At 35.8% G+C, this 144,179-nt stretch overlaps 1 long non-coding RNA gene across 2 annotated transcripts; it reads left to right on the top strand.

Annotated features, from left to right (window-relative positions):
* The first annotated feature begins 43,833 nt into the window (after positions 1-43,833).
* Positions 43,834-120,959, top strand: LOC131412023 (uncharacterized). Of its 2 annotated transcripts, none has more exons than XR_009221690.1 (6): positions 43,834-45,116; positions 74,504-74,643; positions 76,655-77,053; positions 83,885-83,933; positions 106,039-106,218; positions 120,291-120,959. It is a non-coding gene; the product is annotated as an uncharacterized LOC131412023 (long non-coding RNA). The 2 variants fall into 2 exon arrangements; XR_009221691.1 differs by lacking the exon at positions 120,291-120,959 and adding an exon at positions 108,960-109,205.
* Positions 120,960-144,179: the final 23,220 nt, after the last annotated feature.

The following is a 144,179-nucleotide window of genomic DNA, read 5'->3' as shown; positions in this document are numbered from 1 at the left end:
GGTCATAGTACATGAATACCTTCAAGTTTATTAGATATTGCCAAAATGTTTTCCTCAGTGGTCACATGCATTGTGCTACCTTCTATAGGGTCTACAATAGCCCAGTTCCTCCATTTACACTGACACCTGATATTGGCAATATAGGTAGTGTTAAGAGCATATGCCTTGGATTTAATCTTGGCTCTGACACTTATGAGCAATGGGACACTGGACAGTAATTTAATTTCTCTATTCCTCAGTTTCCTCATCTTAAAATGGGGATAGTACAATATCTAGCTCATAGAACTATTATAATGATTCCATGATTTAATAAATGTTAAATGGTTAGAATGGTGCCTGGAAAATAGCTGATTAAGGTTACACCATTTTACGTTTGTTGCTATTATTATCGTCAGCAATATAGTGACGAGAATAAATGCTCAAGATTGCATTCCAAAGAGATTTGAATTCCAGCTCCATCACTTATTCATTTTAACCCAACTGAGCCTCAATTTCCTTATCTATAAAAGGGGGATTATAATAATCTGTAACTTATAGAGTTTTTTGATGATCTAATGAATTAATCCATGAACAATCATAAAACATCATCTGGTGCCTAGTAAGCACCCAATCATCACAACTGGTATAACTGTCATTGTCATCTTTCAATCGTCGTAACGATAGATAGGTGTGAAATGATGTCTTATTGTAATTCATGTTTCTCTGATTCCTGGTAAAGTTGAGCATCTTTGCATACATATATTGACAGTTTGAATTTCCTTTTATATGAACTACCCATTGTAGGATGAATCATACATCTGATCTAAGGACTTGTTAGCATTACTTCCAGAAATATCTGATTTGACAGTTCTCAGTTCAGAAATAAACATGAAACAGGCTGTACAAGTCTGATTTACCCATAGTAAACTCCTTGAGAACCAGCAGTATGTCTCATTGCCCATTCATCCTCTGTTCTTAGCCCAGTGGCAAGCATATAGTAGGCACTATAAATGAATGAATGAATGAATGAATTGATTAATTAAATTAAACAACACAGTGCCTGACACATGTGAGTTCTATGTAAGTATCAGCTATTGTAGCAGATGCTCTCAGGCTCCTGCCCATATGCCCCAGACCTTTCTGTGTGCTCAGGTCAACTTCTAACTGCCGGTTTCTGCATCTCTGAACCTATGGGCAAAATTCACTGGATTTGTGGAGGGCCAGTGCGTAGTCCGTGGCAGGCCAGAAGTACCAGGGAATTAACACCCCCTTGGAGAAGCCCACGAAATTATGACTGCTGGAGTGGGTTTCTGACTCCTCTAATTATTTGTCTGTTAACCCCCATGGACTGCCCGAAGCTTGCAACTTCCCCTGCCCCAGGAGTGGCCTTTTGTGCGGATCTTCAGCTCCTTGTTCTGCGTTCACAGAAGCTGCAGGGTATCACCTCACCACTCTGTTGTTTCCAGACTCTACAGTTTTCCCCCTCAGGTCCTGCTCAACTCAGGAGCTGTCCCATGCCTTCAACCACGTGATTTTAAACTTCAGGTGGCTTTTCTGGTTATCCACAGCTGTTGCATTGGGCTGCCATAACCCTCACCATCATAGCCAGAAGCCAAGGTCTCAGATGGTGTTTGTGTATTTTATTACTTGAGTCAAAAAAATATGGGCTGTATACTACTGATTCTTAGTTACTTACTGAGACTTTGAAATTATGCTGACTTTTGAAAAGAAATATTATGTATTTATTTAATAAGAATAGGTATTGTCTCTTTTCTTTCTTTTTCCTTTGTGTGGCTTCAGTGCCCACTTGATCTATCAGTTTCTACAAGAGTGGTCAACTTTCTCCTTAGGATTGTGGCTTTTTAAATTTTACCTAGTAATTCAGCCATTTTGGCTTCATCTTTATCTTAAAATAATTTGTTATGCCCATGCAGGTTCAGGATTGTTATTTTCTTGTTTCTTTAGTCAATGAGTAATGATATATTTATACTTATTAAAGAATAAGAATCATTTTTGCCATAAAATCTACTTTCTTTCTATTAACATGGTTCTATCACGGTCTTGTGTTTTATACTCCCTGGGGTATAGAGTTTATCATTTCTTTACTTTTAATCTTTCCTTTTAGTTGCGTTTTTAGTGACTTTAAAAATTACCTAGTGACACATTTCCATATTTGTTAAATTTTTATTGAAGTCTGAAAGTCCCTGTCTCATAACTGGCAGTTTAGTCCATTCATTATTATTCTGATTACTGATAGATTTGAAATTATTCATAAGATCTTGTTTTGTGCATTTCAATACATGACTTTTCTTTCCATTTTTCTCTCTTCCATTGGGATCTGTTTATACTATCGTTTTATGTTATTTATATTTTTTCTTTTCTCTCCTTTCTAACAGAATGACTATCTTTTATTCTTCTCTTGCCCCTCTGCTGCTTTGGATTGTATTCATTTTGATTCCTACAGTAATTTCCCTTAAGTGTTTACATGAATCTTTGGCCTAAAATAGTTTCAAGTTACCACCAATTCTGTTACCTTTCTCTACTAAATTTCCATTTAAAAACGCTTTAACTCTGCCACCTCATCCCAATCCTTCTTTCATGGTATTGTGATTTACTATATTGTTTGCATTTGGTTTTAAAGTATTTCTTTGTTGCTGGCACCTGGCTTTTTTATTTTTTAATATCTTCTTTAAACCTCTGTAAATGTATTATTAGTTATTGATATTGATGGATTATGTAGACTATATAGATTATGTGTATATATGTGTGGACATATATGTGTAGGTTCTATTTTATCAATTCGAAGTGGGATATGACGTCTTACAGTTCTCATTATAGTCCTCCATTTTGCAAAAATATTATCAACTTAGAAAGTAAATTAGAGAGAATTAATTTAAGAGTACCACATTGATGTCATTCTCACTCGCTTGCATTCCCATATACTATTTGAGAAATTTGGTCAGTAGCAGAGTTTTACTCAATAACTAGGAATTGCACACAACCTGAAAATGATTTAGTTACAGCATAATCTGCAGGGATTGTCACTGCTATGTACCCATTATTAATTGTGGTAGTGCTTCCCAGCTCCAAACACATCTGGAAAGTTTCAGTAGAATCCAGACATGAATTTCGTGTGCAAATGCCATTTCTCATGTGTATCAGTGTGGAAAATATTTGAGAAGGATTTTTTAAACATTAGTTTTGCCCGATTCCATCCTTGGCCCACTCATTTCTCTTTCCACACTCTGATAATCACCCTGGTGTGTGTTCATTCGCAGAGTTCATGCTCCAAGTTGTAATCACATTCCATGTGTTACTCATCCCAGTAATCTTCACACTGATGGATATTTCCATTTGAATGTACCACAGGTGCCTCAAACTCATCAAGACCCAGCTTGAGCAATTCATCTCTGCACTAAACCTTTTGTCCCTGCATAGTGATCCCATCTTGTCAGTTACCCAAACTTATTATTTTTAAATACCATGTTTGAATTCATGAGATAAAATACTATAAATGTAAAATCATATCAAAATACTTTATACTTTGCATATAGCCAAACCATTATTCAGGGTAGATTTATTTCATTTGCTTTCCTTTTATATTTGGGGAATAAGAAAGACACATCTTTTCCCTACCTAACTTTTACTATATAAAAATATTGATTGAGTTTCCATCCATTTTCTTGAAATATGGAATAGTGAATTGAAGAGCTTTTGCCATTTTTGACCAGGAGCTCATGAATATGAATACACAGGAAATATATTTAAAGCATACAAAAGCACATATAAATTATTTAACCATATCTTTAGATATATGAACTGAAATTCAGTAAGTATTTTAAGTAATACTTGCTGGAGTCTTGTTTTAGGAACGTACTTAATTTCCCATTTAGGAATCCCAGATGTTGATCAATGTTAGAGTTTAAACTAAATAAAGACAAATTACATTTCTTGACCATATTTTTTAATGCTCTGATGGATTTTCCTATTACCCTTGGATATAACAAGGACTGAGGAGCAAAATATTCTATTAGAAAAGCATTCTTTCAGAGACTCTCACTTGTAGTCTCAGCAAACAGATTTGCCTCCAACAAATACATATTCAATTATAATGTAAATATGCACTTGGGTGCAGTAGGAATACAGACATACCGCATTTATTATAGTAACTGCTCTGTATTTAGTGCTTTGTACAATATGAGCTCCAAGTCTTTTAAAAGGAGTAGTGCTCGGGGCCGGCCCGGTGGCGCAAGCGGTTAGGTGCGCGCGCTCCGCTGCGGCGGCCCGGGGTTCGCTGGTTCGGATCCCGGGCGCGCACCGACGCACTGCTTGGTAAGCCATGCTGTGGCGGCGTCCCATATAAAGTGGAGGAAGATGGGCACGGATGTTAGCCCAGGGCCGTCTTCCTCAGCAAAAAAAAAAAAAAAGAGGAGGATTGGCGGATGTTAGCTCAGGGCTGATCTCCTCACCAAAAAAAAAAAAAAAAAAAGGAGTAGTGCTCTTCTCCCTGTTCTCTGGAGGGAAAATTTATAGAATGATGCTGGGCAGAGCAGTACAAAAGGAAATGGAAAAAATGTATGTCAACTAACTTTTTTCCCATTATTTAGATTAAATCAACATACTTGAGGGATTTTTTATTGTATATAATACAGTAAAAGTACTGTCTTTCATTGATTGTTCTTACCTCTTTTATCTCTCATATTTCCTCTTTATCCATACACATCTAAGAATCTTCCCACTCTACTATCTCATTTTTAACAAAACCAGCATTTATCTTAAAATATATATTCACTTTTGACCCTAAAATAATGTTTTGATTTCATGCAATATTTATTTTAAAAACACATATTAAACACCTATTATGTATCAGGTGCTGTACTAAGGATGGGAACATGAAAACAAAGACAACAGAGTCCCTGCTCTTAAGGAGCCCATAATTTGGTGAAGAATACACATATGTAAAAAAAAATTCTATTAATGGGTAATACGTATCTTAACAAGAATGTGAGGCCATTAGAGATTGGTCATGAGACCCTTCACAAAAGGGGTAATGTTTAAGCCATCTTGAAGGATGAGGGCTGTGCCAGACAGAAGGCATGGCATGTGCACAAGGATGAGCTACGAAAAATACATTTATGGAGCACGTTACAGTTTAATAGAGAGGCCGTTGGTGATATTCTTTTAAGAGCATAAACCGAAACATTAGCTGTTCATGTGATTAAAGTATTATTTTTAATTTGTATGTTTAAAGTGTTAGATTAATTATAAGAACAGCATTGTTTCAGAATTAAACATGTTTATTATGTGGTAATTACAAATCAGAAAAAGAAGCTAAGCCAATTATCAGAAAATGACCAGTTCCAAAGTGAACTATTAGTGACAGTTTCTTGAAAATGTGCGTTAAACTATGATGCTGCATGGCCAAACATATCTCAGAACAGAACTAGGATCACGCAGCGAAGAAAAACAGAAGACGCGTTAACGACAACTGGGTACGTGAAGGAAGAAACAGTAAGAAAGTCACTGCCAGGTGGACACGTGGCTGCCTCAGTGCACTTGAAACAAAATATACAGCAAAAGTGAGATGATTACACTAATTCTAGGCTCGGAATTAGAAAGTAGACATCAGAAAGGGGTTGCTAATACTTATATAGTCATGTCCCTTCATGATGGGGATACATTCTAAGGAATGCGTCGTTAGGCGATTTCATCAATGTGCGAACATCATAGAGTGTATTTACACAAACCTAGATGGTAAAGCCTATTACACGCCTAGGCTGTATGGTACTAATCTTATGAGGCCACTGTCGTATATGTGGTCTGTCGTTGACCGAAATGTCTTATGTAGTGCATGACTGTACAGCATTGGTTTAAGACCTGGGCAAGACTGACTCTGATGCAGCAGGAGAGGTGAATTGACAATATAAGGACAAGATTAGAAAACCAACAAAACTGACTGACTGTATTCTAACCCCAGAGCTAGAAAATTTTTGCAGTTTTATGATTTTCTGTCTAGTGAATACTCTTTTGCTCAAGCTGTTTCTTTTTCTTGAATGTTCATATAAAACGCTCTGGGTCCTTCAAAGTCAGTTCAAACATTACTTCTTCTCTGAGGTCTTCTCCGGTTCATCACCCTCTCCCCACATGCAGGTTAATGTGAAAATAAGCAGTTTCATCTTTATTTTCTTCATAGAATTATGTACATTTCCTACGTTAAAATTTATCACACTGTATAGTTATTTAGGGTCTGGGACATGCCCTTTTGAAAATATTAGATTTTAGATTCATAAAGTTGACATGATTAAAAGTTTACTTAAAATCACAAAGGGCTTTTAGTGGAAAAAATTTGGAACAGAGAGTAACTAAAAGGAAAATAAATTTGTATATGTGTTCATCAATATAATTTCTTCAGAATGGTTATGTTCTTTCCAGTAATGTTCTCTATGTTATATGGTATTGCTTAGCTTTAGCTACACTCACTGTGTGAGGTGTGAAGGGGCATAAGTAGACATTGCTCTAATTCTGAATTTGTATAGTTAATAGCCACTTTCTAGATAATGTCTATTCTTTGGAAACATTCGTTCACTATTTGAGGACTGAAACTTCCCTTTTGTTTACTTAGTACTTAATCAGTTACTATGCCCCCATCTCATTTTCAATATTGACCTTCATTTGCTCATTTTTATTCTAGATGTGCATGTGATGGCCCTCTTCTGTCATCTTTGCTTTTAGCAGTCACTGTCATATTTTCACTGTTAGAGGTTTAGGCTACACCTTGCACAATGATTGATTATATTCTACAATGAGGATTCTGATGAACTGACAGGAATTTACAATCCTTTCTGGTTCATGGTAGGAAAATTTAAAAAGAAGTAGGGATAATTATATCTTTTTCACAATATTTAGTATTCCTGCATTTTGCATGGCATCTCTGACTTGGATTAAATTTTGTTTTATGTCAGTAAGTTTTTCCAGACCTAAATGGCACATGCTTCTTTTCCCCCTCTGAATTTTCTTAGGTCACGCCTTATAGCCATATGTTACATAATTAATTTATCCCATTCATTGTTCATGTCACTGACAATATGATGCTGACTACAAAGAACATTTTTAGTCAGGATTGACTTGGATTCTGACTTATTGTTCAGATTTCATGAAGCTATAAAGTGGAAGACTCCTCACACACAGCATATTTTGATCCCTGTGCACCATGGATCACATTTGAAAGCATATTCTGTAACAATGACCTCTTTGTAGATTTAAAGGCCCATTAGTCTAACAGCTGTAATTACTCATTTTTATAACTAAGTTGATGAGTCAATGCTGTGAAGGGCACATTGCTTTCTAGAGCTAATTAACGGTAATATGATTTCTGTCAAGGTAATATCCCCCTAAGATATATAAACAAGACACTATACTTTTTAGTCCCTACCAATAATTACCATTTATCATAACATTGCTAGAATACATTATATTAGCACATGTATACCTATTGCTTTTACTCTCTCGTGATCCTAACGAAACATACATTTATATTATTACTATTTTTACTAGTATTAATTTGTGCCCCCCCCCCCCCCCCCCCCCGCTTTTGGGAAACTATCCGAATGTTTTGCACCTGAAGTTAGGCAAGTAAGTTGATGTTTGGGGAAGAGTGCCGGGACCTAGGATAGCTCAGATTCACGGCTGCTGTGCTGCAAGCATGCTTTATGGTCTTAAGTAAGTTACTTCAACTCTCTGAAACTAAGTAAAATTAAATGGAAAATCATATAGCTTGGGAAAAATAACCCATCAAAATATAGTAATTTACATGGATGTTTTGGTGACTTAGGAAGTTCACTTTCCTTCTGAAAGGCTAAAAGAGAATAACAAGGAGTGTAAAGATGTCAGAGGTGACTAGCACAGCTGAGATTAGAGAATAGATCGATTACGAATAGCTTGAAGGAAAAGACCATCATCTTATCTATACTTAGATTTATAGTTCTCATCACAGTTCCTGACCACAGCAGTTCTTATACAGGCATTTGCTGATCACTTTATGATTTTGCTTGGTGAATCACATTTATAAATGGTAAATTCCTAGATATCATAGATTGCAATAGTTTATAGACTATGTACATTTCTAACTATGCTTAGGAATACAATCATTTTTTTTTTTTGTAATTTACATAAAGAACTCATACATGATTTCTCTTATGAGAAATATCTGAAAAGCCTTCCTACATAACATTTCTGAAACAATAGGAATTGTAAAAGACACATAAAACTGAAGATAGTAATCACTGATATTGCTAACACATACTTCCATTGTTCTGCAGAATTAAATAGATTATTTTAAAAATAGTATTTGACAATGCCTTTTGAACAAACCTAGAAACCTATACAGAATGTTGAACTTGGGCATTAAATAGATATTATCAGACTGATTTACAAGGAAAAATAACTTCCTTGGTGTATCTGGTATGCAGTGCTCTCTTCAAGGAGTGAGCCCAGTGATACTCTTACCAAGACTTAATTTTTCCCTTTTCTAAATTCAATGTAATGGTCAACTGGCCACAGTTATCTGGGTTTTTTTAATCATAATAATTATGTCATTACTTTCTGAAGCTACAGAAAATACTCATCTAGATGAGTTGTGTGTGACTCTAATGTAAACAATACTCTTGTAATGTTGTAAATATTGTAAATAATCATTTTTTTTTATATTTGAGTAATTGCATATACTTCTGAATCAAGATAACTAACTAATAAATGAAGTGTTGGATGGAATGCAGTTTAGCAAATTGGGGCAGAACATGAAAGAGAACAACTTAAAAGACCTAGTTTGGCACGTCATTTAACATATCTCAACTGGATCAAACCAAACGTATTTTCCTGCAAAGAACTTACTGATGTCAGTTATATTGTTTATATTGATTATATTGTTGTTGCAGAAATGAAGTTAAGCTCTAGTATCCATTCATTCAACAAAACGCTTGGCAGCTGTGTGCCATGCACTGCCATAGGCACAGCTGAGACGCTGCGACAAAACCCTCAAAGGTTCTTGTCTTCAAGAATAATGCACTTAAATGATATGAGAGAAAGAGCTGATTTTCTATATTTGTTACAGCAGCAAGTATCATGTTCTAACAAAATCTATGTTTTACAAGTTTCTGAAAAATAAAACTAAAATAAAGGAAGAGATGCTTTTCCCAATTTGCCAAAATGTGCCGTATGGGCTAATGGCAGCCTTGTCCATACTCAGTTTTTCATTGTATAAGTTGATGAGCCCAGGGTCACGAATTTCGTTCTTTCATGAATCCAGTACCGCCCTTTGATTGCCTTGGGCCCTGGGCAACTTGGCATTCCCTACTTTGAATTGCCTTCCTTGACATTTGAAACTCCCTGCCTGCTGCCGGGGGCCGCCCGGGGCTGACAGTGCCATCCATGCTGGCATCCCATCCGCCTCATCCACAAGGATGCTTGTGAGCCCCAACACCCAATTCTCTTCCCTGGATCACTCTTTGACCCTTTACCCCGTATGTTGAATCAACGAGGTGCCTCAAGGAGCTCTGCAAGTCACTGCTACGGGTCCTTCTAGTCACTGTGGCCAGACTCCAGTTCTGGGAGGATGGCCTGATAAGCGGATCACTCCCACTGGCCAGCATGGTATTTTTTTCATAGGATCAAGAGATTTTAGACTACCAAAGTGATGCTGTTATGCTGATTTGGGGTGACTTATATTGTTTATACAGACAGAAGCCCTGCAAAAAGTTTCCTAGGACCCTGCACACTGTGGGGCAACTCTGTGTGGATTAATTAGCATTCCACCATTTTTTAACAAGGAATATAATATTCATCCTTATCAACTTTCTGATAAATGGGTTCCACTAACAGCTCCCTTCCTGTTCTCGTCTTGAGTATGGTAGTATTTCTCTTAACTTCTTTTATTATAGTTTATATTGAATTCTCAGGAGACAGAGAAAATAATTGCATGTACTCTTTCTACATCTTCAATGAAAATTTACCCCTTTATCCTAACAATAAAATTATGCTATTTTCTTAAGTAATTTTTGAAGACGTTTCTGTTACTTTCAACAAAAAAAGATTACTTGAATGTGCTTAATTTTCAGGCTTAAAATATAAGAAATTAGCAACTTTATCGAGTCTTTTACTAGGTTGAGCTGTGTTCTCAGAGTAGATTATAACCCATTAGAATGAGGCACAGATTCCAACATCTAGGTTACCATGGGAGTCTGATCCTGGAATATTTAAGGCTGTATGTGGGAAGAGTGAAACAAGAAGGCTGGAGGAAGTGTACGCAGAATATAATATACTGTCCCTGCCTTTTTATGGAGTGAACAGCAATGTGTGTAAAAACATTTGTGGATGGTAGGCCAGAGATCAGAAGATGTTGAAGAGGAGTAAAAAAGAGAGTAAGGGACAAAGATGTGGAAATATAATCTTTGCGGGTGTGTATTTAATATCTCCTAGCTAGATGGAGGACATAGATGATGCTTTCCTAGTATATTTTCAGATAATCCCTGGGACAGGGGGCAGTTTGGGGAGACTCAGTCTCTTAAATACCCCAAATTACTATTTTCTCAATGGAAAAAATTCATGTGAGTGGGTGTAAACACAGTATTTTAGAAATTATTTAATTGCTTTGATAACTTGGTTTTCCCTTAGCAACTTGAAGAAGCAATGTGAACTTTTCAACTCGACCTAATACTCAATAGCACAAGAACTGGAAATTACTGAAAAGCTTGGATGGTGGTGACCATAACGTGTTAGAAACTATTATAGTCAAAGAAGAAGAATAAAACATAGCTTAGGAAAACAAAATTAAACTGCTAAGTCATGCTAGGGTTGTTTCAATGCCAAAGATTTTAAAAAGAATGCTGAAGAGTGATGGAAGGAGCTTAAAAATAAAATTTTGGCAAAAAACCCACAAATGGTACCGAGAGGGTGGTATTTACGTAAATACGTGTTCTCAACAATTGTCTTGGGGAGGCTTCATTGTGCCAGGTATTGTGCTAAGCCTCCAAGACAACTGTGATCAAGACAGGTCAGATCCTGCCCTACAGAAGCCCAGCTTCTGGTGGAATAAATTACTGGGACTATTGTGAGTTCTAACATGGCCTAACAGGTCAGGATTCCACTTGAGTTCCATATAGGAAGGTGTGTCCTGGACTTCTGTCCACTCTATTCAGATGCCTTTTCCTGGTAACGCCATACCATTCTAAAGATGACACAATTTATGAAGAGAATTGAGCCCACACAGTGGAACACTTGATCCTCATTGTTTGCGGATTCTGTGTTTGAGAATTTGTCTACTGCTGAAACTTATTTGTAACTCCAAAGTCAATATTTGTGACACTTACGCAGTCATTTACAGACATGTGCATGCACAGAAAGGTGAAAAATTTAGTTTCCCCACGTGCATGTTCTCAGTTGAAGTTGAGCAAAGTGACACTATCTTCTTGTTTCAGCTGTTATACTGCAAACAAGTGTCCTTTTCACAGTTCATTTAATGTCATGTTTTTCCCATTTTTGCGTGATTTTTTTTTTTTTTGGTGATTTTGCTGTTTAAAATAGCCCCCAAAACATGGTGCTGAAGTGCTGTCTAGTGTTCTTTAGCACAAGACGGCTGTGATGTGCCTTACAGAGAGAACACAGGAGTGTTAGATAAGTTTTGTTCAGGTATGAGTTATAGCGCTGTTGGCCATGAGTTCAGGGTTAATGAATCAACAATTCATATTAAATAAGTTGTCTTGAAACAGAAACACACATAAAATAAAGCTATATATTGGTCAGTTGATAATACGCTGGCAGGTTTCTAACCCTGCATTTCCCCTAAGAGCAATGATTTGGTATTTGCTAATTAGTGTTCTAGAACTACTTTAGTCAACATAACTACTGCGATTTGACTGTATATTGAATTGAATTTTCTTCTAGTGCATGTAATTAATATGCAATCATACAATATTTGTGTTTAGTGTTAACTTATAAGCTCTATTTTCTTAAACGTTGGTGAAATTATTAACCCTTGCTCCCACCAGCAAACTCCCTGCCCCATAGCTCAGGCGGGGCCATCTGATCCTGTGTGAGTTCCCTTCTTCTTTTATTGTGTTAGTTTATTGACACTTTTGTATCCACATATTCTGATCTACTTTCCGCATTGCCCCATATCCCATCCCACTATGGCTGCGTCATGATATTGGAAGTAATTTACTGCAGAGACTTTGGATTCTTTTTTCGGTGGCAGCTCTTTGTTCATTTATAGAGTAGTGACTTTCTGCCTCAAGTACATAGACTTTATCAACTGTATTTCTATTATTGTCACTATTTGTCTTCTTAATTGTCCTGGCAAAAATCCATGCAAGTGTTGAAAGTCACGAAAAGCAGCTTTCTTTGTATGCAAACTCATTCTGTCAAGGTGCTTTGCAAAAACACCTATGAATACCCACTTTCACTTTGATGGGAGGGAATTTATAGATCATTTTAATTTCAGGCAGAAAGAAAAAATAGATCATCCAGGCTGCAGTCTGGAGGACCTTATGTCATTGTTATTCAAAACCCTTTTATTCTAAGATTATTTCTTGTCTCATCCTAGAAAATAGCCATGGAGATGTAAAACAAAAGCACAATTCTGTAAAAATAAGTGGAAAGCCTCAAATCCCGAAGAAACTATGGATCATGTAAAACATTAGACAATTAAAAAAGGAGTTTATCAATTTTGTTTATTTTAAGCTAAGGAATCATCTCAGTAGTTGAGAAAAATATAAACGATTTTTTTCTATCTACTCAATTTAAAAGAAAGTATTTTAGCTATAAAGATTTTTTTTAAAGTTAAGAGGAAATTGAAGTCAAAGATACTCGAAATGAAAGTAAGAAAGCTGAATGCCATTAAAATGGTGAAGATTCAGGCCCAGGCATATTATTGCCTCAAGTACTGAAGAGAATATTGGATATAATCACGGAATTACATGCCAAGACTCAAGGTCTGACTACATTTTTGAAGAAGTAAAAGGGTTGATTTTAGAATATACAGTGTAGAGAAGCATGTAATCAATTCTTACAAAAATCCTAAAATGATCAAATCAAGTGCTGTTCAAGAACTTAGATATGGCAGCTGAAGTTAGAAAAAGTCAACATGCATTTTTTTATGATAGCCCCAAATAAAGATTTTTAAGCCTTGTTGCTCAGTTTATTAAACAGGAGCAGTCCATCGACATAATTTATTGGTATTCTAACATAGCCTTTTACATGTACTATATATTGATAGCCTAAGATCATCAGTGTGGAGTCTATGATTTTAAAGTTTGGAGAATAGGCGCTTGGTTGAGTGGTGTCAAACAGGCTGTGGCACACACACTCATGAGTCTTGTGGTCTAGAGCAGGGGTGGCAGACTATGGCTACGGACCCAATCCAGCCTACAGCCTGTTTTTGTATGGCCCATGAGCTAAGGATGGTTTTTACATTTTAAACAGTCGTAAGAAAAATATAAGGAAGAATATGAGACAGAAACTGTGTGTTGCCCACAAAGATTAAAATATTATCTGCATCCGCCCTTTGACAGAAAACGTTTGCCAACCTCTGAACTAGAGGGTGGTTTCTGCCTCCGTGTTTTCAAGACTGTTCTTGAGCCAGTGCTGTTCTCTATTTGATCAACAAGGTGAAAAAATCTGTGGAGGTGTACTCATTAAATGAGTGGATAGTAAAACCTGGGAGGGCCGGCTTAAAATGAGAGGGGATCTAAATTTCAACACACACATGCAAACAAGCACACTCACACACACCAGCTGGAGCAATAAAACAAACACCTACAAAATGAAATTTAGTGGCTATTCATATGTTAATGTAATACGTAGTTTAAGTGAAAATGGTTTGATGGTTGTACACTTGGATATGGTAATTTGAAATATTATTATACTATGTTGAATGTGACTTATCCCTATTTAACTTAATTATAACTATAGTTATCTATCTCCTAACCAGAATCTAATGATCTCTGTCAACAAGAATAATGTCATATTAATATCTCACATCTTGGCTAGTATAGAGCTTTGAATATTATTGGCAAGCAATACTTAGTCACTAAATAAATAAATAAAGAAGTGTATAAAGGAGTCATTTAGTACCATGCCTTGTATAACAAATGCTCAAAATATATTTACTGTCAATGGATTAATGAATGAATAGCCCCATAAGATGAATTACTGTTTTACTGTATTATTAAAATTGTGTGCCTTGTGCAAAGAGTCATTCCTAATTAGATAAAATTTAAAGTATTTTATTTAGTTAGGGAAAGCTCATTATTTGAAGTTATTGATTAACTGGATCATGTCAGGAAAGAGCTGGAAAGTGTAGGGATATGAAAGCAATAGAAAGTATTTATCATATTTCTTCTGCCTTTTTCCTCATTCATTCTCATTGGCTATAGGGATGATGCAATACTTCAGTGTTAAAAAAAGTCACTCTTTTGACCCCATATCTCCTTCTATTATTAGCTCCAACTCCAATTCTGTGTTTCCCTTTAAAGTAAAACTGTTTGCAAAAGATTTCTACACACTCTGAATCCAGTGTCTCTCATCCTATTCTCTCCATTCAGGTCTCACTTCCCCTTATTTCATCTGCAAGTGCTCAGGTCACCGTCACAATTATCTCTATGCTAAACCCAATTGTCAGCTCTGAATCCTCTTCTTACTTAACCTATCGACATTTGACATGTTTACTTCGCCCTTGAAACATTTCCATGGAGGGGTGCCAGAATAATATACTCATTACGTTGCTTCCTCTCTCACGGGAAGATCTCAGACCTTTTGTGACTGCTTCTCATAAGCTGACCTCTAAATATGTGTGTCCTTCAGGGCCAGGGCCTCGGATCTCTCTATCTACAGTCCCTCCTTGCATCCAGTCTTAGGCTTTTAATGCCATCTACACTTGAATGGATCACCTTCTTGAATTTTAGATTGATATATGTATCTGTTCATTCAACATTTGAACTTGAAAGTCCAATTTGTATATGTAATTTAACATGACCCCAAAACAAACATCTCATCATATCCCTTACCCTAGCCCCTGCCACAGTCTTCCCCATCTTAGGTGTTCAGGCCAAAGCCTGAGAGTCATTCATGACATGTCTATGTCTCACGCTCCTCATCCCATCTGTGGATTAATCCCATCAGGTCAGCCTTCCTGATGGGCCATGGTCTGAGGACCCCTCACCTCTTTCACTGACCCCACTCTTGCTCAGCCACTGTGATCTCTCCCCAGGAGAACTGCAATCACTTGCTAACTTGTTTCTCTTCACTCTCACTCCATGAGGCAGGTTTTGTCACATCTCGGCTCAAAACATTCCAATAGCTTTCCATTACAGCAGAGAAACCAGACATTCTTACAGGGTCCTACTCTGCTCTGTCCCATCCAGCCTTCATTTTTCTTCCTGACCTCACCGTTCATGCCCTTATTCCCTGTATTTCTGCCCAGTTGGCTTCATTCCTGTTCTCCAAGTACAAGAACACAGACACACTTCTACCTCAGAACATTCGTACTGGTTTGTCTCTCTTCTTAGAATTTTCTTCCTACACATCTTCTCATGGCCAACTTCCTCACTTCCTTCTGCTCTTTGCTCAGATGTTATATTTTAAAGAACCTCCTACTCCATGTTCCCTTCCCCTCTTCCTTCTTTTTTTTTATATTACTTTTAATCATATTCCATGATAAATATTTTACTTATGAATTGATGCATTGTTCTTCACTGGCTATTGAACTCTAAACTTCATTAGGTCAGAGATTTTTGTTGGTTTTGATCACAGAGTGCCTGGCTTATATTAAGCTCAATAAACCACTTTCACCTCTGATATATTTCATATCTCAGGCTTTTCTCACTTAAAAATCTATGTTGTTAAATATGTTAAGCAGTGAGATATAAGAATTTGAATGTAAATATAGATAGTAGCAAGAACAATCTTCTTTAGTGAGTTCTCTGAAGTTAGAGAAATGAGGATATGAAACACGGTACACATTAAATTAGTAGTAATTCCACCTAGAGCAGTATTTTATGTGGAGCACCCAAGTGTGGTACATCAAATATTTTAATAGCTTCAAACCTACTGTTAGGAAGTTGAAGACAGAGACATTTCTTTTATCTTTGACCTTTAATATTGCTGGTAGTAGATTAATAGATTTGAATAATAATTTTATGAACTTTTGAGTTGATTTTTCCTGCTCTGTTTTAATTGTAATTCAAATTTAAAAATTAAACTTCAAGTGTACATAAAAATAAGTGTTATTTATATCCTACATGTATTTTGTACTTTACTTTTGAATACATTTTCTGTGATTAACACTTAATTAAGAATCAGAAAAAAGTGAGGTTTTTTGCAAATAATTATTAAGAATTTTTAATAAACTTTTATGAATTATAACATACATGAAAAAGCATACAGACCATAAATCAATAAATTTTCCCAAAATGAATTCACCTATATAACTGGGACTCAAATCAAAAAATAGAACATTACTTGAATGTCAGGAGCTTCCCTTATGCCCTTCCAAGGCTTTATTTCCTTCAAAAGTAAACTTTACATTGACTTCTAACACCACAGATTTACCTGTTTATGATACCTAGGTTTTACATACCTAAAATTATACTCTTTTGTTTCTGCTTTCTTTTGCTTAACATTGCTTTTGTGAGATATTTCCATGTTTTTGCATGTGGCAACATGAAAACTAGTGTTTTTATTGTGGTAGAGTATTACATTTATGAATAGTTTACTACAAGTTATTTACCTATTCTTTCGCAGGACAACATTTGGGCTGTGTCCAGTTTCCGACTAATCTTATAGTGTGACTGTGTACAGATTGCATGTCTTGGGTGGGTGCATACACTCGTTTCTGTTGAATATGGAAGATTGGAACTGCTGACTTGTAGGTGTGCATGTGGTTAGTTATAGTAGATCCTGCTAAAGAGTTTCCCAAAACGTTTTGCCAATTTACATTCACCAGTAGCGCATGAGAGTTCTGTTTGCCCCATATCCTACTTTTTCAGCCATTCTCGTGGATTTATAGTAGTTTCGTGTGATGATTTTACGTGTATTGCCCTAAAGACTAAAAAGTCAAACACTCTTTTGTATGTGTATATTTTCCATATGGGTCTTTTTCTCTTGTGAAATGCATATTCACTTCTTTTGCCCATTTTCTGTTTTTCGCCTTTTTTAAAAAATTTGAATTATAAAATACATATGTTTTACCACTGTGTAGTTGGATGTTTTCTGCCTTAAGAGTATATTTTGAGTAACAGAAATTTTAAGTGTAATCCAGCTCAATTTATTATTTTTTTCCTTTGGGTCTAATGATGAAGAAATATTTGCTACCAGTATAGAAAAATATTTTCCTACATAGTCTTATAGGTTATTATTTTACTCTCTTTTTTTTTTTTTGCTGAAGAAGATTCACCCTGAGCTAACATCCACTGACAGTCTTCCTCTTTTTGTATGTGAGCCACCTCCACAGCATGACCACTGTGGTGTAGGTGAGTGGTGTAGGTCCGCGCCCGAGAACTGAACCCGGGCTGCCAAAGTAGAGCTCTCTGAACTTAACCACTAGGCCACTGGGGCTGGCCCCATTTTACTTTTTACATTTACATTGACAAGCCACCTGAAGCTGATTTTTGTAAGTACCCACTTGATGTAGGATGATTAACTTAAAATATGATTCTCCTCCTTTCACTGCGTTGTTACCTGTGTCATACACGATAGTCACCACGTATAGCTGGATCTATTTCTTCACTCGATTAAGTCCCTCGGCCTGCTTTTCTATCTCTACACCAACTCTACACTCTCTTAATTACAACAACTTTATATTTACAGTTGCAGTTTGCGGGAAAGTGCTTAAGCTTTGTTCTTTTCTATGAAGGTTTAGAAAAACACAGCTTATGCATTTTTTGAACCAAGGTGTTTTAAGTCATTGGGGAGTAAAATCTAAACAGATCTACTTAAGACATCCAACACATTTTACCACAAATGAATATATCATTGTTAATTCTTTATTTCCCAGTAACATTCAAATAAACACTGAATTCCTTATTAACATTGATCGATGCATTTTATAATCTATCTGAAATTCTATCAGAAAAGCTTGCAGCAAATGATGTGCTTCTAAAGAGTGAGAGTTGGGAATAAATGCAATGATTTTTTTTTTCCTTTGGTGAGGAAGATTCGCACTGAGCTAATATCTGTTGCCAATCTTCCTCTTTTATTGCTTGAAGAAGATTGTCCCTGAGCTAACGTCTGTGCCAATCTTCCTCTATTTTGTATGTGGGTCGCCAACACAACATGGCTTGACAAGTGGTGTAGGTCCGTGCCCGGGATCTGAACCCACGAACCCGGGCCACGGAAATAGAGTGTGTTGGACTTAACCGCTATGCCATGGGGCCAGCCCCAATGCAACAGTTTCTAACATCCTCAGATTTGGATATAGAATCTTGGGAAGATGACAGAGGCAAAAGGGATTCTGTACAGCATGGTAAAAAGGAGCAGACAGGAATGGGAGACACATTGTAGGGTTTGTGTGAGGGGAAGGAGAATGAATAATAAGCCCACTGGTGCTGAGACTTCCCCTAAAAAGACAGGAGTAGCTGGCACTTTAAATCCTGGGGGAAGATAGAGGGACTTTACACACCCTACAAGACAGGAAACAGAACTTGATGGACCATATAAAGTGAGGGGCTGGGGTCATTGTTCCTGGGCTTTAATGGGGGAGTCAGGCCAGTCTCCTCACTCTCTCAGGCTTCTAGAAAGAAGCAGATGGCTTGCCTTGCATAGAAAGAGCAATAGAAACACCCTTAGACCAGAAGGTGAGTTCCAGTGCACCTGGTTCTGAAACTGTGTTTGAGCTCCTCATGGGGCAAAGAGCTTGGGCATCCCATGGAAGCCCTGTTTCTGGATTAGGATCTCTGGGGAACACAGAAATTGAGGCAACCTTGAATTACTTGACAAGAGAAACGAGGTGGAGGCAGGGTTTGAAATTTAAACTCCTTTGGAAACGGCTGCTCAAGAGGAATTTGCTATTCTCACATTCTGATAAATCTTTATGGAAATTTTTTTTCAAATCATGCCCTCTGACACTGTCAAAGTCATATTCCCTAACCCAGTCAACCTTTACTGTTGCTACAGATCCTTTCTTACTGGTTGTCATTCTGCTGCATCTGAAGGAGTAAGAGTTGAATGTTGTAGGATTTACTTGTGTTTCAAAGCTGACTGAGTATTGCACTGTAGCCTCAAAAAAAGTTTGATGTGGGTGGAAATTAACTACTCTCCCACAAACTGCTCAACAGATTATAATAAAAGCAAGTTCTAAAATAAATTCTCTGCCACCCATGCAGACTTTTATTATTCCTGTGTTTATTAGCAAGCAAGCACACAACAGTTCAGACAGTTCATCTGTCAGCTTGAATAAGTAGTTCTGTCCTTTTAGGTGTCTTGACCACATCTTGAAAGGTTCCTATAAGACAGACCCTCAGCTTTTCATAGCCAAGCAGGATTTTATAACTGCTAGAGTTGGCACCACAAATCCACCTAGATCAGTGGTTGGATACAGAACATTGCAAGAATCAAGCCTCTAGTACCATCCCTGAGGGCTGTCCTGTCTCATTGGATTTTTATAGCCTGCTTATCCAGGTGTGGGAAGTGTTTCAAAATATTTTAGCCATTACACACAGCTAGAATACATTTAAATTTATCGAAGAGAGCTTATTTGAAATATTTATCATGCTAGTTGATGGAACGTTATTTTCACGAATAAAAACCCACTTCTGACATTCACTATGTTAATTTTATAAGTGTAGGTTATTGATTGAATTCAGATAAAAAACCCTTATAGGGGCCACCTCTGACATGCAGCCGTTATGAAATAGGGCTGGATGGCTATGTATGGACTATGCATTCCTCATTAGCACGCTAGCTGTACAGGATTACATTTTAACCAAAATAACACCACCATAATACCACACTGTATATGATAAAGTATTTTTAAATAAGTTGTAAATATTGTAGAAACTAGTTAGTCTAAAATAATCAAATTATAGAAATATCAAGTTACTTTATTACTTAATATAGAAGAGCAGAGAGAAGTGTGAAGATTAATGGATGGAATAAGATGTTCAAAAATACAATTAATTATAAAATTGAGGCTATATTTTGCATTGTAAAAATTTATTTATATCAAAAAGTGCATCATTAACCTGTGAGGCCTTCCTGAGATAGTAAATTTATCCTGGGGCAATGGAAGAACACTCTCATTTAATTAATTTTAAGACAACAATAGGAAATGAACATGAAGTTCTGTTTTGGTTGTTTTCCACACTGCGCCTGCCCCTAAAAACTAAAGACCTGGGCACCCAAATCCATTTTTTTTGCAAGTATCCTGCTCCTCCATTAGTGGCCCCTAGCAGTCACCCCATCTGCATTGTCTTTTTACATTTCTCAATATAAGGTGTGGCTGACGGATCAAATTCAAGTTTAGAATCCATAGACTCATCCCTCCCCAGTCAGCATCGTGAGGGCTCCACACATGGTGTTTTGACATCCCAGGCTGCATATTCCAGTTCTCTTCACACACAAATCCTCACCAATAAAAAGCTGCCCATTGGCCGTCTCTTGGCTGAGGAGTATGCCTGCCACTGGATCGATGATCCAGATCCTCCTTATTAGCAAGGACCTCTGGAAGGAATACTTGCAGGCCTTGGATGAAGGCTTGGAATTGTTGGAGCATCGAAGCCTAGCATCTTGGGTACCTGGACTGTGGCTTAGAAGGGGAGCCCAGCCTCAGAATGGGCACATACCCTTGGTCCTGGAACTCCTCTTCCTGTTGGTACAGGGTTCTCTAAAGTTTATGAAAGGTCCCTTCTCGCCTTAGACTAAATGCTGTCCCTGCATTGTGCTGATTCAATCACCAGGAACACCAGGCTCTCTGTTTGCAACAGCCATTAAAAAACATGAGAGCAGAAGCTTTTATAGTCAACACTAACAAGAAAGCTTATATACTGAGGTGATGATTTATTTTCTAAACCTCCCAAAATATTACTTAATTTTATTCACATGCTCTAATTTTCATAGTATTACTTCAACTATGCTTTTAAATATACCTTAAAATACTCCTTTCTGAGAAAGTCTTGATATGCTCTTGGATTAAATGTAATAAAACTTTCTGTTACGAAAGATTATTGTTTGATATTTATTCTATGAAAACATTGATGTGTTCTATAAACAGTTAAAGGGACTTTCAATCTTGTTTTGGCATTTAATATCTAATTGTTTATATTGCCCAGGCTTAAAATTCTAGGTCAAAAATAACAACAATAATAAAAATAGTAATAAAGATAGCTGAGAAAGGAAAAAAAAAGAAACAAAGACAATATTTAACCACGAAGTACTAATAACTGACCAAATTATATAGCACTAGTTCTTAAAGGAAGGAAAGGGAATGTTGCTTTTATAACTTTTAATCAGTTTAATGCAAATGATATAACTCATTAGTGTGGGAATCGTGATTTTTCACACTGAGTGGAAACTGACACTGATTTTTATGATACATTATATATGTAAAGAAGTGAGTATATATTTAAATGATGCTGGTAATCAAGGATATGTTAAACAAATTGTCTTCTTGTAACTTTTCATTTCAATATTCTCTGCCTCTATGGCTCTTTAATCAATTATATTCAAAATAACTTAAAGGATAAGTACTCCATTATCCCCAGTTGACAGATGAGGAAAATGACCCACATCATGTAACATGGCTTGTGATGAAGAGTTTTAAATATGCTCACTGTCACATCATCTTTCACAATGTATTCTTTACACAATGCAGAAGACTGATACTATTTGTTTAGTTTTTAATTAATAGTGTACAGAAATCTACACTTTTGAGGTTGTTAATGCAGTTCAAATCATTATTGTAGTTCAAATATGATAGTTGAATATACACTGAATTTGTAAGGTAAGGACATAAACTGACAGGAAATAGCATATCAGCAAACTAATTTCTAGATGCAAGTTCATTTTCCCTTTGGGAGAAGTATTTCTAATAGTTTTCCCCCCTGTAAAAGAGGAGACCTACTATATTTACCTTTTCTTGACTTATGTGTCTTTTGGGGAAATCTATAAGTAACTCTTTGGAATTCATTTTCAGTATTGAGTGGCAAATATATGTTAAATACTGTTGTAAAATTAATAGCAAAAATACATAACATTTGCAATGCTCTTATAACCTTTCAAATTGACATCTATTAATGGTTGCATCGGTATCATCATTCTAAAAATGACTCATCGTTGCTATTTAACTTTAATTTCCACTTTCAAATACAGTGTGAAAACTAATGGATTTTTGCAACGGCCTTATAAGGAAGACAAAAATCATAGAATGTCATTTAATGGAATTTTTACACAATAGATAAAATGGAATAACACAGAGATGATGAAAAGAGATAAAATCTAACCATCTAATAAATTTATTTTTAGGTGAGTGATCATTTCTTTTCTTATCCTAAGATAAATCTGAATTTTTTAACTTTTTTTTTTAGAAACTTAGTGGAATTTTACTAACCATGCAAGCAATGTTTCTGGAAGAAAAAAATCCACCATTCTAAAATTGTGGTGATAGAAACTTTGTCCCGAGTAAGATATGCTAGCAAAAATACATTTTAAAAATATATGAAACTTTTCTATAATTAATCTGAATTGATCATTCCCATTCTACATTATAGATGCCTAAGAAAGAAATTGCAATACTTAAGAAGCTAAGATACTCATCACTCCCTCTCTTAAAGAGGTTTATGTTAGGAAAGACCCAAGAGAAACAGGTTTATGTTTCTCTTGTGCGTTGTTTTTCTCTTTTTCTTTAAGTCTTTAGAGAGTGAAATAGCTTTAGGACAGAAATGATAACCGGAGGGTGTTTTTTAGTACATGACTTAGCTGCACATAAAAGGAAAGGAAAAGGAACATGACCAGTATGAGGCATGCTGTGCCTTCAATTCGAATGAAGTTCAATGGCCAGAACATTTAAAAAATCAAATCATATAAAATATTTAAAGGATTTTGATGCTAACAAGGACTGAAAAAGCTGTTGAGGTCAGAGTGAGTGCATTAAATATGATACAGTGCTGTAACTGTATTAAGATTTTTGTGCAGGAATCTTGATGTTTAAACTCACACCTGCAGTTTAGTCTCCATGTGTCTGAACTATCCCTTTCAAATTCTGAGCCAACTGAAGTCACTTGTGTGCTCAGCTCAAAACCCTCCAATGGCTTCCCGTCTCATTCAGAATAAATCCAGGTCCTTCCCTTGGCCTTCATCTGCAGCCCCCTTCTTCTGCTCTTTCCCCTCTCTGTGTTCTAGCCACACTGGCCTTCATGTATGTCTTTGAACACAACGCATTTTCTCAAGCCTCAGAGACTTTGTCCTGACTGTTTCCTCTGCCTGGAAAGTTCTGATGTTGGTCAGATAAATCCAGGGCTCACTTCCTTATTTCAGTCTGTGCCCCGTCATGAATACAGAAACTCCTCTAGATGACTGAGAGAGAATCAATGCAAGCATATGATCACAGAATAGATGGAAGGCTAACAGAACAAAATGAAAGGTAAGGTATTCCCCAAAGATTAAAACCTGTTGCCACCTGTGTTAGGCAGGATACTGCTCCCAAACCCCCAAAGATGTCCATGTCCTAATCCCTGGAAACTGTGAATATGTTATGTGACTATGGAAGGGGGAATTAAGATTGCAGATGGAATTAAAAATACTAATCAGCTGAACTAAAAGTAAGGCGAGGACCTTGGATTATCCAGGTGGGCAGAATGTAATTAATTTGGTCTTTATAAGTGGAAGAGGGAGGCAGAAGAATTAGAGTGGAGAGATGTGAAGATGCCACTCCGCTGGCTTTGAAGTTTGAAGTTGGCTTTTAGTGTAGTGAGATCTATGTTGGACTTCTGACCTCCAGAACTGTAAGAAAAGAAATTTGTGTTGTTTTAAGCCATCAAATTTGTGGTAATTTGTTAAAGCAGCAACATGAAACTAACATACCACCCTGGAGCCTATAAACCCACATGTCCATCTGAGCTGGTGGTTGGGCTAACCACGTAAATACAAAAAACTCGGGATCTGTAATTTTCTTACTTGTGAAGTTTTGATTATTACAGGTTGGTTCACATTCATTGGGCTTTCACATTCATTTTTAGGGTTTTAACTTCCACCCACACATTTATGCTTTTTAATCTATTCTCCTATCCCTGAATGCTCTAGAGTATCAAACTTGTAAATAATTTTTTTCTAGATGTTTTTCTTGTAGTGTCTCCTATTTGTAGTAGTTTTCATTCTTGCCTGCCTCCATCTTTTGACGCTTTTCTCTTTTTACGTTTGAGAGGATCTCACATTGTATGTTCCTCCTTCAAAAAGTGGAATCCCAAAGCCACTGTTTCCTGTCTCCATGCAGTTAGTATGCAGACATGTAACCTAGATTCCACCACTCAGACACTCATGGACAAGAATCTAGTTCTGAAGTGAGCAGTGAGGTGTCTGTTATGTGGTAAGGGGTGGTGACGGAAGTGATGGCACAGGTTTCAATGTCAGTCATTCTTTTGCAGAGCCTGAGGTGTATTAGTATCGGCAGGGGAGGCTCCGTAACCAGCCTAGTTTGTGGTGTAGTTCTGAGTATTTCTCCGGTAAATTTAATCTCCAGTCTGTTTCTCTAGACATCTTAAAGTTCTTATGGGCTAATATCCTTTAGCAAATTTTTGTGCTGGTTAATTAGCCATAAATATACAGAATTATGTTTATGTTCTACATTATGACTGGAATGATCTTTAAAAGTGAAAATCGAATTCCACTGCCAAACCTCGTCACTGTTGAGTTCCTTCACTGGCACACAGCGGGGTGAAGTCCTGCCTTTGCATTATATACGAGCTCCTCCACAACACCACTCCGGCCTTGGTTTCTATTCTTTCTCATTATGTATTCCATGTGAAGTTTCACACCTCCAAGACTCTTGCTCCCGATTCTATCTAAAATTTCCTCCCCCTCCTCTGATCACTAAGTTCATGCTGATCTTCCAAAACTTAAATCAAGCATGGTCTCCTCCAGGCAGCCTTCAGTGTCTTTCCCACACCACTCCACTGTCCTGTTTTGGGCAAGGTGCCATTCCTCTGTGACCTCATAGCTCCCTGCACAGTCCCTTATCATAATACTCTCTTCATTACATATAATTGTCTGTGTCCATGTGTCTCCCCTACCGCTTCTTGAGTTCCTTCGTACAAGCTGAAAATATCCGTATCAATTAAATTTGTATATTCCCCACACCTAGCTAACATCTACTATTTAATACATTCATACATTTTTGAGTGATTTTGTTATGAGGCTGAGCCTAACTGTGTGTGATTGGGATTATACTTATAACTAAAACAGGGAGAGGCAAGGATAGGGAAAAAATTTTCTCTTTCCCAAGGCAGAGGGATCTACAGACGTTTACGTCTTTCAAGATGCTTTATGAGAAAGAAATTCTGTGAAGACATAGGTTTAGAAAATATGCAGTATGCATCTCTTGTTGGAGATTTTTTAATTCATTGGAATATTAAAGGTTCTAAGAAACCATGCCATGCAGTATCAAAAATGTATAATTTTATTTCTCCATTTTAGAGCATTGCATACTAACAGGTTGAGGAAATAGAATTCCAATGTATACGAGTTGAATGAGAGTGTATAGGTGAAAACAGAGCCAGCAATGTCTCTCACTATTATTTTGTCTGTCATTTTCAGTGCTGTGGTAGTGGGAGTTTATTTTATTATTCTTTTATATTACACCTTTTTACAGTGTTCAGAAAACTGCACTTTAAATGTTTTTATATGGAAAAAGAGCAGAGTGGCTTTTAGCCCTGATCAGAATCAATGATGGCACGGCCAAGCCTGAGCAAAATATATTTGACAGTTAACTTCTTTCTTCAATCCATTCATTTCAAATTGATTTTTCAAAATTGACCTATGTAGCTGTCAACAATCCTCACTTTAATACTGACTTGACTCAATGTCAAACAAACCAAAAAAGCGGGGTTCTGAAACAGGGGAAGTCAAGTTAGCAGACAGTAAGTTGACACTCTTGAAGAATAATTTGTTCTAAAATGATGAATATCATAATTTTCATGAGTTTACACATTACAATAGAAGCTATGCATCTGTAAAGAATTGATTTTTTTACCAAAATAGCCGTTAGAACTATTTTTCAATGTAACTATCTTGGAGGTGTAATAATTTTATTTGAAATTCCAAATAGAAACAAAGAAAATTTCATGCAGTTAATTTCACTCTCTCATAGTAGAGATTGCTAATTGATTGTTTTCCCATATGTTTTAATTTTTAGGTGGGGAAATGGCCACCCAGAATAATGCATTTCCCTACTTTTCTTGCAGCTATATGTGAAGATGTTACTACCTCATGGGCCAATGGGATATAAATGGATGTTTTCTAGGCCAGCTTTTAGGAATTTCCTTAGGAGAGCCCTGGATACATCCTTCCTGTATCCTGATGCTTGTAATGGAGAGGGAACTTTGCAACCTGAGGATAAGGGTCACACTATGGCGATGGCCAATGAATAAATTGGAAGAGTCCAGAGTGTAGTAGCTTGTTTTTATTAAAAAGGAGAGCAGCAATATTTCAGATCTCAGATACTGTTCTAGAACCTGTTACTGCCACCACACCTCATAGAGAGGCAGAGTTATTTCCTTTCCACTGGAACCTGGGTGAGACTGGGATGGTCTCAAAGAATAGAATGTGGTAGAAGTGACATTGCCAAACATCTGAGGCTAGGTTACAAAAGGAAATACAGCTTTTACCAAGTCTCTTCCCTCAGGGGACACTTACCCTTAGGACCCAGCCCCCATACCGTGAGGAAGCACATGTTGAAAGACAACATGGAGACCCACAACCACCGGATTTATGACTAAGCAAGGTTTCAGGTGAATCCAGCTCCCAGCCTTTGAATCTTCTGGCTGACGCTCTCGACACTAAAGCAAGGACACATCAACCCCACTGTGACCCCCCCAAATTGCTCACCCACACAACCTGAGCATAAGAAATATTTGTTTCATGTCACTAAATTTTTGGGTAATTCTGTTACAGAGCTAGATAAATTGGAACACTAGATTAGTTCAGATTTTGTGTATTAGTGCTGCCATATATGACCTGGAAACTTGATGTGAAAATAAGTGAATATTATCATGTGTCGGCCACTCTTATTCAGGTGTTTTTTTCTCTTATCTATAGTTGAAGGTAACCCAACTTTTACTTGTGCTCTCCCTCATGCTCATAGCTCCAACTGCCATGTGTAGATCAGTTCCCCAGATCTCTGACTCAAGCCCAGAACTTGCCCATGTGCTCCAGATTCGTATGCTCTCCGGCCTACTGGTGGTCTTGCCTTCATACCTCACGGGAAGATCAGATGCAACGTGTATATCTCAACCCAAACTAACATTTCGCCACAGTCTGATACTGTTTTTATATTCTGTACTTGGTTAAAGGCATCATGAAACACCCAGCTAATTCAAAATTAGGTGTTCCTCCTTTTCTCTCTTCCATTCATGTAATTGTCCAACTGACCAGAATCAAGCTCTGTTGATTCTGTCAACTAAAATTTTCCCTCTTGCAGTACACATTGCCCATGTCATAGTTCTGTCTATCATTAATTATGTCCTTTCCCACCTCAACCCCACAACCCTTTTTCTGCAGTAGCTCCCTGCTGATACTGTCACCAATCCATCCTCCACTGTGCAGCTGACAAAAAGTTGTCCAAAATGAAACTGTGATCACATCAGTTCCCTGATGATAGAGCTCTGCTTACATCCCCCATTTGATATCTCATCATAATTTCAACTATTGAGAACCAAGACTAATGCAGATAATTCTCTATATCCTCCTAGCACCATTTTCGTATATTGACCACGGCATGTAACAGCATTCCCTGTTTCTCCCATTAGAATGCATCTAGAAGGCATTGACTATATCTTTTCCCTGTAAATTTTCTAGCCTAATTTCTGGTACATTATATACACTCATAAGTATTTTTGGAATCGATTAACTACTGAACAGCCTACCATTGGCCTAAAATTTTCAACAATCATTTCCCACTCCTCCCCCTACTTCAACAATGAGAAAAAGTAACAGATGCTCCTTTTGCTTACACAGTATTTTTCTCTAATATAAAATTTACTTTTACTGTAATTGTCCTATAATTATATGCAGCATCCAATTATTCAATCCAGAGCAGAGGTCGATTTACTGTCAAATTAATGAGATTTAGGCTTCAGGGCCCCTAAATTGCATGGCCACTTCTAAAGCCATGTATCTGACGTTTTTCCGTAATTTTTACTCTTTTTCTTAAACATAGTTTCCCAAATTATATACATGCCTCACAAAATCTGGATTCATCCCTGTTCTAATCAGATTTTAAGTGCCTCCATGTGAAAGAGACTACAACACATCTGCACAAATACAAGAATAAATGAAATGAATTTAATTCTATATAATTTCTTTAAGACATCAGAATCTTCCATTTGCAGGAGGTCATGCTCACTACATCTCATCCTATCACAATATCTCTTAATGTCTGGTCTATCCACTTGTTTATTCCCCTTATTATTAACAGAATTAATCCAAAAGCTTTAGAAATCTAATCTCAACATACCCTTTTGGCCACATAGCCTGCAACTTCCTCACTTCCTAAACACCACTTTACTTTACTAATTATATGTTCAAGGCAAACTAAGCTACTCATTAATAATGCCCTGATTGTCTCTCTGCTCAAGTTATTTTTCTCCTTTCAGCATCCAGTTTTTGTAACACGGTCTAAAACCTCTCCAACTCAAATTGGCAGAGTAAATTACTGCTTCCTTTGCCCTCTGAGCAATTTGATCATACCTTTAGCATGGTGTTTGTCCCACTGTGTTCGTCAGGAGGTATCAGAATTGCTTTCAGCTGCTTGAAAACACAGCCTCGATAACAGTGACTCTACTGGTTATTTTCTGTTTACTCGTCTAGGTCTTTTCTCCTCCCTTTTCCTCCCTGCTCTGTGCCCAGGAAGGCTGACCTTAAAGCCTGCTTCACCCCACCTCCTTTCCTCTCTAGAGGCTGGTTGGGTCAGCCAATTGGAGGTACTGGCAAGAAATTGGTATTTGAATGGAAAGAGTGGTCACAGCATGTATTTTTCCGTTTACTTCCTGCTAGGCCCCGGTAGTGGCTATGTCCTTCTGCCTGTAACCTCAGGTCCTATTGAGTGACCTCTTTGCTATGATCCCAGCTCTTGCTTCTTGTCAAGTTCCGCATCGTCCCCCTCCTTTTGTCACATCAGGCAAAGGAGTGATAATGACTTTCTGCTTTTGCTGGACCTGGGTGATTCATCATCTCTACTGTAGTTCCTTTAACCTTGACCTCACCACTGCAAATAGTCCCTTTGTTACGTTCATTACATTTAAAAAATTACCTCTTTGAGTGTACCACCTGCTCCCTGCAAAGAGCATTGGTGTCATGTGTGGACCCAGAAGACAACCTTCAAAATGTATCTGATTATCTGTCTTGTCTTGTAACAGCAAGTACTTTTTACAGAATGAAGAAGAAAATCACACAAACATTAAAAATTGAATGAGTACTTTTTCTGAAAATCATTCCCTTATTGAGGGTTGGCATTAGATTATTTAGTGTTAGTCTTCATATTATCTATTCATACCACCAAACTATAACATGCTTGTAGAGAAGTACAAGATTACACTGTCTTCTTAGAGAGAAGAGGGAGAAATGATTATGTTTTTTGTACAAGAACATATTTTTTTGTCATAAACAACTTTTTCATTTCAGAAATATTTATCACAGAATTGATTTTACAAGGAAATTAAATTTTAGAGCAGGTTTGGGGGAAAAAAATTCTTGACTAGTAGTCAAGAGTTAGGTCATAGTTCTGATTCCACTAAGAAATCACTGATGTGACCTTTCTAAACTCTTCATTTCCTCCTACATAATAGGAGGTTTGAGGCACTCTGTCTTTTTCCAAAAGGTTTACAGTTTTGGAATTCTGTGAGTAATCTTGGTTACAAAGAATTTTTCTTGGGAAGATTGAATTGATTGTAGGTTCTGAGGCTGATCACAAATCTCTCTCCACCAGCATGGCTTGGGGCAAGTCTTTGAAGAAATCATATACTTCAGGGAGACATCAAGGTTTAGGATATTGACCTTAGAATTGCTGTTAGCTCTCTGAAGAAAATACAAACATTAGAAAACCCTAAGGTGATTGAAGGCTGCCTTGAACTCCTGAGTGAAAGAGCTGGATAGACTGGAATAAGCTTTCTTTAAAAAAGTGATTGCTTTTATTCTACATTGCCTTGAGACCATCATCGCTTGCACCTTCAGGCTGAACTATCATGGCAACAGTCCTGGCCAGCTCATGGTACTGGAGTCCATAGACAAATATCAGCATAGCTCAAATGAAAGAGAAGTTGATGCCCTCGATATTCACTCCTCTTCCTCCAATCTCCCTCCCCTCCAGGGCTTGTTAATTGTCAAATAGGTTGTAATATTGAAGCGTCTATGCCCTAGGTTCTTAAGGCTGAGATCTTGACCAGAGGAGAATCAGCAAGCAGGAGTGCTGTCTAGCATCTCTGTGGGGCCTGGGGCTCTCCTCCCTCTGCTTAAATTCAGAGAATGGGGCTTTTAGCCCTCCTCCAGTAAAAAGTGCCAGCCTGAGTAGGTATATCCCTGGAGAAAAGGAACTCATGGTTACAATAACTGAAGAAGATGGTTGTCTTAAAAAGAAATACAGCAAATTGGATCACATTCACCACCTAAAGCAGAAGTATTAATTCAGAAGGACCAAGAATTTAAGATATTGTTCTCAATTGGCACGGCAGATAGAGCAATCAATCCCAATAGAGAAGAAAAGGAATAAGATCAATTCAAGAAAGTTTAAGAATCTTTAAATGGCTGACATCAGTATCTGGCACATTGCCCTTATAAGACATTAAAGGAAAGAGGAGATAAACTTAATTGTGATCTGGAGTTTCCATTTAACAGTTAGTTCGTCCTTATGTCCTCCAGGAAAGCCCTTATAATATACATGGATATGATCACCCGGATCAGCCTCTCTTGCTTTAATGCTTGCACTCTTCACCTTTAACCATAATACGCAAGAAAACCCTGCTAACCTGCAGGAGAACAGTGCGTATGTGTATATCCTTGTTCATCTTTGTGTCCTTGTCTTTGTTCCTTGTTCTTTATAACGTAGTACAGCAACCTTTTTTTCCCTGCTATATAGGGTACAAGACTGCAGGTGTTCACAGACTCTGCCTCTAAGTGCTCAGCCTGCATTAGTAATGTAAAGGCCACAAAAGTAGTCCTAGCGATGGCTCCAGCCCTGTCATTAATGATCCTGCAATATTCTCACTGATCTTCATTCATATAATACATTCATTCATATAATACAAATAATATCTGCCCTACAAAATTGGCAGGAAAAAAATAAGAGGATAAAATGAGTTAATATATGTAAATATCCTTGAAATAGTTTTTTTAAGTGACAAATGCAAACTTTTCTTTTAATAATGGAAGTTTTGAAAGGTTTGGCTTATAATAGTTATTTTATTGTCTTTCACACTAAACACCTGAGCCTATCAAGACAGGAGTTTCATCAGAATGACCAGAGCCTGGGTCTCAAGATTGGCACAGAGTAGGCAGCTGCTTCCAAATTCTGTAATGGGATAGCTGCTGTTCCTACTATCTTACCTTTCCCTTTAAATATAAAACCTTCAGGATGTTATGGTATATGGATACCAAAGTGCAATAAGGGATGATACTTTGGGATGGAAAGAAGCTGTTTTCTCCATGGGTGGAATGAATGTTTGCAACCACGGGAACCCAAATCCCAGAACATGCCCTGCCATGTTTACATCTAACATCAATCTTACTTGCACTTCGCTTCTCTGTCTTCCCTCCTGTGTTTCATAAATAAGATTAAATAATTTACCTCTATTATATCTGTAGTGTTGGGTCCAGAGGTTAGACTTGCAAAGTCATGATTTGTGCTCTAAGCAAAGTTGCAGGCATCTTTGTCCCAAGGGTCAACTTGTGTGAAGAATGCAGGGTGATCAGACCAGACCTAAACAGCATAATAAAAAATGTTGACTCATTTGCGGCAGAGATTTGTAATATGACCTGTGAAAGTGCTGTGGTAATATTAAGAGAGATATTGTATCCAGAAACCACCCGTCCTTTTAGGGTTGCCGAACTACTTTGCTGACACAGTAACAGTGTTTATGAATATTAAGAACAGGATCTGTCAGTTTTATTCATGCCACCAATATTTAAGGAAGCTATGATATGTGAGGTCTGTGCTAACAAGTTCTAAAGTGTTGCAGTCAATTTTATCAAACGAAAAATTAAGTGGTAATTTGTGTTTATAAATTTAAATATTTAAAATGAAGATTAAATCTATAAAAATAATTTCACCTATTTGAAATGATTAAAATATTTCAATTTAATTGTTGTAATTATGAAAATATATATTGCTATAATTGGGTATGGACCGAATATTACTAAGTTTACTTTTAAATGTCATACATTATAATATCTTCCTCTGTGCTATGTATATTTTTTCTTGATGTTCGCTACCCAAAACAATCTCTCCATCTGATAGGTTACAACTATTTTAAAGAGAGCTTTGTCAAATGCTGTTGTCAAGAATGTGACAGGATTGAGGATAGTAGGAATAAATTAGCTTAGCAAGAGGGGCATATAAAAGTGATATAAGAGTCAGTGTTTCCAGCTCTGGAAACATAGAGGTAGAAAGAAACATTTAGAGAAAAAATACTCTGAATGGGGAATAAAATGTAATATCCAAGAATCCAAGCAAAACCCAAGGAAAGCTACCTAGGCATTTGCTTTTTCCTAATTTCAGACCAAAATCATACAAGACACACATATTCACATGGTTTCCAGTGCTAGAAATGACTCAGCAGTGTATGTGTGGTACCGAAACCAGGTGAGTATTGGGTGGGGTGAGGCAGCTCAAGAGAGGAAATAAATTTTCAAAAAATGAGAAATCTCAGCCAAAAATGTAAAGATGTTGGCTTGAATCTTTATGTAATGATATTGTCATTCAGAAGCAAGATCTTCATTGAGAAAAATTTGAGGGCCATGATTTTGAGCCATTCTTTCTGTTGCCCTTTGCCAAGAAACCACTAATTGTTCATTGCAATTCATTTTCTGACAGGAAACCTGAGGTCTCTGGATCAGAGAACAGATAGTTTGTTACTCACAGAGCGGCTTAGTGTCAGTCCCTGGAGACCTCATCCTCCTGGGATGTGACAGTCTCATGTTACCCCACACGTGCAATAGGGGTGCAACCCAGGAGAGCAGTTATGAGACTCGGAGATGATATTGGGTTTGGTGGCACATCTGCCCCTTCTCTTTGAGGTTTGAGGAGAGATGGAGAATGAGAGAGAGAGAGAGAAAGAGAAAAAGAGAGGGGGAGAAGTTTCCTCTGGGATATGACAAATGTCAAATGTCTGGGGATGGAAAGAGGAAGGGGAGGGGAAGCTCTCTGGCTTCAGCATCCTGGAACGTAACCAGGTGGCTCTGGGAACGTCTCTAAATCTCTGAAGAGTAATTCACTATCGCTAACTTTCAAGGCACATTTGCTATCCAATCATTCTTTAACCTTTTCCCCTTGCTCATAAAGTCTGGACTATGTGCAGAAATGTGAAAATCTTCATGGGTAATTGTCTCTCAGCACATCCCTAGACCAAATCTAAGATGTGAAATTTCTTAGTTATTCATCATGTCAATTGAAACCTTCTAAATCACAGTTGTTTAAAACCAACTTTCTTTCCAAGATGTCCTTTGCTAGTAACAGATGCACATCACCCGTGCTAATATTGCAATCGAAAGGGACATAAAGTTTAGTTTATTAGGTTTATCCTATCAGTGCAGAAGATATTTCAGAGAGAGATTGTGGACTGTGCCTATATTTAAATAGCTTCCACTCTCTGTCTACAGCAATCTACCTAAGATCTTTCTTTTCACCTGAATTCTCATCTAACCAAAGCTTAACAGTATAGTGTTAGAGCCCTCTATCTAAAAATTTGAATCCTTTAATTTCTATTTTGAGGAATAAATAAATAAAATATAATAAATTAGTAGATAAATTGTTTATCAAATTTATTTAATAAATAATAAAAGTTTATTAAATAAGTAAAAAAGTTCAACATTTCAGAGTTATTCAATTATTTTATCATTATTTTTGAAACTATAAAAAATACAATATGAAATGCTAACATAAAATTACTTACATATATTTCTTTTCTTAATTTAGTACTGGTGTAGCCACATGGTGATATTTCTTTAAACTAAAAATGATTTATATTACTTTTCTTTGGTTTTATTTTTAGCACACCATCATCTGAAATTAATACTCCTTACAGCACTTTATTATATTATTTAAGTGAAGTAGAGTTAACAGTGACTACTTTTCTTCTGCAGTTAGTTTGAATGAATGCCTATATATCCTTTTCTCTCCCTTGCATAGGTCATCCCCATCAGCACACAGACAGACTCTAATGTCTCCAAAGCTTAAAACAAACAAACAAACAAAACCTTTCCACCATTACTCCTTTTTCCCATCATGTTGATTCATAAACTTATTGAAGATTTTTTCACAGATTATATCCATTTCTCCACTTCTCATTCTTTTTCCCTTTTCACCCCATGCCCACCAATCCATGGAGGCTATTCTGTGTCAAGGCCGCCTAACATATTCTTGTGCTAAATCTAGTAGACAACCACAAACATGATTCTTTTTTACATATTTTCTATGTGTATCAAAAAATCGAACTGAATGGCTGAACAATTTTTCTTATAGGCATCTTTATGGAAGGTGGAAGAAAAGATTCAAAATATTTATACAAATTACAAGTTGAATTATGGTCAGTTCCATGTAGACTATTGATTCTAACAAGTAATACTTTCAATTCTGTTTCTAGAGGTTGAGATATATGAATTGGAACTCAGTGAGTTGTTAAAGAAGCAGCAAGGATTTGCATTTTCTCCAAAGCAAAACAGAGACCATTCATTTAATCAATAAGCACCACTGTATTTTTCTGTTTCACTCAAGTATTCTTGACCATACTGACCTACTTTCTTAGGGAATTCACAGAACTAATCCTTTGAGAGGAAGCAGCAATAGCAGATTCTATCAATTTGGGAACTTCCCTTGCTAAGGAGTTGTTGAGCTCAAGCTGGGTTGGTCATAAGGGACGTTCATCTTACTCAAAAAATGCATTTAGTGAATTTTTCTGGTTCACCTGGTCAGATCCTTTATTTTTATCTAAATTTCAAGCAATTACATTTAGCATTACCATATACAGTACTAAATTATATAGTATATATGACAGAATGCATAGAATGTTCACATTAGTTATAGATTCCTTCTGTATATACATAGAAGCCTTTCTCAAATTGTTTTTACTACGATATGTAAATGGATTATGTTGTCATATTGACATTAAACTATACATAACTTCAAATGTGGTAGGTATTATTTTCAATCATTTCTGAAAAAATATTATTTCATAGACAGGAAATTTAGTCCCTTTCAAGTATCTAAAATTAGAAACTGTTTGTTATTTTGCTCTGATATGGATAGATATGCTCTGAGATGGATAGTAAGCTTAAAGATTTATTTTAATCGTGGGATTCTCCTTTTTTCACTGTTAAGACTAACACATATCTTGCAAGTATGGAATAATTTTTTTTCTTATCCTCCTGAGAGTATGTCAGTGGATCCAGATAACCTCATCGCATAGGGGTTTAGGTATATTCACTTATTCATTCAAATAATAACTGAACATCTACCATGTTCTAGGAATAGTCCTAGGAAAGAGGATCTATCAGCGAACAAAACAGAAAAATATCCATGACTGTATGAAGCTTATATTCTCCTAGAGGAAGATAGACTAGGAAAAAAAAAGAGAGATCCTTCACTGAAAAAAATTATTTATAATATGAAAGGAGTGTAAAAATCTTGATACTTAAAAATATCTGATTGATCATATAAAATATTCTAGTATCATATACCAAATATAGCAATTTCAAAGCATGAATTTAAATATTTTGGAAATGAAAATACTCATGATATAATATTAAGAAACAAAGAAAAATACAAACTTATATAGAGATTTTATACACACACACACACATAGATTTGATCCTCATCGTTAGCTGATTCCTTATGTGCCAGTTCGGCTATTTGTTAAATGTATTTGTAATGTAAAATCAATGCTTGAAGTGTTTCTTGGTCCTTCCCTGACACGTGCATATGCAGAGAGGTGAGAAAGTTTGAGCTGACCCCGTCGAAAGTTCCCAGCTGAGGCAGATCAAGGTGAAGCTCTGATTTCTCGTTTTAGTTTTCATTCTGTAAACAAGCATCCTTTTTGTTGTATATTTAGAGTCACATTTTTCACATTTTTGTGCTTTTGGTTGGTGATTTTGATGTTTAAAATGGCCCCCAAACAAGAGCTGACAAGAGACTTAAAGACTGGAGGCTCATAGCAATTGTAAGCCCCTGAGCCTAACAACTTGACATGCTGGGGGTCTACTAACTTAATAGAAATACTGCAAGAGGAATGTGCTATTAGACCTCAAAACCAACTGTGCTGGGGCTCCCCACACCCAATAAAGAGACTGAAGGGCTCATAACAACTACAAGCAGCTGAGCATTACAACAGCTGGCCAGGGGGACAGTTCAGCCTCCCTGGGCACCTACAGGAAGTGCAACCACGCCACAACAGAAGGACACACGTAGCCCTCATGGGGGTCACTCCTGGAACATTCAGAACTGAGGGAAGCACACTGCTGGGCCTCATAAGGCATCACTTATATAAGGTCACATCTCCAAGATCAGGAGACGTAGGTGACCTACCTAATACATAGATACGAGTACAGGGAAAGATGCAAAATGAGGAGGCAAAGGAATACATTCCAAGTAAGAGAACAGGACAAAACCCCAGAAAAGGAACTAAAAGTGAAGCAGAAATGAGCAATCTACTCAACAGAGAGTTCAAACAAAGAGTGTTAAGGATGCTCACTGATCTTGGGAGAAGAATGGATGAACTCAGTGAGAACATCAACAAAGAAATGGAAGATATAAAAAAGAACCAATCATAAATGAAGAATACAATACTGGAAATGAAAAATTCACTAGAGGGACTCAAAAGCAGAGTAGAGGATACAGAAGAATGGATCTGTGAGCTGGATAAAAGACTAGAAGAAATCACCCAAGCTGAACAGATAAAAGAAAAAAGAATTAAAAAGAGTGAGGACAGTCTAAGGGACATCTGGGACAACATCAAGTGCACCAACATCCATGTTATAGGTGTCCCAGAAGGAGAAGAGACAGACAAAGTGGCAGAGCATCTATTTGAAGAAATAATAGCTGAAAACTTACCTAACCTAAGCAAGGAAACAGACATCCAGGTACTTGAAGCACAGAGAACACCAAATAAGATAAATCCCAAGAAGCCCACACCAAGACATCATAATTACAATGTCCAGAATTAAAGATAAAGAGAGAACCCTAAAAGCCACAAGAGAAAGACAAGTTACATACAAAGGAAACCCCATAAGGCTATCAGCTGACTTCTCAGCAGAAACATTACAGGCTAGAAGAGAATGGTGTGATATATTTAAAGTGCTAAAAGGAAAAAACCTACAGCCAAGAATACTGTACCTGGCAAGGTTATCATTCCAAATGGAAGGAGAGATAAAAAGTTTCCCAGACAAGACAAACAAAAATTAAAGGAGTTTGTCACCAAGAAACCAGTACTACAAGAAATGCTAAAAGGACTTATTTAAGGGGAAAAGAGAGGAACACAAATAGGAAAAAATATCTATTTCCATGATAAGAGGGTAATGGATACAAACACACAAAAAAGAGGTTAGATACGATATCAAAAAATAAAATGTGGGAGAAGAGGAGTTGAAGAGTAGAGCTTTCAGATAGAGGTCAAACTAAAGAGACTATCAACTTAATATAGATTGCTATATACTTGGGTTATAGTATATGAACCCCATGGTAATCACAAACCAGAAACCTATAATAAATACACAAAAAACTAAGAGAAAGGAACCCAAACATGATACTAAAGAAAACCATCAAACCACAAGGGAAGAGAGCAAGAGAAGAAGAAAGGAACAGAGAAGAACTACTAAAACCCCCAGAAGAAAAGTAAAAAAATGGCAATAAGTACATACTTATCAATAGCTACTTTAAATGTCACTGGACTAAATGCTCCAATTAAAAAGCATAGGGTGGCTAATTGGATAAAAAAACAAGACCCATATACCTGCTGCATACAAGAGACACACTTCAGACCTAAAGACACTCACAAACTGAAAGTGAAGGGGTGGAAAAAGATACTCCATGCAAATGGCAATGAAAAGAAAGCTGGGGTAGCAATACTTAGATAAAAGAGCCTTTAAAACAAAAACTGTAACAAGAGACAAAAAAGGGCACTACATAATGATCAAGGGGATGTAAATATCTATGCACCCAAAGTAGGATCACCTAAATATATAAAGAAATTATTAACAGACATAAAAAGAGAAATAGACAGTAACACAATAATAGTAGGGGACTTTAACACTCCACTTACACCAGCGTATAGATCATCCAAACGGAAGATCAATGAGGAAACATTGGCCTTAAATGATATACTAGAACAGATGGACCTAGTAGATATATACAGAACATTCCATCCAAACACCGAAGAATGCACATTCTTTTCAAATGCACATGGAACATTCTCCAGGATTGATCACATATTAGGCCACAAGACAAGTCTCCGTAAATTCAAGAAGATTCAAATAATACCAAGCATCTTTTCTGACCACATGGTATGAAACTAGAAATCGACTATAGGAAGAAAATCAGAAAATCCACAAATATGTGGAGATTAAACAAAATGCTACTGAACAATGATGGGTCAATGAAGAAATCAAAGGGGACAAATGAAAATGAAAATACAACATGCCAGACTTTATGGCATACAGCAAAAGCGATTCTAAGAGGGAAGTTAATAGCAATACGGGCCTACCTCAACAAACAAGAAAAATCTCAAATAAACAATCTAATAATGCACCTAAAGGAACTGGAAAAAGAAGAACAAAGCCCAAAATCAGTAGAAAAAGAGAAATAATAAAAATCAGAGCAGAAACAAATGAAATAGAGACTTAAAAAACAATAGAAAAAATTAATAAAACCAACAGGTGGTTCTTTGAAAAGATAAACAAAATTGGCAAACCTTTAGCTAGACTCACCAAGAAAAAAAGAAAGGAGATTCAAATAAGTAAAATCAGAAATGAAAGAGGAGAAATTACAATGGATATCTCAGAAATACAAAAGATTATAAGAGAATACTACGAAAAGCTATATGCCAACAAATTGGACAATCTGGAAGAAATGGATAAATTCTTAAAATCATACAACCTTCCAGAACTGAATCAAGAAGAAATAGAGAATTTGAACAGACCAATCACCAGTAAGGAGATAGAAGCAGTAATCAAAAAACTCCCCAAAAAATAAAATTCCAGGACCAAAAGGCTTCCCTGGTGAATTCTACCAAACATTCAAGGAAGACTTAATACCTATCCTTCTCAAACTCTTCCAAAAAATTGAAGAGGAGGGGATGCTCCCTAACTCATTCTATGAAGCCAACATTACCCTGATACCAAAACCAGACAAGGACAACACAAAAAAATAAAATTACAGGCCAGTATCACTGACGAACATCAATGCAAAAATCCTCAACAAAATACTAGCAAATCACATACACCAATACATTAAAAAGATTATACACCATGATCAGGTGGGATTTATTCCAGGGATGCAGGAATGGTTCAACTTTCACAAATCAATCAATATGATACACCACATTAATAAAATGAGGAATAAAAATCACATGATCATCTCAATAGATGCAGAGAAAGCATTTGACAAGATACAGCATCCATTTATGATAAAAACTCTGAATAAAATGGATATAGAAGGAAAGTACCTCAACACAATAAAGGTCATATCTGACAAACCCACAGCTAATATCACCCTCAATTGTCACAAACTGAAAGCTATCCCTTTAAGAACAGGAACCAGACAAGTACACCCACTTTCACTTCTCTTATTTAACGTAGTATTGGAAGTCCTAGCCAGAGCAATCAGGCAAGAAAAAGAAACAAAAGGGATCCAAATTGGAAAGGGAGAGGTGAAACTGTCACTATTTGCAGATGACATGATTTTATGTATAGAAAACCCTAAAGAATCCACCAAAAAACTTTTAGAGGTAATAAATGAATACGGTAAAGTTGCAGGATACAAAATCAACATACAAAAATCAGTGATATTTCTATACACTAACAATGAAGTGGCAGAAAGAGAAATTAAGAATATAATCCCATTTACAATTGCAACAAAAAGAATAAAATACCTTGGAATAAACTTCACCAGAGGTGAAAGATCTGTACACCGAAAACTATAAAACATTGCTGAAAGAAATTGAAGACACAAATGGAAAGATATTCTGAGCTCTTGGATTGGAAGAATTAACATAATTAAGATGTCCACACTTCCTATAGATTCAATGCAATCCCTATCAAAGTCCCAACAACATTTTTCACAGAAATAGAACAAAGAATCCTAAAATTTATATGGAACAACAAAAGACTCCGAATAGCTAAAGGAATCCTGAGAAAAAAGAACAAAGCTGGAGCTATCACACTCCCTGATTCCAAAATACACTACAAAGCTATAGTAACCAAAACAGCATGGTACTGGCACCGAAAACAGACACACAGATCAATGGAATAGAATCAAAAGCCCAGAAATAAACCTACACATCTCTGGACAGCTAATCTTTGACAAAAGAGACAAGAACTTACAAAGGAGAAAGGAAAGTCTCTTCAACAAATGATGCCGGGAAAACTGGACAGCCACTTGGAAAAAAATTAAAGTAGAACATTATCTTACACCATACACGAAAATTAACTCTAAATGGATTAAAGACTTGAATGTAAGACCTCAAACTGTGAAACTTCTAGAAGAAAACATAGGCAGTATCCTCTTCGACATCAGTCTTAGCAACATATTTTCAAGCACCATGTCTGACCAGGCAAGAGAAACAATAGACAAAATAAACAAACAGGACTACATCAAGCTAAAAAGCTTCTGCACAGCAAAGGAAACCATCAACAAACGAAAAGACAACCTAACAATTGGGACCACATATTTGCAAACCATATATCTGATAAGGGGTTGATCTCCAAATTATATAAAGAACTCATACATCTCAATGATAAAAAAACTAACAACCCAATTAAAAAATGGGCAAAAGACTTGAACAGACATTTCTCCAAAGAATATATACAGATGGCCAACAGGCGCATGAAAAGATGTTCAACATCATTTACTATCAGAAAATTGCAAATCAAAACTACAATGAGATATCCTCTCACACCCGTCAGAATGGCTATAATTAAGACAGGAAACAGTAAGTGTTGGAGAGGATGTGGAGAGAAGGGAACTCTCATACACTGCTGGTGAGAGCGCAAACTGGTGCAGCCACTATGGAAAACAGTATGGAGATTCCTCAAAAAACGAAGGATAGAACTACCATATGATCCAGCTATTCCACCCCTGGGTATTTATCCAAAGACCATGAAAACATCAATGCGTGAAGATACACTCACCCCTGTGTTCATTGCAGCGTTATTCACAATAGCCAAGACTTGGAAGCAACCTAAGTGTCCATCAACGGACGAATGGATAAAGAATATGTGGTATATATACACAATGGAATACTACTCAGCCATAAGAAATGATGAAATCCAGCCATTTGTGACAACGTGGATGGACATTGAGGGTCTTACGCTAAGTGAAATATGTCAGAGGGAGAAGGTCAAATACTGTGTGATCTCACTCATTAATTAGTAGATAAAAATAACAACAAACACATAGAGACAGAGATTGGATTGGTGGTTACCAGAGGGGAAGGGGGGAGGGTGGAGGGTGAAAGGGATAATTAGGCACATGTGTGTGGTGATGGGTTGTAGTTAGTATTTGGGTGGTGAACATGATGTAATCTATGCAGAAATAGAAGTATAATGATGTACACCTGAAATTTATACAATGTTACCAACCAACGTTACTGCAATAAAAAAAAAAGAAATAAATAAAATAAAAAAATAAAACTTTGTATCCCTGAACTTCACAAGGCAAATAGAAGTTACAAATTGTTAGAGCCCAGGTGGCCTCTTGCTAACATTTTGGCTAGTTATGGGTCTTTTGAAGTTTTATTATAGGGAAACTGATATCCAGAGACTATCAAGAAGCTGAAGCTTCCCGGACCCCAACTCCTTGGCTTCCTGGCGCCAGAATCCACCATCCACCACAGAGGCAGACAACCAAGACACCCACCAGCAGATTCTCTTATCGTGCCATTCTCCTCCCTGCAAGCAGCCTCACAAGGCTAAATGCAGGCTGGTGGGAAGGTGCCGACCTGTAAAGCCACAGTTTCCCCTCCCCTACCTAACACGTCAACTAAAAACCCCTACCTTTTTTCCTTCAGGGAGACAGATCTGAGTTCTAACTCCCATCTCCTCTTCTGGCTACCTTTCTATAAAACTCTTTCCTTGCAGCAAAAAAAAAATAATAAACGGCCCCCAATCATAGTGCGGAAGTGCTGTCTAGTGTTTCTAAGCGCAAGAAGGCTGGGATGTGCCTTGTGGAAAAAATTTGTGTGTTAGATAAGCGTTGTTTGAGCGCGACTTATAGTGCTGCAGGCTGTGCGTTCAATGTTAATGAATCAACAAAATATATGAAATAAAGCATTTTTAAACAGAAACACACAAAAAGCAAGGTTATACATTGATCAGTTGATGGAAATGTTGTGACCAGTGGTTCGCAGACACCTAACCCTGTATTTCTCCTAGGGACAATGACTCAGTATTTGTTAATTCAATTTTTGTGGAGGCTTTATTAGAACATAACTTTACTGCAAATAATGAGAATCAACTATACATATATTATTTTTCTCTGTGTATGCCTTTCCCTTGATCTCTTAGTATTATGTTATAATGTGAGCATCCTCGTTTCTAAAATTATTGTTTGGTATATGGCAATAGCATAAAAATATATAAATTTACATATATAACTATATATGACTACATATATAACTACATATTACTTATATATAAACACATATAACTATAGAACTATGTAACGAGATTATAGGCTTGATCTCTGGCTCCAGATAGTTGGTGTTCAAACCTCTCATTGCCATTGACAGACTCAATGATCTTGGGTGAATTACATAACCTCTTGAGCCTCAGTTTGCCTAAGTATAAATGGTGACAATAGTAGTATCTTTCTAAGAAGGTTATTTTGAAGATTAAGTAAGTTAATGCTTGCATATTAATTTGATGAATACATTGAACATAAGGGGCAAATAAATTGTTGGCTATTAGTTGATATATACATATATATGAACCCTTAATTCATATTAGCTATTAAGCTGTTATGAATTAATAATAATTATTTTATTTTATTTTTTATTGAGGTAACATTGGCTCATAACATTATATAAATTAAATTTAAGGTATACATCATTATATTTCGATTTCTGTATAGACTACATCCTGTTCACCACCTAAAGACTAATTGCCATCCATCATAAGAAGAGACAATTATTTTTATTTTTATTTTTTTTATTTATTTTTTTGTGAGGAAGATCTGCCCTGAGCTAACATCCACGCCAATCCTCCTCTTTTTGCTGAGGAAGACTGGCCCTGGGCTAACATCCGTGCCCATCTTCCTCCACTTTGTATGGGACGCCGCCACAGCATGGCTTGACCAGCGGTGTGTTGGTCTGCGCCCGGGATCCAAACCTGCAAATCCCGGGCTGCCAAAGTGGAGCGCAGGAGTTTAACTGCTATGCCACCAGCCCAGCCCCAATTCATCCTTTTTAATGTAGAGTTTTGTGAGTTTTGACAAAGGCGTATCATTATACAACCATCACGACAATCAAGATATGGAATATTTTATTACCCAATAAGTTCTCTCATGCCCCTTTTTAGTCTATCTTCTTCTTCACTCCCCGCCATTGGTAACCACTGATCTGTTTTCTGTCCTTATAGTTTTGTTTTTTCCAGAATAGCATATAAATGAAATTATATGTCATATGAGTGAATAATAAGTACGCAGCCATCTGAGTATGGCTTCTTTCACTTACCATAATAAAGTTGAGATTCGTCAATGTCGTAGTCTGTATCAGTTGCTCATTCCCTTTATTTCTGAGTAGTAATCTGTCACGTGAATGTACCACAGAGTCTCTACACGTTCACAAGTGCAAGAACATTTAGGTGGCGTCCAGTGTTTTGTGATTTTTGAATAAAACTTCTGAAGACATTACTGTAAAAGTTTTTGTGTGAACCTAAGTTTTCATTTGTCTCGGGCAAATATCTAAGAGTGAGAATTCTGGTCACGTGATGTGAATTTTTATCTTTATAAGAAACTGTCAAACTGTTTTCTTAGATGGTTGTATTATTTAGCATCCGCACAAGCAAAGCATGCAAGCTCTAGTTCCTTTGATATTTGTCAGGTATGGGTATATTATTTTTTTAAGTTTGTACAGACTAAGATCTGCTTAGTGGTATTCCAGTGCTGTTAACTGGCTTTTCCCCAATGAATACTGACGTTGAGCATCTTTTCATGGGCTTATTTTCCATCCATATATCTTTTTGGTGAAGTTACTAATCTTCAAATATTTGGAAAGTCCGCAACTGCACCAGTAAGTGAGGCTATCTCTATTTAATCTCTCTTCCTGTCCCATTGCTCTCTTGAGCACCCAGTGGAGGACCATGAAGAGCCTGTAGAGGGTGTGAACTGCTCTCTCCTCTGCAGCTCCTCGGGGATCTACACTGTAACATAGCCCAGACTTGACCATTTGCAATTTGTTACCACTTTGGTCTGATTTCTTCTCACCTGCTTGTATGGCCCCAGTCCCTCTTCCTGCAGTGCCCTGTCACAGGTAAGCCAGTGCTTGGAGCCAATCCATTTTTGAGGAGCCTCTTGTGATGGATTTCAAGATACTTGCTTTCCTGTGACCCTTAACTCTCAGATAGCATCAAGGAAATTTATGATTTTGTGTTTTGTTTATTTTTTATTGTTGTTAGCATGGGAGTGACATTCTTTCAAGCTTTTTATATTCTAGGCAGAAGCCAAACTCTCTGTTTATACATATTTTTTGTTTTTCTAAATTTCTATAAATGAGCATACAATGCCTTAACAATAAGGAAAATAAACAAATAGGATAAATCTTAGAGAACGTTAAATGACATAGTATAATAATACATTGAGACTACGGCTTCATGTTTAAAGTTAACCTCATTTCTTTTTTTGATATTTCCTATGCGAACAATACAAAAAAAACCCACTTTAATATCCATTCTTCAAATTTCTTTGACATATTAAAAAGAAATGGAGAAATTTAATAACACTATTGCTTTCATTACAAACGAAAAAAACAGCACTGTTCTTTTAGCAAAACATTCTTTATTTTGGCTTTTATTATTTGCTCTCTCTTTTTTTTTTTAAATCTGGCTTTAGCGGCTTGAAATTAGCAGTTAGAAATATCTGTCAAATAATTAAAACCAATGGTAAATGTGTCATTGATTTTACACTATTTCAATTAGTAAGGATAAACCTATCTCTAGCTACAAGGTATTAATTGTACAGTGCATAGAAATTATGTAGCGTAGTACTTTACAAAATAGTAATCAGCACAATATTAGATGCTAGCAGTAAGATAGACTATATTGGGTTTTCAATAATAGTTTAATTTTATGGGAATAAAATGCCTGAAAAGGGCAAGAAAAATAATTCTCAATGTAAAAATAAAATTACTTTTAAAGTGGTTAATTTATCATGGAATTTATAGCTTGTATATTTCAAAAATAAATAAAATAAATACCACTGGAACTAAAAACAACTTTACAATGAATCTATTAATTTATCAGGCAAAGGAGAACTGGTCAGTAAAGAAATTTACTGTGTAGTTTGCTAAGGGGAAAACTAGAGAAATTTTAATTGCTGAAAATAATGTAGTGTTCATGGTGGTAATACTGGTTAAGAATGGGAAACTAGCGCTCTCAGTAGTATGAGATGAATGCAAACACAGTTGGATGAAATATGTTCCATTATTCATTGGTCGGGATAGGGTCTTCAGTTCATTAGATCCAGTTCACATCTGGTATCCCAGAATCACCAAAGTGTGTGGTCCTTTATTAGCTGCAGCTTTTTCAAGCCAATTGTGAGGAAACTCAATAGTCGTTTCTGATATCTGCTAGGCAAATGCAGCTTAAGTGGAACACTTTCCTTATACATGCATGATTTTATTTTGGTCCACCTTTCCACAACCCCGTCTACAATTATCAGCAAGACAACCACTGTGTATTTACTACAGAAAGAATTAGACTGATTAGGTCTAGAAAGTTTGAAACTGAGAAAATAAGATATTTTAAAAGGAGTACAGACAGCCCACACAAATTAGAAGTAATTAAGAATATAAATTCCATTACTAGAAGACATTGTATATTTTACTTCTGACTACATAAATTCAAGTATCTCTACCAACTGATTATAAAAGGCAACTACATCCAATTCAGACCACAATATGTTGTGTCCGTGGCTCCTCCAGGACTCCGAATAAGGATGGTCTTAAAATTGGCATGCTGATGAAAGGAGGGGCTAGGCTGCATTTATTAATAAGCATTCTGTTCTTGTTTAAAGTGTATGTTTATTTAGCGTGGCTTGTGGGAATGGCAATATGTGTTTTCTGTTGGAATGGAGGTGAATGGTTAAGCATGTTGTAATCTTCAAAAGCCATCCTCTGAATACCACTGATTAAATTTTAACTATGTAGGATTAAACAAAGAACGTACATTCTCTGTGGACATTTTGTTTTCTCTAAACTGTATATTGGATTACTGTTCAAGCATTTCCTTCTGCTACCCAGAAAAAATGTAAAGAGAAGAGAGTTGAATGTCTGAATTGTGTGTTTCATGCTGGGGGGAGTAGTCCTGAGTTTGGAGGATGTTAATAAGAATTTTTATGCTGATTTATTGACAGGCAGCATATGACAACTACTTGAGAAAATAATCTTGCTAATGTGTTTATTTTCCTTGAGAATAAAAATCTCTTAAAGGAAAGTTTCCTTGCTCTCTACCAGGATCTAATCAGGGTAGTGAATAAGCCTCTGTCCAACACAGCTTTCAGACACGTGATTGTTTTAATCATATTTATTTCACAATAACGTATTTTTATACTTGTTAACTACTTGGGCTGCAATCACTCAGGTACAGGAAGCCAGTACTAATTAATGTGGTGCTTCATATACTACACTAAGAAGAGTCATTTTTATTCTTTCAAAACCCATGCCCTTTGTGATAAATTTAAAAATCTCCTTTTCATCTGGAATAATAAACAGCCCTAGCGGAAACGGAGAAGAGTTCGTCATGTACACATCAACACAAATTAAAAAAAAGTTTTACTTTTTATAGTTTATTTTAAAGTAACCATAATTGTTTTTGGTTGTTGTTTTAAAAATGTAAAATTTTAATAAAACATGGAATATGCTGTTTAAACTAATACACCCTGTCGTGGATGTCTCAGTGCCCTGTGTCTCCCAGCCGGGTACTAATCACCAGGCTGGAATAGCTCTAGCCCGAATAGTCAATGATTCATTGAAGTAAAAAACTTCCAATTCATTTTCATTTTATTTTGTATGCTCATAATACCCACATTAGCTGAATGGAAACTGAATTTTCTGTGAGTAGTTTCTGTCTGTTCTTCCTTTTCTGGGGAATCTAAGCTGTGATACAAGGAAATATATTTACTGATTCACGTGTTTGGTCATTTATTAACATATATATATTGACTGCATACTATGTATAAGGCACTGTTCTGGGATGTGGGATATAGTCAGCTCTATTGTGCTTGTTTTGAAAATATGTATGTGTTTGAATGCAATTGTTATTTTAGGGAAAAATTTGAGCATAATGTCAACATTGTATTTGCTTATGTATGGTTTCCTTAGGGAGAAACACTTCATAAATACAGAAAACTACACCCAGCTGAACCAGATCTCATAGGAACACACAGCACGTGCACACACACGCATGTCTGCACACACACACCTCAAACATCTACCTGCTACCTCAGTTCACCACGTGTGTTATGAGCCACACCCAGCCACATCTAGCGTGATAACTTACCATCTGATTCAGATAAACCTTTCTCCACTGCTCCACAATAACACACAGCTGCAGCCCTTCTAAATGTCGCTTCTACAAGCAAACTTCAGTTCTCTTCAAAGTGCCATATTTATTGTAGTGTTTATGTCTTGACCATTTGCCATTTGTAAATCTGTGTTATCATTTTTAAATGTGTCACTGACAAAGTTTTTGAGTTTTGTGCCCTTAACCCCATTTTTCCCACAAACCCCGTGGTTTTTATTGTGCAATTTTGCATAGTGTGGTGATTTTTAGGAACACATATGTTGTGTTAGAGCAGAACTAACTGTCCATCAGTGAGCAAAAAGGAGGAAAAACTTATACTCTTATAGAGTTTATTTTCTAACAGGAGGAGAAAGAAAATAAACACAATATAACAGTGAATTATATAGGATGTCAAATGCTGAGAAGTGCTTTGAAAGAAAATAACAAGGAAAGGAGATTCAGGAGGTGCTCGAGATGGACGCTAGGTTAGGTACAAAACTGACTAATGTCTTCTGCACTATAAACTGTATGCTGTGGGGCTTCTTTTTCTACTGGAGAGAAATTATGCATATCTTTACTGGTCAAAGATCTGCAAATCAATATGCAAGTTCACTAAATCTTTATATATCTATAGTCAATAATCAATAGTAAACATTGAATCAAACAAAGTACATTCCTTTAAATAATCCTTGGGTGAGCCTGTTAAATATTGCTTCCAAATGATATTGAAAGGACATAAAACCCACATTTTTGGGGGTTTTTTTGGCCTTATTTCTAAATTTAAGATTTTTTTTTTTGGTGGGGAAAATTGGCCCTGAACTAACATCTGCGCCCATCTTCCCCTATTTTGTATGTGGGATGCCGCCACAGCATGGCTTGATGTGTGGTGCATCAGTCCACACCTGGTATTCGAACCTGCGAACCCTGGGCCACTGAAGTGGAGCTCGCAAGCTTAACCACTGTGCCACTGGGCCAGCCCCTCCATGGTAATTTTTTTTTTCAGTGAGGAAGATTAACTCTAAGCTAACATCTGTTGCCAATCCTCCTGTTTTTGCTGAGGAAGATTGGCCCTAGGCTAACATCCATGCCCATCTTCCTCTACTTTATATGGGACACCACCACAGCATGGCTGGATAAGCGGTGCATAGGCCCAGGACTGGAATCCGAATCTGCGAACCCTGGGCCGCTGAAGTGGAGCGTGCCAACTTAACCTCTACACCACCAGGCCAGCACCTAGAAGATAATTTTTTATAAGAGTATAATCCAGGATAATTTTGGAAAGAGCTTTTGAGTCAGAGGAATCCACCAGAGCAAAAGTTCTCAAACTGAAGTTTTTCTAGAGAGTTCTATAATCTACAATAAGCCACTGTGGTTGAAAGGGAGTGAGGGGAAATAAAACTTTGTGGGAACTTGTGGATCATAAAAAGGACTTTGACTTTCCAATTGAATAAAATGGGGAACCATGAAAGAATCTGATTAAAGCAACGACGTTATCTGATATTTAACTTAAACGGATTGCTCTGCCCGCTGTCTTGAGAATGCGTACAGGGGTTTAGGTGGGAACAGGAAGACCACTTAGGTGGCTATTGCAACAATCCATCCTTGGACCTGTGTGGTATCCACAGAGATGGTAAGAAGTCACCAGAATCTAGGTGTGTTTTTGATTGGAGAGAAGCAGTGTTTTCTGAAGAATTACGTTTGGAGCGTGAGAGAAAAATATTTGGACTTAAAGCAACTAGAAGATATGAAGTTGTTATGACCTGAGAAGGCTGTGGATGGAGCAGGCTTGGAGGCAAGATCAGAGTTTAGATTTAGACCTGTTAAGTTTGATTTGCATTTTGTTGCAACTTCTTAACCAAAAGTTTGGTGTTTAACTTGGAGTGAAGAAATGGCAGCAGCTCTGCAAAAAAGAATTGTATTTTATTCATTTTATTCCTTAATATGAGATCTTCATAGATGCACAATCTTTACGTTTACTTTAGGCAGTCTTTTTTTTTTTAGTGGAGACAGACGTTGCTTATAAACAAAGAGTACTCTCATTACTTACTGTAATAAAATAGTAAAAACACTTTTGAAGAAAAGGCAGACCAAAAATTTGGAAAGGCATTCAATATCTTCTTAGAATAAATTTAAATATGTAATGTTGGTCAGCTGTAAGTTATGAGTTTACTAGTCCAGATGTAAGTGAAAACATTGGTTTGAAATCTGGCCATTCTAAGCAAAAGTCACTCAGACTGACTATTTGACTCAAACTACCTGTAGTTCAGTATAACTAATTGATGAGGTGTTAAATAAGTTTAAATAATTAATTTTCCTATGGTTTTATGTACAATGGTAAGGAATTATTATTGTCTATCTATAACTTTTCATTTTTATTTGAGTCATAGGCTTTATTCCAATTGTTTAAAATTTAAGATATTCAATTATGGATACACTATGCCACTATAACGCCATATGAAAATACTTTTTAAAATTGTGAAAAATAAACAATGTCAGTTATTATCATTATTGCTATTATTTCCAAATTCAAATGCTAAAATCCTCATTTATTTGATTCTCTTATCTACTAAGATATAATAGTCCAACCCTGAATCAAATTTTTTATTTTCTCGACACTGTAAAATTAACCTAATAGGAAGAAAAAATAATCATGTGTTTAATATTATACGTGTTTTTCATTTCTCATTTCTCTGTTAAAAAGACACTTTTATATGTTCAGGCATCAAATGAAACAATTAAAAATATTTATTTTTCTGGATATTTTAATATTAAAAATTAAATCCATACATGTGTAATTACTTGTAAACATTCTTTTTTATATCTAACGATCTAGATTCTAGAAGCATACGTCAAATGTTCTCATAATAGAAAATAAACTGTGTTTTATGTAAGAAATATATTTAGCTTTTCCCTGTATTCTTATTTTAATAGTTCTATTTTAGGTATTTTGGAGGATAAGGGACAGACAATTCTTTAAGCTATAAATGTACTGTATGTCAAGGTATTTTAAGAGCCTTCTGAGATTCAGGGAGAACGAACTGTCTTTTTGTCAATCATAAAATAACTGAAGAGATAGGGTATTTCTGTTTTGGATTTTTTTTTTAAGAATATGTTCAGGGCCAGCCCCGTGGCTTAGCGGTTAAGTGCGCATGCTCCCATGCTGGCGGCCTGGGTTCGGATCCCGGGCGTGCACCTACGGGCCGCTTTTCCGGCCATGCTGAGGCCACGTCCCACATACAGCAACTAGAAGGACATGCAGCTATGACATACAACTATGTACTGGGGCTTTGGGGGAAAAATAAATGAATAAATAAAATTATAAGAATATGTTCAAATTCTGGCCATGAATGCAAGATTTATTTTTTCCTGTTTTTGGTCCAAATCTCCCAGAGTTTACTGTTTTATATATACTAATGACTTTGTAATTTAGTTAAATTTTACAAGTATAGTTCTCTTCTGGAATTTTTTGTTGCCATGCTTTTTATTTGTTCTGACTTCCTTTAGTTAGTTAGTTATTTTTTAGGAAGATAGTTTTTTTTTTTTTTGTGAGGAAGATCAGCCCTGAGCTAACATCTGCCAATCCTCCTCTTTTTTTTTTTTTGCTGAGGAAGACTGGCCCTGGGCTAACATCCATGCCCATCTTCCTCCATTTTATATGGGACGCGTACCACAGCATGGCCTGACAAGTGATGTGTCGGTGCGCGCCCGGGATCCGAACCAGCAAGCCCCGGGCCACTGCATTGGAGCGCACACACTTAACTGCTTGCACCACCGGGCCGGCCCCTAGGAAGGTAGTTTTAATTGCTCTTTACAATACATGATGCACAATTTACCAGCTAAATATACTGATTAACAAAATAAAATAAAAGATCCCTGAGTGGCTGTTGAACTGTCAATGCTTGCAGAAAATGTTATGGCTAATTTAGGGAATAGGCCAATTCTTCTGAAATATTCTGTATATTCTACACTTGCCATAATAAAAATTACTGGGAAACAATGCACTATGTTTTTTTAAGGAATGACTTCCTTTAATATTAGCAGAAATTTAATCTTCAGAGTATATTTACAAAACTAAGGTATATTTTAAGAAGTCAAAGTTGCTAAATTATTACAATTTTCCCTGGCAAATTGCTTCCTTAGTATTTCAAACTTTAAAAAATCATTTTTTTTATTATTATCATGGATGTTTGTGATTTAGGGTATTATACTCTGCCAAACATGAACACTATGTCTTATTTTAATTCTATATAATTAGAAGTGGGAAATGAGATTGAATTTTTTTAATAGCATGTTTTATTTAAAAGGCAGTAGGGACTGAATTGCCCTGAGTATCTACTTTACTATTTTAACCTGCTAAATCTGAGCATATTTTTATTTTACGAAATGATATTCTATCAAACGACCTTGGGATATCTTCAGGGCATGTACATAAAAGGGTAAAGATGCAAAATGTATAGAGAAAAGAGATAAAAGATAAGCATCTGTTGGATTGGCTACATAAGAGGTTCTTATCTATTAATTTTATTATGTTAAATCTGTTAATCAAGCTTGGTATTGTAAAAATACTTGGATTAGTCATCAGAAGACTTATGTTTCTGCTGCTGGTGTGCATTGTGAGGCTCTGTTAACAGAAGGTCTATGTGGTGTAAGGAAATGAACGTTGATTTTGGAGCCATTTGGAGCAGAATTTGAAATCAGTTCTACCATTAGCTGCCCAACTTTCACCAAGCTACATAAACTTTGTGAACTTCAGTACGGAGATAAAGATATGTACCTTAAAGATTTCATAATCGTGAGAAATCTTTCACCTGTGAGCAACAGAGTACTCAATTTAAACTACATTTAATCTAAAAAAAAAGGAAGGAAGGAAGAAAGAAAAGAAAGAAAGGCAGGAAGGAGCAAGAGAGGGAGGAAGGACAGTTTACCCCTTATGGAACTCATAGTCTATACGTAGACTTGCCTTTCGAGCATGCTTTGATCCAATAAATGCAAATAATATTAAAATCAAGCTCTGTTTGTCTACACTTTTTGGCTTTCTTTAACTTTATCTTCAAACTAGTTCCCTTGATGGTAGCAAGAATGGAATAGCACTGAGTCTTACACAATTTTGCCACAAGTCCTGAAGAAGAGAGCAAGCTTCACTCTTCCTTGAGTCCTAGTATTGATATTCTCACATTTCTTAGCTCTAATTCCTTTTAATCCTCTCTCTGAACAAAGTATTATGTCCAGGAAGTGGGATAAACTTATTAGATTAAAAACAACTCCAGACTCATCCCTAGAGTTGGAATTAGGGTCAATCTTTCGAAAACCACATGACTAATAATAGCTGAGGCATGGTTTCTCAAAGGAAATGTTGTATGGTCATCTAATAGAAAGGGAATGGATGCAGAAGAGTCAACCAGACATAACCTCGAAGGGTTTCTTGTGACAATGAAGTGTCTTAACACATACAAGATGCCTAACCCAAATTAGATGCTCAAAAATGTTGGTTTTGTATACCGAGTTTGAGTATCAGTGGCTCTCAGTAATATTTTTATGACAGTGATATATCACTAATATATCTTAATATGTATACCAACATTTGAAAATAAAATGACTAGCTCATTTTAATAAATTTTTTAAAAAGCTATTCCTATGCAATAAATTTATTCTCACTTTCCTGAAATCCACTATACTCTTTTGCATAATAGAGAAAGACAAAAATTTAAAGCTAGGTTTATCTTACTTGTTTTACTCCATAATGAGCACATTCTGGTATCCTGTTAATTGCTGTCAGGATTATAAGTTAATGATGTGTTTTTCCCCACTTTAAAGACATATAGGTTTTGACTAAATTAGAGCATGATCATGCAAGTGCATAGTAGGCTATTGGCACTATTCCTGCAGGTCTTAGTAACACAGAGGGGGAGACATTCTGGACTTAAAATTATGGTTTCTTTCTGGTTCTGAAAAGATGCTTTGATTTCACTACTGTTATGGTTCTTTTATATATTGCTTTATTAGTCTACATGTATTCCAGTTCTGACTGATAAGTATTTACCATTAAAAAAGTCAATCAAGAGAAATATATATTATTCCATATACTACTTATATGAGGATGATATAGAAACCAAAAGTGATACTGAAAAACGTTTTTCTAAAAGAAAAGATTTTTGATAACTTTAAGGGTAAAGAAGCTTCTAAAATCCTTTATGTTATAATGAGTATTTAGGCATATCTATTTTAAACTAAATTTAGTGCCTTCATGAAAATGCTTAGTAAACTCTTTTTCAGTGTGAGAGCTGCAGTGCTGGCCAGCAAATGGGAATAACTAGTCCACGAAGCAGTACCAGAACTCTTGTCACGGTCATTTCAGTTTCTTGCTGCAACTCATTGCAAACTGAATAGCCCACATAAAGCTAAACGCTTTGAAATAATCTTCTCAGAACCTTATCAAATAGTTTTATTAAATAATCAATTGTAACCTAGAAATTTTATGGAATGTTGGAAATACTTTCACATGGAAATCAATTTTAGTAATTGTTTTAAGAAGAGGAAAATCGTGTTCCAGGCTACCACTGCAGAGATAAAATCTCTAACACCAAGTTTTGTTTGTTGTGGGGACTACAAGATCCATTGTGTTTATGTGAATATGATATGTGAACATGCAATTAATTTTGAAGCAGTGGTACAATGCGCAAGGTAGGAACTCAGGAACTGATGTTCATTTGCCTTCCAGAGGACAATATAATATATGAAAAATCAATAGGAGATAAACATTTATCAGGTGGATTTCTTTATTGAGTGAGGATGACTGATTTTTCTTTTATATTTCCCCCCTTGTGCTACATATTTCTTAAACATTCACAAGGCATTGGAAATAGAATGCATTTGAAATAAGGTGTATTTGATGTTCATGGTTTCATTAATTGATTTCCAGTATTTAGTAGTTTCCTATGGAAGTATTCTTTCCAAACAAAAATGCAGAAAGAAGCAAAATCCATGTACTATAAATAAGACATTTATGTTCTTAATATGCTTTGGAATGATAAACATTGAATGATCCAACCCAGTGCATATTCTTGGAATAGTTTTCAATTAAAACAGGTTCCTCTTCTTTACGTAGCCAGTGTGTGTGTGTGTGTTTTCTTAGCCAAAAGGAACATTTTACAGGACCATTTTTGGAATGCTATGATCAATTTAAATAAATAAGTAACATTTTAGGAATACACTGCAAATATTTGGAAACAATCTCAGAAGAAGTGAGAAAAGCCTTGTAAAAAAGTAGAATTTTGCTAGAAGCAAACAAAAATGATGCTGAATTGCTAAATCTACACAACAGAAAAACTCACAAATCAGTCATTTCTCAGTATAAATAGTATCCATAGTGACGTACAAAAGGATCTTTGTGCAAAGGTGCTGTGGCGTAGAAGCCAAGGTTAGTGGTCAAAAGCGTGTGTTTTGCACATGTCTAGGCATTGATATAATATATGAACATAGATGACTGACCACATATTCAGACTTTTTCCTTCTTTATTCCAGACATATTTGTGTTGCCTGAGGTCATTTCTCAATTTTTTCTAAAGAATTGTGTAAAATTCCAGCTTTATCCATAGGAACCCTAAAAAATGAATTTTGTATTTACTAGGTATACCTGTGAGCACTCTAGGGTCTAGAGCACTTGCCAGAGATTTTCTGAGCAACAGAAGTCTTTGTCACTGAAGATTGTGTTCTGCACTCAAGCAATGAAAGACAAAATTGGAATGCTAATCAATTAATAAAAAGTGACATTGATCTTTGTGAACAGGGGCAATAGCCTATTTATTTTGTGTGTTAAGTTCCTAGCACATTATTTGGCATGTAGAAGGCACATATCTAAGGGAGACATGGAAGTGATTTGTGAAAATACTGAATTGTGAAAATAATATTGTATATCACATTTATAAAAAGAAATAGGAAATAATGCCTTTGTTATGGTTGTAGCTTAATTGTTTTTGGTGGCTATTGCATTTGAGTTTTGATGACCAGCACCATCCTGGCAAAGGGCTGAAACTGCTTAAATAGCATCATCTTGTTCTTAAGTAAATTGAATTGCTCTATTTTGGTGTCTTTGACTATCCTTTTGATGTTGCATGGACATGTTCTGAATATTTTTTTTTTTCTTCAAAATAAATAACATAGAAATTAATGATGTGGGGCTGGCCTTGTGGCATAGTAGTCGGGCTCGTCTGCTCTGCTTCTGCAGCCCAGGATTTGCGGGTTCGGATCCTGGGCATGGACCTACACACCACTCGTCAAGCCATGCTGTGGTGCCGTCCCATATACAAAAAGTAGAGGAAGATGGGCACAGATGTAAGCTCAGGGACCATCTTCCTCAAGCAAAAAGAGGAAGATTGGCAACAGATGTTAGCTCAGGGCCAATCTTCCTCACCAAAAAAAAAAATAATAATGATGATGCATGAATGAAATCTTGTCATTGCTGCTTATGTTCTCCCTCTCTGTCTCTCACTCGCTCTCGCTCTCACACTCTTGCTCACTATGGATTTACACTAGTAATAAAATTTCGGTTCTTAGAATACTAACCTCAGAAGACATTTTAGAGATACTCTGCAAAACCCAGAAGGGAAAACTAAGGTTTTGGTATATCACTGTAGTCTGCATCCCTGCCAGTGCATCATTCTCTCTCTTTAGTGGGACTCACTGCCTCCATCTTGCCACCTGCCCTAGACTCTAGACCATAGGTGAACTCATACCACTCTGATGAAATGTGCAGATGACTAAGCATTGGATGGAGCAGTGCCCATACATCTGATCTTATGTCCAAGGTATTAGAATTTGGCTCGTGCCTCCCTCAATTTTAATTCTGGTACCTGACTTCTGCCTTGTTTTCCAGAGTCTTCAACCAGATTTTACAGCCTCACTAGTCCCTATCATCTCTTCAGTGTTCCAACTTTGTCCACATCAATAGCTTGAGGTGTACTCTGTTCCTCACTAGATCTCACAAGTTTTTGTGAAATCTTCTGAGGTCCTGGGGAAGCTGGGCTGTCAGTCCCAACCATATGTCCCATCATCCTTTCAAAGCCATATAACTCACGGTTCAGCACCCTAATCCTGTGCTGCTGGCCCATGACTTTTCCCAATGCACACAACTCCCGGGGAGGTTGAGTCTGGTCTCGTTACTCCAAAGCTTCTACACCTTAATATCACATGGAAGCCTTGTTAAAACACAGATTTCTGGGCCCTATGCCCAGAAGTTCTGATTCAGTAGGTCTGGTCAAGGCCCAAGAATTTTCCTTTCTAACAAGTTACAAGATGATGCTGACGCTACTCATCCACTTTGAGAACCACTGCTTTATTCTAACTACGTGGCTTGTCGGCAAGTGGCTCTGTCAGATCAATACTGATTTTTCATTTCTTCCTAGATCTCTGATAAATAAAAATATCTCCTTGTTACTCTAATAACAATATCCAGCATTTATTGAGTTCTTACTATGTGCCAAGTATCTTAGGGACTTCATATGATTTATTTTAATCCATAAAAAATCTAAAAGATTATCCTTATTTTAAAGAATATGAGTTACAGAGATGTCCAGAAACTTTGCCATGGTCACATAGGTTATAAGTGGGAGACTTGGGATTCAAAATCAGGCTGTCTGATTCAAACCCTTATGTACTAGAAAAGTTTATCTTTATGTACATATAAATGCCATTAGAAATTTTCTTTAAACAAAAGGTTGTAACATAAATCAGATTTTTATCATGAAAAATGGTGGTTATAATAAATTATATATTAGTTACGCTGCAAAAGAGAGTTCCTGAGGAGAGTAATGAATTCATATGCCTGCTGAACAAGATAAACAGACTTAAAATCAACAACACAAAGGCAGAATATCTGGAAAACTGTCTCTCCATCACAAGCACTTAAGAAATAACTTGATCAATATGTATCATACCAGTAGGAAATTATGTATTTATAGACTATAGTGCATAGTATATAGAGAATATGCTCAAATAGGAGATTATTCAGAGGTGAGTGTCTCCTGGTATCTTCAGATGAATATACTCATGTCCCTAAACAGTTACAATCCTAGAATAGAGTTAGATTTGTCTGCAAGAACAGTTCTTTTATCTAAGTCAAAGTTGAACAAAAAATTGTGTTGTTCCAGCTTTCCCACCTGTGTGTTGACTAATTTGCATTTGCCTAATATAGTATAGCATAGGAAGTTATACATTCTTACAGCTTTAGAATGTGTTTCCCTGTAATTCAAAAGAAGTGTATTGCTTCCAAGATGCTTAAGACTAGTGTCAGGAACGTTCACTTAACGGTATTTGTGTCATTTAGAGACCTCTCTCTTCTACTCTAGTGAAGGCAAGAAAGGACTGAGGAGTACAGAATAAACCAGAGAGATACCTGTTGACTTCTTATGGTTAGTCCAAAATGTGCTTTGAACAACTTGAAAGATAAAGTAACTTTATCTGTGGCCCATTTTTTGTTTGTTTAACTTCCTTGACCATTACACAATTACTGAGTACACAAAATATAACTGATATTTCCATTAGACACTTTCTTTGCCAGCCTTGATTCTGTTTTATTGCTACAGATATACAATTCAAGAAGGATCAATAGACGTTTAAATTGTGATTGTACTAATGTTAGTTGAATGTTTCTTAGGAGTCTTTAGTTGAATAACATTTAGCTACAATATACTGGAATACTCTTCTGGGTAAATATCAAATTTAATTGAATACTACTCATTGGATCAGCTGCTGGTTCAAAATAACTCAGGAACTGGGTAATTAAGGCTGTTGTTTTTGTTAAGATTAAGCACACTTCACAACTTTTTTCAGTTGAGATCTCAAGACAGTCTGGACTCATCCGAGTAGTCACGTACAAGGGAAGTGGGCTTAGAGGAACTTATTGTTCATTCAGAGAAAATCATGAACTATTCAAGCTCAAGTTGAAAATAGACAGAAATTTGACTTCATTAAGACTGTCTAGGAAGTTAGAAGTTCAGATAAAAAGGGAACTTGAATAAAAATTTCAAGAGTAGATTTTGTTACTAGGAGTCACTATATACTAAATAATTTATATGTATATACTCTATTCTCTTCCCAAACAAATCGTGCTGGTTCTATTACATACCAACTACTTATCTTCAAATTATACCCCATATGTGACATAAAAATGACAGCTATAAGACATTATCGTTACAAACAATCTATGGGAACCAAACAGACTATAGAGACCCACTTTAATGCAATAAGCCTACCTTTATTTAGGGAATAATATTTAATTTGTAATACCAAATTGTAAACTTGGACTCCAATTCAAATTTAAAATAAACAGAAGAGAGTATTTTACATGGAATTAAGAAGAATTCATGCAGTTGGGAAATATCCAAAGAAAGCCTCAGATCCCTTGTTTTAAAGATGATGTCATGAAAACACTTGTCCTGAAGTTCCAGTTTACATTAAAATTGCTCCCTAATTACTAGGTGACAGAGCTGGAGATGGTCTATTGAAAATATTATCCCACCTTTGCAGGTTAAAAAGAACTTTCAAGTAATCGTCACTTCACAAGTAAAGCTGGAATCCTTAGAATAATCACAGAAATTTCTAAGAAAGGCTGAAAAGCTGCCTTCTAAATTAACTTGTCATAAATCTTCAAAACAGAAACAAAGCCTCTTACCTTAAGAAATCATTTCAGAAGATAGAAGATTTGGTTTATGCTAAGTGCTATAAAGCCGGTATGGGGAACAGAAGAGAAAGTTATACACTTTTGGCTGTACCAGCTTATGAAATAATGTTTAATCTCTTTATTATCTGTCTACCTATCTATCTATCTATCTATCTATAATCTGTCTTTATTAGTTTCCTGTGGCTGCTGTAACAAATTACCACAATTTGGAGACTTAAAACGAGAGAAATATATTCTCTCACACTTATGTAGGCCAGAAGTCTGAATTCAAGTTGTCAGTAGGGCCATACTCCCTCTGAAGGCTCTAGGGGGAATCCGTTCCTTGACTCTTCCAGCTTTGGTAGCTGTTGGCATTCCTTGACATTCATTGACTTGTAGCGTATCTCTCCAATCTCTACCTCTGTTTTACATCACCTTCCCCTCCGTGCCTGTCTTCTCCTCTGTGTCTCTTACAAAGATACTTGTCATTGGATTTAGGGCCCACCTAAATAATCCAGGATGACCTCCTCATCTCAAGATCCTTAAATTCATCACATCTGCAAAGATCCTTCTTTCCAATTAAGAACACATTCACAAGTTCTGGGAATTAGGACGTGGACATTATCTATCTATCTATCTATCTATCTATCTATCTATCTAATCTATCATTAATTCATTATTTTTGTGTTGGGCACATGCCATTCTGAGGCAACTAGAAAGTGAAGGCCCACCAACTCTTATCTGAAATACCTGGGCTTAGAAATGCTTTGGAATCCAGAATAACTGAAAAGAATAAGCTGCAAATACCCTTTATTATATAACACTCCCAGCATGGTCTGGGGATGCATCCTGCAATCAGACATGTTTACTTACTGTAGCAAAATTTGTGAACATTGACACTGTTATATAGCTTCATGTCAGTTCAGGTCAGATACTAATTGAGTTCAGGTCAAGTTTCCCCACCAAAGGAGTTGCCAAAAAATAACAAAACAAAACAAAAAAATTATAGTGTCAGAGATTTTTGGGTTTCAGAAATGTGACTATGGGATAGTGGACTTATACCTAGACTAGGTCCAAATTAATGTAAAAGAAACATTGTAGTTCTCCTCATGGCCTCTCTAAACTTCCTATTTTGAAGTTCCTGAAGATACATAAAATAATGATGATATATTTTTAAAATGAAGTTATATAAAATCTGCCAAAAGCGCTGTTGCAAAGTAAGGTTATAAGTTCAATACTGTTGGTATAACTCTACTTTAACAAACCAAGTCTAAAAAGTGTAATGTCTCATGAACAACCAAAGTTAATTTTTACTTTTGTAGAGCCCAAAACAGAAGTTCCTGATTGGCAGGCTCCCCTTCCTTCAGCAGTGGGTGTCTCTGACTCCCTCCGTCTTGTGGCTCTGCCACGTTCAACACAATTCTGTGTTGCTGCACAGTTGCTGTGCTCCTTTGCAACAAGGCAGCAGAAAGAAAAAGATGGAAAATGCACTTCCTCTTCTTAATCACCTTGGCCAGAAAGATATATATATATCTCACTTCACCTCATATTCTCTTGGCAAGACCTGGTCATGTGGCCACACCCAGATGCCAAGGAGGCTGGCACATGTAGTTGCAGACGACTCAGCCCCTTGCCAGTCACAATGCTGTGATTAAAGTGGGGGACCATGAATTTTGTTGGACTGTTTGCTGTCTCTGTCACATTTGCATTCTAGAAATGAGATGCAATTAATAAATGCAACATCAGTGATGCTTATTCATACACTGCCCCCCTAATGAGGACACTATGGTTGACTGTAAAATGCAAAAAGCTCCATCACTCTCTGTAATCCTGGATTATAGCAGCTGCTCTAAACAAGAAAAAAATACACCATCACTTTCATACCTGCCATTCATCACATTCTTCCTCTCTATGTCTAGTCAGGAATTACAGGGCCCAGAATAAGACCCATATCACAAGACTAAGACTAGATGAAGATGGAAAGAGCTCCACTGCAGTACATTGATATTAAGAATGAAAGACCGAAAAAAAAAAAAAAAGGTTTATAATAGTTACAATATTTCTGAATGAAAATTTAGATCTTTTTATTACAAGCTAATTTGGCTCTTACGGATGGTGGGAAATAGACTCTACTTGGAAATAGGAAAGCAGATAGGTACCTGGATTTCTCCTTTCTAGGCCAAAGTCCCAGAAAGGGGAGAGGGCTTAATATTTAGATAAACTTAATGGGGAACTTCTGCTCAGGTTCATGTTTAGGACACTGGGGGATAAAAACCACACATGACCACACCACTCTAACACTAATTTTAAAATATTACTTACCAGCTTTTGTCTATATGTATGTATTTTACGTGATTTTAGTCATAACATTAAAGTTTTTATCAACAATTTTCCAAGATTGTCTGAAACCAGTGGGCTGAATCTTGTAAGATTATAAACTGCATGTTAAATATAAATTGAACAAATAATTATCTACTTAGTCTCTAAAAGACAGAAACAAATTCAGACTTATATTGTTTATTAGATGTAAAGGTTTAAATGCACTTGATGGGAGATGCAGACCAACTGTCTGCTCTAGAAAGAAACTCCTTTTCAACATCTTGGGCCAACCATCATTCAGCTTCTGCTTAACATTAACAGTAATTGTGAAAACACTGCCATTCTTATTTATTGATTTGTTAGTGATAACAATAAAAATGGTCAATAACAATATAATGTTGGAATGACATCATATGGAATGACATCAGAAATGACAAAAACTAAATAGAAAGTCATAGATCGTGACTCTGAAGATTTCATTTAAATCCCCTAAAGATCCATTAATTTACACCTCTTGGCAAAGTTGTTCAGTCGGTTGCTAACCGGTCATGTCTTGTTTTATGTAATGAAAACTCTGAATCATTTCATCAAGTTTATTGATTAAGTCAAGACACAAGATAACTTTAGCAGTTAGGAACCATTCAGGAAAATAGGAACCATACCAGTTATTTGGACAGAGAGTATTTGGTGAAAGGCTTTGGTTAAAGAAATATTGGAAAGTTAAAAGGACAAAAATGGAAAAATAGGGCCGGCTGTGGCTTAGCGGTTGAGTGCGCGTGCTCCGCTACTGGCTGCCGGTGGTTCGGTCTGGGGCGCGCACTGACGCCCCGCTTCTCCCGCCATGCTGAGGCTGTGTCCCGCGTACAGCAGCTAGAAGGATGTGCAACTATGACATACAACTATCTACTGGGGCTTTGGGGAAGAAAAAAAAGGAGGAGGATTGGCAATAGATGTTAGCTCAGAGCCGGTCTTCCTCAGCAAAAAAAAAAAGGAGGAGGATTAGCACGGATGTTAGCTCAGGGCTGATCTCCCTCACAAAAAAAAAAGGAAAAATAACACACAGAGTAACTACTGAAGGTACTGGTGCTTGAGCTGTGAGACACACAGGAAAGCAGTTCGGATAATTTAACTCTGGAAGCTTAGAGAGCGGGTGCAGAGACTGAGGAGGGTTTGCTGTGCTGGTCTCTTTGAGGAGATGCATGAAGACTGGATCAGAGATTGGAAACTGCAATTTTCTCTGCTGCTGCAGGAGAGATGCTGACAGGAATAGTGATGAAATCGGAAAGAGTACATTCCTTCTCCCTCCTGTCATGATCCATATTGTCAGAAACTCAGAGGATGCCAGCTCTGGAAAGAGAAATGTAGTTTGCTTAATAACCAGCTCATTATCTAAGTAATATGATTTGGGAGGTTATAGCTGGGAAGAGATAAATAATAAAATTAAATATCTCTACAATTCTGCTTGATCAGAAAACCTTTCCGTCTTGAAAACAAAATGAGATAAAATTTACATAACAAATTTAGTGAAATTTATTCTTGATCACAACATGCTCCCTCAGTTCTATCAAACCATTAACTTACTCTAGAGATATTGATGCCCTTTCTATTTAATAACCTATTAGATTATGTCAAGTGTTTATTTCCAGCATACTTACAGAAATTTAAGTTCTAATTTTAACATCTGTCATTTTAAAAAGCAATAACATTTATCTGTCATTGCTTTCCTATTGCCTCATCTCAGTCACCCTTCCTTGATTCTAAATCAATATTCATTCAGCTTGACTCCAAGAATTTGTTTCTCACTTTTGTGAAGTTATAGTGAATGATTTTATCCTGCCCTCTAGATATATTTTATTTATCTAAATCCATCAGAGACCACCATAACTTTGTGTTTTTTATACGTCTTTCAAAATATCTCCACATACACTTGATGTTGTGTTTACTAGTTTGAACATCTGAAGATTTCTCCCCCAAGCCAGAAATAATCTCTTCTGTCTCTGAAATCTCATAAAATTTTATCTGTACCTCTATCATAGTGTAAACATTTTCCAATCAACCTAAAGTTATCTATGTATATATGTTTTTCTCTCCTACTCTACTTTTAAATGTTGGGTCTTCTTGCAAGCATTACTACGTGTCAAATAGTTTGTTAGGTACAAAGAATGCAAATTGGAATAAAACAAAGACTTGCTCTTATGGAATTCAAGATAAGCCAAGTGTGATATGTAAATAAGTAATTAAAACAGTGTGAGATGAGTGCAGTAATAGTAATATATGCAACCTACAGAGATAACAAAAGGAAATGGTGAGTCATTTTGCTGCAAATGGATTGAAAGAAATTCTAATTTCCATCTTGAGTTGACATTTGAATTGGTGTGAAAGCAATCGGTGGGGTTGGAGAGTCAAAGTGTGACATTTCATATAGACAGCATGAGTGAAAATGCAGAGACATGAAAATACAGAGGCATGAAAGCTCAGGCATTTTAGAGGAATTGCAAGGAGTTCAGTATAACTTGAGATGAAATGTGAGGGAGCACTCAGCAGGAGACACGTGGGCAGTGTCCAGATCATGGAGGTACTTGAATGCAGTGAAAAGAGTGTTGTAATCCATTCAGTAGGAAGTTCATAATTAATAAATATTATAAGTAGAGGACTCTCACAATCAATTTTACTTAAGAGAGGTCACTTCAGGTCTGGTGGACTGGACCAAGGATGAACAGAAGACAGAAAGACTTTAGAATATAGGGTGAAGACAATAACCTAATCAAACACTCTTGTCCAGGACATTGAATTTTGAGGAAGAGGCACAGAGAAACCCAGAGCAGTTGGTAGATAAATCCAGCAGTGGAAGCAACCATGCCTATTAGCAGCAATTTCAAGGCTGCCTAGTGTCAATGGTATAGGACATCCTGGCTGATCTATTTCTTGCAATACCCATGGGTGCAATTCCTGCTGTAATCCTAACCTGCTTTATTCTAGTTCTCCAATATTTCCTTCTGTTTTGTGAATTAAGTGACCTACTTTCAATAAATTTCTTTTCTCTTTAACTTAGCCAGAATTATTTTCTACAAAATCCCAGTTGGCTTTGTACAGATCTGAAGCTGGGCTACAAGTTGCATTACAAAATCTAAGAGGATATCTTTAAAAACATAAAAGGTGATATCAGTTTCAAAATATTCTTACTTTGAAAGTCTAAACATGAATGCAATATCAAGATATTTTAAGAATACCTTATTGAAATAACAGTGGAAAAAAATACAGATTTGACATGATAATTGCATTTCAAGACTAGAATTACTGATTAAAGGAAATGCAGTTTTTCTTAGCCCATATGAACTCTAATAGAGTGCTAGAATAACAGGTTTTATAACTGCAATGTGCTCATTTTTATTGACTCTCTAATTTTCAGGAAAATGGAAAGAAGAAAAATAAAATATGCATTACATTACCATGGAGAACGATGCTTTGAATTTTATAAATTCCTGCTATTCATTCCCATATGTTTTTATGCTATTTTGCTTTATGTATAACCAGTTATTATATTCTAATTAACACTGATGAATATTACTACTAATTTGGTTGGAACATTCAAAATTATTATATTTGGTAAGAGAAGTTTATTTTAGGGGGCGTCAGTGTCATTCATTTTTAAAAAGGTATAATTTATGTATAGTGAAAGTCTCCCTTTGTAGTGTACACTCCATTGTCTTCTGTCAATCTATTGTCTTCTGGCTTGCATAGCTTCTGCTGAGGTGTCTTCTATCTGTAATTCTTAACTTCGTTCCTCCTTATGTTCTATGTCTTTTTTCTATTTTTCCTCAAAAATTTTGTTTTAATATGTGGTTTTTATCAGCTTGGACATTGTGTGTCTAGGGGTTTGTGTGTGTGTGCTTTTTGTGTTTTGTATTTATCCTGTTTGATTTTCTCTAAACTTCTTGGATCTTTGATTTGTTCTCTTACATTGACTTTAGAAAATTCTCAACCATTATGTCTTTAAAATTTTTCCTCTACCATTCTCTTTCTCTTCTTTTCTTGCATTTCAAATATATATATTTATATATATAATTGTTTGATATTTTCCCACAGCTCCTGAATGCACTGTTTTTTGTTTTATTTAAAGTTTTTTCTGTTTCCTTTAGATTGGATAATTTCTATTGTTTTACCTTTAAGAGCACTGACTGTTTCTTTGGTTTTATCAATTCTACTTATGGAACCATTGATAGCATTCTTTATTACCATGTTTTTCATTTCTAGCATTTTAATCTGATTCTTTCTTTGAGTTTCTATCTCTCAGCTGAAATTCCCCATCTGTTTATGCATAGTGTTGACCTTTTCCCCTTATACTTTAACATATTAGTTATAATTATTTTAAATTCTCTATTTAATAGCTATAATCATGAATTATATCAGAACCTCATTCTATTGATTATTTTATCTCTTAATGATTCTTTTTGTATCTCATAATTTTTGGTTAAAACCTAGACATGTTATGTAGTATGGTAGAGACTGAGGTCTATATTATTCATACCTGGAAATGGGCACATCTTTTCTTTTGCTTGGCTTCAATGTGAGGAGTTGAGTCAGTCTTGTTAGGAATTGACCTGACATTAGGTTTTGTCATTGCTATGTTTAATTTCCCTTGGACCACATATTTGAAGTTCCTCAAATAGCATTAGTGTGTGAGCTGGTTTGCTGGAGAGTTTTTCCTCAATATCCACTTCACTCTCAGTTTTAGGTCTTGTCTTTGTGCCTGCACCTCAGAGAGGTTCGTGTTCCACACTCCCGCTTGGCACCAGGAATAAACTGGTGGCACTTGCTTCTCAACACTTGCTATGTTGGGGTGGGGCAGAGGGCTGGGAAGGGGTGTTATCTCTTGTTCTTGCTCTGCTCCATCTTAGGAAGGTGCCATGTTGCAGGGTCTCACAGGAGGGACCCTCTCAGAGATCTTGTCACCCCCTCATGCTAAGGAGTCTATAATAGTCCCAGGATATTTTCTTGGAAATCCCACAGAGAAAACTTTTTTTTCTCTTTCCTTCCCATAAGAGCAATTCACCCTTATGCCCTGAGGGTGATAGAGTTTTCCGCCCTCTGTCCAGAGGCTTAAGGCTTTTGTTCAGTAGGAGAAATAAGGGAGAAACATCCAGATGAGGTTTTTGTGCCTTTTCCACAGTGGCTGTTGTCCTCTGCCCCAACCCTGCGTGACCAGGAAGTTTTCTCTAGTCTTTCTTTTCCCACAGTCCTTGTATGAGCAGTTAGTGAGGTTTGGGAGAAGAACCTATAAGGGGCTGTGGACTCCCTTGTATTTGCAATTCTTAATTGTTTTACATTTTCAAGCTAGCCCGCATGTGGCCATTAACAATTTGCTAAAAATCTTAGCTAAATTATTCTTACCAGTTTGCATGGCATCATCAAGTGTCTTCCCCAGACAAATGAGGACTCAAGTTCCTGTCTCCTTGTCTTTCCTTTGGTTTCTAATTAGTGATTGCCCTGTGACCTCAGCTCTCTGACTGCTTTAAGTTTTATTGTGAAAAGAGAAAAAGGAAAGCTTGAGAAAAGGCAGAAGTGATGGAATGGTCTGGGAAGAGGATTATACTGAGGGTTCAGTAACCAAGATGGAAGGGTAGATTGTAGGAAGCAACTAAAACTCCCTGCCTCTGTGGCTTCTTCAAGTAAAAGAAGCAAATATATGACTGGTAAATCATTGTAAAAGGAAGATCAAGATTTAGAAAAAATATTTAAAACTCCCTAATCCATTCTTATAGTCCAATTAAGACCACTCATTACCAGGGACTTAAAAAAAGGAAAGACAAGAGGGAGGGCATTTTAGGTGACAAAAGCAATATGATAAAATTATGGAAGAGATTCATATGGTGAAAGTGAGCATGACATTGATGTGGAAAGGTAAAGATGAGGTTTGATATTCCACTCTCCACTTTTTTCTCACTTGTAATCCCCGGGGCCGGGGATGTCCTCAGGGTCACTCAGGATGGAAGTGGTTGATGATGAATGATGTGATAATTGTTGGTACTGGACCTTGGTTGGCTGTACTGTGTCCCTACAAAAGTCCTGGGGCACCATCTCCACCCAATAATCAGCCCTCAATTGTCCTGCAGCATTCCCCTTCCTTCCACACTACGCTTCTATGGACAAGAAAACTTTTCTCCCAAGATTATTCCATCAGAAACAACAGCTTACAGAGCAGTGTTCTGTGTTAATTTCCAAGTGGTATTTTGTTTGGTTGTTAGAAGGAGATAGAGACAAGATTTAATTAATCCAGTAAGCCCTCATTAAAACACAATAAGTGGGATCCACAAATTCAATCACGTAAAATTGGAATTACACTATTGAGAAAATTAATAACAAATAACATTTTTTAGCCATTTCTGATTGTCACAAAAGGTAAGAAATTCAAAACAAGGAATATTATACTGCACACAGGTAAATGAACTCTGAACCGAGAAAGTCCTAAATGATCACGAGGCATTCACCTCCTAACAGATTCCCTCCCCACGATAAGGGAGAACTTTAACCTCTTTATCTTCTCTTGAGAATGTTGATTAGACAGAGGACTGGAGCCAATTGCCAATCATTATGTGACATTTTGAATTCTCCTAGCATCTTAGGGTAAGCATCAAATTAATTTGGTAGCCAAACCTTGGTCATCAGTATAAAATTGTCACCAATCTATTTCCTTAGAACAATATTCTAAAGTGGAACAAACTCTAGGCTTCCCTTCCTATTTTTCTGAGGAAAAGTAATAACAATATGCCATTGGAAACCCCTCAAACATTGCTGAACAAGTGGACTGATAAAGCAAAAGCTACAAACATCAGTAAAAGAAAGTAAAGAGTTTTTTGTGCTGATAATATTGGATTTGTAATTTGAGCACACTGATATTTTCTCTTAAATAAAAGTACTTAAAGACCCTCATCAGTTATGCCTACAGTGTTAGAACCAATTTTAATTGTCCTACAGGATTTAAAAATACAGAAACTATATTTTTGTATAGAATATGAAGTACATGTCTGAAAACCTGTTCAATGATAAGACAGACTATTTTAAAATCAAGACTATCTTGAAAAGTACAAGATGTATGTTTCACAGATATTTATACAGCTCAGAGGAAGAACCAAGTATGCTTTGGTGGATAATATTCTATGCGAGAAGAATTAAGACAAAGCAGAGATCCAGGTGAACTCAATTTAGCAATGAAAGAATTTCGTCTCTCTCACTCATATACAGATACACACAGACGCACACACATACACACAGCCTTATATTACTTATTAAAGACTTCATACATAGCTCTAAAATCAAGTCAGAGAGCTAGAAATATGAAAATATATGCTACTTCAATATTTTCAAATTCATGAGTTGGTGGTGATTATGATTTAATTATTTTATTCCTAATATTGTTACTATGTTATCAGATAGTTTCCCAAAGATTCAAACTGGAAGACTAAATTAACATCAATTTCTGTTTTTCAAAACACTTGGTCTTCAAAGAAGTTTTCAACAAATGGATAGATCTATCGTGTACTTAGATAAGAAAATTCTTATCATAAAGATGTCTGTCTCTAAAATGTTGTAAAATTAAAGAAATTTTAATAAAATATTATTTTTATGTAACTATATAGTTTTATCTGAAAGAATTTATGGAAAGTCAACCACCAAGAATAGCAAGGAGAAGTTGGAAAAAGAAGAGAAATGAATGGGGATTAAAATTACTAAGTATTAAACAATTTTGAAACCTTAGTAATTAATCAGTATGGTCCTAATGCATGAAGAGTCATATAGACCAAATGAATAGAATAAAAGATCCAGAAAAAGGACCAGATACAAATGCAAATTATTAAATGTTAATGATGTTAACATTCACGTTAACATTATTATAGTTAATGAAGACAGACTGTCTCAAACAAGTAGGCAAAAAACAGACTATGACATAATGAGGCAACGGGTCAGCATCTAAAAAATATAAATAACTTTAGATATACACCTTATAACTTACATCAGGATGAATTTTAAATAGGTTAAAGTGTACATTTGATATATCACTTAATAAAAAATTAGGTAAATAAATGGATGAATTTCTTTATAAATTTTGAAGAGGGAAGATTTTTCTAACTATGACTCAAAATCCTGAAGCCATTGAAGAAAGATTAACAAATTCAATTATAAGCATCAACACTCTGCACATACAAAGATTAAATGCAAATAAAAAAAAACATCATGAGCAAAACAAAAAGAAAATGATATGTTTATAATGTGTCGTAGATGAAGGACTAATATTTTAATGTACAAACAACTTTCAGAGAGTCGTATATTAGTTAGCTTGGGCTGCCCCGTCTCCCCCAGATTCATGTCCTTCTCATATGCAAAATAGATTCATTCCATCCCAACAGCCCCCAAAGTCTTAACTCATTATAGCATCAACACTAAAGTCTCAAGTTCAAAATCTCTTCTAAACATCATCTAAATCAGATACGGGTGAGATTCAAGCTATGATTCATCCTGAGGCAAAATTCCTCTCCAGCTGCAAACCTGTGACAGCAGACAGGTTATATGCTGCTAAAACACAATGCTGGGACAGGCATATAATAGACATTCTCATTCTAAAAGGGAAAAATAGGAAAGAAGGAAGGGTTGATGGATCCCAAGCAAGCCCAAAACGTAGCAAGGCAAATTGCATTCGATCTTAAGGCTCAAGAATAATACTCTGGTTTCATGCTCTGCCTTCTGGACCCAGTGGGGCAGTGGGGTGACCTCTGCAGCCTTGTTGGGAGGGCGCCCTGCCCCCAAGGCTCCAGGCAGCCCCTTCTGGTCTTTTGAAACTGAGGTGATGCCCACCCACACTTTGAAACTGAGCGGGCAGCCCTGATGATCTCTGAATCACTTTTGGGCTCATTCTTCCCTTGTCTTTAAGAATAATGCATTTTTGCAGTTAAATAGCTCTATGATCAGGTCCTGTGAGATCTAAGAATTCCAACAGCCGTCTTGCATTTTGAGAGCCATCATCTCCATCTCCTTCACTTCAAACTGGCAAGTTTCTACTTGTATAAACTCATAATCTCTTAATCAATCTATAGCCCAACCACACACTTAGTCCTCTTTTCTGAACATGTTTTCTTATTTTTCGCAATTCAAACAAGCTGCGAATTTTCCAAATCTTTAAGTACTGGTTCCTTTTTGCTTAACAACTCCTTCTTTAGTTCATTTCTCTCTTCTTGCATTTTACCATAAGCAGTCAGGAGGAACCAAGCCACTCTCTCAACACTTTGCCTAGAAATCTCCTCAGCTAAATGTCCAGTTTCATTGTTTGCAAGTTCTACCTTCCGCAAAACAATAGAACATGAATACAATTCAGCCAAGTTCTTTGCCACTTTATAACAAGGTTTGCCTTTCCTCTAGTTTCCAATGACATGTTCCTCATTTTTATCTGGGACCAAACCAGAATGGCCATATTTCTACCAACATTTTATTCATGATTATTAATGTATTCTCCAAGAAAATGGAAGCTTTCTGTCCAGCTCTCCTCTTTTCTTTCTGAGTCTTCACCAGAATTGTCTTTAACTTTCATATTTCTAGCATGTTCCTCAACACTCTTTCAGCATCTCCCATCACCCAATTCCAAAACGGCCTTCAATTTTTTAGATATTTATTACAGTAGCACTCCACTTCTCAGTACCAAAATTTGTGTTAGTCAGCTCTGGCTACCATAACAAAATATCATAGACTGGTTGCCTAAACAACAGAAATTTATTTTCTCACAGTTCTAGAGGCTGAGGAGTCCAAAATCAAGATCCAGAGGGTTCAGTTTCTGGTGAGAGTTCTCTTCCTGGCTGGCAGATGGCCACTTTCCCTCTGTGGTCACATGACCTTTTCTTGGTGATGGGCATAGAGAGGGGGAGCCAGCTCTCTCACGTCTTTCTGATAAGGACATTAATCTCATCACGAAGGCCCCACCCTCATGACCTCATCTACCTCTACTTACCTCCCAAAGGCCCCATCTCCAAATACCATAACAATGGGGCTTAGGGCTTTGAGCTTCAACATATGAATTTTGGAAAGACACAAACATTCAGTCCATAACAAATGGTAACCATTTGTTACCATTTGACACAACAGAAAAAAATGGACAAAGGATGTGCATGCATAACTCTCAGAAAAGAAAATACAAACAGCTCTAACACTACATTTGAAGATGGGCCACTGCATTTGTAATGAGGGAGGCATACCAAGATACTATTTTCCACCTTGATGATTTGACAAGTCCAAAAGTTTAATAGCACCCTCTGTTCATGAGGTTGACAGGAATCAGGAATTCTCATGTTACTGGAGGGAGTGTAAATTGATACAACCTCTCCACAGAGAAATTAGGTATTGTCTAGCAAAATAAAGATGCACCTACCCATAGAAATCCAGATATTTATCCTGCTTGAGGATAATAAATAAAATTGTGTGCTTGAAGAAAGATATCCAGAATTGTATATAATAGCAAAAGATTGGAAGCATTCTAAATGCCCATCAATCAGGAACTCCTTAAAAAGGAAGGTACACTCTTCAGTGGAATGCCATACGGCTGTCAAAAGAATGAGGCAACTCTCTATGTACTAATATGGAAATACTTCTGAGATAGATGGTTAGTGAAAAAAAACACATTACAATGTATATAATACACTAAATTTTGTGTAAATTAGGGGAAATATGAATATATATTTATATTTGTTTGCTTGTGCTTAAAGAAAGAGGAACCACAAATAAGAAAATAACAGTGATTCTTATGTCTCCAGCAAATGATTGGGGTTAGAAATGGATGAGTAAGGGACAGAGAGGAGAGGAAACCTTTTGACTGTGTACTCTTTATGTATTTTTTTCTTCTTGACCATTTAAGTGTATAGCCTATTCAAAAAGAAATTAAAAATCACTTTGAAAATATTTTTGATTTTGTAGAAAGGTAGAACCTGGAAAAGAATCTATGTATAAAATACTGGAGGTGATGCAAACTCAAAAAATAAACACATCAAAATATATACCAGAAGAGATTTGCAAGGTCATTGCACTAAAATTTTTAGAATAATGTGTTTATATAAAATTAAAATATAATTTCATATTTAAAATAAAAATTTCACGATTATTATGAAATGAACTGCTGTTGAGGTAAGAAGGCTTGAGAGGGTCAAAACGTGCAGATTGTCTTTGAATGGTTCCCATAAAAAGAAAACAACAGATGAATGAGGGAAATAAAAACCAGAGAGATGTCAAGGACAGTAATCAAACATTTAGCCTGCGTCACCATGAGAAGAGGCAAAGGATTGCAAAGAGCTAAAGGAAGGTGAAAAGCTCAAGACAGAAGGACCAGGGGCCCCAGAAGACGATGGAGCAGAGGCTGCCATCCATCACATCAAACTGTGGTTGTTACGCCACTGGGATATTAAGGGGACCCCTCCAAACAGTTTTCTTACTCAGACTAAAACAGTGACTTAGCCTGTGTGTGCCCTCTCTTTTAAATGTAATAATTAGCTGTAAAACAGGAAGCTTGGTGATATTTTAAGCCAATTCCAGTGAAATAGGAGGCCAAGACCACTTCTAAAATGCATTCTCCAGCTTCTTGAGGGGAGGACAAATTTTCATGACTTCCTTTACATTTCCGTCAGAATTTACCGTATGTTGAAACACATATTTGGTATGCAATATTTTATTCATTTATCAAAAAAAATCAGTCAAGGGGCCAGCCTGGTGGTGTAGTGGTTAAGTTTTTGTGCTCCGCTTCAGTGGCCCGGGGTTCACAAGTTCAGATCCTGGGCACAGACATACACACCACTTATCACGCCATGCTGTGGCAAGCATCCCACGTATAAAATAGAGGACAATGGGCATGGATGTTAGCTCAGGTCCAATCTTCCTCACCAAAAAAAAAAAAAAAAAAAATCACTTGATATTATTGAGTGACATGGGACCATATATTCAGTAAAGATTAACATTATAAGCATGTTTTCATAATGTAGACGCAAAATTTTAAAATAACACATATATTATTAATAATATATATTAATATATACAGTCAGAAATTCTTTTGATATGCATATGTTTTTGGCATATATAACACATGCATTTATTCCAGGCTGTTGTAATCCCATACTAAGCTTCTCAGATTGACTTTAGCTCTCAGAGGCCCATCTACAGTGTGATCTTGTAAAGGCACAGCCTGATCAACCTTGCACAATGATATGGACAACTTGGAAGTGCAGAGGTGACATAACGAGGGAGAAGCAGAAGAGGGGCTGAGATTTTGGAATAGAAAGGTATGTACTCATAAAGCCATTTCATTGCTTAAAGCTTGGTGACAGCAAAGGCAGTATTAATATCCTTTAATGAAGTCTTTATGACACATAGCAAAAGTTAAGATAGTTCATGGTATTTGATGAATATTAGGCTAGACTTTTCCAGAACATCAAAGACTCTTTGGGGAGTAAGTTTGAGACTGCTCAGGGATGCACTGGCTGTTTAATGACCTGAGAGTTTCATTTCTTGAATTGTATAATATTAGAAACTCAAAGTACCTAACTTGCTCCCAGGGATCCATTGATGGCCAGAGAGACCTGGCTTCCCAGTCAGTGGTGATGAGGCAGCAGAACTGGGAATGTCAAACTGTGGTGATGTGTGCTATGGGGAACAATGAGGATCGAATTTATGGTACCCTCTGCACTTTCTCAGGAATCTCCTTGTGTGCTTGGATCTGCTTTTGGCGTCTCTGAAGCCATGCATTTTGTGGAAACGTCATTTTCTTCTCTTATTTACTCACGATATATTAAGACTTTGTTGGTGTGTATTGTCAGTAGTGAGACACTACAACCTAAACTACTTTTTCTTTTTTCTTCTGTGGAAATAAATCAGGTAGCTTAATTCATTTGTATGCAGTTTGAGTCAAATTCTCTTTATATTTTTATGGTGGCATAATAGCTATCAGAAACACTCCCATGGCAGCCGTGAGCAATATAATAAGTAAAGTCTCAAAGAACGATTTCAGATTATGCTCTAAATGTGCACAAAAATAATTTTGGAAAACTATATTATTTACTTAATAGTCCTTTCTTAGGCAGTTTGGAAACACAGAATGAATATCTAATACCATCAACCATAGAAACAGTTTGATAGAGCTGGGCTGATCATAAACTTGATATATTGGGATATGCAATTGCATTTTCAGTATAATATGTCTAAAATATTAATAAAGATGTAGATATAAAATGGTATCAAAGCATTAAAGATGGGCAGTATTCAATTCTGCATGACTATATGCCTGCTTTCTTTTGATAGTATGATCTATCTTAATCAACTTTATGACCTAGAGAAAGCATTAGAACAAGATGAATGTATTCAAAACCCAGGGACATTAACCATGTATATTTCCAAATTAGAAAAGAAAAGAAAAATGTGGTCTGTTTTACTTTGTTAAGCATTGTACTTCACGGCAAAGAAATTACACAGGCTGTACTGGAAAGTAGACAAATGTTTAATGATAATTGAATCAAACTCTTGCACTGTTGATGCATTTATATTTAGATATAATTCATGGTTTCTAGGAAAATTGCTTAATGAAATAACACTATTATATATTTACGATCTCCTGTAGGAAAAAAAAAGCTAGAATAATTTAAATTTTGCATTTAAACTTATAAAAAGGCAGAGAAACTAACCTCGAAGAGTTGCTTAAATTTTTCTGGTTTCTTTTCATTGTTAATTATTACTTTTTCTGAATTCATCAATAATGCATTCGTTATCCAAAATTACTAACGATATAAAAGAAAGCAATAATAATAAATAAAAATCACCCATTTTTCTAGTTATGAAAGTTTGATTCAGTTATCTCATTTAAAGCAGCTTTTAGCTGACAGCTCCTGGTGTGGCTTGTAATTTTCCACTAAAGTACCAATGAAGGAAGTATCAAAGATAAAAACTCACAACTCAAAACTCAGAGTCATAGACAATGTCTTTTAAGAATCTGGGAGCAATTTTTCCTAATTTATAGTTGACAGTTAATTTTCAAAAAAATCATGCTCTCCTGACACTCTGTCTCATGAATCAGAGAAGCCCTGCCAGTCTGGAAGATCAGTAAACTGATGGGTATGGGGACTGCATAGAAGGACACAGATTAATTGTAAATGGTATATTATGTAGTAATATTTTGAGATGATTTATTGGTTCATCCTTCATTGTATGTCTACTGATGCTGAGTTAATAGATAAAAGAAAGGCACTTTCTATTTTATTTTAAGGTTTTCCTAACTCCCTGTACTTCTCCATCCCTATATAGAATTCAATGCATGGAAGAAAGGTGGTGTAATGGATTAAATGGAGGTCTCCAAAAAGATACGTCCATGTCCTAATCCCCAGAACCTGTGAATGTTACCTTTTTTTGAAAAAAGGTCTTTGCAAATGTAATTAAAGATCTTGAGATCATCCTGGATTAGCCAGGTGTGCCTTAAATCCAATGACAAGTGTCCTTGTACAAGACAGAAAAGGAGAAGACACACAGAGAAGGCAATGCGAAGACGGAGACAGAGTGGAGTAGTGCGACTACAAGCCAGGGAAGCCAAGGAACGCCGACAGCCATCGGAAGGTGGAAGAGGAGAGGGAGGGCTCCTTGCTAGAGCCTCCAGAGGGAATGCAGCCCTGCTGAGACCTTGATTTTGGAATTCTGGGCTCCAGAATGGTGAGAGAATAAACTCCTGTTGTTTTAAGTCACCAAGTTTGTGATAGCTTGTCACGGCAGCCACAGGAAACTGATAGAGCTGGGGATACAGAGCTGGGGGGAAAGAGTGCACGTGAGGAGAGTCCTGATGTGATACTTTATTTCATGGAAGGTAGACAAGTGTGTACCAGGGAGAATCCTGCTAAATGTGCATCCTGGGGTTAATGATGATGATGATGATGATGACAATGTCGTCTATGTTTCTATTTTTATTATAAAATATTTTATTATTGAGCACCTTCATAAAACCTAAATTTCTGAATGCTTTTATTCTTCATCACACATTTAGTTTCTTAATATATTACTCTATATTTTGTTTTGTGGCATACACTGCAATGAAAGATAAGAGCTAAGTTAATTATGGCTCTTTAAAGCATCAACTTTTTGAACAAATATCACCCACTTTGACCTCCATTGAGAGCATATCTTCCAGACATCAGTCCAGTAACTAAGCAAGTCTGAAGTCAACTAATTATAATCCTGCCTGGTACTCCATTAGTGTATCTCACTAATGCTTTATCAAGTGAAGTACTTTAGCTTGTACACTAGCTATAGCTAAAGTACAATAGCTAAGTACTTTATGAAGTACTTTTTTAAAATTACAAATACCATAAAACTTTATACACCTGCTCTCTCAAAGGAAATGTCAACACCACTTTTCATCCTGTAGTCACTGAGTCTACTTAAAAATGATGAATTCCTGATGTATTTTATTAGACTTTTCTAGTTGAATCTCTAATACCTGCAGGTACCATGTGGCTCTATTCATCAAGAGAAGGATTCCACATTAGTCTTATTATCAACTCTTTATCTCCAGCTTTCAGGGGGCAACTTTCAATACGATCCTTGATCTGAATTTCTCTTAAAGCATTAATTCCAGTTTGCTTTCTGAGATCTCTCATTTTGCATTAAATACCCATGGGATACAATTTTCCTCCAATTTAGTTTGTTGGTTGTATCTATTTTTTTTACTTTAATATTTTTCACCTGGGTCTAGTTTCTTCTCTAATTTTATGCCTCTCAGACTTTAGTGTACATACAAATAACATGGATATCCTGCAGATATGGCTTCAGTGTCCAGAGAGTAACCTGTGATTCTGCATTTTTAATAAGCTCCCAGGTGATGCAGACGCTGCTGGTCCACAACTATAGTTTGTTTAGGGGGAAAATTCATCCACTTTTTAATGTCGTTCTGCTCTTTTTTCTAATACTTACGTAATTTGCTTTCCGACTTTCCTAATATATGATGAATACGCACACACACACTTATTTGTTTATTTACTTTCAGAATATCTTGGCATTAGTTTTCCATGTCTCATTTCTAGTGTCAAAATGACAGCTGTTACTCTACACGTCCCGGGAGATCTGTACTACAGGAGAGGAATCTCAGAATTATGAATCCCAAAGCTTGTATTGAGCAGCTTGCACAGCTGCCCGTCCACCTTCCTAGAGAAGCAGAGAGACTTTATTGTTCTAATGAAAAACAATGACAACAACAAAATATCTAGTTTTCTAAGTCCATTACCTTTTGGAATGTAAATGGCTCTAGAGGTGATGAATCTGAAAATCTCTCCTGAGAAATTCACCATCTCCAACTTTCAAGATATGATTATCATTCAATCATCCTTTAACACCACTTGCCAGTAATTTTGATCAGAAAGCCCTGGCCTTGAGGATATGTGAAAATATTCACGAAATATTAACTCCCAGAAAACATCTTTTTCTTTTTCATTTCTTTTTTGGGACGTTAGGTATTTTAGGTTTCAGAATCATATTCATTAAATAACATATTATCATCACTGTTACTATTCTGTACCTTCTCTCGTTTTTCTTTTTCTTTCCTTCCTTCCATTAATTTTCTCTTTATTCTCCATTTCCTTTCCACTGAATGTCCATAGTAAACCATTCTAACGAGTTTAATGTATGCCTTTATTTGTGTATGTTCCTATAACGTTTTAAATGCATGTATTTTTGAATTAAGGTATAATTTAAAAGAGTGAAATGGAAAATTCTTAAGTGTACAGTTCAGTGGGTTTTGACAAATGCATATACCCTTGTAAATATTCCTCTATCAAAATATAAAATATTTCCATCAATACAAAAGATTCATCTGTGTCCTTTCTCAGTCAGTCTTGGTGAGCTAGCCGGTCCCTCCCAGAGGCAAACAGGCAACTGCTGTTCTGATTTCTAACGGCATTGATTAGTTTGCATGTCCTAATATTTCATTTAAAGAAGTATGCACTTAATTTGTGTCCACATAGAGCTCTTGAGATTCACGCATGTCATTACGCTTATCAACAGTGTGTTCCTTTCTAAAGCAGAGTAATATTTTATTGTAAAAATACATAAACGTTTGTTCATCCACTTTCCTTTTAAAAGATATTTGGGTTGTTTCAGTTTGGGGCTATTATGGAGAAAGAATATTAAAAACATTCTTATTCAAGTATTTTCTTGGTTAAATACATAGGAGTAAAATTTCTGGGTAATAGGGTAAATATATTATAGCTTTATAAGAGTTTATGAGGATTCCATATGTTCTACATTCTCAGCAATACTTGGTATTGTTAATCTTTCTTTCTTTTTCCTCTTTGTTTTAGCCATTCTAAATTGTATGAATGGACTCATAAAAAAATACTTTATTGGCTAATTTTATCTTTATAATTCTAAAATACCCTATCAAAGAGTATAGAATATTATTATTTTAATTTAGATAAATGACTTTGTCTTTTAATTAGTCTTTAAAATTCTTCTTTTTTTTCATTCCAGAGTGGACTTAACGTGATGTTAGTTCATGTCTAAACACTTTCTTAAGTTTTGCTCGTATGTTAATGATATCTTATGTTTTATTACATTATCTAGATAGATATCATTGATATACAGAAATGTTTGTAATTGACAACTTTGTATGATATCAAATAATTTGTTATTTTTTTGTTTTTCTCCACATTAGTAATTATATTAAATAATGATAGCCTTATTTCTTAAATTATAATGATTACACCTTTTTTATTTTTGTTTCTTGCATCTATTTGCCAGGTATGCCAGGACTCTGTTAAATAGTAGGGTAATAGTGGTCATCCTTTCTTATTCAGTTTCAAAAGACAATCACCTAAAGTTTCTTCAATAATTATATTTGCTTTAGGATTTTGGCATACAATCACTACTAAGTTAAGGAAGTTTCTTCTATTATACTCTGAGAAGTGTTTTCTTTTTAATTAATATAATCAAAAGATTTTAATCCTTATAAAAACTTTTCCTTCAGCTATTAGATACTCGTATGATTTTTCCCCTTCAGATAATTAATAAATTGAATTACACTGTTAGGTTTTTTGACATTACCCATACTTCCAAATTTGAGATTTAAGTTAATCATAACACAGCAGTTAATAAATAATTTCAAGTTTGATTTGCCAATAATTGATTCATTATTTTTAGATCTGTACTCAGTTGTGTCATTGGGGTTGTCTGAGTTTTGGTACCACGGTCATGCAAGCCTCATCTAATGGTTTTGAGGACTTCTCTCTCTTTTTTAAATTTAATATTTGGAAGACTTTATAGGGTATTTGTTGGAGCACACTGGTAAACTTATCTAATCCTGAGACTTTCCTTGTGGGGTATTTTCATATGCTGATCACATTTCTTGATGGTTAGTCACTTCTTGAGCGCTAGTCATGTCTTTTCTTTCTGTGTTAAATAAACTGGCTTTTCTCTGCCTTCTGGTTGTTTGAATGTAATATACTCTCTGTCTAAACTTTTAGTAGAACTCTAGCTATTTTATCATACATTCTATAGTCTTCCCCTGCTCCGTATGAGGAATTCTAATCAACCCTTATTTATATTGTCCAATATTTTTTTAATTTGAGCCTGGTTTAGCCACAAATTTGATTTAATGCTTATTGTTTTTATTAAATCTTCACACGTTGCCCCTTCTATATTCTATTTTATCTCTCTAGATGTAAGTAGACGTACTTTAGATCTTCCCACGCTATCCTTCATGTCCTCTATCCTCTCCTTTTCTATTTGTCTCTCTGAACTGGGTTATGAATGAATTTACTGAGGTCTATATTACAGTTTATTAAATTTTGTTCAGCTTTGGTTATTCTAAAATTTTTTTAAAGACTTCACATTTATTTATACTCTTTTGTCCTATTTTTTAAAGTTTTTGTTCATTGCTTTGAATACATCAACACAGTTATTTGATATTGCGCATCTGAAAATTATAGAATATGATGTCTTAGAGGGTCTGTTTCTGCTTTTTATTATTTCTGCTGCTGTGTCTTAACCCAGGTACCTAGTTTTTCCAAATAATTTGTTAGGTTGCCTGTTGTCTGCTCATTTTCCTTGAAATATTTTCATTGGGACTACTTTATCACCAGAGAGGATCCACATCTGTTTATGCCAGATGTGCAGGGGCACTACCAACGTCGAGCCAGTTTAAATCAAATTCTCCATTCAGGGTGTCTTAGACCTCAAAAGTAGCACGAATTTAGGCATAAAATCCCACAAGAGCATACTTTGAGCTGTGATTTCTCACGGGAGATTCCAAATCTCAAAGGATTGAAATCGTCTATATTATGTCCTCTGATCACAGTGAAATCTAGTAGGAAAACAATAACAAGAATAAAAAGCACCTTCATGTTTAGAAATTTAGATATCAAGATAAATACTTCTACAAATATGCATCAGAAAGGAAATCTATATTGAAATTAGAAAATATATCGGACTGAAGAATAATGAAAATATCCATATCCAGCACACAGATAAGATCATTTCAAAGAAAATATACCATTATAAAGGCACATATTAGAAAAAGAGAAAGGCTGTAAAATCAATGAGTTACTTCAAGAAGTTATCAAAGAAAAAGTCTAAACCCAGAGAATGTAAATGGAAGGAAATATTAAATATAACAGCAGAAATTAATGATGTATATCACAAGCTACAGAGAGAATTAACTTGGACAATACCTTGCAAGACTGATCAATTAGAAAAAAAGAGAAAACATAGAAACATTGTCATGAATACAAACGGGTCATCACTGCAGATAATATTACAAAAATCATGAGAGTATATTCTAAATAGTTTTGTGCCAAAATTTTTTTAAAAATAAAAGGGAAAGACTCTAGAAAAATAAAACAACAAAAACTGACATAAGATAAAAAAGAAAATACGAATAATTCTATAACTGAATCCATAATTAAAAACTTTCTGTATGACTAAAAGTAGGCAGGCTCAAATTACTCAAAATCTGAGGGATTTAAAAGAAGAAATATTCACTTCCTGCTCATGGTACCTGTCCCTCATGGCTTGTTGGGTTGGAGGTTCTGCGCTACATCGTCCTCCCCTAAAGATCGAGGCTTATGGAGGCTCTAACTCCGCACTTCTGTGATGGGTGTGCCAGGGGAAGAGAGCTCTGTAATATCTTAACTGGAAATTTGGTGCTTCCATCTGAAAAAACCTCTATTATGTTCACTCATTTCATTCACCAGGAAGACAGAAGACTATATCTTAATTCTTGGATTCAGAAATGTGAAATTCCAGGGACTGCCCTCATGGCATAGCAGTTAAGTGTGAGTGCTCTGCTGCTGGTGGCCTGGGTTCGGATCCTGGGCGTGCACTGATGCGCGACTTGTCAGGCCATGCTGTGGCGGCATCCCATATAAAGTAGAGGAAGATGGCACAGATGTTAGCCCAGGGCCAGTCTTCCTCAGCAAAAAGAGGAGGATTGGCATGGATGTTAGCTCAGGGCTGATCTTTCTCACAAAAAAAAAAAAAAAAAAAAGGAATGTGAAATTCCACCATATGCCTATGATTTCATTAAATGTACATTCCCCAATTAAAAAATTTAACAGTACAGTAGACACAAAATGGATTCAAAAATGTAGAAAATGTAGATAAAACAAACCCATCTGGTGTAACTATGCTAATGATAAAGTTTAAGGCAAAAATAGTTAATAGAGACACATAAAAGAACATTTGAATTAATGTCAATGAAATAAGATCAATTTACTGGGATAATATCACAGTTTTAACTATGTATGCATACAATAACATACATTCAAAATAAGTTAAGTAAAAATTTACTGAACTGAAAAGTAAAATAAAAAGATCAATAATCATAGGAAGAAACAGTATATTTCATTCAATAAATGACAAGCAGAAAAAAATTAAATGGAATAGACAGATTTTATGAAAAATATCACTTAATAAAGCAATCTACTAGAAATTATAAAACATTGTATTGAACAATGATAGAATATAAGATTTTTTTCAGATAAATGCAAAGCTTAAAAAAAATTGTCCTGTATAGACAGTCATAAAATAAACCTCATCTTAATTCCATTAAACTTAAATTATCCAAAGTATTTTCTTTGACTAGAGTGGAATAAAGTAGAATCAATAATAAAATGACAAATAGAAAGCTCCTAACTGATGGGAAATTAAGGAATACGTTTCTAAATAACTTATGGGTAAAGAAAAATGTCACAAGGGGAATGAAAACCCATTTTGAGTTAATTAATATTAAGTTATGATATGTCAACACTTGAGGGATGCACCTCAGCAGTATTTAGAGAAAGATTTGTTCCCTAAAGTGCATACATTAGTGAAGAAGAATGTCTGAAAAACATTGATGTAAGCATCCACTTCGAGAACCTTGAAAAAGAAGACAAATGAAACTCAAAAATAGTAGAAAAAAGGAAGTAACAAAGTGAGGCCAGATATCAGTGAAATAGAAGGCCTCAGCTGAGAACACTGAGTGACTCTGCCCTTCATGTGTCTCTCATTCTCTTGCAGGTTAACCTGTGGATGATTCTCATGTCAATGGCTGAGAGCAAAAACAAAGGTAAGCACAGTCAGGCAAGTGCATTCAAGTCTCTGCTTAAATCATTTTTGGTACCATCCCATAGTGGTCTCATAGCCGAGCCAGAGTTAGAGTTGAAGGGCACTAAAAAATTACCAGGTAAAAGCATGGATACAGGGAGAAGTGAAACATGGGTGCCTTCAGGCAAAATTAACCTGCAGAGTTAGATATCCATATAACTGTTACGGGTGGAAATGACTGGAAGGGATACAGACTGCTTTTGGAATGTTGGTAATATTCTGTTCCGTGATCAGACTTTTGTTTTCATAGGTGTGTTAGTTTGTGAAAATTTATTGAGCTGTATACTTATTTGTTGCATAGGACATTTAAAATTTTCACTTTAAATAAACCACAGTAAAAAAATTTTAAGTGAAAAATATAATTTAAAACTTGACATATTACCATATTACCACAAGGTTTATTAAATTTAAAAATAATTTGAAAACACAATGTGTTAGTGAGGATGTGGGTAGGAAATCTCATGCTCCTGATGGCTCTTTTCCCTGGTTACAGATAATTTGTGCAACTAATTTCAAAAGCAGATTTCTACTATCTACTAATACTGATACATATGCGATGTGACCTTGCAACTTCACACCTAGATATAGACAAAAAAACAATTACCTATGTACACTAAGTAATTTGTACAAGAATAGCCATATCTGAGTCACTTAGTAATAACCCAAAACTTGTAACATTCCAAATGTACACTTAGAATGGATACAGTGTGATACAATGATACAGGGGCATTCTCTACTGCAATGAACGAAATACAGCTACACACAATAATAGGGATCAGTTTAAGGAGGATAATATTGAACCAAAAAATCCAGGCCCAAAAGAGCATATATTATGTTGATTCCATTTAGATGAAGTTCAAAAGTCACCAAAACTGAACAAAAGTCTTAACGGATGCCTGTTGAGATGGTAAAACTCTAGTGAAATGCGTGGACATCATTACCATAAATGTCAGCATGCTGTTAACTTTGGTGGTGGTGGTGGTGGTGGGGTGCAATGATTGAGTAGCCACCACACCCCCCACTGCAAGATGGGCTTTGATGGTGCTCATAATATTTTCTTTTCTTGGTTGGAGGTGACATGGGTTTTGCTTTGTGATAAATTATTGAGATTTACATTTTTGTTCTATTCACTTTCCTCTCTGTGTAATTCTTTTACAATTATAATGGATAAGAAAATCAAGTTAGTGGTTGGCATTTTGGGGAAGAATAGGCATGAAGTTGGATAAAGCTACTCTGAGCTCATCAAAAATACAGTTAACAGGGCCAGACTGGTGGCATAGTGGTTAACTTTGCTCGCTCCGCTTCGGTGGCCCAGGGTTCGCAGGTTCAAATCCTGGGCACAGACTGACACACCGCTCATCAAGCCATGCTGGGGTGGCATCCCACGTACAAAACAGAGGAGGATGGGCACAGCTGTTAGCTGAGAGCCAATCTTCCTCAGCGAAAAGAGGAGGATTGGCAACAGATGTTAGCTCAGGGCCAATCTTCCTCACCAAAAAAAAAATACTAGAAACATTTCAATTTCCAATCTGTGTGTTTATTTTATTATTCTTCTTTTAAACCCAAAATGTTCCCTAAATACACAGGTTAGTGTGTATGATATATTTCATAATAAAATAAAATTTAAAAGAACGTTTAGTCATGTATTTGAGTGTTAAAATGTGTCTTTTTGCAAAATGCTGCAATAATTTTGCAATTCCTCTGAAGTGTTCAAATAATATAATCCAATCATTCAATTTATATGCAAGTTGAATAATTATAATGACATATATGCAAATGCAATTAAGCGTGCTCATATATGCAAATAACTATAACTTCCAACTTGATAAATATTTCAATAATTCCATAACAAGGGGAACATTTTTCAGGAAATGATTGCCTACTGCATCTTATTGAAATTTATTATAATTTAAAATTTTTTTTATATATTTTGAGATGGTAAAGAAATTCAAGTTTTACTGGAGCTCTTTTTACATCCTGCAACAATTATCACTGTAAAACCTGGATGGTCAGAAAGATTTAGTTGTTCAGTTAATTGTTTGCATTAGATCACCAACCTTACCTGCAGCACTCAGCTCTCAGCATTGACAAAATTCAGTCCCTGTCTCTCCATACCCCAATCATTTCTATTTATTTACTATCTATTATATCCAGGATTTTTTATATGCTTTTGCCTCTTTCCCATTGATTTTGCCACACATACTCATTGTAACCATTTCCTTCCTAACTTTTCTTGTTTCTATACTTCTGCTCTCTTTCGATTTATTCACACTTGGTTTTTTGTTTGTTTCTTTTCTCAAACCTTAGGCAGCCCAGATATTTTTCATGGTTCTTGATTATACATAAAACACCATGGATTCTCTCCTTGGTGCTAAACCCAATTTTATCTTGATTGTGTCCAAAATAATGAGAACAATAAGTTAGAAACAAACTTCATACCTATATCTTCCGTTATTTAAATATAATTATGGAGTCAGATTTTTAATTTTGAAAGTGTTGTAAATGTAAGCCAGAACAAATTAAATGTATTACATTGTTAACAGGCTTTATTTAAAGAATTTTGCTTCTAAAATGCATCCCATGGCTTTTATTAACATCTTGGGTAAAAAGAATAATAATAATAGAGAAAAGCTATGGATTAAAATCTCGTCTAAAAAATTTAAATTGCACATTAGCATAATAAAATTTCAGAGAAATTGTTCAGCAAAGAAATCTGTTCAATTTAGGTGAACACAAGATTTTCTAAATTTATTTGACAAATAATCTGTTATTGCATAAATCTGCTTAGTGATGTCCCAACTGATATATTGAATGGTAAATGCTGACTTAAGTCCATGAATATTTTCCAATAATTCTTTAGTCTCTTGCTAATATTTCAAGTACACAATTTGGACCATGTAATAATGGCCATGATTTAGTTAAAGCTCACATAACTTATATAAGGCTAAGCAATGTCCTCAGATCAAAGATCCTAATAGTATAGTATTTTGAATTTTAAAATTTTATCATAAAATCTTATATTTTACACAGTACCAAGTAATAAGTTGTGTTGCAGACAAATAGTTAAGATACAGACAGAGTGACAGGAAAATCGTCTATTAGACCAATTATGAGTATGACTAGAATCCTTTTTGTTTTGACAAATAAAGTAGAAAAAGAATAGGCTACATTTCTTGACACAAATACTAATTAATTTGCTCCACCTATAAGAACTAAATTAAAATTATAACACAAATTAAAGCAGCAATTAAGCTAACATATATAATTATTCATCTTTGAAATAAATGAAGTTGAAAGAGATGGATCCTGCTCTTGATGCCCCAGGGCAAATTATTTAGATAGTTAAAAAATCAATTAAAAATAGTTAATAAAGCCTGAGTGAAACTAGCTTGTTTTTATAAAGAAGAAGAAACTGTCATACACAGTTGATATCCTTCTGTAACAGAATTAATGATAAACAGCTCACCAGGAAGTGCTCTCTATGGGAAATCACATCACTCATGGATCACTGTTTTTTCCCTAAGGCCTAGCACAGTTTTGGACACTGTGTAAGTGCTCAATAAAAATACATTGAATTAGTGAACAGACCCGGTAATCAAAACAATGACCAAATAAAATTACCTTGCTTCATCCACATTTATTATTCTACCATAGAACATACTAATCAATTACCATGATGAGGTAACTAAAAGCCACTAGGTATGTATATGTGTGTGCATGTGTGTACACACATACATATATATATATATATATATACACACATACATACATATGTATAACAGCATAAATATCTGGTATGTTGAGAAGCATATGTGATACATGCAGGCAGTAACAAAGTTCTCTCAGGAGTGAACTATTCTTACCAAGACAAATAAAATGTAAAATCTCAGCATGTAATTGATCAGAAATGGAATAGACAGAATGGTCTAGTCTTATAAAATGCTTTACAGTAAATTGATTGCAGATGTTAACGTGGGAACCGCAACATAGAGTCATTTGGAAGTCTGGCAGGTCAGCCTTAGAAGAATGAAAGACATGACATCACCAAAGAAAGCCCTACCAGCACCTGCCCAGACAGTATGTAGATATCCTGTCCAGCAAACATGAGCATGTTTTGCCTTAGTGTTTCACATTGTGAGGAAGAGCATAGAAATCATCCCACTTTTTTTGTTTGAATCCATGATCATCAAGAATTGTTTGGATAAATTGACTTCTTGGACAATTTGCCTACATGTAGACAATGCCCTCTTCAGATCAATGCAAGATTTTGGTCTTCATGAAATATCCATTTACAGATATCTGTATGTCAGGCTCATAAATGATTTATAGCATTCCATTAATTCTGGACAGAGATAAGATTGAGTTTCGGACTATAAATCTGAGAAATAGATCCTAGAAAAACATCATTTCACCAAAATAAATATCATCTGGTGTGGATCTGACTAGACAATAGCTGGACTTCCTGAATGACCCCCCTCCCCTACCTCTGACCTCCACCTAAAGAATACTCCATCTGCTTCTGTGTCTTTTCCTTTTTTTAAAACAAATTTTATTTTTTAGAGTAGTTTTATGTTCACAGCAAAATTGAGCAGAAGGTGCAGAGATTTTCCACATACCCCTTGCCCCTGCATACACACAGCCTCCCCTGCTATCAACATCCTGCACCATAATGACACATTTGTTACAATCAATGAAACTACACTGACACATCATTATCACCCAAAGTCCATAGGTTATATTAGGGTTCATTCTTGGTGTTGTACATTTTATGGGTTTTGACATATGTATAATGAAATGCATCTTCCATTATAGTGTTCTACTACAATGAATAGTTTCACTGCCCTAAAAATCCTCTGTGTTCTACCTGTTCATCCCTCCCTCCCCCTAACTCTTGTCAACCGCTGATCCTTTTACTCCTTCCATAGTTTTGCCTTTTCCAGAATGTCGTGTAGTTAGAATCATACAGTAGTCTTATCAGATTGACGTCTTTCACTTACGTATATGCCTTTAAGTTTCCTCCATGCTTTTTCATGACTTGATAACTCATTTCTTTTTAACAATGAATAATATTCCACTCTCTGGATGTACCATAGTTTATTTATTCATTTACCAACTGAAGGACATCTTGATTGCTTCCAAGTTTTGGCAATTATGAATAAAGCTGCTATAAACATCTGTGTGTAGGTATTTGTGTGGACATAAGTTTTTAACTCATTTGCGTACATAGCAAGGAGCTCAACTGCTGAATCATATGGTAAAAATAAAAGAGTAATCGTATGGTAAAACTAAAAAAGTTTTGTAAGAAACTGCCAAACTGTCTTCCAAAGTGACTGTATGAATTTGCATTTCCTCCAGAGTTGATTGAGAGTTCCTGTTGCTCCACATCCTTGTCAGCATTTGATGTTGTTGTGTTTTGGGTTTTGGCCAGTCTGATAGACATATAGTTGTATCTCATTGTTGTTTTAATTTGCATTTCCCTGATGACATATGATGTTGAGCCTTGGCTGAAGTGAGTGGCTTTGCACAAGGGTATGAGCCCTTCCCGAGGCAGCCCACATCCAATAAATGATTGGCACTGTGGGAATAATAAGGCAGACCCTTTGCCCAACACAGGGTAACTCTGAAGTGCCCTATTGACTCAACTTTCCTGAGGCTGTGGCTAAGAACTTTGTTGAGAATGCATTGAAGCCCAACTTCTCTCTGTGCCCAATCATTTTTATTTCCCTACTCTTTCATAAATGCTGATAAGAAGAGCATGCCCTCATAAACTTCCTGTGTGTTAATCTTTGTTGCCGAATGTGCTTTCCAGGAACCAAATCTGTGATAGTTGGCCAAATTATGGCCTAAGTCCTCCTTGGGATGCCACTGTTTATGGGAAAAAATATTATTAAAGAGATGAAGACTTTGGTACTTGAGGGTATGTTTACTATGTTTTCAGGCAGTTAAAGACTTTGGATGCAGTAAAGAGTGTCTTGGCCTATATTTCTATGGTAACATTTTCTTGTTACTTTCCTATTATATTCATTTATTCAGTCATTGCCAATTCTGTTTCCAAATGACTTTGGTGGTTTTCAAAAGACTCCTAATGCTGAAACATAACTTATCTGGGAAAAATAGGTTGGAGAAGAGGCTTGAACACTTCCACACAAACCTGGAGTGCCTAAGGCAACTGCTAATCCTCCTTCCATCTCTAAAGCTTCAGAAGCTCAAAAATAAATGTTCCTGTTAAGGTTTGCTGAACAAGAATCTTAAATATCCTCCTGTGAGTTTGACTTGGAGAAAACAGGCTTGATTTACTGCTTCATATTTTAATAATTTGTGATTTATAATTAAGTCAAGATCTTTATTGTTACCCATTGAAATATGTCTACATAGAATAAACTTCCTTAAATACCATTTTAAATTTCCCCATGGTCCTGATTATGCTATAATTCTGACAAATCACAAAGACATTTTAAAATTCTGACTAATCCTTGTCTATCCTATGGCAAGTTCTTGCCCCGCCCTCTGCAATATCACGTCCTTGAATTTTAACTGGATTATATTTCATTTTCTAATTTGTCAGAAACTTTAAATTTTATTTGGAATTGTTATGTTACTTGCGATTTATTTTATTTATTCTATTTTCCTTATTTAAAATAATCATCCAGTTCTGTAACGAATATATCTTCCCTTCATCAAAAACATCATAAAAGAATTGTATGTTAATAGTCAATTGAATAAAACAGCTCAGGTAGTTATTTTAAAGATTTTATTTATTTATTTATTTTTTCCCCCCAAAGCCCCAGTAGATAGTTGTATGTCATAGTTGCACATCCTTCTAGTTGCTGTATGTGGGACGCAGCCTCAGCATGGCCGGAGAAGCAGTGTGTCGGTGCACGCCTGGGATCTGAACCTGGGCCGCCAGCAGTGGAGCGCGTGCACCTAACCGCTAAGCCATGGGGCCGGCCCGGTAGTTATTTTAGATACATATTCAGCTTATTGATAATCATTAACTCATGATACAGCTTGTGGCAACCTTGAAAATGTACTCTTCAGATTTCCTGCTCCAGGGAGCACAGTCTGCTGACAGCAACCCCTGCCACCTCCTTTGATCTGCCATCATGATCACCCAAGGCCACACTTTCCTGGGTAGCTCCCAGCTCCACTGTGGAGACCCATTTCTGTGGGATGCAGGAGTCCTGCCACGAGGGGCTTTGACTGGAGGATGCCCTGCTGATCTAGCCAGTGCTTTCTTAGTACTGTGCTACAGTCTGAGAGGCTTCCTACCCACCCCTCCTTCCCTCCTGCTCCTTTGCACATGTCAGACCTGCCTCGGGATGTGAAAACTCTCCCTCCCTACTCCTGCTTCTTCAATCTTACACCCATGACATTTACTGTCTACATTAGTGCATTAGGCAGTGAGCAGCGCTCAGGCCTGAGAGATCAGGACGCTACCTGGGAACTCTCCTTTGTGGAAAAACAATGCTTGCCAAATGGGAGTAGACTAAAGTAATGGGCGAAGTGATTTCATTTTTAAGGTTCAAAGTCTAAGGAAGTTCCCTGGCTATTGTAAAAACTAAGATAATTATCTAGCATTCCCTATGGTATTTGATTTTTCTATATTGGTTCATAGTACTTCTTTGTATTTTTTTTTATTGTCCTTTATTTATTTATAGTCCTTTATTAATTTTGAAGACTAATCCCTTGTCGTCTATATGTGTTGTTAATATCTTTTCTCAGATTTTTGTCTTTTAATCTCATTTTGTTTGGGAGCCTGTGCTGGACACATACTCATGTCCTGGCTTATTGCTCAGCAGAAAGGTGCAATACATGTCACCCCATTATATCACACTACACAGAATTTTAGTACTTATTGGAAATTTGAGGTACTTCTGTTATGAAAATTTAAATATGATATGGATTTGTAGACACTATTAGATCTTTTGCATGGTTCAATTTGTAAATTCAAATTTCCTATTTTTTGTCAAGTGTATGAATGATTTTAATTAGAGAGTTTCTTGAGTATACAAAATGAAATCTTAAAAAAATAACATTTTGCCATTTGATTTAATTATCTATGTCAATCTGAATACAAAATAAATCATAAAAATAAATTGAATGTTGAAATTTATATGAATCCATACACGTCTAATTATAATTTTGGGGGGTATTCATCAAAACAATGCTTTACTTCTAGATTATTAAATTATGTTATATATAGGCTATAAATGTAACTCTCAAAATAAATTTATAACTATGAAATGCATAGTGCTTTTAGAGAATCTATAGATTAATACGTAGATGAAGCAATAAAGCTATTAAAAACTCTGATGAATTAGTAGAACTGAGGGAAAGTACAGACTCCAAAAAATGCTCCAAGTGTGGTAAAGCTATTAACACAAATTTGTCTCTAACATAGCCTGGAATTCTCATTTTAGAACTGCTTATAAAGCCTTTTGTTGAGATGTTATATTTATTGGTCATAAGTATGTTAATGCAAATTATTTTCAATATATTTTTATCTCTATAAAATCTAAGATCAGCAGAAATGTGGAAAGTTATCTGGATTAACTTTCATATTTCTGTTTAATGTACTAATTCTGAAACACCATGATCTATTCTGGAAGACTAAGGTGATACAGGGGTATGACATGAGTGGCTGGGGCAGGGGGTAGGAGTACATGGAGGTTGGAAAGGGGCAGAAGAAATTATGTAGGAAGAGGCTAAAAACAAACATTTCTTATTTCTATAGTTAAGAGACTCCATTTCTCTCTTTTCTCCCTCATGCATCTTTTGGTAAGTATTATATTAGATCCAGGATTCAGAGGATCTATATCAGTAATTTAGCTCAGAAACAACATGGGTTAAATGGAATTTTGTGGAAAGCAACTAATAGACATAACATTGTATTGCACCTTTGAGAAAACATGTTTAGAATCTCAACTAACAGATCTATAAATAAAATTTTATAACAAAACATGTCTATAAACTAGGAGTTTTTCACCTAACTAAAATAAATATTGAAAGCAAGAGATGACTCTTTTAAACATTTTCTTTATATTTCTGAAATGTTTCAATTTATGTTGTGAAGCCTTACAGATCCCCTGAAGTATTATGAGAGTTTCTTCTCTCAGGGTAACATGTTTAGTGTGGGTTGCTATTGTGGCAAAATAAATGACATCTGAATGTCCTGGTGTTTAAAACTGTGGTAGCAAGGCCATGGGTTTGCTTTGTAGCTATGACTCAGCCATACTGTATAAAATGAATGTCTGTTCATTATATCTGCCTTAAAATAATATTTAAATGAGAAAAGGAAGCACAATTTTTAATAACCTCTTCAGATTTAATCTGATGAATTTGAAATATAATTACAAAGTAGAAGTATGAACTTTCTTTCTATTTTATTTGTAAGTTAACTTTGAAGAGGGAGAGAGTGTCCCATTTCAATCTCTGTTTTTGAAATATAGCATCTTCTGTTTAGGAAGTACCATGGACTCTTTCATGCCGAGGTTGTGTTTAAAGAAATCTCAGCTCGTGAATGATTGATCTTAAAGAATTAGAAAACATCTCTAGTGTGAGCAATTAGATCTCTTTTTATTGTTGAGTTCTGGTTCAATAGGCATGAAATTCTAGGGCATGGATGTGAGTTATAGTACTCCAGGGTCCTTACTCTGCTGGCAAGTTCTGATGTTTCCAAAATGAAACACCAGCTTCATATTCAAAACTCTCCTTTGTTCAACGATCCCTGTAATGCATTTTGATGTTTCAATCTCTCAAGTGTTGATTGAGTCTAGGTTTAGAGAATACTATGAAAATTGCCATAGATATTCAAAGAAAAAGACATCCAACGCAATGCGCTGTGCAAAGAGAGATGACTAGATTGATGCACAATTGGATACATTTTATGTAGATAATCAACTTGCTGATTTCAGCCACTATTGAGCGTTAAGAATACACTTTCCCATCCACTGAGGTTGCACATAGCCATGTGATTATTTCTGGCCAGTGACGTGTGAGTAGAGGAAATGGGTGTCACTTCTGAACCAGGGATTTCATTTTTGGTGGTCAATTTTCTTGCCCTCTCCTCTCACACTAGAGAATCGTGAAGTATGTGTTAGAGTGAAGCCTGCAAACATCCTGATTTTGTGAGTTATAGCAACGAGCAGAGGACCCCACTGTCCGCCCACGCTAGGCATGTAGGGTAACTAAGAAAGAAACCTTCTTTTTCTGAAGCTACTGGGCCCAAATCCTATAGTAGCGTAACAACCTATCCTGGCTAATATAAATAGAAAAGTGGAGACGGATACGCACATAATTATTGTGTAGGTGTTTTACGTAAGGAATATAAGAAAATATTTCTTCCTCCATAAAAAAGAAACTGTCTCTTTACTGGTTAAAATTTGTCACACTAATATTTTACGCTCTGAAAATCACGCAACTTTTTCTTGAATGATCTTTAAGTCAGTGTGGTAGGCATTTGCATATTTATGTGCATTAATAGCAGCTTATTGAAATACCAAGAATTGGGCTAAATTCGGAAAAAATTTAACCCAAGCTCTTTATTTCACAAAGTTAACTGAAGTTAAGAGATTTGCCCAAAGTTACCCACAATAATAAAAACGCATGATAAAAACCCAAGTTTTCTGAAAACCAGGTCATGGTTCCATTACTTACACCACATTCCCTGCATATCACCATCTAGCTGTGCATGCTGAGGGCAGCCGGGAACTTTGTACGGGAGAGAGTGTGTTGGACGGTAAGAACTTCTGAAGAGTGTATTTGGAGATAGAGGAGGAAGAGTTACAGAAAAGGAAAACGATAGAGCAAACTCTATGTCACAACACTTTTGGAGCAAATCCTTGCATTTTTTATATGCAAGTCACCCAACTTTTGTTCCAAAGGGTCTCAAAGGGGCTATACAGTCCTCAAGATCATATCTCACGTGAGTCACAACCTTTTTTTCAATTATTTCATAGCTATTATAAGTAAAATAACATATCAAACTTCTAAGCAGATTGGTGTACATTTCAGGACCTGTTCCACAAATCTCCAGGCAAAATTCTATTTTTCCCTTTGATAATTTCTGGGTTTATACGTCTAGCCTTTATTTTTTTTCCAGCCAATGTGTTTGATGTATAAGCAGATTTTTTTTTTTTGCTCTGAGCTTCTGTTTTAGAATAAAAGGTACCCTGATTCTTTCCAAGCATCCTGAAAATAATGACCTGGGACTAAATTAACATTTCTAAAAGTCATTGAGATTTTTAGATAAAATTCAATATAAATGCACCCAGTTAAATTTTATTACCACTTATCAAGATCAGGCTACGCATGGTGTGGTATCTGTGCTTTGTTTATCTCTGTTTTAATAGGCATTTCATTGACATTTTGATAGACTCCTCCAGTGCGCAGGGTTATTAAATTCCGTGCTTCAAGTTATTAAAGTCAAAGCATTGCAATTAAAAGCACTCCTTTGATCTTGCATTATTCACTTATTTTTAGCTTTGGATATTACAGTGGAAAATTTTAAAAAGCCAAAGATTTTAGATAAGTTTGAGGAGATATTCCTAAATAATAATAATAAACCTCCTACAGCTATTTCTTTAAAATTGCTGTTTGGATATTTTGAAGTGCAATTATCGCTGATTGTCACTAAATATATATATCTATTTTTCATGTTACCATTGTTTGGACTTGCCTTTCTTCTTTCTGGAAAGGAATGCAAAGTACGTGAAAATTACTGTTGACAAAGTCAGAAATTTTATATCCTCGCAAATGTGGCAAAGAATTCAACTTGAAATGAAGTTTATTTCACATGAAACTTGATTTTTACTTTATTTTACAAATATGATAGTTGATTCATTCTGTAACAATGAAACAGTGGGCTGACTGAAGTTCATAACTCGTATTAACAGCAATGATCCTCCCTTTCATTTTTTTATTTTTTTTTTTGTGGGGAAGATCAGCCTTGAGCTAACATCTGTGCTAATCCTCCTCTTTTTGCTGAGGAAGACCGGCTCTGAGCTAACATCTACTGCCAATCCTCCTCCTTTTTTTCCCCATAGCCCCAGTAGATAGTTGTATGTCATAGTTGCACATCCTTCTAGTTGCTGTATGTGGGACGCGGCCTCAGCATGGCCGGAGAAGCGATGCGTCGGTGCGCGCCCGGGATCCAAACCCTGGTCTCCAGTAGCGGAGTGCGCGCGCTTAACCACTAAGCCATGGGGCCAGCCCCTCCCTTTCATTTTTCAAGATTCCGCTCTGTCTCAAATTCTGTATTCTAAATTCTTTATGTATGGATGTGTGTGTGTTTGTTATGCTTAAACCTCGCAATAAATTAAGAGGTAGGTGGGATTATTTCCCCTCTATAAGTGAGGAGACTATGCTTAAATTAGCTAAAATCACTCCACTAGTATGTGGCAGAGCCAGAATTCAAATCCAGCTCAATCTCACTCCATACATAAGCTATGAGACTTCACTACCTCGCCTTGCATGAGACTGTTTTAAAATTATACTTAAAAACATTTATAATGATAATAGCTGATATTGCTAGAGCTTTTACTTTGTGCTTGGTACTGCTATCACTGATTCAAATGTGTAAACTCATTACATCTCACAAGTTCCCTGGGTTGTTTTACAGATAATCAATGGTATAGAGAGGCTGCAGAACTTGCTAAGTTAATACAGGTAGTGATTGATGGCGCCAGGATTCAAACTGGTTCCAGAGTCCAGGCTCTTAACCATCATATTTACTCTGACTCTCATTTTTATGGATGCCAGGTGAAAGCTCCCCTCAAGAATGGGAATATGTGACGTGGATTTTCTACCTGTTCACGCTCTATCTTGTTTCCAATCTTTGCAGCCTTCTTTGATACAAATCTACCCAGTCTCTATCTTTCATCTTGCCTGCTAATTCTTCTGAATGTGGTGTTGACCTGAAGTCCTGTTTTAAAAATAAAAGTGGTATTGAGGCCATGTGCCTCTTCAGTCAGTAAGCATGTCATGAATATATAGCAATTTCTGCCGAGGATGCAGGAGGGTAGAATTGTGGTTCAGTTGTCAATTAGTATAACAGACATAAATCATTATCTAAACTTAGAAATAATTTAAGTTGTTCATGTATTTATCTTTGATAGTATTAGTCTACCTCTGTCTTGGCACCTCAGTTAAAAATTGTAGGCTTCGACCTAGTCTTAAATATCCAATTTGTTCCACAGTCCTTGTTTGCCTGAGGATCTGCCTCAGAAAACTACTGCCCATTCTGAAGACCCATCTCTATAGGAATGGGATCTTGCCTTTTCTTGACATTCCTCTATCCTTAGCTTGAAGACAATAGCCCTTCTCTATGATGATGGCCTTCTACTGTGAGGACTACTTACCTGACTGACCCCGGGTCTTTACTTTGCATTTCACCATTCCCAAATCACATGCCTAGCTTGCCGGATTGAATGTCCTCCAGCAGTTCTGATTATGATCTCAATCTCATTGTTGTTTCAAGTGCTACTCTGATAACACAGTTCACAGAATTTTCATCAATCTTAGCATATGTTTTCAGACATAATAACTTGTCAGTGTTTGTTTTAAAATGTGCTGCTCAGAACCAAACAAAATATCAGTGCAAACCCCCAGTGGTAATTTCTCACTACCTCTGTGAACTTTACATTAGACTTCTATTACTATAGCAAAAAATGGTATTAGACTTTGTAGCAGCACATGTCATTTATGGCTCATAATGAATTTGCATTCATTCAAAATCCATACAGGAGTTGCTATAAAGACAACAGTTCTCCCTTATGCATTTAGTTAATTAAGTTTAATATCTAGATACATATTAACACCTTTATATATATTAAATATTAACAAATTATCATATTTGAATGTTTTTATCTTATACAATTTTTTAAAAATTCAGATTTTGTCAGCCACTTAGCCACTATCTCTCCTATATTTGTGTCCTCTGCGAATGTGTTGAAATTATTTTCCATTGGAAAAGACAGGGCCAAATCAGAGTTCTTTGGCATGCCCTGTCACCTCCTTCCAGCCTGACATTGGACCATCAATCAATTATCTTTAAACGCTAGTTGTCAACCAGACCACTGGTTGCTAGTGATGTCACTGATGCTACTAAACGAGTATTTGTTGAGTGTTTGCAAAGGTCCCAGTCCATGATGGCTTCCTCAGCTTGTTTATATTGAGAGGGTGGCTGATTTTCTGTCCAGGTACATAGAATTTTCAATCTCATCAAGTTTCAAAACAAGAGGTCAACACAGCATCTCTCCTGGTTGACATGTAAAGCATGTAACCTCATTTTTAACCAAATAGGAATGCAATGTTCTGGGCCTTTTCAAAGAACATGATCTTGAGATCATTGATAAATTGATGTATCCTAATATTAAGTGAATTAATCTTTGTGGAATATATCCTAAACAACATATAATTCTTACTGGCCCCCATTACTTAAGTAATAAACACTTGGAGTTTTCAACACATAAGTATAAGTTATATGAAACCCCTAGATTGTATGCAAATTTATATGAATATTCATTTTTGAGCAGAGTAACCATATCCATAATAAGATTTTCAAAACCATATGTGCATCAAATAACATAAAGAAGCTCTATAAGACTAGTTATTCTAAAATAGTTCTCTGAATTTAGACCCTCCATCAGTTTGCTAAGTGCTACCATTAATTTGTTATCCCATGGGATTTATCATCCTAAATGAGCATTGGTATGATTCCATGGAAGGACATTATATGAAATAGTTTGATGAAATTCATCATTCTAATATATAGCTGATAGTAAGACCATCTTTTTCTACTTAATACATGTTCTTTTTATGAGAAACCACAAAATAAATATCTGGTAGGTCTCAGACTTGAATAACTGTGCTTCTCCTAGGGGCATGAAGTACTTATTAATTTCTCTTTTGGGAGCTTCCCAAATCTTTTAACATTTTTTTTCTGCCTTCTCCTTGAAGTAGCTGCTGGAAATCATAAATTCTTATTTTACCTGAAGAAAATGTACAGGAGGCATGGATTTTATCTAATAACTTCATCTTTTATTTTCTTATCTTTTTTTCAATTACATGGTCTTTTCATCACTTACTTCAGGTGCTTATTCATATTTTATCTGTGTTGCATTAAATTATTTATGGGATAAAGCAGAGTGGAAATAACTAATTGAATAATTAGGCCAAGAAATAAATAAATGAACAAAGTGCCTATCATCTGAAGCATTTACACCAAGTATGAATCATGACATTTATTTGTCTGAATCAGTGTTATTCAACAAAATTTTCAGTGATGATGGAAATGTTCCATGCATGGATTGTCCTATATGGTATCCACTAGCCACATATGGCTATTAAGTACTTGGAATGTTGCCACTGCAAGTGAGAAACTAAATTTTTAATTTTATTTAATTTTAAGTAATTTAAAAATTTAAATGTGGCCAACGGCTCCTATATCAGACAGCACAGGAAATGACAATACTATTCGTTTTATAGGACTTTACAAATCAAGGAAACTCATTTTTGTAACTTAAGAAAAAATTTCTAAAAAACCACTTAGTTTATTATATTGCTTCAAAATATTGTCTCTCAAAATTGTTGGATTTAGGGGAAAGGTGTCAATAAACATGTGAAGTTCTTGTTGACTCACTTTTCTAGCAACGGAGTGCATTCCTTGTCAGTCGATTTGGCTGACTCATTTGTTGTTTTATTTTATTTTTTGTTTTTTGTTTTTTTTGTTTGTTTTAATCCTGAGAGAGATATCTTCCTTCTCTATTTTTGTCTGTGGTCATTCCTGACCGGAGGTTGGTGAGGTTCTCCTTGCTGCTGTGGTGGAAGCCATGTCCTTCCTATTTGTGAGGATACTGAGGTCTGGAGGTTGACCTAGCAGCTGAGCATTCACAAGCACTTTTTGCCAGATCTGGAGGTTTTTTGGCCAACAATGCCTTGATACCCATTGGCTCTCAAACGAAAGTGTGCATCAGAATCACCTGGAGGATTTGTTCAGAAGCAGATTGCTGGACCCCACCCCCAGAGTTCAGATTCAGTAGGTCTGGACTGGGGCCCAAACATTTACATTTCTACCAAGTGCCCAGGTGATGCTGATACTGTTGGCCCAAGAGCTACAACCGAGCGCCACTGTCCTGGATATCTACTTACAGATTTCACCTGCAGGGGAATCTGGACACTGCTCTCCAATGCAAGAAACCTTGATGAGTACAGGAAGAAAAGCATTGAGGAGATAATGCAGTGTAAACTCTGGCCTAGGAATTAGTATACCTGTATTCCGGTTCAAGTATTTGTTCTGGAATTTGTACATTTGTGCTGGGACATGTCACAGTATATTAGAGTGTTTTGTTTGATTGTGAGGTATGCTATATATAATACATAACTAATAGTAATTGACTTAAAAAGCTTGTGAATGATTTGCTTATATTCATATTTAGAATGTGGATTCGATGATATAATAATAATTTAAGGAAAATTTTTTTCTCATCCATTAGTCTTTAAGGTAACCTTATTAAAATTAAGTTTTTATCTTACTGTAAACAAAATATTATTCCATTTACTAAGTAATAATGACATTATTTTCAAGGTGAGTTCAAGAATGGAAATGGGAAAAACACTACAAGTGGCTAATAATTCAAAATTATCAATTGTGATTTTTCGTATGCACTCTGAAGTATAATATATAATAAGTGTTTGAAAACATTTCATATAGGTATATCCTCAAGAAAGTAATTGAAGCATTGCTTATAACATCATCAAACTGGAAACTTCAAAATGCATGCCATTGGGAGTTGTTAAATCAACAGTGAGATTTTATAAAATCATTAGGATTATTGAAGTAAAGTAAATACACAATCAAAATTTAGATTGTGTATGTGATATGTAAAAATTGCAATACAGTATAAATGATATGATCTTATTTGTAAGAATAGAAAATATGCTGTAAGATAGGTCGGCAGATAATATCTTAAGTGATAGACAAAAAGTAAATAAGTAGTAGCCTCTTAAGGAGACAAACGGGATGTGTGGGGGAGAAAAAGTATTTCTTCAGTGTACACATTTGTAAATTTTTGTCTTATTTCATAATGATTCAACGATCATTATCCTTTTCGGTAAATCTTTGTGACAAATATGAATTTACCTTAAGAAAATTTCCTAAGATTGTATTTCTAGGATATAAACAGTTTTGAGTAAAACATTCCTTAAGCAATGCTTTATTGATTAAGTTGCCACCAGTAAATACCTAATAGAGAATTCATTTACATCCATAAAAAATTCAATGTTGATTCTTTTCTATTTGATGTAAGGAAAAAGATCTCATATATAACATGCTTGTGAAAATTAGAGTGGTTGAACAATTTTTCACATATTTGAGTGATTTGTAATTCTTCAATTAATTTTTGTATTATTTATCAATTAGTAGCATTAATTTTCTATAAATATGCCACAAAACTTTCTGTATTTTGCTCATAAATTGTTAGAAGAAGAATTAATAATCAATAGACTCCTGAGGTAATTATTAGTTTATTACACATTAGCATTTAATATCATGCATGTTGGGAGATAGGGGATTAAACTTTATTTCATTTTCTGAATAGATAAAAAGTTTGTCCTTGTACCATTTTGTAAGTAGTAAATTTTTAGATATATTTGAATTTATTACTGAGTTTTCTATTCTATTCTGTTATGCTGTCTGGCTAATCTCACACCCGTATACAGAGTGGAAACCTGTTCACAGCTTCTATTTTTTCAGATTTTCTTGTTTTATCATTAGGTGAATTTTAAATAATTTTTGTTTAATAAAATTCCCTTGTGGTTTGAGTTATAAGTGTATGAATATGGAAAACAATTTTCAGATAATGATACCTTTACAGTATTGAATGTTCTCATCTCAGTCACATCTCTTCATTGGTATATTTTGTATTTCATGCATTTGGCTCAGTGTTGTTTTCTTCATATAGGTGTACATACTCTAGTGTCATCCTTAGATATTGTTTATATTTTAAAATGAAACAATTCCCATTGTATGTTTTTATTAGTCATTAGTATATATGTGTATATGTATTTATACTTACATATGTTTTATATCTTACCAACTTAATATCTAACAAATATAACTATTATTAAATTATTTTTCTAATATTATCGAATATTTCAGGCACATAAAACGGGTAACTAGCAGTATAATGAAGACTACAGTAGCCGCCGCAAAGCTTAAAATTTAAACTATGCCAGATAAAAGTGAAACCGCCTTCTAAACCCCTCCCTCATTAATTGCATTTTCTCAATTCTCAGAAGCGAACTCTACCTTGGTCTTTACCCTTTGTATACATGCTTGTCCCTTTCCATAGTCTTATGATCAGTGATCTTCAGAATGCTCTTTAGAATAACTGCTAAACCCCCTGGGGAGTTCTGACTCTTGAAAGATTATATTATGCTCTGAAAGTTAAGTGCTAACTATATTTTGTTCTATTTGATATTTGGAAACATGTACATCTTGTATAATGTAATCAATATAACTAAAATTATGATTCTAAAAATGTATTGCTTAAAGGGATACTAAAAATAATTTCCCCCAAATTCCTTGGTTTAAAGATCGGGAAAATCATGTCCAAATAAGTAAAGTGACAGCTCCTATCTTTTAGAAGTTGCTAATTACAAAGTTACCACTAGGGCTTGGCATCATGATTCACTACCTTTTCCCTGCACCAAATTCTGTTCTCAGAATAGCCATATTATCATAAAATCTTAATCCTTAAGTAAGAAGATGATGGTGAGGTTATACAGTGCATATGTCACCCTATATTTCATTTTTGGTACTAGGAATGACTATATTTATCTTGCACATTGTACAGATATTACAAAGTGACATTTATTCTCAAAGAAATGCTGAGATTTTCTTTTTCTCTTTTTTTTTTTAATTAGTAGCTGAACTGGAAAATGCAAGCTGTCAAATATGTGTTTCTTTTTTGATATCCTACATAGAATAGCTTCCTACTAATTACCTGGTAGCCACCAACTATCGGGATTACATTAGGAAAGGAGGGCTGAAAATATTCTATACTTATTTTGAGAGGCAATAGAAATACCTAAATGAATCCAGAGTTTGGTTTGTGTGTTTACATGGAAAAGTGATACTGTGTTATAAAATAATCTAATTTCATCTTGAATTACTGAGAAGTTTAGATATTCATTCATTCCAATAAGAAAACTCAAGAGGGCCGGCCCCATGGCTTGGCGGTTAAGTGCGTGCGCTCCGCTGCTGGCGGCCCAGGTTCGGATCCCGGGCGGGCACCAACGCACTGCTTCTCCGGCCATGCTGAGGCCGCATCCCACATACAGCAGCTAGAAGGATGTGCAGCTATGACATGCGACTATCTACTGGGGCTTTGGGGGGGGAATAAAAAAAAAAATCAAGAATATTAAAGGAGAAAACCCCCTGATAAACCAGAAGGAAACATTTTATATTATTTTAAGGGGAAATAATTGCAAATAAATTTAATATCCTTGAACTCAGTTGTTTACATTTAGGCAAGAGCAATAATAAATATAAAGAAACTATTTTAAGCATTTATGATGCATTTTATAATATCAATGGAGAGATCAAAACGGGCTTTCATCATTTATGAGAAAACAGAAAGGTCAAAGTACTTACTTATGATCTCACAATAACACAATGAAGACAAAATTAGAACCCAGGAGGTCCTGAGTCATAACCTTGAGTTAGTTCAGTGGGTTTTGCTTTTTTAAGTCAGTATTTGCCGTCTTTTCCCCACATAAAAACAATAGTTTCCTGACTACTTGCATGTGAGTAACTAAGGAAAAGTGAGTAAATGTTACTATTAGTAGAAATCATGACAATAAAAGTGCCTAATTTTGACAACGCACAGTGCTGTAAGGCAGATATAATTATTCCCAATTTATAGATGCAGAACATGAGATTTCAAGAGATTGTGACCTTCCCTATCTCAGACACCTAGTAAAAACTGAGTCAGTACTTTAAATGTAGGTTTTCTCTGAGTTTGTATGTTGTAGACAAAACGGAAAAATTTAATTTTTTTTCTTTGCAAGTGGTGCAAACTCAAATTCCTGAAATTAGGTTAAAAATTGAGGCTTTTGTTGGCTCACAGATTGTTGGAGATGAAAAATTATTAAACTGTGAGAAGTACAGAAATAAATCTGAAAGTGACTCAAACACTCAGGATAATTGACGTTTTTCTCCTTCATTCTCACACACACACACACACACACACACACACGCACACACACAGAGGCATCTGCTTTTTTCTGCACGGTGGCTTCATTCTCTTTCATTGAAGACTTTCTCCATATGGTGGGAAAATAGCAACAACCAGGCTGCCCTTGAGAATGGGCTTCAGTCCTAGGTTCTCTCAGAACCTTCTTAGTTAACTACCTGTGTCTTGACCCCCTAGAGGCATCGAAAGTGCACACCTGCCTGTGTACACTTCCTCTCTGCCTTAGCAGCCCACCAAAGAACTTAAGCAACTCATTAGATGAGCATCTAGTTATGTATTAATTGTAAGAACATGAGTTACTATCTATTCAGCTCCCTCTACGTGACCAATTTTGGGCTAGATGATTTATATTTTTATCTCTAATTTTCACAAAAACCCTGAAGGTTAAGCATTATGTCCTACTTTACTAATAAGGAAATAAAGAGTCAGGGAGGGGCTGAGGATTGAACCCACTTCTATGCTACTCCAAAGCCCATATCTCTTTCTACGTCATCTAATAGATATAGTTTAGTGTTTATTGGGTTTATGGCTTGCTTTAAATAATTCACTAGGCTAATTTTATCATTAACTTCTTATCCACAGAAACGTTGAGTTTTAAGCTACTTTTGAAAGAAAATACACAGATGTGCAATTAATATCAAGAAAATAATTAAGTTTTGCTGAAACCAAGTTTATGCTGATTTTTTTTCTTTAGCAAGTGTATCAGAGAAGTTATGATATTTCAGATTTTTAAAGTGATTTTAAAACTGAAGTATATCAATATGGTGATTATAATTTCAGGGAAGGATAATTTTTTAAGACTCACTTATCAGTAAGCTGTATGTTTATGATATTTTTAGCTACCATTTTGATTAATGACAAAAGTGTGCTTTTCTAAATATCAAGTAAAAATATCTGTGGAAGAAAATACATAGAAGTTTAATAAATACAAAGCAAAACATGTAAGATACAAAGATATGAGTAGTATGAACATATTTTTATAACCTAAAACACAATACAAGAAAGAAAATCGTATCTGTTGTATCAAAAATTGTACTTCACAACTTTCTTATATGGAATTTGAGATGAAATAATGTTTTGTTTTGGTTGATTTTATATTGCAGAAGTAGTTTCTTATTTTTTACTCATTGGAAAAATAATCTCAACTGACATTCTTAATTAGGTTAATAATTTTGAATTCCCTTAAATGTCTAGAATTAAAGGGAAATCTAATAAAGAGGATATAAATACTCTTTGAGATGACATGCTTCACGATATCTATTGCTGAGGATGGCAATAGAGAAATTCTGTTTGGATGTTCATGCCAGAAGCTCACATCGTGATGGAATTTTACTGATCCGTGCATGCTGTCTCTCTCACTTGTTAACTCATAACCAGCAACAGTGTAGCTAAAACCTATCCCTTACAAAATGAGCAGATCAAGGCATGTGTTGTAGGGAATAATAGGCAAATATGGAGAGTTAGGTATTTTACCATTTGCAAACTGAGAAAATGTTGGATTTGTCACCAGTGCAAATCCTGACATGTTTAGTTACGGGAAGAGAGGTTTTTTCTGGTATAGGTCAATATCTTACTGAAAAATTTTGGAAAAGAGTACAGACAGGAAGAAGGCACTGATGGACTGCTCCTCCTATTCTGCTTGTAGTCAGCTTTTTACAACTAAATACTGTGGTTTTCTTGTGTTTTATGAGTACATTATAATGCTACATACTAATAGTAATAAATAAGAAGTCATGAATTAAACCACTAAGAAAACATAGTCATTTTCTCTTCTGGGACAATTTTTTTCATATTTTGAAACTCGCTAAAAAGTACCTAATTCAGATTCTGGATTCTTCACAACCAACACAACCTGCGACGAATGGGAAGAAGGTTATGACCAGGGGACGCTCCACGCCTTTTTATTGAGAAGCACCCTGGGCTACACCTCTCTTTCCCCCAGACTCTCACCATACCTGCACTGGAACCCTCATCAGGAACGGTGGTCATGAGGTAATGGATATTTTTCCCTTATTAGCTTATTTTGTGGAGGCAAAGGTATTAAAATTCATTTTTCCCTAATGTTGGCATATATTGCTAATGGCCCCATGTATTACATGTACTTAATTATCCTGTCTCAACCCAGCTAATTGCAAGAAGCATCAAATCATATCTATAGCAATCGGCATAAGCACTGATATGGATTATGGATTGCAATGTTCTTGACGTTTTGGGAACTTATATTCTGTCTTAATATTGAATTCAACTTGATCTTTATGATCTGTTTTTAATCAATGCAATTTTTCATTTAATTCATCAGCTTTGCATCAGATTAATGAGTTTCCAAGTCTCACAAAGGATCCATGACTCATAATACTTCTATTAACTACTTGCTTTAGGGTTGATGTTTCATGCTAAACAATAACAATTCGATCTTTTGATTTTTATGGAGTAAAGGTTGGAATTCATTCTCTAATAGCTACTTATATTTATTTACAGGTCTTTACTGTCTTGTTCTCACTAATCCAATTTTACAGATGAGGGATCAGAGAGATTAAGTGCCTTGCCCAGCATCACCCAGTAGGTGAATTAAAAGCTGAGATTAGAATTCCAAATTTCAATCTCTGTGAGTCACTGAGCCATGCTGCCCAGGAAAGTATTAAAGGATTTTTTGACAATTTTTTAAAAACCTTTCAAATTTCATGATGAAATTTAAATATTTTTTCAAGAGAACTCCCTTATAGTTAAATGCAATAAAAGTGCATAATTAAATTCAATATCAGTTTTAATTAACTTCTTTATAACAAAATTGTAGCAAAAATATTTATTAGTAGTGTAATTTTTTTTTTTTTTGTAAGGAAGATAGCCCTGAGTTAACATCCATGCTAATCCTCCTCTTTTTGCTGAGGAAGACCGGCTCTGAGCTAACATCTATTGCCAATCCTCCTGCTTTTTTTTTCCCCAAAGCCCCTGTAGATAGTTGTATGTCACAGTTGCACATCCTACTAGTTGCTGTATGTGGGACACAGCCTCAGCATGGCCAGAGAAGCGGTGCGTCGGTGCGAGCCAGGGATCAGAACCCGGGCCGCCAGTAGCGGAGCATGCACACTTAACCACTAAGTCACGGGGCCGGCCCATAGTAGTGTAATTCTGACTATATATTTAGATTACAGAAACAAAGTAATTTATCTTTTTATTTTATAAAGAAAATATGAATTGTTCACAAATGATGGTCTGTGAAGTAGGAATATAAATGTTCTTTTTACCCAACAACTATGTTCAATTTTTGTTAAATATATTTACAGTAGATTATATTATGGTGAAGAGGATTCTAGGATTGTAGACTGCTAATTTAGAGCCAATTTCCATCCATAAAGTGCTAATGTATTAACAGAGTTATAGCAGATGACCTCTAATTAAAAATAAATTATACTATAAAGTACATTTAAAAGCTGCTACAAAGTGAACCCATTTTTGTGTGAATAATTATATCCCTTAATGAATAACTTAATAACATGTAATATGATTGAAGAAAAACTCCTACAGCACGATCATTGACTCACAGAAGACAAGCCCCAGGAGATATTAATGCCTTCTAATGGAGTCCTCATTGTAGAGCAGAGATCAAACATTTGTCAGTTCACTCATTCAGGAGGCTTAAGTTTTTGCTTTGACTGAGACAGCACATCTTCCCTACATAGACTGTCTATGTTTCATTGTATTTCACGACCATGCCCAATGTCCACTTTGTTCCTCACTCACAGAATCATGTAATTCTAGAACTAAAAGAAAATGTGGGATCTTTTAGCCTGTTCTTGCACTTTTCAATGATGAAACAGGGTTCCAAAGAGGTAGCGTTACCTTCCACAGGCTACACAGTTAGTCCACAGTTTTGGCATTTCCCATGATTTTAGTCCATGTTCCAAGTGACTATTGGAGGCATAATTCTACTAAAATCTCCCTTACCAACTTCCTAGCCTTGTTTCTTCCACAGAGAGATTTTTTTTTTTTTCCTTAAAGGCTGTATGATGCAGGTAAGTGGTTTCAAACCTGGCAAGTTAATTAAATGTTATAATCTATAAATTAGGAAAAAGAATTCCTATTTCATAGTATTGCCATAAGGATTACATGAGATAATCAGTACAAACTGCCTTGCTAGCAGATGGCTTTCTCTTAGCCAGTAACTCTTATGCATAATATGGAATTTTTACCTGACAGGACGCATGTGGGTACCTCCACAATACAGGTCTGAAAGTGGCCGTGGTCTCTCCGTGATAGCTTTACATGAACATTAGAGCTTGGGTTTCACACAGGTTTTGTGTACTGCTGGATTCTCAGAATTTTCTTTTTTCAATATAGTGAAAACACTGATCAGAGTATTAAACATCTGGAAAAATGACAGAATAACAGAGCTTATATTGTTGCCTTTCCCCCTCCCTATAAAATATAAAAGGATTGGAGAAATAGCAGAGAATTAATTGCTGTTGTCATGAGAGGGTAATAGTCCTAAGTTAAAAGAATAACTAGTACTCACTCAAAGCCTAAAAAATGCAGAAGAGGAACAATTTTAGATGGAGGTAAAACATTAGATATTTTTCACAAATAGTGTATTCATTTTTATGTAATGAATGTCATCATATGATCATCAATGTTACTGGAATAGAGGGATGCACTAATGAATAACTACTTTTCGCAGTAAATTGAGCTATGATTGACATATGATACATATTTAAAGTGTGCAACTTGATCCGCAGGTACTCATGAAATCATCCTTGAAATCAAGATAGTGAACAGATTCATCAACCAAAAAAGTGACTCATGCCCCTTTAGAATCCCTGTCTTCCACTTTCCCACATCTGACCCAGGAAATGATTCAGCTGTTTTCTGTCACTATACATTAGTTTGAATTTTCTAGAAGTTCATATAAATTAAATTATTCTGTGCCTATCTTTTTCTTCTTCAGCATGATTATTTTGAGATTCACCTATGTTGTTGTTCATATCAATAGTTTGTTCCTTTATATCACTGAGTAGTATTCCATTTCATGTGTATACCACAATTTGTTTATCTGTTCACCAGATGATGGATACTTGAGTTGTTTTCAGTTTGGAGTTACTGCAAATTTGTAAAATGTCCTCACTATTCCCTCACTATTCTAGTGAGTTTCATTTACCAATGAATTTTAGAAACAGCCTATCAAAATACTACTATTAAAGTCATCTGGTTCTGGAGTGTTTTTTTCTTAAGGTATTTTTAATTACAAGTTCAATTCTTTAAGAGAGATATGGTTTTCACACTTGCTACAGTGTACTATGTTAACTGATTTTGTTTCTTTGTTTGTTTTTCTGGGGCTTTTCACATGCCACTCCAATTTATTTTTGGTTGCACTGTTTCTGATAAAGTGTATGCTGTCATTCTCACCCTTTTTTCTTCCACATGTAATGTGCTTTTTTCCTCCGGCTTCTTTTAAGATGTCTTCTTTATCAGTGCTTCTAAGTCTGATTATGATGTGTCTTAATGTATTTTTTTTGTCATGTTTCTTAAGCTTCATAAATGTAATTTTAAATTTTTCATCAAATTTGGAAAATTATGGCCATTATTTCTTCAAATTTTTGTCCCTGCTTTCTCTCTTCTCCTTTGGGGACTCCAATCATACATAGATTTACCTACTTTAATTTTTCTCACAGCTCACTATTGTTAAGTTCAATTTCTTTCAGTCTTTTTGTCTCTGTGTTTCATTTTGAATAGTTTAGATTTCTACGGCTTTGGTTTCTTCTTTTGTAGGTTTTTCTTTTCTTTTTTTTTTTTGTGAGGAGGATTAGCCCTAAGCTAACATCTATTGCCAATCCTCCTCTTTTTGCTGAGGAAGATCGGCCCTGGGCCAACATCCATACTCACCTTCCTCTACTTTATATGTGGGATGCCTGCCACAGCACGGCTCGATAAGCGGTGCATAAGTCTGCGCCCAGGATCCAAACCCGCGAACCCCAGGCCACCAAAGCAGAGCGCACAAACTTAACCACTACACCACTGGGCTAGCCCCTCTTTTGCAATTTTTAATCTGATGTTAATCCTATCCATAGCTACACTATAAAATAATTAAATAAAAATAACAGGGAATGAAAAAATTAAAGTATGTGTTATTCCTTTGTCTTTTTCTATGTTTGAAACCATACCAAGTAATCTAAAGTTCTATATTTCTGCTATCCAACAAATGCAACCAAGTAGTAATGTTTAAAATATTTTTGAAAACTATCAATGAGTATATCAATAACATAAGATAAACAACTCACTGTTTTGTAGAGAATATGGCAAGAGTAAAATTTAATTTTCTACCATTAATTATCAGTAGTGATGTATCAATAATCAGATTCTGGTAGGAAGGGATGCCTTGAAGTTTTTCAACACTGAGTTAAAATATTGTTTATTTTACAACTTACCAAAAAAGTAAGTTGTATCCTCTTATGAAAAATTTGTAGTAGAAACAAGTTTTAGAACTTGCCCATCCAATAGTAAAATGAATACCATGGAATTGAAATGAAAAAGTCACTGGAATTCCCTGGGGAAAACAAGTTACAGAAAAACAAAGATACTTTGTAATAAAAAGTATGTCAAGTTTGCCTCCATGCTGTGGAAAACTCAGCGTAGGGGTGCTCAAGCAAGAAGAAAGCTTGTTTTTGAGTGACAAAAGAGAAGTCAAGGTGGAAGTAAACTAAGAGTATATGGTAGTTCTACAAGACCCAGGAATTTGGTAGTCTTCTTTGTTTTTTTGCTTCTTTCCTCTCTGTTCTGATCTCCGAAGCATAATGGTCCAAAGTCCAAGGCGGTAGAGGAAGCTCCATTCCTCAGTTCTTCCTTCCAGGTGAGAGGGAGTAAGAAGAGGGGGAACGGTGAAAAGATCTTTTGTGAGATCTCCTAGAAGCTGTACATACCACATTCATTAACACGCCAACGGCAAGAACTTAGTAACCAGGCCACCCTAACTTGAAAGAAAGCTAGGATTTTCAGTTAAAGCTAAAAACCAGGTATTCTCACACCAGAAAGAAGAACAAATACTGAGGTAGGCAACAAGCAGCCTCTGCAACAACACGTTGAGGGTAAAAACACAATCTCCGGTGCAGCCATATTATTTATTTAGGGCATTTCACCTCAAAGGACCTGATCACAGGGATCAAAAGAAACATGTCTGCCGTTCTATTAGCGTCCCTGGTGGGAGAGCCTCCTATGCTGTTTAGGGTGATTCAAGTCAGCCACAGTGAGGAGGCTTATTTCAAGCACGAAAGCCAGAGCTGCTCTAAAACCTTACAAATTTTAAAGGATATGCTTAAAAACTCAACACCATGTCAGTTATAGGACATACAGGGCCATGAATAAGCAGTAAACTTTTATTACGAAATTCCACACATACACGTAATTTTCACACAGACATACTCACACACACAAACTTTCAAAGGACAAGATTTTATTTTAAATCCACTGGCTGATAAGAGTTGGAGAGATAAAATATATATTATGTTCCTTAACAGAAAAAAAAAAAAGGATTGTAGTAATGGCCGTTTATTGATGAACTACATATTGCTAGACACTGTGCTAAGTGCTTCACATACGTTTATCAAATTATCACCTTTAACAACCCTGAAAGGGAAATGTTATGTTCATTTTACAAATAAAAGCAGTCAGATAAAGAGGGTTTGAATATTTTCATGAAGTAAAATGAGAATGCTATGCATCCAAGACAACAGCTTTACCCATGTGTTGAAAGGACATTTAATGCCTCAAAATTCTAAATGGAGTACTTTCTAACATTAAATGTACTATTAAAAAGAATTTGAGGACTTGACCTCAATTGGGAAAAATGTACTAGTTCCATGAAACAATGTAAATGCTAAGGGAATAGTTTAGATGACTCTGTCTGTACTCTAGGAAGTATATTATGAAGATATGATATTTCACCGAAATCTAAAAAACATGAAATATATTAAATACACTGAGGGTTTTAATTTTCAGAAATTTTATGCTTTTTTTATTGAACTGGAAATTGAAGGGAGAACATTCATTTACTGAGTGTTACTTACAGCAAGGCTATTTCAGAGAATGAATAAGTGTGTGTATGAAAATTGGAAATAAAATGCAAATGTAGCAAAAGTATACAATTTAGTCTGATTACAGTATAGGTCAGCTTGGCAGATGAGCTGCTTGAAATAGATAATCAAGATTGTATGAGTTAATTCTGTGGCTTGCTGAGACATAACTGGCAGTGTTTCTGCTACCCTGCACCAGGAAGCACGTAATTACTGCTGTTATTATGGAGGATGTGAATGTGGTCTCCTAGCAATATGCTAAACATCCTTTCCCTTAAGTACTTAAAGAGCTTCATCTGCTCCAACTGGGAAAGTTTTTATTTATATAGAAAACAGCAAATAAAATATAAAAGTAGTAAAAATGCTATTTAATTCCAAAAGAGAATATATATATATAATTTAAGTTAATATTGATTTTTAATATTAATTCCTAGTGAGTGAGTGAATGATGCAGGGAACATTTATCTTATCTATAGTCAGGAGAGTCTTACCTTCTAAATATTTATAGGTTTGATACTTTGATAAACAGAAAAGCTATAAATAAAAATACAAACATGGGGGCCACCCCAGTAGTGTATTAGTTAAGTTTGCTCAGCCTGGGGTTCACAGGCCCGGATCCCAGGCACAGACCTACACACCACTTGTTAAGCCATGCTGTGGTGGCGTCCCATATAAAGCAGAGGAAGGTGGGCACAGATGTTAGCCCAGGGCCAATCTTCCTCAGCAAAAAAGAGGAGGATTGGCAACAGATGTACAGGTGTTAGCTCAGGGCTAATCTTCCTCACACACACACACAAAAATGCAAACATGGATAATAAATGAGATTGTGGTCATTTGAATTATTAAATGCTTATTTTTTATTTTGAAATATATTATCTATAGCTTTCTTTTAAAATACAAATTGTTCTTGTGTGTCTAGAAAACACTATTTGATTGACAGGTACTAGTTAAAATGAAATAGAAAAATTTAAGGGAAAAGCATAAATAAAGATAAGGCAGGGCCGGCCCCTTGGCTTAGCAGTTAAATGCACGCGCTCCGCTGCTGGCGGCCCGGGTTCGGATCCTGGGCGTGCACCGATGCACCGCTTCTCCTGCCATGCTGAGGCTGTGTCCCACATACAGCAACTAGAAGGATGTGCAGCTATGACCTACAACTATCTACTGGGGCTTTGGGGGGAAAAAGAAAGAAATAAATAAAATTATAAAAATAAATAAATAAATAAATAAATAAATAAAGATAAGGCATATACTATCTACAAAAAAAAAAAAAAATCACCAAAAGCAATAAATAAATCATGACATGAATTACATTTTAGAATAAGCCCTCTGCATTAAATGAAGCCTCCTATGTACCTGATTGCACTTGTTTATCTTGGTTCATTCAATGCATATTTTTTATGTGTGAGGCATCATACCAAGCACTATGGCCTTTCATCCAAAGTCTCGATAAAGTAACTTAGATATCATTTAAAAATATAAATTAATAATACCATCTGGCCCAGTGGCATAGAGGTTAAGTTCACACACTCCGCTTCGGTGGCCGGGAGTTCACAGGTTCGGATCTCCTTCGTGGACCCATGCACTGCTTATCAAGCCGTAGTGTGGTGGCATCTCATATAAAGTAGAGGAAGATGGGCATGGATGTTTCCTCAGCAAAAAGAGGAGGTTTGGCAACGGATGTTAGCTCAGGGCTAATCTTCCTCACAAAACAAATAAATAAATTAATGAATAATAAATTAATCTTCCATACAAGTATTTGGGTTTGGAATTATGAAATGTCAATTGAATACTTCATATAAATTCAGTAAAGGTGATTCTATGAAAAAGACATTATTGGGGACCAGCAGTTAAGTTCCTGTGTTCTGCTTTGATGGCCCAGGGTTTGCTAGTTTGGATCCTGGGCATAGACCTGCCCACCACTCATCAAGCCATGCTGAGGTGGCATCCTGCATAGAGGAACTAGAAGGACCTACAACTAGGATATACAACAATGTACTGGGGCTTTGGGGAGAAAAAGGAAAAAGAGGAGGATTGGCAACAGATGTTAGCTCAGGGCCAGTCTTGCTCAATAAAAATAAAAAATAAATTAAAAAAAAAAAAAAAAGAGCTCCCAGCATTTCACTGTAGGGACGGAGCACATTAGTCTCTTTTTTCTTCCAGATTTGTCCAGGTAACTCCAGAACATGCATCGCTTATTGGTAATATGTAATTAAATGTCTAAGAGATGTGCAAAGGCCTGGAGTGTCATGGAAAATATCACATTAACTTGTTATTACGGCTGTTCTTGTAGTAAAAGTCAATAATCCCCAACCAGAATCAGCTTTAAAAAAACATAGGAGCGAGGCACTGTAGATGCTAAGAGTTTGAAGTGGTGGCTTGCTCTGTTTATAGCCTAGAATGCAATTCTGTGTCCTAACTCTGGGGGAAATAGGTATAGATTTCTATTTACACTTAGTTCTACAGTCAATTCATAGTTCCTCTTTTCATATTGAATGAATATTTTCTTGCTGGCATCATTTGAGTACTAATCTTCATGAATCAAGTATCTTCGTCTAAACTCAGATATTCTTTGTGTTTATAATTATTATCACACAAGCTTTATGAACACAAACACAATTTTCTACACTCATATCTCATGCCAAATTATTGAATTAATAGTGACAGTTTTGCCTATTATAGCTGCTCTTCTCTCCGTTCTCTCCACAACTCTTTTCTATACTTTAGTTTGTTGTTCCTATTTGCTTTGCTATGCAAAGACTAAGCTAAACCTGTCTGAATAATCACACCAGCCCTAAGATAAAACAAATAAAATCTGTAAATTAGATTAAAATAAAAGACAAATTAAGAACAAATTCTACACCCTTATGTGCTAGGTCTCTTATGTATAAAATCTCAATTAATTTTACGACAACTCTGGTAGGTGATGTATTATTACTCCTCTGTAATAAATTGGAAAATGGGGTGCCAAAATGTCAACTAACTTACGCAAAGAATACACATCTAGGAAATGGGGAAGGTGTCTGGCCCCAGTGACTGTGTTCTCTCTAAGACAATAAATATGACATAATATTGAATGAATATTAAGAAACTGATGAAAGAATAAATATACGTATCTTCTCAGAAGAGCTACAGTCTACAGACTTTCAGAGAGGCAGACTATTTACAAATAATATATGAAATAATAGAATAATTAAGTTTCTCACTAGAGTGATGGTAAAATATGGAAGTAATCAGCTTCAGGACTCTAATTAAAAATATTGGTTCATGGGGCCAACCCGGTGGTGTAGCAGTTAAGGTCTGTGCTCCACTTCGGTGGCCCGGGGTTCACAGGTTCGGATCCTGGGTGCGGACCTACGCACTGCTTATCAAGCCATGCTGAGGCAGTGTCCCACATACAGCAACCTAGAAGGATGTACAACTATGACATAGAACTATCTACTGGGGTTTTGGGGAGAAAAAAGGAAAAAAGGAGGAAGATTGTCAACAGATGTTAGCTTAGGGCCAATTGTCCCCCCAAAAAAAATTGGTTCTGTGTTATGTATTTAATAAATATTTGTTCACCTTCTTGCAGGTGCTCTGCACGGTTTTGGGGCTAGGCTTATAGATGTGCACAGGACAAGACCCCCGCCCTTAAGGTTTAAATTCCATAGGAAATTTACCAAAAATTAATAAATCAAATAAAAAAGTTAGCTTCGAATACTGATAAATAATATTAGGAAAAAGAAATACAGAGTAATGTGATATAGTGACTCAGAAGAGCCACTTAAAAGGAGATGGCATTTGAGCTAAACCTGAAGGATTAGAGTTAGGGGTCATACAAAGAATTTAGAGCTAGACTCCAGGCAGAGGGAACAAATTCGAAAACTATTAACACTTTAAAGGCTTTGGTGTCTCCCAGAGACAGAAAGAAGACAAAATGACCAGAAAGAATGATCTAGAAGGTAGGCAGAGATAAAGTTGAAGAAGTAGGTATGTACTATCCATTCAGGGCCTTGTAGGCTGTGATGAGGTGTTTGAAATTTACTCTGAGACCAATGGCAAGTTATTAGAGGGTTTTGTGCAGAAAACTGACACAGAAATTTTTAGGTTATTAAAAAGATTAGACAAGACGTATCCTTCTAGGAAAGATGGAGTAACAAGGACCAGACTTTCCCTCCTGCCTGAAAAAGCAAACAAATAACAAGGAAAAAAAAAAATCCAGTGTTTTTCAAGACAATTAACATCAATGAAGGACAGTTATCATATTGACTCAGAAAAAAATCTAATATCCATTTCTCTCAAAGACTCTCAGCAAGTGCAATTAGGAAAGAAAAAAATAAATAAAAGCCATCCAGATTGGAACAAAGTAAGACTGTCTGTTTTCACAAATGACTAGAAAGTATTTGCAAATCATATATCTGATAAAAAGCATGTATCTCTAATATATGAAGAGCTTTTAAAACACAAAAAGCAACCAATTAAAAGTGGACAAAATATTTGAACAGAAACTTCACCAAAGATGATATATAGATACCAGTGAAGCAAATAAAAAAAGATGACTGACATCATTAATCATTAGGGAAAGCCAAATTAAACCACAATGATATACTAGTTCATACCTATTAGAATGGCTGAAATTTAAAAGACTGGTATACTAAATGTGGGTGAGGATGTGAAGGTACTGAAACCTTTAAATACTGCTGATGAGAGGTTAAAATTGTACAACCACTTTGGACAATTGTATGTCCATTTCTCAAAAAGATAAGGAAATATAACAGATATACCTTGTTCAAGGAGCAGCAAGGAATCCAGTGAGCCTAGAGGCAGAATGGCAACATGAGAATGGTTGGTGAAGTCAGAGAGCTTAAAAGAGGGCCAGACATTGTAGGGTCTTGTAATCCATTTGTTGTAAGCATACTGACATTCACTTTTACTGAGATGGGAAGCCATTGAAGGGTTTTGAGCAGAGGAGGAATATGATCAGAGTTTTTAACAGGATCACTGTGATTTTCATGTTGAGAATAGACCCTATTGTTAATAGACTATAGAGGCCAAGAGTTTGAAACAGAGAGACCATTTAGGAGACTTTTGTGTGTTCCAAGGAGAGGATGGTGGGTTGGTGATGAGTGGTAAAGGAGGGTATGTTTAGATTCTGAGTATATTTTGATACTGGATATATTTTGAAGGTACAACTGACGAGATTTGTTGGATTTTGTAGAAAGTACGAGATAAGGAAAAGTCAAAGCTAACTGCAAGGTTATTGACTTAAGTAACTAGTAGGATGGAATTCCCATTAACTGAAATGGGAAAGATTGAATGGAGGGTTTCAGAAGAAAAACAAAGAGATTTATTTTTAAAAACTGAACAATAATAAATTAAATGCGTACAAACAAATTACTAGTTAACCTTAGCAGAAGTTTATTTGTTTGTTGCTTACATAAAAAAATAGAATGAGGAAATTAACCCCTTTGAAAATAGAAAGGGGGAAACACAAAATATTGAAAAAGACAAAAATGTATTTGTAGAAAAAAAATACACTGCCATATATTAAATTTGATTCTGCACATTTTGTAGAACTCAGGGTGGAGTTCTACATAATGCCAGGAACCTGGCATTATCTGAAAAAAAGTTTCAATTCCTCAGAAAAGGAAAACCAATATTAAATATTAGAAAGAATTTATTATGTGAGAATTTGTATTAAAAATATAATTGAACATTAAAAAATACAATATATATAACAATTTTTCAGCAATTCTAGGAGTCAAATTAGTAAGGCTATATTGTTCAGCTAATTTTGATAGAGACAGAAGGAAATATAAATACATGCTATGATAAATGTTTAGGATAAATAAAAGTTGGGTCTCATGGAAACTATGAATTTCTATTCATGGAATATTTTCAAACCTTTAACCAGATGCTGCTAAAGTCTTTTCTTGTTCATTCATGCTCTGTTTCTCTTTTATTTTCTCAATTCTGGGTCACCAGCAATTGCCATCTACATTTTGCCAGTCTACACATAGTGGGTTGGTTGATTCTTGACATCAAGGCTGATGTGCTCATTGTAATCATCAACACTTATGTTTGCAATTGCTCAAAAGTAACACTTTGCTGCTTTTTATATTGTTCTAGCTATATAATTCCAGAATTCAATTTGTAAAAGTCTGTGTAACACAAGTTTATGGTAGATGTAAATTTTATGAATTAGATTGCATTTTTTAGAAACCTTTTGAAAAGTGCTGTGTCAATGGCTTGTGGTAATAGGAGTTCTACAGGCTTTTTAGGGTTAGGAAGAAGGAATATTTTCTTCAAGGCTAAAAGTAGTCAGGAATATTCTTTCCTATTAATAATAATGATGATGATGATGATGATGACGATGATTATGGCTGTTTTTTTATTTCTCATTTTCAAATATCTCCCGTCTATGACACTGAGGTTCAAGTCCAAGTGTCTTCTCACTGAGGCTACATGTTTAAATTGTTCATGTCCTCCACATGAAAGATAGGGAAATCCATAAAAGAATCCATGATTTAATAATTTAGCTATTTACTGCAATAGCCTATTCAACTCAGAATTAACAACTATCTCTTATTCTAAGGTATAAAAATATTTTTAAAAATCATTTCTAAGACCCATGCCAAGGAGCTTTCTTCCTAGGTTTTCTTCTAGGAGTTTTATAGTTTTTGGTCTTACATTTACGTCTTTAATCCATTTTGAGTTAATTTTTGTGAGTGGTGTAAGATAGGGATCTAGTTTCATTCTTTTACATGGAATATCCAATTTTCCCAGCACCATTTATTGAATAGTCTTTTCTCTATTGAGTATTCTTGTCTTCCTTGTCAAATATTAGTTGATCAGATATATGTGGGTTAATTTCTGGGGTCTCAATTCTGTTCCAATAGTCTATGTATCTGTTTTTATGCTAGTACCATACTGTTTTGATTACTATAGCTTTAGAATATAGCTAGAAATCAGGAAGTGTGATGCTTCCCACTTTGCTCTTTCTCGGGATTGCTTTGGTTATTTGGGGTATTTTGTGGTTCCATATAAATTTTAGGATTCTTTTTTCTACTTCTGTAAACAATACCATTGGAATCTTGGTAGGGATTGCATTGAATCTATAAATGGCTTTGGGTAGTACAGGCATTTTAACAATATTAATTCTTCTAATCCTTAAACATGGGGTGTCTTTCCATTCATTTGTGTCTTTTTCAATTTCTTTCATTAATGTCTCATAGTTTCCAGTTTATAGATCTTTCACCTCTTGGTTAAATTTATTCCCAAGTATTTTATTATTTTTTTGGTGATTGTATATGGAATTTTTCTATATATAAGATCATATCATCTGCAAACAGAGACAATTTTAATCCTCCCTTTCTGATTTGGATGACTTTTATTTCTTTATCTTGCCTAATTTCTCTGGCTAGGACATCCAGTAGTATGTTGAATAAAGGTGGTGAGAGTGGGCACCCTTGTCATGTTCCCGATCTTAGTAGTAAAACTTTCCACCTTTCGCCATTGAGTATGATGTTAGTGTAGGCTCATTATATACGACCTTTATTATTTTGATGTATGTTCCTTCTACACCCAATTCATTAGAAATTTTTATCATGAAAGGATGTTGAATTTTGTCAAATGTTTTTTTCTGCATCTATTGGGATGATCATTAATTTTAGTCTTTCATTCTGTTAATATGGTGTATCACATTTATTGATTTGCCTATGTTGAACCACTTCTAAGTCCATTTGGTGTAAAGCATAGTTCAAGTTTAATGTCTCTCTTGATTTATTGTCTGGAAGATCTATCCGTTGTTGAAAGTGGGGTATTGAAGTCCCCTACTATTATTGTATTTTTGTCTATTTCTCCCTTCAGATCTGTTATATTTGCTTAATATATTTAGGTGTTCTGATGTTTGGTGCATATATAATGATAATTGTATCCTTTTGATGAATTAATCTGTATATCTTTACATAATGACCTTTTTTGTCTCTTGTTACAGTTTTTGATTTTTCTTTCTCTTTCCACCAGTTTGATTCATATGTGCAAGGCAACCTTACAAGCCATCTCTTGAAGATATTGGAGCCACAAGATAAAAAGTGCTACAATCCTTAAATCATTACTCAGAGGAAAGAAACCCAACAATATGGAGGACTCATTTTGGACTCTTTGGTACCTAGAAATGAATGTCTATTTGGTTGTGAACTGTGTTTGTTATAGCAGCTAATGTTGCCCTAACTAATGCAAGTGTGCTTTCATTTCCCTTGCCAGACCAGGATTGCTTTAGGGATAGATATGGAAATCAAGCCTAGGTTAAACTGTGAGGGGCATTTTCCTTGACCACAAAAATTAGGTCTGGGGGAATTACATGGCCTGATCTGGCCCAAATAGAGAGAACACTAGAAATTGTCTGAGAATGTATGAGAATTGAAGATAAAGAAGTCTTACAAAGCACCAGTGTCGGTAGCTGGTCTCACCTCTTGATGCAGTAGGAGGTCTGTCCACATGACTCCTGAGAATCCTCCACCTTGTGCCCCGGTTAGTGTGCCTTCTGTCTTTCTAGGGATTTTGCTCTGTTGATTATGCTCTACCTCTTATGATCTTCAACATCTTCCACTCTCTCTGTCACCTCCCATTAGCATGCAGATATTTTCATGTCTATATTATTCTATAAAACAAGTAACAAACTACTCTCAACTATAAAAGCTCTTTTGACTCAAGTTTCATCTTATGCTGCTCATAACACTCTCACACACATTTTCCTCAACATTCCCCATTGTCACCCATTCAGCATCAGCTTTCTGGGACTATTCTACAACATGGTCTGGGGTGAAGTATAGCTTTTATTTTGAAAGCAAAATTTTGCATTGTTTTCAGGAAGAGAAAGCATAGATCTCTCATTGTCCCATAATACCAGTTGAAGGTGTGTTTCGGCCTGCCTTGATCTTTATCACATAGGAGTAAATACTTTGTCAGTTTAGAAAGAAACTGTTGGCACCAGAAAATGTAGATTTCGATGCTAGGCTATTAATAGGAGTTGTGTGGGAATGTCAGCTGCTCAGCACCTGGGGTCCTTGAGGGCATGTGGGACTTACCCTGTCTGGGGTAGAGAATTGCTACTTCTATGATAAGCTGAGTTTGGACGCAGCCTCTCCCACTGGGAGAAAGGTAGGAGGAAGCCCTGTGTTCCAGGCAGCTCTTTATCTAGGCAATAGAGTGAACACCCAGGATGGACAAACCTACTCCTTGCATTATACCTCCTGCAAGATAACTAGTTTTCTGTTGCCACCTTCTTAGATTTGCTTTCAACTCCCCACAACTCTGAAACTCCTTTTACCACATCACTCATCCTTTTTTGTTGCTAAATCCAAAGATCACTAAGTTCACATGAAACTTGCTGTTGTGGGGTATTTTACCCCGGTGGTCCACTTAAACCCTCTCAATTTGATATGCCCCCACAATCTCTGTGAGGTTGTGATGAACAAAGCCTCCGGTCAAATTCTGCCACGCATACAGCTTTTTACTGAACAAATGTCTATGAGCAAAGCAGGCACAAAGCCGTTCATACACCTGTCCTGGTGACAGAAAAGTTCCAGCTCTCTGTCCTTTCAGGTGCTCTGATCACACCTTTATAAGACAGACACATACATTCCAGAGTCACAATCCTCTGCTTTTCATCAGCGGCCTGTAATCAGAAATGAAAACCAATTCCAGGACTTAGTGCAACACAACACCGTAATTCTGGAAGATCTGGGGATGAAGTTAACCACAAGGAGAACGGTAGGGTACTTCTACATAGTTAATTAAAGGTGGAGAGAGTCTCTAAATTACTTCAGCTAATCCACATATATTGAACACCTTTAATTTTGCTGAGAGCTCATTTCCTACATTAATCATGATAATTGAGTCACTTTTATCATTATATGCTAATATTCATAGTATCAGTTGTTGATCAAGATAGAGATTTCAGAAAGGCTTGCATAAGCCACCTCTGGAGCATGACCTTCCCCTATGCAATATTGAATGACCTCCCTGGAAAGTGCATTCTTGCTATAATGGCAGCCGAGCATTCCTGGACTATGCATTCTTGATTACAGCAGCTGATTCTCTCTAGAAGTCAAAGATGAAAGCAACTGACATGCGTTGTATCACACCATCAATCCTGAAGTGACTTAAAGGAAACTGCAAGCGCGGTAACCACTGGCAATGTTGTGTCATACCCGTTCCACTGCTCAGTCAGTTTCTGAAGCCAGTAATGCTCTTACTAACTTAGTTATATCAGCAAATTTGTTAAATTTATTAAAGATAAAGCCCTTCCTTAGAGATAGAGGAGCGCTTGGCCTATTTCCTCCTTCTGTCCCACTCTACCTTCTTGTCTTGTTCTTTGACACTAAGCACTTTCCAACCTATAGTTCATCTTCTTTTAAAAGATTGAGGCTCAAGTTGTCAATACTACAAGCACAAAGGTAATTCCTTAGTGCTTTTTTGTTTTGTGAGTTCTTAGGGTAATATATTATTAATATACTCCTCAGTTAATTGTACTATTTTTTGTCACTAAAGCTCTTCTAATTATCTTCTTTCTGATCTTTGTCCCTGACTCCTGTTTCCTTCCTAGCCAGTCTAGATAACTACTAGGAAAATTATAACAGTATACTGTAATAAAAGTTACCATAGATCTTAGCAACCTCAGCATACGATTATTTTTTTTCTTTCCTTATTAAGTCGAGAACTTTCACCTTTTCACTTAAAGGAAGCACTTTACGACTTCTCTTTGGCTTATCCAAATCGCCAGCATCACTACTCTTGCACTTTGGGGCCATTATTAGGTAAAATAAGGGTTACTTGAACACAAGTACAGTCAATCTGATAACCAAGATGGCTACTAATTGACTAATGGGAGGGTGGCATACACGGTGTGCATATTACTGGACAAAGGGATGATTCACGTGCTGGGCAGGACAGGGCAGGATGGCGCAAGATTTCATCACTCTGCTCAGAATGGCATGCAATTTAAAGCTTAGAAATTGTTTACTTCTGGAATTTTTCATTTACTATTTTCAGACCACAGTTGACTGTGGGTAACTGAAACCATGGAAAGCAAAACTGTGGATAAGGGGGGACTACTGTATATCTTTATGTAATATAACTGTTGCTTCATCGGTAGTTTTTTTAATTAATACACTTTATTTTTTAGAGCTGTTTCACTTTTACAGAAAAATTGAGCACAAAGTATAGAATTTACACATACCTGCTCCCAGTTTCTCCTATTATTAATATCTTGCATTAGTGTGGTACATTTATTACAATCGATGAACCAATATTGACACATTATTATTAACTGAAGTCCATGATTTACTTTAGGATTTACTCTTTGGGCTGTACAGTTCTATGAGTTTTAACAAATGCATAATATTAGGTATACACCATCGCACTATCATGTAGAATAGTTTCACTGCCCTAAAAATCCTCTGTGCTCCTCCTAGTCATCCTTCCCCTTCTCCCCTCAACACCTGGCAACCACTGATCTTTTTGTTTTTTTATTAAGGTACAATTAACATACAGCATTATATTAGTTACAGGTGTATAACATAATGATTCGATATTTGTATATATTATGAAATAACTGCCACAAGACATCTAGTTAACATTCATCACCATATAGTTACAGAATTTTTTTTCTTGTGTTGAGAACTTTTTTTTCCCTTGGTTCAATATTTTTTCTTATTGAAGTATAATTGACATGCAATATTATATTAGTTTCAGGTGTACAATATAGTGATTCGATATTGTTATATATTACAAAATCATCGTGATATGTCTAGTTACCATCTGTCACCATACAAAGTTATTACAATATTGTTGATTATATTCCCTATGCTATATATTACAACCCTGTGACATATTTATTTTATGACTGGAAGTTTGTACCTCTTAATCCACTTCACCTATTTTGCCCATCACCCCATCCTCCTCCCATTTGTCAACCACCAGTTTGTTCTCTGTATCTATGAGTCTATTTCTGTTCTATTTTGTTTGTTAATTTGTTTTTTAGGTTCCAAATATGAGGGAAATCATGTAGTATTTGTCTATCTCTGTCTGACTTATTTCACTTAGCATAATCCCTAAAGTTCCCTTCATGTTGTCACAAATGGCAAGATCTCATTCTTCTTTATGGCTGAATAATATTCCGTTGTATATATATATACCATATCTTCTTTATCCATTTATCTATCAATGGACTTTTAGGTTACTTCCATTTCTTGGCTATTATAAATAGTGCTGCAATGAACATAGAGATGCATATATCTTTTTGAGTTAGCTTTTTTGTTTTCTTGTAGTAAATACCCAGAAGTAGAATTGCCAGATTATATGGTAGCTCTATTTTTAATTTTTGGGGGGACATCCCTACTGTTTTTGTTAGTGGCTGCACCAATTTACATTTCCACCAACAGTGTGAAAGGGTTCCCTTTTCTCCACTTCCTTGCCTGTATTTGTTATCTCTTGTCTTTTTGATAATAGCCACTTTGACATGTGTGAAGTGATACCTAGTTGTGGTTTTGATTTGCGTTTCCCTGATGATTAATGATCTCGAGCATCTTTTCACGTGCCTGTTGGCCATCTGTGTGTCTTCTTTGGAAAAATGCATCTTCAGATCCTCTGCCCATTTTTTAATAGGAGTGTTTTGTTTTTTGCTGTTGAGTAGTATGAGTTCTTTATATATTTTGGATATTAACCCTATATCAGGTATATGATTTGCAAATATTTCTCCCATTCAGTAGGTTGCCTTTTCATTTTGTTGATGGTTTCCTTTGCCATGTAGAAGATTTTAGTTTGATGTAGTCCCATTTGTTTATTTTTGCTTTTGTTGCATTTGCTTTTGGTGTCAAATACAAAATATCATCACCAAGACCACTGTCAAGGAGCTTACCACCTATGTTTTCTTCTAAGAGTTTTATGGTTTCAGGTCTTATGTTCAATTCCTTAATATATTTGGAGTTAACTTTTGTGTATGGTGTAAGATAGCTGTCCAGTTCATTCTTCTGTGTGTGGATGTTCAGTTTCTCCAACACAATTTATTGAAGAGATTGTCCTTTCCTCATTGTATACTTTTGGCTCCTTTGTCATAAATTAATTGACTACATATGCATGCATTTATTTCTGGTCTCTCTTTTCTGTTTCATTGATCTGAGTGTCTGTTTTTATGCCAATATCATACTTTTTTAATTACCACAGCTTTGTAATATAGTCTGAAATCATGGAGTGCAATGCCTCCAGCTTTGTTCTTCTTTTTCAAAATTGCTTCGACTATTTGAGGTCTTTTGTGGTTCCATACAAAATTTAGGATTGTTAGTTCTATTTCTGTGAAAAACACCATTGGAATTTTGATAGGGATTGCATTGAATCTGTAGATTGTTTTGGGTAGCATGGGCATTTAACAATATTAATTCTTCCAATCCATGAGCATGGAATATCTTTCCATTTATTTATGTCTTCTTCAATTGTTTTCATTGATGTCTTCTAGTTTTCAGTGTACAGGTTTTTCCCCTTCTTGGTTGAATTTATTCCTGGGTATTTTATTCTTTTTGATGCAATTGTAAATGGAATTGTTTTCTTAATTTCTCTTTCTGATAGCTCACTATTAGTGTGTAGGAACATAACAGATTTCTCTATATTGATTTTGTATCCAACAACTTTACTGAATTCATTTATTAGTTCTAACACATTTTTGGTGAAGTTGTCAACCTACAGAAACTGAAACCAGTTTGAGAGGCAAGGCATTTAATTGGGATCAAAGAATTGCAATCACAGATTCAGGTAGAAACCCAAATAGTGTCCCCTCTACAGGAGAGGGACTCAGGGTTTTTACGAGAAAAAGGGAGGAAGATGAGATAAGTTCTATTAAAGACGAATTCATTGATGCTAGATGAGGTAAAGCTAGATTTGTACTTCGTAGGTTGGCTTGAGATTCGGTCATCAAGCAAAAGGCTAGATTTGTACTTCATTGATTGTTTAATGATTTAGGCATCAGCAAAGCCTAATTTCATCAGTCTTGCAAATGATATTGTTGTTCTTACTGATTTCTTGTAATGTTGGTGGTTTGGTCCAGTTTCGAAGATAACAAGATGTGCAAGGCAATTCCCTTGAAACTGCTTCTCTGGCTTTATTTTAATATGGCTTCACTCGTGTCATCTTTCACAGAGTCTTTAGGGTTTTCTCTGTATAATATCATGTCATCTGCAAATAGTGACAGTTTTACTTCTTCCTTTTTAAGTTGGATACTTTTTATTTCTTTTTCTTGCCTAATTGCTCTGTCTAGGACTTCCAATACCATGTTGAATAAAAGTGACAAGAGTGGACATCCTTGTCTTGTTCCTGATCTTAGAGGAAAAGCTTTCAGCTTTTGACCGTTGAGTATGATGTTGGCTGTGGATTTGTCATATATGGCCTTTATTATGTTGAGGTATGTTCCCTCTATACTTACTTTGTTGCAAGTTTTTATCATAAATGGATGTTGAATATTGTCAAATGTTTTTTCTGCATCTATTGAGATGATTATATGATTTTTATCCTTCATTTTGTTAGTGTGGTATATCATATTGATTGATTTGTGGATATTGAATCCTTCTTGCATCCTTGGAATAAATCCCACTTGATCATGGCATATGGTCCTTTTAATGTATTGTTGAATTTGGTTTGCTAATATTTTCTTGTGGATTTTTACATCTATGTTCAATAGGGATATTGGCTTGTAATTGTCTTTTCTTGTGGTATCTTTGTCTAGTTTTGTTATCATAAAATGAGTTTGGAAGTGTTACCTCTTCTATATTTTGGAATAGTTTGAGAGAGATTGGTACTAGTCATTAAACTTTTTACTGTCTTGTAGTTGCCTTTCCCAGACTGTTATACTGTTTAAGTCATACTGTTTGTAGCTTTCTTGGACCTGCTTTTTTCACTTAGTAATATGCATTTAAGTTTCTTCCATGTGTTTTATTGGCTTGATATCTCATTTCTTTTTATAGCTGAATAATATTCCATTATCTGGATGTATCACAGTTTGTTTATGCATGCACCTATTAAGGACATCTCGGTTGCTACCAAGTTTTGGCAATTATGAAAAAATCTGCTGTAAACATTCATGTGCAGGTTTTAGTGCGGACATGTTTTCTACTCCTTGGGTAAATAGTAAATAGCAAATGATAAGAGTATGTTTAGTTTTATAAGAAATTGCCATGAGGTCTTCCAGAGTAGCTGTACCATTTTGCATACCCATCAGCAATGAATGAGAGTTCCTGTTGCTCCACATCCTCACCAGCACTTGGTGTTGTCAGTTTTCTGGATTTTGGCCATTCTAGTAAGTGTGTAGTGGTATCTCAATGTTATTTTAATTTGCAGTTCTCTAAAGACATATGATGTTAAGCATCTTTTTATATGCTTATTTGCCTTTTGTGTATCTTCTTTGGTGAAGTTTTTGTTCAGATCTTTTGTCCACTTTCTAATTGGGTTATCTACTTATTTTTGAGCTTTAAGAGTTATTTGTATATTTTGTAGAATTGTCCTACCAGTACTGACTGCAATGGAAGACTTCCGATCCTGGGATGCTATGATTTTTGGTTTTGGGGACAGAGATTTGCCTTAAGAACTCAATTCTCTAATGGATCTAAGAAGAATTATTGATTTTCAGTTCAACTTTTTTCTTGTTTTGGAGATAAGGATGATGATTTCTAAAGTTTTTACATGTCTGACTTGAAACAGGAAGTCTGGTATATATTTTAATTCAAATAAATCTGCTCTAAATATTTAAAATATACTCTTGTTGCTCAAGAAAATTAATCTTACCAACTGCCTGATATTTTGTACTATGTACCAGCCATATATTACTTTTTTGTTCCCCTAGTGATGGATACCTAGGATGCTTCCAATTTCCTGCTCTGACAAACCGTTGCCTAATGGACGTAATCATACATGTTTCCTAGTTCATATTTCCTTTTGTAGTTTTAATGTGCTACATATTATTCTAAATATATTACATCTATAAACTCACCTCATCCTTAAAATAATTTTATGAGACAAATACTATGCCTATTCTAATTTTTCAAAAGAAGAAACTGAGGAACAGAAAGTTTAAGTAAATTGCTCAGTAGTAAGTGGCGGTGAAGAGTAAACCCAAATCATCTGACTTCAGAGATAACTTTACCCGCCACATTACACTTGGTTTTATGCTGTTATATAGCTTGGGTTACAGAGTTACAGAGTATAATCAGGAGTCATTTTCCCCCAAATGGCTACACGTTTCACTTGCACCAACAATGTATGATATGAGTGGCTGTCCCCTCTCATCCTTAACAACCTTGTTATTAGCTATCATTCTTACTTTTTGCAGCATGCCAATAGGTATATACAAGTATATTATTGTAGTTTTAATTTAGTTTAATTGATAATTTAGTTTATCTTATTGTTGTTAATTTCTAATGAGGTTGAACAATAATTTGGGCTATCTCCTCTGTGAAAATTCTAGTTATATTCCTTTGCTATTTTAAATCAGTTTCTCATCATGTTCTTGTTAATTTGCAGAAGTTTCTTATGTGTTCTAGATATAAATGCCCTATTAGTTTTAGTATCTTAAATATCTTCTACCAGACTGCCATCAGATCTGTTACCCACATCTGTCGTATCTTTCATTAAATAAAAAATTGATGTTGTTATGAATTTTTCAAATTAATACTTATTGAGTGGAGTTGGGTGTGGTAGATGAAGTGAACCACAGTTCAACAACAGACCACAAGAGAAATTGAAATAGAGAAGTCTATTGCTCACAGGTCCTGGGGGAAGTACATGGCACAGTTCAAGGGGCCACATGGGGAGGTCCAGCAGAGGGCTGACAGAGAGAGGCAGGACCTGGGGCACATGTCTTCATTAGGGTCCATGGGTAGAGTGCTTCAGGGTTCCTGAGCTCAAGCCAGATTGGTCAATCCAAACCAAACCAAAAGTGCAGGGTTTTGGTAAGCTCCATGGGGACCTCATCTAAGGGACACATTAGAGGAAGGCACTGGGAGGCAACAGAGGCTGTTGACCAAAAGGGCTGTTGGAGAAATCATATCAGGAACTTCCATTTGTTTGTGACTTTGTGGGCTATCTGGGCATAATTTGTATGATGGGGCTAGTGTCACTTTAAGGTCTCTGCAGGCTGCTTGGGCAAACAAAATGGACACTGAAGCAGCAATACCATGGAGTAGCTTAGCTAAACTCTCAACAGATGTAGTCAAGTCAATCAGTGTTTTGCCTTATGGTGAGTGCTTTTAGCGTCCTTTCAAAGACTCTTTTCCCACCCTAACGCACAATGATATTAGCCTTAATTTTATTCTTTGACTTTATGGTTTTGCTGCTTACATTTAGGTCTTTAATGTATCAGGGATATATCAGCTGGAATTCAGCTTTCTTTTTCTTTGCCGGTTTTCCCCAAACCATGTACCGTTGACTTATACAGTCACCTTTATCATGTCAAAGTTCCTGTGTATAGATAGGTCTATTTTTGAACTCTCTCTTCTGTTCCAGTGATCTAGGAATATCTCATAGGGTGCACCCTCTTCTTTAAAATGATTTAGCTGTTAGTGGATCTTTAGCCTTTGAAACAATTTTTGGAAAGATTGTCAGATTCCTCAAAAAAGAAAAATGAGTTAAATGTGGGATTTCCTTGAATGTATAGCTTAGCGTTAGGAGAACTGACATCTTCACAATATTTAGTCATTCCATAAACGAATGCGATATGTATTATTCAGCTCTCTTGTCATGTACTTCAACAGAGGTTATAAAATGTCTGCATTAAAAAACTACATATTCTTTGTTTAAAATACAAAGTGCTTTCATATTAATCATTTTAATTATAAGAACAAACCAATGATTTATATATGACAAAATTATTATCATATATTTTCTTAAAAGAAAGACTTCAGAACATTTAAAGTCTTGCCCAATGATATATAGTTTCTCTTGCAAAGTGAGGCCTAGAAACCGTGTCTCATCCATCCTATTCGAGAGATCTTTATATCATACTCTGCAGAACTGCCTTCTATAGAAATAGAAAGGGACATGCACACCATCTGAAAAACTAAATTTTTGAGCAAGAAGTTTAGTGGAAAGATTGTTTCTAAACACTGCAAGCAACTTTTCACTTGCCTGTACACCCATGAAGGCACTCTTGTTTGAAGCATATTTTGCTATGTCAGGAATAATTTTTATTGCCCTGCCTTTTCTTAAGGTATTCATGGCATTGACACAAGCTGGAATAATGGACCCAACTGAGATTTTAGGAATCCATCACGATTTTCACTTGATATCTTATAAAATTTCTTATTAAAAAAAAACAAACCTCTCTTTTGGATATTTTAACATTCAGTGTTAATGAACGAGACATTTTAATGCAAAACTTCCACCAACACATCTAAATAAGAACACATGTCTCTCTTACTGCCGTGGTTATGTACATGAATAAAATTATTGTTTCTTTGCCAGGAAATCTGTTTGGGCATAATAAACACTGAATCCATGTTTATTTTTCATGTTGGATAAGTTTTCTTTTTAGTGGGAATAATTTATTTTATTCAAATCATCTTTCTTGTTACTGACAGGCATTAACTAGAAGAAGATGAGTCAGGGCCATCTGGCATTCTTTAGTAGCTTATTTTGACACCTCACTCATTTGTTTAAATAATTCACTGATCCAATATAAGCTAACAGTCCAAAATGCAAGGTACTTTCAGTCCCAGACTAAATCAGCATACATTTACATGTTTATAGGTGCAAATGAATTAATGCATGCAACAGAGCTAAGCCACTTCGGCGTTTTGCTCACCCACCCCCAATACATTCACTTATTCTAAAAATTCTTTTCCTATGATTTGCATGGTATTTTGCTGAACTAGAGACCAGGGTTTGCTGCATAAATGTCAAACTGACTGACAGGATGTCAGAAATCTCCAGAAACTAGAATAGAAGCATTTTTCTCCTATTTTAAAAATTGACATAAATGTAAAAAGTTCTAAACTTTGTTAAATGATATGATGGTGAGGTAATATTTCTGACTCTCTACATGGATCATGACAAACTCAGTAGAGGTAATCTCATTTCTCCTAACTGTTGGAGTTCCACGTGGACACTTTTCCTTGGTCTCCTTACTCTGGCTGTTAAAGAGATCCAAAGTTACATTCTGAAAATATGACATCCTTTCATTTTAATTGTAATATATAACGTACCAACATCTATGTTAGAATACACTCTTTCTTCATTTATTTGAATAGAAAAACGTTTCCATGCTTCTTTCTCCGTAGTCTTTAGATGTTGAAATAATATAGGATGGATCTGCTTTAACTATAAACTATTCTACATTGTGCAGCACAGGGTCGTGTGATTCTTGACCAGTCATTTGAAATAGCCAAGAAAAGGAAACAAGTCTCAGGGATAATCAGATCTTATCCTTTTTAAAATATAAAAAGTACCAAAGTCTTACACGTTTTTCCTGTTGAAATATGAGTGAATTTACCAATGTCTCCAAAAGTCATTTTTGTACTGTTACTTAGGTATATTTGTGTTTATTATATAATGATTTTTCTGATTAATAATAGTTCTAGGATAACGACCCAATGTAACCAATGTATTGTTGGTACTAAAGTCATTAGCAGGCCCTGAAGAGTTGAACATTTGTTTTTTAATGGTGTGAAAAATATTTATTTCATAACTACCTAACTAGGTGATAAGAAGGTAAAGATATACACACACAGACATGCATTTCTTCAATGAACTTCATAATCTATTAGGAGATGTGCACAAAAAATAATTATAATATATCATGGCAAATGCATGTAGCAGACATGTCAGTGCCTTACTCATATTTCCTTTGGAGCCTACAATGTCCTTGCATGACAACCTGGTTTCCACTAGCTACTTCCAGTTTGTTCCCTAATACGTCTCTCTGGCTGCTGGAGCCTATTCCACCTGGAGGCGGGGCAGGTCAGCAGTGCCAGGGAATTAACAGTTTCCCCCCAGCAGCACTCTGCCAATAACTGATGGCAGGTGAGTAACCCTATAGGCATGTTCTGCGTTGACTCTCAGGCTTCCCAAGTGGAGTTAAGCTTCAGTCGCCTACAGTGATAACTTTTAAAATAATAGACCTTTACTGACTCCTTTTCTTCTCTGTCTCACTACCCCAGTCTGCTACCAATGTTTCCTGAGATCGCCTCCCAAAGAAACAATCTGCCCTTGAATCCTTGTCTGAGTGTCTGCTTCTGTGGGAACCCATATAAGATAACGCATAATAAAAACATTTATGAGATCATAGATGAGAGATGCTTTCCGTCTAGAGATGATCGTGGGAGACTTTCTAGACAATGTGAACGCTGGATTGAGTCTGAAGAAATGAGCAGGACTTATTGAGGTAAAATGCGTAGGAATTGTATGCTAAGAAAAGTGGAGCCCATGAGAAAAACCACAAAGGTGAAGTATATCTTGGTGATATTTCAAAAGAACCAGAGCAGTTCTAGCTTTAGAAGGATAAAATTGGGGGTGGAGAATGTAAAACGTTTGATTGAAGAGATGGTAAAATTGTTTTGCAATTGAAATTTTGGCAAATAGACGGGTTGAAGGATAGAGGTATAAGAGAGTAAAGGATGGTTATGATAGAGCAATTTGATGACCAACCATGGGACCTGAGCTAGTATGGGATTAACCAGAGATCAGGAGGGGCTGATATACTAGGGGGAAAAAAGCAATAACATAGAATAAATATCTAAGTGAAATTGAAATGCAAACTGAAAAAATGAAAAATAAAATATGGGAGGTCATGATCAGAGTTCAATTCTGGTGATTAAAATTAGAGAGGTAGATAACTAATGGATGATGATGTTTGCCAGGATGAGGCCACAAGTATAGCAGGCATGGGGTTGGAGAAATGATAGAATTCGAGGGTCTGATACTGGGTGGTGTGTTCATTCTGAAAGGCTATGAGCGTGCTTGGAGTACAGGGAAAAGTTTAAGCGTAGCGTTCGTCAGTGATAAAAGGGTCAGAGGATGATGGACAACAGATTGCGTATATGATAGGGTGGGATTTCCTGTTTTCTCCATATCATCTGCTACAAAGTAGAGTTGATTTTTACATAGGGTTGAAAGTATCAAGTTAAAGGTGGGTATTAGGAAATGTAAGAAAGTTTCTTTCCTCAGTAAAGGAATATGTTCCCAGGAAGGCCATAAGGGAAAGGAAGATGGAAATTTTAGTAAAAAGATTAAATTTGCTTGGGAATTTTCCTAACATTTTCTCAAAAAACATTTCTTGAGCCCCTACTGGGTGCATGGCACCATACCAAGCTTCAGGCAAACAGCTGAAAAATATATAAGCACACACACGCGCGCAAACACACACACACACACACACACACACACACACACACACACACACACACACACACATGCTCACAGGCACAGACACATACATTTCTCTATTTTAAAATGATTGTTGGGGCCAGCCCCGTGGCTTAGTGGTTAAGTGGGCACGCTCTGCTACTGGCGGCCTGGGTTCGGATCCCGAGGCGGCGTCCCACATACAGCAACCGGAAGGATGTGCAACTATGACATACAACTATCTGCTGGGGCTTTGGGGAGAAAAAGGGAAAAAAAAAAGGAGGGGGATTGTCAATAGATGTTAGCTCAGGCTGATCTTCCTCACAAAATAAATAAAATAAAATGATTGGTATAAGTGTCATGTAGGAGATTACATAGATGTAGGTTTTAGAGGGCATAGTGGAAATGTATTGATTGCCAATTTCTTTAGCTAAATAGAACTCTAAATATGTAGTATTTGTTTAACATCTTTATGCTTCCAGATTATTCAGTCTCTCTCTCTCACTCCTCCAGCTCCTTTCTGTCCATCCATCTGCATTTCTTTCTTTCATCTATCTAACCATTTATCATATCTCTTATTATTGAGACTTTTTTTCCTGTACATTGTTTCAATATTCTCCCCATTCATAATTATAGATTTCCATCATATTTGAAGGTTTTCTCTGTGTGGATTTATTGAAAAAATTAGATACCACTAAGTAATTTTGAGCAATCATATTAGCATACATTATCATTAATACTTTAAGAGTATTTCTACGTGGATCATTTCATTTAATCATTTAAAGTATCTCACAAAATTGTTCCTCAGAGTTAAGGAACCTGAAGCTTGTACAGGTTGTGTGCTTTGGCCTTACAGAAACCAGATGTTTTCCTGGTCTCTTAAATATGACTTTAGAGCTCTAATTTTTCCAGGACATCAGTTCAAGGGCTCAAGATGTCAGGTCACTAAATATAGTCTATCCTATAAAGCAAGGCTTGATTTTTGCCCTTTGAGGTCACAAGGTAAAATCCACACCTTCCCTGTCCCCTAAAGCCTCATAATTGCCTTGGGAATATAGTTGTGAATAAAAACATCTCTATTGTTGGAAAACTGAGGAGTGTCTTAGGAGAAGATATTTGTTTCCACTTTGCTCTGTTCATCTTGAGAACATACCATAGTATTATTTCTTTCAGTCTACTTCATGTCCCTAAGAGAGAATAATCTATGTTCCCAATGGTGTCTTGAAATATCTAAATGACACTTCATTTTCCCCAAGCTTCACTAAAAATTGAATTTGCTTCAATTTACCCAAATATTATACTTACACACTTAAAAGAAAAAGAAATCTTTCATTTTTATTTGTGTGTATATTTTTCCTGTGATCCTGGGAAAGTGTCAAAGAACAGTTATTTTAATATTACCCTGGATTTTAGAGCAGTTGCTCTTAACCACTTGTGAAGGGAATTTTTTTAAATCACGTTTACTTTGCCTTTTATCTTCGTGTTAGAGATTTCCTTTTCCTCTCTGTGCTATATTATGGGTAAATTATAGGATGGTGTTTTGTTACAAAATGAAAAACAATATTGTATATTTAAGAAGTGGCCTTTTTCAGATGCTATCTCAGCAAGGCTGTATAATTCTCATTTGTATTATACCTATAATTTAATATTGGATATAATTCAAATCTTTTGAAACTTCATAGGTAAAAGTCATTCTGTAACAAATTTTATTAAACAGTGCTAATATATTCTGCTGCATCTTTTTAGGGGAGATTTAAAAGGGCATTATTTGTGTTTGCGTGGATCCAGAGTATGATCAATTCTTCTTTAGCGCATGTACTAGTTACATTATTGTATAAAATATTTATATGACATTAAAGTAACTCAAGAGAAATAAGAAGTCTTAAAATTTCTATAAAGATTTCAGTACAAATATTATTTTAGGAATTTTCTCTATGTGTCAGAAATCAAACTATTTAAAATTAAAAAGAAAAATTATAGGAAAATGATGGTGCGAGGATCGGAGTGCTAGAATGGGAGTCATGTTGTGAAATACGGTCACATCCAGTACATGTTTTGAAGTAGATTACAGAACCAGGACAACAAAACGTCTTGTGTGATACTGGTTTGGGTCCCGGGTCCATAAAATACTGTATTGTAATGTTTGGTGAATTAAATAGAGTCTGTGGATTAGAAGGTAGTATTGCATAAACATTAATTTAATTCCTGGAATTTGATGGTTATACAGTGATTTTTGAGAAATATACGCTGAGGTATTAAGAGATAATACAGCATTATGTCTGTAAGTTACCTTCAAATGGTTACAAAAGAAACAGAGATAGAGAGACAGAGGGCCAGGGAGAAGGGCAGAGGGTGGGAGAGAGAGAGAAAGAGAAAGAGAAAAGGTAAATGTAAGAATTTGACAATTGGTAAATGTTTTCTGTAAGTTTGAAATTATTTCAAAATAAAAAAGTTTAAAATATGAGTGAAAGATAGCCCATACGTTCTGGATGTTTGTATAGAACAGGCTTGGAAGATGGAGACAGGGTTCTCCTATGAAGGAAAGGGTAGGCATGCTTGCCACTCAGTTAAATAAAGATAATTTTTCCCACCAGAGGGAAGGATAGGTGGGTTTAATGCCCATTATAAAATATTCCTGTTTCCTTAAGCCAGAATTTCTCTTCTGTATTGAAACCAGCTGTTTATGCATTTGTCTTCTGGCCCTCATATGTCACCCTCTGAGCACCAGAGCTTAAATAACTGGTACAGTTATTTAAGAATAAGAAACAACTAGAAACTGCTATCACTGTGTGTGATAATGTCCTTTGTTTCTGCCTCAGGATTCTTGTGTCTTCTGCCAGCATATTGAAGCTCTGGTGAGCTAACTTGTCAGTTTGCAAGAAGCATAAAATCCCAGACTCTTAGAGGTTCTTAACAGATATACTTTTTGTTAACTAAAGTCTTCTTTATGTCCTTCAAACATTAAAGCCATTTCCACAAGAAATTTACGCTCAACCTGGGTTAGAATTAAATTTCTCTCTCTATTTAATGAGGACTGAGACCTTTATGATATTGAGCTTTTCTCTCTAAGAACACGGTATGCCTTCCTACTTGGTTATGTGTTTTGGTGTCCTTTGTTGGAGTTTAAAATTTCTTCACAAAGTTCTTGGAAATTCATTTTAAGTCCATTTTTATACGTAAAGGGTGCTTATATGTGTGTTTAAACAACATATAGTTGAGTAATGTTTTATTATTCTGTTTAATAATATCTTACTTTGAGTTACTAAGACCTTTTATATTTAATGCAATTGTGGGTATGGTTGGCTATACATCTGCCATTACTACTTGTTTTATATTTATCCTACTTTTTGTTGTTTCTCTCCTCTCTTTTGCCTTCTTTTCAGTATTGTGTATTTTTTTGGCATTTCATTTTTTCTCCTATATTAAATTTTAGCTATAACTATTATATCTTAATGGTTGCTCTAGAGATTGAAGAGTTATCTTTAAGTTATCCCATTCTACCTTCAAATAATACTATACTATTTTACAAATAGTGTAAGAACTTTACTACAATAATGTTTCTGAGAGTCTAAATCCTCCTTAAAGCCTTCCTCAACAACTCCAGTCGATAGTCATTTTTTGTTCCTCTGAAAAGTTGTAGTCCTCATAACATCTCTCTTAACATGGTAGGTACCACAATTTATTGAGATTGTTGCTTATTCTCTTTACACGCATATTCCCTACCTCCCATCTAGATTGCAGAATAATGCAGGGTGAGGATTAATTTTGTATTTTTGTTATCCCTAGCAACTTGAATAATGTTTTGTTAATGGTAGGTTACAATTAATTATCTTGTTGCCCTTACTTTTAATGATATGAAGATAATTTGAAACATTTGGTAAACATTTCCAAATAGTCCTCAGAATTAGATGTTTTAAAGTTAGCTGATAAAATTTTAATTTAGCAGAATATTTATAATAACTCATATTAGTAGATTACGGATTATTTGTTAGGCACTGTATTTATATCTTTAATATTATCTTTTATTATTTTTGCAAAAGTCATATAAATGTTTTTATTTCAATTTGACAGCTGAGAAAACTGAAGCAGAGAAAGTTTAAACATTTGCCTACAGTTACACTACTAGAAGCAATTCTTTGAGAATATGTAAAAAGGAAAAACAAATTTTATGTGTAGAAATTTACCTTTACTCAAGCCTCAAAGAATTTGTACTGACAGGTTTTCAAGAATTAACAGCTCACAGTAAAAATATCCCAAAAGTCATTAGTAAGTTTTATTTATTTTTATTTTAAAAGCAAAAACAAGATTTCTGAATCAAGGCAAACTATTATTGCTTGCAGCAATAAAAACATAGATTGCTCACTCCCCGTTTTCTCCTCTCAAGGTCGTGATGAGAGGCAGTGGTTATACCTTGAAGACACAGCACAGAAGATGGTATAAGAAAGGGTTGCTCAAATTATGAATCTGGGAGTTTATAAAGGCTAGCTGCCCTCCTTATCAACTAAGAGAGGGAGAGAATAGGAATCTTCCTGATAGAAACAGATCCTCTGTATGTTAATGATTGGCTCTGGGTTCCATCCTCCTTTTAAATATAAACACAAACCTTTGGGAAGGCAAATCTTTCTGGAGATCTCTATCTGTTCAGTCATCTTTTAACTTTCAAGGATTGTTCTATGACCTAAGTTCCAGTTTTCTGTGCCCAGAAAGCCTGTAACTGTACAGAAACCTGGAAATATTCTTTTTACTTCCCAACAAGTAACTTCAAAAGCAAAAGATAGCAGATTTGTATGTATGTATTTGTGGATTTGTAAAATCTTTATATATTGTAATTACCAGAACCAGAATATAACAAAATATATTCTTTCTAAGATATTTCAAAAATTCAATAGGGACATAAAATATGAAAAAGAGACAATAGAATTTGGAGAAAATCTAGGAGTTAAGATAGTAAAATGTTTGAAATCAAATGTTAAAGGAATGAGGTTAAGTAGCAGACTAGGAAAATATAACACAAGTATGATCAAATGGAAGATAGAATTGAAAAATTATCCAGAGAGAATCACAGCAAGAAAATGTAATGTGTGAAGGGAAGTTTAATTAAGAGACTGGAACAGTAAAGTGAGACTATCTAAGGTATTCTAAACTCCTTACAATGGAAACTGCAAGTTAGATCATTTCCCCAGCATGATCAATAAAATTCTGAAGCAAAAATATAATCCCAATGATCTCCAAACTAATCCAGGATATAAAATAAAGAAAAAATATTTTCTAAAACTCATTTTATGGAGTTTACATAAACTTATAAACTTGATACCCAGATTTGATAAGGATTGCGCATGAAAAGCAAATCTCATTAATTTATATTGATGAAAAATACTAAATACAAAATTAGGGAAACTAGTCCAGCAATATAGAAAAAGAGATAATGGATTTTGATAAGTTGGGATTGAGTTTGTTCCCAGAGATGGAGGTTGGTTTAACATTAGAAAAGCATTCAATAAAATTCACTTTATTAATACATTAAAGGTAAAATTTCTGTGATCATGTCAATAGAGATAGAAAAACATATGATTGAATTCAACAGTCAAGGTAAAACCACAATTCTTAGCAAATTATGAATAGAGAGAACTTTTACATCCACATGGAATTCTTACTCTTAAATAGCAACGGCTTCAGCAACAACAACAACAAGTACCATCATGCCGATGGTGCGATGTCAGCAGTGCTCCCTCTCGAAGAACAAGATGATGGAACATATAAAGGGAAACGGTATTTATTGCAGAACTAGCGTCGAAGATCATTGAGGAGAGTTTTTACTTTGCAATGAATGATGAAAAAAATACTGGAATCAGACCCTTTTCTCACACAATACATACACATCAATTTATAATCAATTACATTTTAAATATGAAAGGCAAAATTACAAATTTTTTGGAGGAAAATAAGGGACCTGTGTTTCTGACCTCAGGGTTGGAAAAGGTTTTCTAAATGAGACACAAAAATGCAAATAGTAAGAAATCACTACAAACCATTAAGAAATTCTATTCTCTAACGGGTTCATTAAGACAGTGAACAGATAATTTATAAATTGAGTCAAGATAGTTGCAGCATATAACACCAGCTTTCTTAGTAACGAAACATGGTAGTCCTTATTGAACCTACACGATGCTCATTCAACATACCTGATATCCAGCCAGTAGGCACCAAATAGACGGCTTCACCTATTGTTTACTGCCACTGTCAATTTTGATTATTTGGTGCCCATGCCATAAATTGTTAAGTATATAGTGTATTATTCTTGAGATGTACCAAAATGGATAGATCTTTAGAATATAATATTGTGTTGTAAAAGCTAAGAAACAGAAAATGATCTTGAAGAAAACCCCTACAATTTATATACATTAAATACATGCACCCAAACCAGCCCTATGTAGTTTACAATAAAACATGCATAATCACTGACATTTATTAATCTGATTAAAGTGGGTGCATATAGAAATGAAGGGAATGAGAATATGAATTGGTAATGATAAAGAAAAATCAAAATAGGACCAAGATTTTTCCTAGCACAGAGCAATGAAACTTGTCATGAACTGCAGAGTTGATTAACTCATCTCTACATTTCAGTTGTTACATGTGTTTGTATACTGGTGTGTGTGTATGTGTGTACGTGTGTGTGTGTACTGTATGAAAACTTTCTTCCATTAGCAATTTGATATACGCCATTATCAAGCCAGAGAGAAATTTTTAAGCATGGAAAATTTCATAATGGAAAACTTTCCCGCAAGGACAAGTTCTGACTATTATTTATAAAAGGTAGTGTCTATTACTATCCACTGAAAATATACAACAACTTTATGCAGTACAACTAAAGAGTTTCCACTCTTAATTGGATCAGTAAATATTTAAGCTGTCTCTAGCAGGAAAACAAGCCAATTATTCATTTTGTTAGCATAGTTTGCATTCTTATTTTTTAAGAGGATCTTTTCAATGTACAGTCACGGGGCACTTAGCAACAAGAATACGTTCTGAGAACTGCGTCGTTAGGCAATTTCGTCGTGCGAACATCGCAGATTGTTCTTACACAAACCTAGATAGTATAGCCTACTGCACACCTAGGCTCTATGGTACCAATCTTATGGGACCACTCTCTGTCTTTGACCTAAATGTCGTTATCCGGGGCGTGACTGTATAGTTGCAAATTTTGAAAAAAGTCCTATTATTTTAGCATCTAACACTTCAGTTTACTTGTGAGTTAATACAAAAGCAAGGTGTGAAGGATTTATCCACAGGACAATGCTTCCAGTTGTGAATCTTTAGAAAAACATATCGCTTGCTGAGAAGCATTGACTTTAAAAATAAAACTCATTCCTATACATGTTAGTGGAAACCTGCTGTTCTAGACATTCTAAAAGGACTAATTCTGACTCAAGCAGTAAATTAAGCCTGAGTGTGAGAGTGAGTGTCTTCACTCAAATCATTATTATGCCATGGCATTATTGCCATATTGGAGCTGTGGGGCCTTGTACAATATGTACTGGGAAGCAGAGAGAAGTGCCGAAAACTTGCCGCTCTGTTTAACTGGCATTGCTTTGCATCTAATCAACAACATTTGTACCAGACTGAAGCCACGGCCAGACTTCCAAACCGGTCACATGTCAGTGATTAAAATAATGAGGATTTTCGATGATAAATCAATATGCTTTATTCTCCTGGAAGTTCCTCTCATTTAGAAGCTGGAAATCTGATTCTATGGTTCAGCTCTAGCTAAAATGAGTAAACGTTATGATTTGCTACAAAATTTTTTTTTAATACACTAGTGACCAAAACACTAAACTATAATTACATTGGAGACAGTTTGTACTGCAAGTAATCTTTTTTCTAAAATCTCATTTATTGTTGCTAATTATAGCTTGAACTGAGTGTAACCAGGCATATATTTTGGAGGAAAATGGAAATTATTGGGAAATTTAATGTAAACAAATTGAAACCTACTCTGAATATAGAAAATCTGGAGTATCCAGTACCTAATACCACTACCTTACCACCAATAAGAAACGTGAGTTACAGATCATGATTCCTCTCAGCTCGTGGAGATCCAGCCATATTTCCAACTATAATAATTGAAACAAAGCAATTTTAACAAAAAATATAAATTAAGATTGCCACTAAAGTAATGTGTATAAAGTGCACAGATGTTTTCTTATTATTATTTTCAGATACAGGATCTAAACTATTTAGATTGTTATCATACTGTTGGAATATCAAATATTCTGGCTAAAATAATATATTTGTTTATATAACAATTTGTTTAAAAATCTATTCTACATTAGAATTGTGCTGTTTTAAATCTATTAGCTCTAGCAGATGACTCTAAACATATCAACAAACAGAATCATAGAAAAAGAAATTCCGTATACTTATTTGTTTCTGATAGGATTTAATTCTGTGTTGCCGATAGCTAGAATCTGGCAGTTGGAAAAGCTTCAATTGTCTTCTAGATAAAAATGGTTGACTGAAGTCAAGTCACAAAAATCTCCTTTCCCTATTCCAACAAGAAATGAGCAAAAATATGCTGTATATATATAATGTTTATATATATAAAAGCGTATATATATACACACTCATATTCCCCCATACTTCTCAGTATGTATTCTACAAGGCTATATACATATATATGGGCACCAGACAAATAAGAGGGGAGAAAATGCCTCATGACTCAAACTATAAAAACAGAGCAGCATTTTGTGGATATCCCACCCATATGAATGCTCTTCCTTCATGATTCTTTTTACAAGGTGTTTAATAAAATTTTGCAGGGCTGGCACGGTGGCACAGAGGTTAAGGGCGCGCGCTCCGCTGCTGTGGCCCAGGGTTCGCAGGTTCGGATCCCGGGCGCCCACAGACGCACCACTTGTCAAGCCATGCTGGGGCAGCATCCCATATAAGGTAGAGGAATATGGGCACGGATGTTAGCCCAGGGCCAGTCTTCCTCAGCAAAAAAAGAGGAAGCTTGACATCAGATGTTAGCTCAGGGCTAATCTTCCTCACAAAAAAAAATATTTGCTAAAGTGTCCAAAGCTCAGTTTGCCAAAAAGCATCAGCTCCAGACCACCCTAATTATCCCCACCAGCTTCTCGAATACCTCCTTGAATATTTTCTTAGGGAAGTGGGTAGTGCACTTTACCCAGCAGAGAGAAGGCCAATGAGGGAAGGAAGTCTAGAAGAATTCATTCATTCTATAGCAGTGCAAATAGAAATTCTGTTATAATTCCCCACATAAGCATAAGCAGGATTAAACAAGCAAATAACAAGAAGAAATACTAAGAAAAGCATAAGGAATTCGCACTATACAAAAAAACGTCAGAGGGACAGGGAGGAAGGGAGGGTGGAAGGGAGGAACTACTCAATGACGAAGTCAATAATCAAAGATAGGATACAACATTCTAAAGAAACAGTGAACCAAGAGTATATATTTTTTAGCAAGAACAATTATTTTCCTGTGTTTTAAAAACAAAGCAGGAGGCGGAGTCAAGATGGCGGCGTAGGCAGACTCTGAACTCACCTCCTCCCGTGGACACAGCCAATTTACAACTACTCGTGGAAAAATTACCCCCGAGACAGAACTGAAAACTGGATGAGAGGAACTCCTGCAACAACGGACAATCCTAACTGAGGGGGAAGAGGCAGAGACTCCCTTCCGGAGAGGAAAAACGCCGCCTTCACAAGCCGCCAGCTTCACGGCCGCCGGGAGCAGCTCACAGGTGCGCAGCCTCCCTCGAGGCGCGGGGCCCTGAGCCGGGAGCGCCCCCGCTGTGGGCATTCTGTGGACCCAGCACAATCGAGACCAGCGGCATAATATCTGACTGTGCCTGCTGCTAAAGCATTGGGGAGACCCCCAGAAAACCCGGTTCACAAAGAAACTAAAACTGGCTCTTAAAGGGCCCAAGCGCAAACTCACCCATTTCAGAAAGCATCCTAAAATCACCAGAAAGAAAGGTGCACAGTGCTTTGGTGACAAGAGACTCACCTAATAGGCCCTGAGTGCATCTCGGTGAGGGGTGAGACCTCTCCAGGGACTGGGACATTGGCGGCAGCCATTGTTGTGGCCTGGTGTGAGCATGCTGACACAGACGCCATTGGAGTTCTCCCTGAGGCCTGCTAGCCCAGGGTCTGCCCCACCCGCTAGAGCACAGATTTAATCCAGCTCAGCCAGGGCAGGCAGCCCACCCTAGAGACTGGCCCCACCCAACAACAAGCCCTCAGGCAACGTGTGGGCCTGCATAGATTGGTGACTGGATTCTCTGCAGCCTGGCAACTGAGTGAGCCGACTTGAGCGGGGCAGGGTGTGCACAAGGAGCGGGTGGAGAGTGTGGGGCGGTGGCAGAGTGTGTGGTGCTCCTGCCGTGGTGAGACTGGGTCCGCTTGGGGAGGTGGGGGCGCTCACACGGGGCAGTACTGTGTTGACTGTGTGTGTGGACATGTGGGCAACAGGGCTTGTCAGCTGCAGAAGACTTGTGCTTCTCAAAGACC

Source organism: Diceros bicornis, chromosome 2 (assembly GCF_020826845.1).
Source record: "Diceros bicornis minor isolate mBicDic1 chromosome 2, mDicBic1.mat.cur, whole genome shotgun sequence".
Lineage (NCBI taxonomy): Eukaryota > Metazoa > Chordata > Mammalia > Perissodactyla > Rhinocerotidae > Diceros > Diceros bicornis.
This window is presented reverse-complemented; position numbering and strand designations above follow the sequence as displayed.